At 46.1% G+C, this 104,276-nt stretch overlaps 9 protein-coding genes, 3 long non-coding RNA genes, 1 other non-coding gene and 1 pseudogene across 15 annotated transcripts; 8 read left to right on the forward strand and 6 right to left on the reverse strand.

Moving 5' to 3' along the window:
• Positions 1 to 18,592: 18,592 nt before the first annotated feature.
• Positions 18,593 to 26,724, forward strand: LOC101772870 (transcription factor HBP-1b(c38)). 2 transcript variants are annotated; one of them, XM_012846682.2, is made up of 7 exons: positions 18,593 to 18,729; positions 19,621 to 19,694; positions 24,650 to 24,983; positions 25,081 to 25,140; positions 25,274 to 25,354; positions 25,458 to 26,015; positions 26,104 to 26,724. In XM_012846682.2, the coding sequence occupies exons 2-7, from the start codon at positions 19,642 to 19,644 to the stop codon at positions 26,254 to 26,256; spliced, it is 1,239 nt and encodes a 412-aa protein (XP_012702136.1). In that variant the 5' UTR covers positions 18,593 to 18,729; positions 19,621 to 19,641; the 3' UTR covers positions 26,257 to 26,724. The 2 variants fall into 2 exon arrangements, with proteins under 2 accessions (XP_012702136.1, XP_004972733.1); XM_004972676.2 differs by lacking the exons at positions 18,593 to 18,729; positions 19,621 to 19,694 and adding an exon at positions 23,794 to 24,510.
• Positions 26,725 to 27,470: 746 nt separating this feature from the next.
• Positions 27,471 to 31,767, reverse strand: LOC111255673 (annotated as a pseudogene).
• A 2,212-nt stretch (positions 31,768 to 33,979) lies between these two features.
• On the reverse strand, positions 33,980 to 35,653 carry LOC101759246. The gene is made up of 3 exons (XM_022827602.1): positions 35,366 to 35,653; positions 35,113 to 35,262; positions 33,980 to 35,027 (listed from the first exon to the last, which is right to left on the reverse strand). Exons 1-3 carry the CDS (start codon positions 35,651 to 35,653, stop codon positions 34,338 to 34,340), a joined length of 1,128 nt encoding a protein of 375 aa, XP_022683337.1. The 3' UTR covers positions 33,980 to 34,337.
• A 3,796-nt stretch (positions 35,654 to 39,449) lies between these two features.
• Positions 39,450 to 41,562, forward strand: LOC101759653. 2 transcript variants are annotated; one of them, XM_012847004.2, is made up of 2 exons: positions 39,450 to 40,598; positions 41,232 to 41,562. In XM_012847004.2, the coding sequence occupies exons 1-2, from the start codon at positions 40,040 to 40,042 to the stop codon at positions 41,264 to 41,266; spliced, it is 594 nt and encodes a 197-aa protein (XP_012702458.1). In that variant the 5' UTR covers positions 39,450 to 40,039; the 3' UTR covers positions 41,267 to 41,562. Both variants share the same exon structure in this region, with proteins under 2 accessions (XP_012702458.1, XP_022683441.1).
• Positions 41,563 to 45,972: 4,410 nt separating this feature from the next.
• Positions 45,973 to 46,518, forward strand: LOC101760058. The gene has a single exon (XM_004974332.1). The coding sequence runs from the start codon at positions 45,973 to 45,975 to the stop codon at positions 46,516 to 46,518; it is 546 nt and encodes a 181-aa protein (XP_004974389.1).
• A 2,090-nt stretch (positions 46,519 to 48,608) lies between these two features.
• LOC101772469 (putative disease resistance RPP13-like protein 3) lies at positions 48,609 to 53,623 on the reverse strand. The gene is made up of 3 exons (XM_004972674.2): positions 52,507 to 53,623; positions 49,304 to 51,311; positions 48,609 to 49,000 (listed from the first exon to the last, which is right to left on the reverse strand). The coding sequence occupies exons 1-3, from the start codon at positions 53,325 to 53,327 to the stop codon at positions 48,875 to 48,877; spliced, it is 2,955 nt and encodes a 984-aa protein (XP_004972731.1). The 5' UTR covers positions 53,328 to 53,623; the 3' UTR covers positions 48,609 to 48,874.
• Positions 53,624 to 55,085: 1,462 nt separating this feature from the next.
• LOC111257577 lies at positions 55,086 to 56,476 on the forward strand. Its single transcript, XR_002678084.1, has 2 exons — positions 55,086 to 55,794; positions 55,910 to 56,476. It is a non-coding gene; the product is annotated as an uncharacterized LOC111257577 (long non-coding RNA).
• Positions 56,477 to 56,589: 113 nt separating this feature from the next.
• On the reverse strand, positions 56,590 to 57,197 carry LOC111257679. The gene is made up of 2 exons (XR_002678303.1): positions 56,979 to 57,197; positions 56,590 to 56,905 (listed from the first exon to the last, which is right to left on the reverse strand). It is a non-coding gene; the product is annotated as an uncharacterized LOC111257679 (long non-coding RNA).
• A 17,380-nt stretch (positions 57,198 to 74,577) lies between these two features.
• Positions 74,578 to 77,760, reverse strand: LOC101772064 (phosphopantothenate--cysteine ligase 2). The gene is made up of 9 exons (XM_004972673.4): positions 77,391 to 77,760; positions 77,130 to 77,262; positions 77,008 to 77,052; positions 76,702 to 76,787; positions 76,419 to 76,471; positions 76,255 to 76,314; positions 75,789 to 75,890; positions 75,117 to 75,236; positions 74,578 to 75,022 (listed from the first exon to the last, which is right to left on the reverse strand). Exons 1-9 carry the CDS (start codon positions 77,542 to 77,544, stop codon positions 74,789 to 74,791), a joined length of 987 nt encoding a protein of 328 aa, XP_004972730.1. The 5' UTR covers positions 77,545 to 77,760; the 3' UTR covers positions 74,578 to 74,788.
• Positions 77,761 to 77,797: 37 nt separating this feature from the next.
• TRNAW-CCA lies at positions 77,798 to 77,869 on the reverse strand. The gene has a single exon. It is a non-coding gene; the product is annotated as a tRNA-Trp (tRNA).
• Positions 77,870 to 79,312: 1,443 nt separating this feature from the next.
• On the forward strand, positions 79,313 to 88,064 carry LOC101760461 (DNA polymerase I A, chloroplastic). The gene is made up of 12 exons (XM_022827834.1): positions 79,313 to 79,728; positions 80,256 to 80,937; positions 81,418 to 81,618; positions 81,884 to 82,551; positions 83,031 to 83,451; positions 84,041 to 84,136; positions 84,770 to 84,862; positions 84,959 to 85,153; positions 86,188 to 86,280; positions 86,698 to 86,910; positions 87,000 to 87,089; positions 87,264 to 88,064. Exons 1-12 carry the CDS (start codon positions 79,586 to 79,588, stop codon positions 87,423 to 87,425), a joined length of 3,057 nt encoding a protein of 1,018 aa, XP_022683569.1. The 5' UTR covers positions 79,313 to 79,585; the 3' UTR covers positions 87,426 to 88,064.
• Positions 88,065 to 90,112: 2,048 nt separating this feature from the next.
• LOC111257678 lies at positions 90,113 to 92,988 on the forward strand. The gene is made up of 2 exons (XM_022827707.1): positions 90,113 to 90,429; positions 90,517 to 92,988. The coding sequence occupies exon 2, from the start codon at positions 90,852 to 90,854 to the stop codon at positions 91,788 to 91,790; it is 939 nt and encodes a 312-aa protein (XP_022683442.1). The 5' UTR covers positions 90,113 to 90,429; positions 90,517 to 90,851; the 3' UTR covers positions 91,791 to 92,988.
• A 656-nt stretch (positions 92,989 to 93,644) lies between these two features.
• LOC111257570 lies at positions 93,645 to 98,433 on the forward strand. Its single transcript, XR_002678069.1, has 3 exons — positions 93,645 to 93,846; positions 95,956 to 97,903; positions 97,991 to 98,433. It is a non-coding gene; the product is annotated as an uncharacterized LOC111257570 (long non-coding RNA).
• Positions 98,434 to 99,728: 1,295 nt separating this feature from the next.
• Positions 99,729 to 103,287, forward strand: LOC101771389. Its single transcript, XM_004972671.4, has 6 exons — positions 99,729 to 99,927; positions 100,070 to 100,202; positions 100,326 to 100,429; positions 101,419 to 101,590; positions 101,681 to 101,821; positions 101,908 to 103,287. The coding sequence occupies exons 1-6, from the start codon at positions 99,869 to 99,871 to the stop codon at positions 102,928 to 102,930; spliced, it is 1,632 nt and encodes a 543-aa protein (XP_004972728.1). The 5' UTR covers positions 99,729 to 99,868; the 3' UTR covers positions 102,931 to 103,287.
• Positions 103,288 to 104,276: the final 989 nt, after the last annotated feature.

The following is a 104,276-nucleotide window of genomic DNA, read 5'->3' on the forward strand; positions in this document are numbered from 1 at the left end:
GGTGTGATTGGCACCCGCCAGCACAGAGAATCGTCGGGTCGGTGGGGAAGTGCCCGCAAGCATAGTGGCCACATTGTTGGCGAGCGAGGCAAGCACCTGCCAGCACAGGTCATCCCATCTGTGCTGGCGGGTGGTTATGTCACCTGCCAGCATAGAGAGCCACTGTGCTGGCGGGCGATATAAGCGCACCGCCAGCGATACATATTCTCTCATGTTGGCGAGCTAACTGGTATGTATAGTTACAAGTACCGATTGATGAGGCAGATTAGGATGTGCAAGGATCTGAAGCACTTGATATATTACCGTTTCAACACTGGCCCTGTTGGAAAAGGACCTAGCTGTGGGTTTTGGGCTCCAATGTGGAGAGTGTGGCTCTTCTTCCTTCGTGGTATTGTCCCATTATTGGAGCGCTGGTTGGGTAATCTGTTGGCAAGGTAGTTTTAGGGTCGGCATTTGAAGGGAGTAGCCAAAACCGTAACAAAGCAACATGTTGAGCCTCATTTTAATTTGGAGTGCAAAGGATAACTGTGTTGGCGGGCAACGCAAGCACCCGCCAGCACAGGTCACCCTATCTGTGGTGGCGGGTGGTTATGTCACCCGCCACCACAGAGAGCCACTGTGATAGCGGGCGACATAAGCCCACCGCCAGCATAGATGGGTGACCTGTGCTGGTGTTTGGCTTATGTCACCTACCAGCACAGAGAGCCACTGTGCTGGCGGTTGGCTTATGTTGCCCACTAGCATAGAGCACAGTATAAAAGCTCCTGCTCATCTTCCTGCCCAAGCAACCTTCCATTTTGGCACTTCCATTTTGACGCTTGATGGATTAATCTCCAGCCAAAAATGTTTTCCTTGGCATTGAAGATTACCTTCTTGTGATCAATTTCGAGGGTTTGTGGAGACTTTACCATCATCAACACCTCGACGTCCAGCTCATTACCGTATGGTGCTTGTAAGTCCACATGTACCGCATACATGAGTTTTACAAACTTACGTATATATTTTATATGTCTAGTACCTCAGCGACTACCTTTTTTGCAGGATGCAATGGAAAGAGGAAGAATCAACGAACGGCAGGTTCTCGGTAGCGTACCTTGACCCAGCACGAATTAGCGCGCTAGAGCACAGCTTCAAACTGAATGAAAGGGTCAAAGCAGAAATAGAAGCAGCAAAGACAAAAGTTGAAAAAGATGCTATACAGAAGAACGCCCACAAAGAAGAAAAGCTCAAAGTGGCCAAGTACATTTATAGAGTTACGATGAAAAAGGCTCACAAGGAGTGCATCACGGGGGCTTACAATATATATTCGGTAAGCTAGCTAGTTGAAATTACTATTTATATACTTGGTGCTAATTAATATCATCTATAATATAAATTATTCTAATATCATGCAGAGAATACCCCAAGCTTAGATTTGCAATTATCTTCGACTCTCTCACACATTCCAAGCAAAATGATTACAAGGAATTCCTACACATTGTACAACTGTAAGACATCCCTTGGCAGTACTTAAATGTATGTTGAGATTCTATACACCTAAGTTGTATTACTAACTCTTGTCTTTATATCCTCAAAGTGTGCACATGTGTTACGTGGAGAGAGGCGGGGTATGCCCTGAAAACAGGAAGACACGGATGAAAATAATGATACATAAATAGGTAAGAACATAAAAATTTGGTTTCTTTTCATATAATGTAGACTTGTCAATTATAACAACTCATCATTTTTCTATTTTATTGCAGTGCCACAAGCAACCGCCCGGCTCTGTGCTATGCGGATACTACGTGTGTGAGTTCCTTAGAAACAATGGGCGGTACCGGACGAATCCCAAAGACGTAAGTCTCTTATACATTGCCATGTGCTAACTTCCTTACGGTAATACATCCTAACTTCATTCACTGTATACCTGCAGTTGCCTAGGATTGACACTCGCAATTCGGCGTTCGCAGACCAAGGCATCGTCGACATTTGTAGGGACATGGCGAGGTTCGTCCAACAGGAGATCTTTCATGAGACAGGACAGTTCTTTGATCCAAATGGCGAGTTGGCGGCGGACAGATGCGAGCGTCTTCATGCATGGACGATATAAGGCGTATATGGATGTATAGTTCTATTCCATTTGTTGAATTATGTGAATTATTTATTATTCAATTTTGATGAATAATGTGAATGATGCAATTTTTAGTAACATGGAATTATTTATTATTTAAGTTCGTTGTTATGTGGCTGAAAAATATATATTTAAATTTGGTGGCTAAAAACTGGTGAAAAATAGAAATTATAAATAAATAACGGGAAATAATAAATAGGGTGGGAAAATAAATATTCCTGGCGGGTGGCATAACCAACCGCCAACACAGAATTTCTCTGAGCTGGTGCGTGGTTATGCCACCCGCTAGCACAGGTCTCCATTGTGCTAGCGGTTTGTTATGTCACCCACTAGCACAAGTCTCCACTATGCTGACGGTTGGTTATGTCACCCGCCGCACAGTGGTTCCTGTCTATGCTGGCTGGTGACATAACCAACCGCCAGCACAGGTATCCACTGTGCTAGCGGTTGGCATAAGCACCCACCAGCATAGTGGTTCTCTGTGCTGGTCGGCGCACCCGTCAGCACAGACCGTCATTTGTGCTGGCTTAAAGTTGATGGCGGGTGCAGAACCCGCCAGCACAGTGGGATTTTACCCGCCAGTAAAAACATTTTCTAGCGCAGTGTAGCTTGGTTGGCTAACTTGCTCATTGTAGAGTGGAGCTAATAACTACGGTTCAAATCCCCATTTGCACAGATATTCCATCAATATGGCCGGGGCCAGGCCGCCATATAGCCATAGTCGTTTATGTCTTAGGCATTTGATCACCCTGCCACCTAGGTTTGTGGCAAGATGGCAACTGTATACGTGTTGTGTGCGTGTGTTGCACTTTCTTCTGGTGCTGTATTCAACGCCTTTTTTAAAGGTGCTCTTGCACTACTCTAATATATTCTCTACAACATAGGAGTGCATTTTATTAAAAAATACGGCGAGGCAACAATCTCGTGAGGCCTTTTCCTTTTCAATTGTACTACACCTTTTCTCAGAACAAGTCACCGAAACCAACCGTATCTATCAGGTTCATTGGTATTCTTTTGTGAAAAAATGCGCACATCTCTACTCGTCTGAAACGTGTGCTGCCAATGACAAATTCCCAATCGCTGTCACTCATCACACTTTGACCTCTGACTCTCCAGGCAGGATTCAACTCTCAGACATCTCCAAGTTCCTTGGCTACCAAGCCTGCCTGAACCTTCCTCGATCCCTCCTCCGGCCTGCCTCACTCTATCCTACCTGCTACAAATAGCTCACCATCAGGCGGCTCTTTGCTCTGTCAGGCGTCAACTAGCTGCGGAAATGGCGTACGAGGCAGCTGCTGCCGTTGCTCTGCGAGATCATCGGCGTCATGGAGAGAAGGGCGGCGCGAGAAGCCATGGCCGACCGAAGCAGGTGGAGGAGGAGAGAGTGGTGATGAGGTGCGGCGTTCTCGGGATTCTCAAACGGGTTCTCCCACTCTCCGGAGCCTCATGGTCAGGGAAGAGATAATTAAGTGAAGGGTCTGCGTTGGTTGCATCATGATTTGTAAGTAGTCATCATGTAGGACATGTGATTAAAGAGGTTTATTGACTCTCAATTCGTTTCCCAAGCAAATATGATGGCATTTGGCGTTGTGGGTAGCGTAGTGTAGGTATAGTAGCTAGTAGGGTTCATAATTCAAGGTGCTGTTTGGTTAAAGAATTGTAACGTAAACACGCAAATGTAATCAGAAAGCAGCGGTAACGTTAAAAAGGAAACAGAAGACTGACTCTGGTTCCCGTGCCGTAAGGAAAATAAAAACCTGCCTATCTTAAGCACCTGCCTGCATTGTCATCTAGCTTTTGTTTCTCTCCTCGCATCCTGCAAGTTTTTTTTAAAGACGTGCATAGCATGTTTTCATTAAGACGAAGAGCATAATTACAACGATGCGGTCTGTCTGAAGAAAATCTTGAAACACACAGGATGCCACATAAGCAGTGGCAGAGGACCTCTAGCAGAAGAACAGAAAACCCTACTCACCCCACACCAAAACACACCGAGCGACCGATACAGCTGAAAAACTATAACCCAAACAACTGACAACCTGCAAGATTACAAAGAAATAGTAGGAGCGACCGATACAGCTGAAAAACTACGACCCAAACAATTGACAACCTGCAAGATTACAAAGAAATAGTGCAAATAAAGATGCCTACATAAACTACCAAACAAACAGAACAACGCAGACGTCACTAGAACCGGAGTTGAATGTGGAGGGATATGCAATACGGCGCCTCCAAGGAGGGAACATCGTCAAAGACGTCAGCATTGTCCGTCTATTCGAGAAAGAATGGGCCAAGTTTTCACTCGGTGAGACCAAAGTGTTGTGGTTGACCTCGGCAGGGCTCCCAACAGAGTGAGCTACACACACGGATGTAGCCACTGCCGGCACCGGACAACACCGGACATAGCTTTTGCTCGTGACACCCACAACCGAGCACCGCAAACACACCTTCGGAGACCTAGCAGATGATCCAAGATGAAGGTAGCCTGACGATGGCGGCAGACCAACACGAACATAAGAGCAAAGGTAGGCGCACATGGAAGCTCTCCCTCCAATCAGCAACACCCGACGATGATGATTGGGCACGACCTGCAGCGGCGACGACCAACATGGATGGTGGCGGCGGCGACGATAAGGAACATCCGCAGGGCACAGTTGAGAGGAAGAACAAGAACCAAAGAAGAAGTGTTAGCAAACTAGACAATTTCAGTACTAATTTAAGCCAGAAAAATACTGCTAAGATTGTGACATCAAATATGTGCAAATGTTTAGGTGATCTAAGCTTAAGGAACATGTAGACAGTACTAATCGGTGTTGAAATTAGAAGATGAAGTGTAACAGTAGCATACCCAGCGCCGTTCATAGCTTCAGTTGATGTAGTTGTTCCTCTCGATGCAGTGGAGGCAGATGTCGTCCAATGATCAGTCGCATCTCTTCTGGACACTCCCCAAAAACCTGATGGCCGCCCTTCACCTGAAGCAAATGAACTCGTAGATGGTTCAATTCCAGAGGCATGCTCTCCCTACTCATGTGCTTGCAGAAACAGGGATGGGAAACTTGATGTGGCAGCATGTTGAAGGAGTTCTCCTAACACTGAACGGAGAACTCAGGAAGTAACTCTCGTAACCCCATAGACACCAGCTTTAAACTCCAGAAACTCCTCTCCATTAGAAGCCACTAGAATTAATTTCCTTGAGTGGCAAAACTCCGCTCCGCATGTAGGCAGGCACGGCGTGGCTCGGCGGCGCCGCTCCGCACGCAGGCAGGCATAGCATGCCACGTCTCGGCTCGGCGGCGGCGCGCGCGTGTGGCATGCCTTCACCCTTTTCTCAACTTGCCAATATAAGCAAATATATTTCACATATATAAATCAAGTCAATGTTCAGTCAAATTCCCATGTGGTACTAAACCAGACAGTACACACAATATTTAATACGAGCCTTAGAATTATTTGATTTAATTAGATAAAATATTGGGCTTGGTCCACAATTAGATAAAATATTGGGCTTGACCCACATTAAATCCAACAATCCCCACCAAATTCTAAGGCACGTGTTAAATAATATTAAATTCACAGTTCTTTGATATACCAGGTTTTTTATGGATACTGTTAAGTTGAACATCCATCTAGGACAAGAGTTACGGTTATTCACAAATGAACAATGGACTATGCCTTGAGTGGATAGTTTTGTGCAAAGTGAGTTTCAACCAAGTTCTTTTCTAGTACTAGGCTACTGCAAGCATCCCCTCTGGTTGAAGCATACAAGTCACACTTCAAGGCCTTCATGAGTATCTAGAGATTACTCAGATCTCATAGTCTGTGTCGGTGTGAAATCTGGCCGACAAATAATTATACGTAGTTTTGCCATGCGTTAATCAGATATGGCCTACCATTCAATGACACAGGATCTATACTGGTTCGGGAAACGTGCCCTACGTCCAGTTAGGGGGTCGGCCATCGACTTTATTCCTGAGCCTAGGTGCTCAAAGTTTGCAGTGAGGGTACAAACGAGAGGAGGAAGAAGGGGGGTGTCTGAGCCTCGGTGCGGGCGAAGCCTAGACGTGAGCTAAGTGTTGGGAGTGTAGTGCACTACAAGTGTGAGCATGTGTGTGTGTGTGGAGTGTGTCAACTTGTTTTCCTTCTTCTTCTTGCTAAAGAGAGAGGGCCCATCCCCTTTTATAGTGCAAGGGGATGGTCTTACAGGTCGGGAGAAGAATAAGAGAGTGAGTGTACGGGCGCTGCCTAGTCTTGTCGAATCCCATTCCGGTGAATATGGTATGGCCTCCGTTCTTGGTCCCTATTCTCCTCGTCAGGTCATCATGTTGCAGCATTAGGCCATCACACCGTAGCAGGTAGGTTTATGGCGCTACTGTGTGAACGTGCGTAGGATGTGGTACGGTATGGCTCCGCATATGGCTAGCTGACCCGGAGGTTGCCTCATTATCTGTCCCACATGCTCCCTGGACCCACACCGGGTGGCCATTCCTGGTCGGGGGTCAACGCAGGTGGCACAGTGGGAACCTGGTAGAGAAGGCATGTCGGGAGCGCCCAGCCGAGGAGAGCTGGTCGGGAGACACCGGTCGGGGTCGGACTGTGGTCCTACCCCTAGCAGACTTCGTTTGGTTATCCTGCCAGCCGAGCCCCTAGGTCGGGGGAGCTGGTCGGCGATTGGGCCGTGGCTTTGCCCTGATCGTGTGCAGCCAGGCCGGCCCAAATACTTCGCTGTTATTGTCCCCTCTATTGGGCTAAGCCTGATGGGAAGCAGTCCTATTGGGGACCCCAGGTCTATGGACCCGTCAAACTGTGACTAGCAGTTGAACTCATATAGGTGTGTTCCTTCTAAGATATTCTGTAGGACAACATCTCTGCTTAAACAAGCCACATGGATCACATTAAGGTATATACCAACCTTCCATACAGTAAGGAGAAACGTGCATCTCAAACGATTTGGACCTTTATTGTAAGGGGTTTTCTCTATCTCAGTCAACCACTAGTTTGTTACACCATCCTATTTCACAGGATCTTCGATCACGTAGGATAGGTTACCACCATGGTATGACTTCAAAAGGGTCTCAAGCCCATCTTCCTAGATGCACCTTCTATCACATTACGTGACAGACCCTTAGTGAACTGATCATCCAGATTCTTAGATGTATGGACATAGTCCAATGCTATTACTTTGGAGTTTTTCAGTTTTCTGATAGATTTCAACTGTCTTTTTACATGCCTAATTGACTTCATGTTATCCTTAGAACTGTTTACCTTGATTATCACGGTCTGATTATCACAGTTTACAGAAATAGCCGGTATCGATTTTTCAACTACTGGTAAATCCTTAAGGAGTTCACGAAGCCACTCAGCTTCAACTGTGACGGTATCTAAAGCTGTGAGTTCTGCTTCCATTGTTGACCTTATTAAAATGGTCTGCTTGCAAGACTTCCATGAAACAGCGCCACCTCCAAGTGAGAACACATATCCACTTGTGGCGTAAATCTCATCAGCATTAGATATCCAGTTTGCATCACTATAACCCTCTAGTACCCTCGGGTAACCAGTGTAGTGTATGCCATAGCTCATAGTCCCTTTTAGATAGCGCAATATTCTGTCAAGAGCATGCCAGTGATTATCTCCCGAATTTGAAACAAACCGGCTGAGTTTCCTCATAGCAAACAAGATGTCAAGCCTCATTGCACTAGCCAAATATAAAATAGAGCCAATAATTTGAGAATATATCAATTAATCTCATGCTATTTTCTAATTTTTCCTTAATAGCATGCTCAGATCATAAGGAGTTGGAGCAGATGTGCAATCACTATATCCAAAGCGATTCAACATCGTTTCCACATAGTGGGATTGTACAAGAGTAACCCCACCATTTCCTTCTCACAGTAGTTTTATGTTAAGAATAACATCAGCTTCTCCCATATCTTTCATTTCAAAGTTACTAGACAAAAAGTCTTTCACTTCCTTGATCACATTGACATTATTTCCAAAGATTAGTATATCATCCACATATAAGCACAAGATTACACCTTCTCCTCCACCATACCGATAATAAACACATTTATTAGCTTCATTCACAATAAAGTCGGCTGATGTCAAAGTTTTATCAAACTTTTCATGCCATTGCTTAGGCGCTTGCTTTAGGCCATACAAAGATTTCAACAACTTACACACCTTACCCTCTTGACCATTTGTTACAAAACCATCAGGCTGATCCATATAGATCTCTTCCTCGAGCTCTCAATTCAAGAAAGTTGTCTTAACGTCCATCTGATGAACAAGAAGACCATGTGAGGCAACCAAGGAAAGTAACACTCGTATGATCATCAAACAGGCAACTTGTATGGTCGTCAAATGGGTAGCTCGTATAAGTTTTCGCAAAAATTCATGAAATTCGGAATTTTTCCAATCAAATGTTTTCTGAAATTTGAAATTTGAAATTGTTTCGAAGGTTAATAACTTCTCTACATAATTGGTATTGTAAGCGTGTAGTGCAGTGGTTTGGGTGATTTTGCTGATCCACTACATCCAGAGCCAGACCACTGCACCATTGCTTCGTTTGTGATTATGTTACCCTATCAGACATATGTAATGGCATAAAAATTCGAAATTTTCAATTTATTTTAAATGAAATTAAGTTTTTTTGCTCATCGTCGAAAAGTGCGAAATTTGCAAAATTTCGCCGATATTACGGCGAAATTTTCAACCCTAATACCATGAAGATTATATCCAACCAAAATGTTTATTGATCTGCATAATTTTTTCTTTAACAAGATATCCTTACTAATCGATTTCACAAACTAATTTGGCAGGTACATCATTGTTGTGGATGATTTATGGGATTCAGAGTCATGGGAAACAGTTATGTATGCTTTTATAGAAAATAGTCGTGGCAGCAGAATCATCACAACCACACGTATAAATGAAGTAGCTGAATCTTGCTGCTCTATACATCGGGGTCACATATATACACTACGTCCTCTTAATGCCGTGAACTCGAGAAAGTTATTCCTCAAGAGAGTATTCGGTTCAGAGGAGGGATGCCCATCACACCTCATTAAAGTTTCCAATGACATCTTGAAGAAATGTGATGGTTTGCCTTTGGCAATTATAGCAGTAGCTGGTTTGCTTGCAAGCAAAGCTCGAACTTTTGATGAATGGAACAAAGTACAAACTTCATTTGGCTATGCACTTGAAAGGCACTCCGATGTCAATAGAATGATACATATATTGTCACTGAGTTACTTTGACCTCCATCCTCACCTACGAAGCTGTCGAGTACATTCCCAGAAGATTATGAGATCGGAAAGAGAAGCGATTGGTGCTGAGATGGATTGCTGAGGGATTCATTCACGAAGAGCATGGGTTCACCCAATACGAGTTGGGGGAGAGGTGTTTCAACGAGCTCATAAACAGGAGCTTGATTCAGCTATGTAAATCATCAGATTTATCTGATCTCCTGTCGAGTCCACGACACAATTCTTGAGTTCATTGTGTCCAAGGCTACGGAGGAGAATTTCGTAACTCTGTTCGGTGTTCCTAATGCAACAGTAGATTCACGGAGGAAGATTCGGCGGCTCTCTCTCCATGACAGGACTGAGGTCGGTGATGATGCCTTGGTAGGCTTACGGGAGAATACAGTCTTGATAGCCTCCCTTCTCTGCTCAAGTTCAGACATGTGCGTGTTTTGGACTTAGAAGGCTGCGAGGAACTACAAGCCCACCATCTGGCACATCTGGGCAGGTTATTTGCATTGAGGTACTTGAGCTTATGTAGAACACAAGCTTCCTGAAGAAATTGGAGAGCTGCGGTATCTACAAACACTGGATGTAAGACATACTGGGATAAGGGTGCTGCCATCGAGCATTGTTGGTCAATCTTTTGGGTCATTCTGTGCTGCTGCCAGAGGGATTCAGGAACATGCAAGCATTGCAGAAGTTGGAAGGCATCAGCCTCCCGAGTCAGTTACCTAACTGCGCGCAGGAGCTCCGTGAGCTAAGAAATCTACGGATGCTGGTGGTAGGTGCAGGTGAGTTTACTAAAGATGTGGCCGCATCTCTGTGTACACTTGGTACCGGAAGGCTAAGTTCTTTGATCATAAGCCCTGACAAAGAGTGCATGGACTTAGTGATGGAGCCATGGAGCCCTACCCCCATCAGCCTCAGGCTACTACGAATCTGGACGGTAGCCCCGAGGGTCCCTACATGGATCGGCTCACTTGACAACCTCCAGCATTTGACTCTCAGTATCGACCAACTCGGGTTGGCAGATGTTGCTTTGCTCGGGCGCTTAAACGCTCTGTCCTGCGTCTTTCTCAGGGTATGGAATTGAGCCGACAGATCGTCGTCCTCTCAAGGAACACAACGACGGGTCAAGATCACCGGGGCACATGGATTCCCAAGCTTGACAAAGTTACGAGAGCTTGAGCTCCATTTCAACAGAGCCAGAACCGGGTCCCTCACCGACGGCATCCAGCATCTCCCCTGCCTTGCTATTGTAAGATGTGACCTTGGTTTCTACAGGGAGGCACGCGGCATAGACGGCTATGACGAGCCTGAGCACCCGGCTTGGGATGCTCTTAAGATAGCCGTCAGCTCCAATCCCAACCATCCCAGGCTTTATCATTGTTATTCACAATGATAGCTTTATCCAAGCTACGAGCACCAGGACCTGCAACCATCCTGACAAGGCCTTTTTCCACTCCAATGCGTGCTACTTTATTTCTGTATTACGCTTCACGGGATCCTAACAGGCGTTATGATTTCAAGAGGGACACGCAGGTTCTGGATAGCCTCCTTTGCAAAAGCTCTACCTTAGTTGGTTAAGATTTAAGAATGATCCTTGCAGAGAAGACGACATTTCGTGCACAACTCAAGCTTATAACTTTTGACTCTTTAGATGAAAACGTAATGGCACCGTTTGTTTAAAAATATGAATGCATGTTTGTTCGAATTATCTCGATAGCTCGTTGGTTGTCTCATGAAATCGTGCGTGAAAATTGATCGCGTGCAGGGCCTCTTGGTAGGGATGAAAACGGATCACATACGGACGGATATATACGATGAAAACGGATCACATACGGACGGATATATACGGATACAAATAGAAATAGTTATTTTTTCTTATATCAAATTCTGATACTAATAGTGACAAGATGTGTTGAATATTGATATTCGTCCTATTAGATAACCTAGTTTGGTTATCTGGATTAGTATGCAGTACAGATATTAAACCTTCATATTCAGATACGAATTATCCATTTGAGCGTCTGAACCCCTTCGGACAGATGAACGGACCGTACCACTTTCATCCAAACCTGAGCATTTCTCGGGCCAGGCCAAAAGAAGCCCAGTTCATTTCGCACCGAAAATTCGTGCCCATGACCATTCCATGGGTGGCCGGGTCCGGTTGAGCTCGGGCTCCCCACTCTTTTTAGTTGAATAATAAATCAAATAAATTGTCTGGACGGGCTTGGGCCGGCCTGAATTTTTTTTGCTTGGTTTTCGCTGCCCACGCACAGTCCCATAGTCATCATGGGCGGGCCAAATCGCAACAGGCTCGGACCAGGCCCGTGGGCTGGGCCAAAAATGCTCAGGTAGTCATCCCTACCTCTTGGTGATGTAAATCAATTTGTTCTGTAATTTGTTTGAGTTATTAAATTATTTTTCAGCCTTGTAGATCAAATTGTTTGCCTAACAAATAATTCGTTCATGACCTGTTGCAACCTATGAAAGCAATGTGCCTTTGTGGAGCACCGAGGCCCCTCTCGCACCTTTGGTAAGGGTGTGTTTTGGTGATAAATAACAACTCTATGCATGTGACTCACCCGTGTGTTTTGAAGCAGACCTTCAATTGAATTATCAAGCGGACTAAAAGGCTAATGCGACAAAGGCTAAGGACTCTTCTAGAACTGAGTGTCACAAGGAGATGAAGGACACTTGGTGTAGTATAGGGTTTGTTATTTTTCTAGCTCTTAGACCGTACAATTAAGAGGGGTTTCAACGATAGTATCTTGACCATACAAGGATAGCCATGAAAATGATGCACACTCAATATACTCTGGTACTTGGTAGCTCAAATAACTCATGGAAGTACTCAAGAAGCGAAGAAATCGACAAAAAATCAAAGGAATTTGAATGGATGAGTTATAAAGACAAGGGGACCGTCAGATGTTCCGACGCTCTATTTTTTAGTTGCATCGGATGAATTTTCCAAGGTTGGAATCTTTGGAGGGAGGCATCACTTGTTTCGATGCTACCATCAGACAAATTGGTACAGACCATCGGACAAAGCATATTTACAATTCCAACTTCTAGAGAGGTTTTGGGTTTTGGGCCTTCAGCACCGGTTGATCCGACGCCCTGCATATGACCATCGAATGAATGCGTCGGAGCAAGTATATTTTCAATTGAAACTTCTAGAGAGGTTTTGGCCAAACCCTCTTCAGTACCGGATGATCCGATGCTCAGCTCAAGACCGCCAGAGCAATTATCGGATATACTTTTTACAGTTACTTTTCTAACGGACAATCTAGACTTGTGTGTGACCGAATGTTCCAGCGCCCTAGGGATGGAAACCATCGGATCATCCGATGGTGTGCTTTTTTGTGTCACTTTTCCAACAGTCGGGTAGTGTTGCCTAGCCTATTTATACCCCTTCCCCGGGTCATTTGAGCTGCTCTTAACACCCTGAAGACTTCAAGCAGCCCATGAGCAAGTGAGAGTGTGCTAGAGCCAAAAGTGATTTGTGATTTGCAAGATTAAGGACTTCTCTTAGTGCTTGAGAGTGATAAGTGTGCATCTAGTTCGTGGCTGAGCTTAGTGCTAGTCAAGTGAAGCATTGAGGCTTATTACTCTTGGTGGTTGATGTCACCTAGACGGTCTTGGTGATTTGGAGGTTCTTGGTGAGCTCTTGGAGATTGTGGGAGCCCCAAAGGAAGATCTTATACACGGTTTGAAGTCCGCCGTTCTGGAGATGGAGAAGTGACATTCTTAGTGAGCACTCAAGTCTTGGTGGCTTGAGAGGAGCAAAACCCTTAATGGGTGCTCCAACGTGGATTATGGGGGAGCATCAACTCCTCGATACCACGGGAAAAAATCCGATTGTCTCGTGTCCTCTCTCTTTATATTTCAGCACTTCCTTTGAGCATTTACTTCCTGTAATTTATGTTTTGCTCTTGTTCTTGTTGTGTTTGTTTTGCTCATATCTTGCCTAGGTTGCAATATATATCTTAGTGTGCTTAGTTCATATGTTTGAACCTTGGAATTTGGGCATCACTAGTTATCTTAACCTTTTTCTCATTCTAGAATTTTAAAAAAAAATCCCAATTCAACCCCTTCATGGACCACCGATCCTTACAATTTGCTTTGCGCCTTCCCTGCCAAAACTAAGCCAGGCAGCTACTGAAAGGTGTACAACATGCATAGTGAATCTGGACACATTCTATCACTTCGGGTAGTAGCCAGCATTGCACCCCCCTCCTTTACCTTCAGGCTCTACCACACCTTAAAGCTTCGATCCATGAGAAACTAAAGGCCGGCAAACCTGTCATCAACGTCATTCAGTTATGGGCTCTTCAGAACTTTATGCCGGCAAACCAGTTATCAGTGTCATTCAGTTATATATTCTTCAGAACTTCATGCCGGCAAATCAGTCATCAGTGTTATATTCAGTTATATATTCTTCAAAACCTTAGGCCCCTATCTAGCTTCTGAAAGCTATGTGCCTTCGTGTGTTGGTCCCTCCTCCATTTGTGCCTGGCACAAAGTGGCAACCAGTATATGCCCTGTCCATGCAAGAAGTAAAGGGGAAAGGTAGGGCAGAGGTGACATCATATCCATGCACATTGGCATGGCAGTGGCAGCTGCATTTTCTGCCTCTCCTTTCTTTGGCCAAATTATTGCCTTGTGAGTGGGAGAAAAGGGTTGTCACGTGTGGTTGCAGTAGAGAATGCACTGTTTGAGCTTCCTTTATTTGCAAGCGCAAGTGAACTCACGTGATCTTGATTTGCCGAAGACTGAAGTTGTATGGTACTAGGGCTTATAGCTAGCTGGTTCAGCATCTGATCCAACGGCACTAGAAATGAATTGCCGGGAATTGTGCCGCCGTTTGTCGGGAAAGAATTTACCTGACTGATGTATCCCTGGCAAAATATTGCTATACTGCTGTGGAATATCCATAGGCAAAGACTTATCCCGGGTCAATTCTCATCTTCATCTCATTGGTAGGTTGGCGTCTCGTATATCTGTCCATGATATAATCTTCATACCTTTGTGTGCTTCCATTAACAAAACAAAGCCGGTTTGATTTGATTCATGATGTTAAACAAACGGTGTCAGTGTTCTTCTGAAGAGTCAAAAGTTTGGCCTTCTATAAGCTTGAGTTGTGCACGAAATGTCTTCTCTGCAAGGATCATTCTTAACTAACAAAGGCAGCAGGCAGAGCTTTTGCAAAGGATAAAGTAGTATATGTGCACATGCATGGCACTGATGAGGCTATCCAGAACCTGCGTAGTGTCCCTCTTGAAATTTGATTCCTCTTAGGATCAGCACATTGTAGCATGACCACGTGTCGTGTTCTTGGCTAATCAAAACATTTTTTTCACTCTATAATGAGTTAATGATGTTTGGTTTCGAATATACTAGCTAGGATTGAACTGTTTCTTCCTATATATGGAATTATTACAAAAATTTGTACTATGAAACTAATAGGATCAAATTAAAGGATGCAGTGAAGGGGAGAGACTATCTAGTAATAATTGAAAAGAGACATGTCACTTGGGAACTTTGGAAGATGTCATCTACACAAGGTGGCCTCTTGGGTTAACCAGGAATCGTCCCATGGAGCAGCCAATAGGCAGATTCCAATAGCCGCGGCACCTGCGAGGAGCACATGGGATCGTCACCCATGAGCCGAGCAACCAATAGGCATTGGTTTATGCCGCATCTAGTCATCGTCTCATCGATCACTATACCCTTGCAAATGAGATATCCAGTTATCCTAAGACCTAAATGATATGCTTAACTATAACTTTTTGTTCTTGCCCTCTTTTTTATTAGAAGGTAGATCAGCACGTATTATCATGCATATTCAACTCTCGTTTCATGGTACTTTTGATCATAATTGAGATCACAAAGCGATGAGGTTTTCATTTAACAGGAACAAAAGGAGAATTGAGGGTCCCTGTAGTGACTCACAGAGTGAAACCTCCATTTTCACCTTGGAGAAGGAAATTAAACATCAGGTCTTGAGTGTTCACTTCTTCCGTATATGTGCCAAAATCTGACTATACCTTTTTAATGTGGAATGGTTTTATCTTTTTTTTTCATGTTGAACGATTGGGGTTGTTATTTCAACTGCCAAGGATTTAAGTGTTAGTATGGAACCTACATGGTTTGCTACGAAATCTCTAGATTCCAACCAAGTTACGCAAGACGTACAGGTGCAACTGTGACGTGAGAATCTTGGCCGTCCACCGTTGCCCTTGCGAGATGGCACTTCATTATGAGCCATTCTTGCTTCTGGAAGTGCCAATACAGCTTTTCTCTTGGTCCCATGCATTTTTATTTTGTTAACGTCATATTGACAAGGTGGCGAGCTCCTTTTGTGCCAATCAGGTACCTTGCTTTTGGCACATGGAGTTGCCTGAATCGGCATGAGGTTGGGCAACAAAAATGGTAATGGTCTAATGGCTGAATATTTTCTCCATTTTTTATCCAATACTAGTTGCTCTAATTTCTCTCATTTTGCCTTTCAGAAAATGCTAACATTGAGCAAACATTGGAGGTTAAATTAAAGCAACGTGGGATGCCATACTAAACTTTCAAAAATTTATATATAGTTCTTGAAAACATGTTAATATAGTTGAAGTCGTAACGTGCGAAGTCCAGATGTCGTCACACCCCTTGACGGAGAAAACAAGCACAAATTTATATAACAATTCGAGCAAAGGAAACTGCTGATTTTCAAAGAAAGAAACACTCCTCTTCAATAGATAATAAAGATAGTGCTGAATGTGATGTATGAAGCGCTTTAGATAATGCAGCAATTGGCAACTGAGACAGTTTAAGACTGCATAATTTCATCACTATGTATAGAAGAACTTAAATAGCATAATAGGTGGCCTTGTTAATAATTTGGTTAATCCTTTTTCTTTCTTTATCTCTAAGTATATGCTTTAATTAGGTCACTAAAGGTTCTCATCTTTTTTGGCACCTTCAGAGGAAAAGTGAGGGCTTTGTTGCATGCCATCCACCAACTAGTGTTCCAACAACACTAAGCATGTAACAAGATCACATTCTTGATTTCTATCCAATTTAGAGCCTTTATTAGGTTACTTATTACTGCTCTTGGGATGTTTTTGTACATAGTACATACTACAAAATGATGGTAAGAATGGAAACAAACTTGAATGTCAAAGAATGAACAAATATGTTTCTCGCACAACTTCTACTGTGAAATTCCTTCAAATTCTTCTTTTTTTGAAAGACTGTTCCTTCAATAATTTTCTTGCAAATGTCTCACTAAGTCGAACATTTCATAGTTCATCATTAAAGGAGTTAAGAAAAACAATGCTACTGCTATCTACACTGCTAATAAGCAGCACTAACTGTTCAATGCCATCGAAAAAGCAAACATGGATGAAGACAAGCAACATCATTGTATTGATAGGCTGGTAAAAAGCGTGCAAACGTGTAAGGATGCCCCTTTTGGGTCTTGGGGGGACAATCCAGAGAAAGGGTGCTCCATCATGCGTCAAATAAGTAGATGGGTGAATCTAGTTACTTCTGTCATGATTTTTAATTTGATTTCACCATGCATGGAATCTTGTAACATAAGAGCCCATGGACATCACTGTACATGTGACTCCTCCCTCAATCTTGTGCAAGCATATTTTGTGAACCTTCAGGTCGTGTCAATCTAGCTCTAAGCTGAGAGGTACTTTCTGGATAATGCTAAACTCAGAGCTATTGAAAATTAATTAAGCTGAGGATGTGACTTTTGTTGCTACAAGGATTTGACAAAATTCTTCAACTTTGAGTTTTTCCTAATCTTAACTTTTTCTTGGAGAACTGATTGCTTGCTTCTAATCCTAGCTGATTGCTTGCTTCAAATTCTAATATTCTACCATAGCTGATTGCTTGCTTCTAATCCTAGCTAGAATGATTGCAGTAATGTGTGTTTGCAAGATGGCTAAGCTAAGTATTCCTCTTTAGTATTTATTTTTTAAATGAGGAAGCTGCTTTACTCTTATTTTCTCTTTGTAATTTTGTTAAATATACGGGGTAATAGCCAGTGTGCTATATTTTCTCAAACGTGCATATATGTATGGGCTTTCCTGAATCTTTTCTGGATAATCAGCATGTGAAGGTAGAACCCCTTAACCTCAAGCCTCTTTTTGGAAGCCTAAAAAGGTATTGAAATGCATATCATGTGTCTGCAATTATGAATCCATCAAGTGCCATTAGTAACCAATTCGTGTGTATATACTTAGAAAAATTAGATTAAGTATTTCAATTCATATGCTTATACTTCAAAAAAAGTTTCAATTGTTCAATAAATTTAGATTAAGTATTTCTAATTCATTTGCCAATGACATAGATGATGAACAGGAAGGAAAAACTCCTTGACACCGAAGTTTTTAGGGCAATACAAGATCAACTATGTGGATTTATTCTGGACGAGGTCACAAATCCTGCGGGGGAGTTTCTTAATTCAGGATCTAATCCAGTGCACAAAGCGGACTCGGGTTCAGATTAGTAATTAAATACGATATGTGTATACACAGAATGTCTATATATGTGTAATATTATTCATATATGTGTATGCACAATATGTATATATATATATAATATTATCTCAAATGTTATATTAACGATAAATAGAATTTTCCATAAATTAGCGTATTAGAACTAGTATACGTAAAGGAAATAAATACGAAATACGAATATAGACAAAAACTTAGTACCGGTTAGGGATACCTAATGAGGGAACCTCTCCGCGTGGTGTGGGAAGCCCTTTAGTATCGGTTGGTATCCCCAACCGGTACTACCGGTTATTTAAACCGGAACTAAAGGGTCCCTCTCTAGTACCGATTGGCCAGGACCGGTTGCACAACCGGTACTAGAGGGGGATTATGAACCGGTACTAGACGTCATTTTTCCAATAGTGTTTGCTTGCATGCATGACTGCAAATGCTACTTGAAAGCGTCCCTTTTGCCAACTTTTACAGCTCAAAGTTACCATCTTTCTGGTACGCATGAACCCCGGATTCTCTTTTCTTCCTCTCACGTAGTTAAGATGATCATGTATGTCAGCATATATGCTCCGGATTAGTTTAGTAGAAAGCATAATTAGTGGATCCTAAGCTAACAGGAGGCCCCAGTGATAACATTTGTTAGTGAAAGCAGGCATGCAAGTTGGCTCTTTCTTTTTAAGGGAAATGGAGTGGCTCCTTATATAGACTTGTTCATGGTCTCATGTGGGCAAGTGGTGTGGCTCTTTGGAGCTTGAGCAAGAGCACTCACACATACATACATGGGAGAACTCTCTCTTGAGCTGATTCTTGTTGTTTGATTGGTGTACGTACCTTTCCCTTATCTGCTCGTCCTTGGAAGGTACTACTCACTCTTCAATCAATTCTTACTTGTTCAATTGATTCAGTTTATGCATGTTAGATTCATTTTGTGTGTCAATTACAAGTTCAGTTAATTGTGTTGGATGACTTTTGCATGTAAAAATGTGTCATTTCACTTAGATAGCACCACTACTTCCATGTCGAACATGTAGCAGTGTGTTCTTTTGTAGCATGGTACAAAATTCTCGCACATCAGTTAACTATAGGTTCTTTTAGGCGACACAGATTTCCATTCAGAGAAATAATAGTTTCCTTCTCTTAGTTCTTACATGATATACAAATGAGTTTAAATCTGTCCATGAGGCCACAGTTACAGGTAATGCCCATGAAAAGTGTCTTCTTTAAGATTAGCAGCAATCGTACAATTTTTTTTATTCTAGAATGTGTTACGTCTCATTACAAGCTATGTATTGTTATTGAATGAAGTGCTCTGGGTGAATGATCGAACATTATTAAACCTCTTTTCGGGAGCATATCTTAGTTTTAGGTTATTATTATAATTAAGAGCATATCATTTCCTCGAGAAAACATAATGAGATCATATTTAGTTTCATATTCATGAATCATCAGACGTCCACAGATCCTTAGTTGATTGGTCACAGTCTATGTAACCAGGATCAGCATCTAATAAAAATGTATAAAAGATTCTATATTATCAAAGAATAATAGTGCAGATGTTATCAACTAGAGTGTGATTAAAGTAAATAATCTTCCGTGAAGAATTGGTAAACATATATTGGGTTCTTTTTATGTTTTATTTTCAGATGAATTTCACAGAAGCTAAAATAACTACTTATGTTTCCATTTTTTTCCCAGTATATATGCTATCATAACTATTGATTTCTGTAAAAAAAAATAATGATGTATTTAGGTTCATCAATTGGAGCATGAGATGGAGCTCTACCACGGGTATCTTGAAGACCACTTCAACATCCACAAACTCAGGTAACCATTCATATTTCCTAAACCGTACCCCTGCTCTAATGCTATGTTGGCTGTTACATAAATTGAAACAAAAAAAAAAAGGCCATCCTATGCAACTTAATAGAGATTGCAAACAAAGTAGAACCTAGATCACGCAATGTCACATATACTAAGTTGTGGAATCAAATCTGGTGGCACTAGCTAGTTTGTTATCAGATATACACTATAGTGCACCACCTCCAAAAGGTTGGGGCTATGCTCTGCCTTTGGAATCTCCATCTAGTGGTGCAGCATGAAGGGTCATGGATATTGAACCGTTTTTTATGTTAATCAAGTGCATTCATGTGATTCACCTAACTTTTAAAAACATTTGTTTCGACAAATGAGGTGTTTCTTGTAGCAAAGATAATAAGCACAAGAATCAAAAGCCACACGGCTTCGTGGAAAACATGCTTCCAAACAAGCAAAATCCCCACTCTTTTTACGGTCAGTCAAGCTTCCTTTTTTTTTAAAAATGTGGAGGATAAGAAAAATGAAGGCGTCACAAATCTTTCAATAAAAGATCGAATTTCTCGCATGTCATCATCACGAATATGGATCTTTAGTAAGTGAACAAGATGCCCCCAAATGCATATGGCACCTACTGCTTAAAACTCATGTGGGGAGACGATGCGATCCATTGACAAGATGAGAGTGCCATCGAATAATTTTCCTAACTCGACTTGAGTCTTATTTGACCATGGTATATATAGTGCGGGAGTGCTGGATGGTTCATCACAAAAGGGGATCCTGATTCCTCCATTTGTTGTGTTATGGGACCCATTCAACTAGTCTGCTTGTTGGCGTCTCAAGTTATGAACCTAAAAATAAAAAAAAGATCTCGAGTGATATGCACTGCATCGCAAAGTTGTGACGGATGCATCATCGCCAACTAGCCTAAAATGACCAATGAGTTTCTTGTTATCCCCTCTCCGCTGCGATATCCTTTTTGGGAAAAGATGAGTACATGCACCACCTTCATTTGCCCCCACTACTAAAAGTTTCCAGCTACATGGAGAATCCTTAATTTTTAGTTTAAATGGCCTCTTCCGTATTGATTTCAAATTCAACATTTCGCCGAAGAATGATGAGTTGGGATCTAATTATTAGTGAATATGGGACTTTGGGTACCTGCATCTTAAACTTCATGGACAGTGCGATCATCATCCCATGAGAATGACACAAGAATTAGTGCCGAATAGTTCTACTAACTAGATGAAACTTTATTTGATCATATCAGTGTAGGAGCACTGCTAGGTGACTTATATTGGTCCCAGGAAAAAGGGGAATCCCGATTCCTGATTCTTGCATGCATTTCTTGCGCGGCCCCCATCAAGGTAGTGAGATTCCAAGGGGCTCCCTGCTGGCCGCTCAAGTCTCAAGTGCTGATCCCTCTCAAAAAAAAAAGATAAAAAAGTTGTCAAGTGCTCATGCACTAACTTCGTAAAGTCGTGACCTATGCATCATCGCCAACTAACTTAAGATCGCCCCATGAAAAATTCCTCCTTTTTCCTCCTCCCCTGCCATGATGATAATTAGGTTCGCTATCTTTTCCCGGGAAAAGACAGACACGGATACAATTCTATAATTGGATGACACATCTATACCGTCAATTTGCCCTCGTTACGGTGACAAAATTCCGATGATACGGAGGAGAAAATGGTCGAGAGGTTTGAGTAATTTTCAAATTTCAACGCGGAAATTCGTTAAGTCATTATTTCAAATTTCAACACAGAAATTCATATAGATCACATCAGGAGATCATTAGATCTATGGTGTAACTCTTTGGCCTTTTATTTTCCTGTTAGGAGCTGAAACAAAGACTGCAAGAGTGGCATTGGGGGGATGTGGGTCAGCCAGGTGAGGTGTCTGGTCCAGGCCTGGCCCTGTGTGTGTTTGACACCAATTAAGTGACGCCACTGGTGACGGTGCTGCCTACCAACATTGGCGGCGTTGCTGTCACCCACCCCCGCTAAGGGCACCCGCAATGGTTGTAGTAAGATACTCTCTATAACAGTGTTCATGTACGATATAGCACGTTATATGAAATACATATTCAATAGTTTTGCTATAGGGTGGGTCCGCATATTAACTTCCAACCTTATCCTCTCCTCCTCTCACGCCTCTTCCCTCAGTCATGGCGTCACTGCCGGCCAGCACGTCCCTACGCCCGCGCCGGCGTCCGCGCTCACCGCTAGCCGCACCTCGCTGGCCGCTGCACCCGACGTCGGCCACGCCGCTCCTTGCCCCCGGCCGAACCGCAGCACCCGGTGTCCGACCACACCGCACCCTACCCCCGGTCGCGTCGGCGCCCGCCCGTCCTCCCCTGCGCTGGCGCTGGCACCCCTCACCGGCCACCGCGCCCCGTGTCCGGCCATGGCGTACCCTGCCCCGGCCGCGCCGGCGGCCCAAGCGGAGGCGCGGTGCTATGCTGAGACGGAGCTTCACCACCTAATGCGCCGAAGTCGAGATTCGCCCCGCGCCCGCTCTTGCCGACTGCACCTCTCCAACCCCACCTTCGCACTCTCCAGCCAGACCGCGCCACGCTCGCCGCCCTTGCCCCCGAGCTTGTCCGCCACGAGGAAGGAGAGCAAGCATGTGGTGGGTCCCGCTTAGCACGGGAGCACGTGCCTAGCGGCTCTCGCTAGGGCTGGGGACATTTTCTTGTGTCTCCTCAGTTCTCTTTCCTACTGGAACCTCGTAGAGAATATGTCGACCACGAGATAAGCTATTCTAGGCCTACGATGACTTGTGACTTGTGAGCTCTTGGGGATTAAAATTTTAGTGTCGCCCAACGTGCACAGTTCTGTCCACTTCAGGGTGACGCACTGACGCCGCCCGATGTCGAAGCAAAATGAAACCGGAAATAGAATAATTGTAGCGCGAGGTAGCGTGAGCCACTTCCTGAGCATACTCTGCGCACTTTGCTCTGTATTATTGGCTGAGGTTAGAGCTGGTTTCCATATAGCATTTAATAGGTTGTCATGTAAGTGTTTTGATGACGTGGCAAGATAGTCATTGAGGAGAGATAGAGCAGAAAATGACATCGTTTCTCAGGCACGAAACTGGATCGACTCGACATCCAACGCACGCGACACCAGCGATTCCGCGTTGCAGCACTTGCGCACCAATGCCTTTTGTGGGACCCACCAGCGGACGGACCCGAGCCATGCCCAGGCGTCCGCCGTGGCCAGGACCTTCCTCGCCGTAGCCGCCGTGCCCCTCGGAAGCTCGCCATGCACGTCGTTGCTGTAGCCGCCGCGCCCCTCGGAAGCTCGTTGCGCTCATCGTCGCCGTAGGTTCCTCGACCGCATCTCAACCTTGGCAGGCTCGTTGCGGATCGGAGGCCTGAGCACGGCCTTGACGCCGGCGCCATTCCCTCGGCCTGAGGGCCCGCTCGCATCGGCAGCGTCGCCTTGTGCTTGGGACTGCCGGCTGCCATAGCTGCATAGCTGCAAGAGCAGGGATGGCTTGCAGGTGCTAATTTGGAGAAGATGGAGGAGGTGCAGTTTGTATCTCTAGAAGAAAAGGAGCACTTGGCCTCCATGTATTGCTTGCAGAGCTATTGCTGCCGTGGATGGATTCATGTTGGATTTGATAGAGACGGAAATCCGAGTGCTGGATTTGGTTGGATTCTTGGGCGCGCCCCCGGCCACTCGTGCGTAGCCCCCGACCCGCCGTCTGGCGAGCCGGCACGCACCCCAGCCAGTCCGCCGCCCACAGGCTCGCTGCTGCAGCCCCACCATGGCGCCATTGCCGTGCAGGTTTGATCGGAGAAAGAAGACAGGGAAGAGGCTCAGAGAGAAGACGAGAGAGAATGGAGAGAGATGGTAATATAATTTACAGTGGCCCTGTTGACGCTATCTATAAACCTTGTGGGTTAGGACTGGCCTAACTAGACAAACTAAAAAAATGTTGTGGGGGTGACAAGTGGACTGCTCGAGTTTGGTAAGGGAAAGGGGACTACTAGCTGCAGCAAGCGAACACGGCCTAGCGGATTTGTCGCTGCGTAAGGTAATAAGGACATGCCTTAACGAGGTTGCCATTAGGGAACATAAAAAACATAGGTGATGAATGTGTGGATGTATGTCTTGACCACTAAAGTTTGAATCTTTTTAAACGCGAATTTGAACCCATATTTTCTTCTGCCTTCCATCATCAATCAATCCCATGGCGACGAATGCTAAGACACAGCAGGACTGTAGGAGTGGTTGATAACAGCGACGGATTTGGAAAGCTACAAGTGAACCCAAGCCAGTCAAACCCAGCGTTCACACTGCACCTGTCCGGAGTACAGGCCCAACGTAAAATACTCTCTCGCTGCATGCGACGGGTTACCAACAACAATTGTCCAGTTGTCCTTCTGGCTCTCCCGGCGGCGAGGTCCCCTGTCCCCTCCCCTCCCTCTGAAGGAAGAAACAGATCGGAGGCGAGGCCGGGAAGCGACAAGGCGCCACCTTTGTCGCGTGGGAACGCCACGACGACAAAAGGGCAGGCCCGCCGCCCGTGTGGCGCCAGCCAGCACGCAACCAGCAGCAATCATCAGCGACAGAGAGGGAGGGAGAAGCTGACACGCCTGTAAATCCACCCGGCCGGCTCCAGCCAGCGTCATCGGCCTCCTGCTGCTGCATGCCACTGAAAGCTAACCAGCGCGGCCGGAGCCCCACCGAGCGTCCTCGCCACCAACTCAACTTCTCACCGCCGCCCGCCGCCATGGCTCTCGTAGCTTCTGGCCGCTAGCACGTAGCTTTGTTCATCCGTGGCGCCACCGCTCCTTCTTCTTTCGTCTTTCCTCGACGTAATTATATCCTCCTCTGCTTGCTGGTTGCTCTGTTCCAGCGGCGGCGTTGCCGTCACCTTGTTTCGTCTTCTTGATGCGATAGTCCTCTGCTGGAGAAGCTGCGCGCTGACACGTTGTGCCTGTTTTGCTCATGTAGCCGCCTCCAGCCGCTGGCGACGACGAGCGGCGCTCCGGCGGGGTGGTACGGTGCCCCCGCGGCGGCGGCCAGCGGCGGGGCCATGGGGATCTACGAGCGGCAGCGCCACATGGTGGCGGCCGGCCTGTGGGGGGAGCCGTTCCGGCCCGACGGCGACGCTTTCGTCGCGCCCCTGGCCGCCGCCGCTCCGGTAACCGGAGTGGCGGTGGACGTCGTCGTCGAAACAGAGGCCAAGTTCGCCTTGCAGGCGCAGGACGAGGCCGTCCCGCCGGTGGAAGAGGTGGCGCCGTCGTCGGATAGCTTCGGCCACGACGACGCCAGGCCCCGAGACAAGGTGAGAGAGGGAGGGAGGGACACCCACAGCTGCTGGATGAATTGTTGGCACGAGAAAAATTCCTCGCTCCCTGACGCTGTGCCTTTGCTTTGCGTAGACACAGAGGAGGCTCGCGCAGAACAGAGAGGCTGCTCGGAAGAGCCGGCTACGGAAGAAGGTGAGCAAATTCAAGCGAATTTTCTTCCTATCGCTTTCTCAATTCTATTCATGATGAACTTGTAAGAATTCGAAATTCGAATTTTCTGATCACTGATGATCGCCGCTTTGGTTTTGGTGGATTCAAATGGAAGGCCTACATCCAGAATCTTGAGACGAGCCGGCTGAAACTGGCGCAGCTGGAGCAGGAGCTCACCATGGCCAGGCGCCAGCAGGTACAGCTACGAATCATTCAGGAGAGCAAGCATATTGCTGGAACTCCGGCGAGACGGCCCATCGCTAACCGCCGCTGCCATTGCCGGAACTCCGCCGCTGCAGGGACACGGCGCCGCCGGAGCCGGGTTCCTCGCGCCACCCGTGGACCCGCGCGTGACGGCGTTCGAGCTGGAGTACGCGCGGTGGGCGGAGGAGCAGAAGAGGCAGGCCGCGGAGCTGCGCGCTGTGCTGCAGTCGGGCGCGCCGGAGCTCCAGCTGCGGCTCCTCGTCGACGCCGCGGTGGCGCACTACGACGCGCTCTTCGACGCCAGGTCGCGCGCCGCCCGCGCGGACGCCGTCTTCGTGCTCTCCGGCGTGTGGCGCGCCCCCGCCGAGCGCTTCTTCCTCTGGATCGGCGGGTTCCGGCCCTCGGAGCTCCTCCAGGTCCTGGCGCCGCGGCTGGACCCGCTGGCGGAGCGGCAGGCGTCGGCGGTGCGCGCGCTGCAGAACACGGCGAGGCAGCTGGAGGACGCGCTGTCGCAGGGTATGAGCAAGCTGCAGCAGACGCTCGTCGACGCGCTCCTGACCGTCGACGCGCCGGACGACGGCGGCGGGTACGCGGCGCGGCAGATGGCCAGCGCGGTCGGCAAGCTCGACGACCTCGTCAGCTTCGTGGACCAGGTGAGCGCGCCGCTGCCTAGCTAGTTGCAAGCAGAGCAAATCTTGGCCGTCCTTGTTCTGAGTTCTGACCTCTTCGTTCTCGGCGCAGGCGGATCATCTCCGGCAGCAGACGCTGCGGAACATGAACAAGATCCTGACGCTGCCGCAGGCGGCGCGGGGGCTCCTGGCGCTCGCCGACTACTGCCAGCAGCTGCGCGCGCTCAGCTCACTCTGGGCGGCGCGCCCGCGGGAGCCGGCGTAACGTGCGCTATGGGCGGGCGCAGGCGGCGACGGCGAAGAGGAAGCGGCATTGGCAAGGGCACGTGCGCGCGCGGTTGGCGTGGCTGGCGACCGGATCGGCCGGCGTAGGAAGAGGCCAAGACGGGCTGCGTCAGGGGCTCGGCTCGTCCAGCTCTGCATCTCGTACGGGCAAGGGATGTGTTTGTTCTGAATGAAATCTGAATCTTCTGATGGTTACAGTACAGCAGTAGGATTTGGATTTGGTTGGCAAATCTTGAAATTTACAAGTGTAAATAGAGTATACATAGTTGTTTGGAACTTTGGATAGGAGTATAGGACATGCTTGTGAGACTATTACACATTGTCTCTCTCTTCCTGTAACTACTGTCATTTGTACGGAGATAATGTGAAAATGTTGATGAACAATCTACTCACACTGGACGATAACCGGAATTTTGATCTCCAAACAAGGATTTGGTTGTGACCAAAACTTTAGTTAAACTTTGGGTCTGTCTATATGGTACTTAAGTTATTTGATGGCTTCAAGCACTCGGGTGCTTTCAGACTTCAAATCACCAAAATCTTAATCTGGTGAAAAATTGAGGATGCATGGCCATCACCCAAATTTTGCATCCAATTGATTAAAATCCTCCATTTGTAATCTTTTCCAAGCTCCATTTGTAATCTTTTCCAAGCAGCTTTCACCTGTTTGCACTTGATGGATGTGTGGGCACCATCTTCGTCCAGCCTATGGCAAAAGAGACATTATGTCTTGTCCAGCTTAACCCTTCTCCTTATAAGAGATTCAAGTTGACTGCCAGATTGATATGAGCCAGAAACAATCCTCACAACTCTGCAGGCTACAGGTAGGCACACAGCTTGACTCTGTCACTTGAATTCCTTCTCTCTATGATCTGCATATGCAATCTGTATGCCGATTTAAATGAGACGGTACCCTTGAGATCAAATTGCCATGCAAGGAAATTCTCCATTCATTCATGTAAAGCTGTCGTTGAATCGTTGTTACCGTCAGTTCGGGGGTTTTCCCTCTCCTTGAATCAGCACTGTCAAACGCGACATATTGTAATTAATTCTCCTTTCCAACATTTCTCGAGCCGCTCTATTGGTACTCCAAACTTATGATTGATCCGCTCCAAACGCTAGAAGAAAGGGTGAAAACAGAACAGAAAACAAAAAGGGAGTCAGAAATAAGCGGTTATTTAATTGGATGACCATTTATGGTCTCCATGGAAGAATTAGTAGAAAGCTTGCAACTGAGAGGGTGAAGTAATTAATCAACGCCTGTAATTCTGAGAGAGAACTTACAGACTTGAAATGTATGCAGTAATTATCATCATCCTCTGTTTCGAAAACGATAGTGGGACGGTTGTTAAGTGTTTCAACGGCAGCTTTGATATCTTTTGCAACAGATTCGACAATTTGATTATCATAGATGTCCCAGGCATCATCATCTCTAGTAAAAACCTCGACCTTCGTGAGAGTGGAGAGGTGCTGGATGCCAAAATTAGAAACACCATTCAAGCACTCCATTTTATGTACAAAGAACTTCAATTTGAGGTGCTCAACCTTTGGCATTGATCCTGCTTCAAACTCCGTTGCAGTCCCACAACTCATGATATACAGGGAGAAATATTTCAGATTTCTGAATCCATTGTTGCCGCTGAAGACGATCCTTCCATTTGTGCCGCACAAAGTCACTAGTTCAAGAGAAACCAGACTAGGAATTGCTCCAAGAATTTCTAGATCTTCCGGCCCAATGCAGTATATGCTTAGTTCTAACTCCTTGAGATTTCCAAGCGAGCTCATCCAAATCTGCACCCTGTGGATGAAACAGAATGTGATGTGGAGTTTCTGGAGGCTACCACGACTCCATTGACAGTGGCCGATACCATGGGAAATCATCATGGCAGTCATGGATGTCTCGATGATGAAGATTGCATGTAGTGATCAAAGATCCCACGCACCTTAGGAGGTCCTCAAGTTGCTTTCTTCCTTCCAAGTTGAATGAACAATACAAATTCCAACATATTACCAACGTCTTCAGCTTGGCTAGCTGACTGAATTCATGCAGAGACTTCTCTACATTATATGGGTGGACTTCGAATTCTGCTAGCTCTTTCAGGCTCTTCATCTGTACAATCATTCCAACTGGAAATCTAATGCTGGAATCAACATACAGACGAGCTAGTTGTTGAAGTTTTGTGACAGTAGATGGCAACTGTTCAACAATTACAATACCTCGTAAGTCCAGAGTTTCTTTTTTGAAACGAACCAGGCAGAAGAGCTGCCGATTATATTAAAAAGAAGGAGTTACAAACTGGAAAGATAAAAAAGAAAATAAAACAAACTCGATTGGATTGGAACATGTAGACACTCAACTCAACACTGCCAGACCTGAACCGGTTGGATTAGGGCATCAATGCGGTCTCATTACTCCACTCACCATGGCGGCACCCACCAACCTCCACGCTCATAATACGCTAAAACCTCCAGGCGTGGCTCGGCGTCGACAAGGAACCAATAGGAATAGACTGCACCGTACCGAGAAGGCTACCGCCATGCGGGACCTACCGCTATAGTACCGCTGCAACACCACACCCCACCTGACATGATGAAACCACCGAATCCAAACCTCTCACAGTCGCCACCGCGATAACACAACGTGTGGGGCCTCGTCACATCCGCCGTTGGACTCTACCTCACTCTCGTCACCTCAAAGAAACACCATGCGCGGGGCCCTCGCCATGCCCGCCATAGTACTTCATGTCACGGATCCATTTCTTTAGTCACTGTCCGAGTGGTGAGCAAGGTTGCCCCGCTCCACAAGCTCTCTGTCGATCAGCCAAGCCGGCGCCACAAGGTCGACCTCGCCTCGTTGCTTCACCCGCGCAAAAAGCAATCGCCGCCATGTCAGCAAGCCGGAGAAGTCGCTTGCGACGTTTTCCGACGATGTATCACACCGGGTAGCCCAGCCAAGCTGAGCAACCCGCCGCGGTCCGCTACAAGCCTAGTTGTCCCACGATGCCGTTGCTGCAAGCGCCGTCCTCCGACGCAGTCCCACGCCGCACTGACTGTTGTGAAGCAACGCTAGCCGCCGTGGTCCGCTGCAAGCGGCCAAGACCGACATCATGCGACAACTCCTGGCCGCCACCATCACTGCGATCGCCTCCATGTGGCCTTAGCAACACCCTTCTAGCTTGCCACACGGCAGAATTGTCACCACCGGGTGCAGCCGGCCATGACTTATGGACCAGGAATGTCATAGACCGAGATGAGTCTCTAGAGACGACGCCTCAAAGGAGGGCACAACGCTAGTGGTGCTGCCATCGCTCGTCTAGAATCTGGACAGGGTTTTCACCAAGAGGACCCTATGCAGTATGATTGTAGCTCAGAAATGACACCCCCAACGAGGAGAACGACGCCCTAGGATGCTGTCGTCATCTCCATCAGCAAACGCCAGCAAGGGCTTTCGCCCGGAGCATCCCAACCCCTGCACGCTCATGGCTTGGCACTGCCGGCCACAGTCACGGCAGCCCGTCCGAGGCATCGTTGCCTTCGCGCCTTCTCGCACCACGCCGTCATACCTCCACCTTCGCTCTCACACCGGTAGTCATCCTCCTCGCCGGCCGCCGCACTCCCTCCGCGTCTCCTCCTGGCGGCCCCTCCGCAACTCCTTCTCCGTCAGGCTACCACTGACACGCTCCGTCCTCCACCCGGGCTAGGGCTGTCGCCGCACCCGCCAACCTTCACCCGGGCCGCCTCCACCACCGCGCGACTTCTCGGACCTCCGCGCGCTGCGCCGCCGTTGCAGAGCCGGGTGCGTCGCGCTCGCCGGCCGCTCACAACACAAAGCTAGCATGCGCAAACAATCTCTGTTAGCTTCACCTACACAGTGTCATGGCGTCCAAGATCTTGTACGTTCTTGTACGTCACCGTGTCCTCCTTCGCCTTCGCCGCTGACGCCCCAGCGCCGAGCCCCACCTCCGGCGTGGCAGCCATCTCCTCGTCGCTCATGGCCGCTGTCCTCTGCCCGGCCGTGGCGCTCCTCCTCAGCAACCTGTGCCAGTGGAGCCGAGGGCCACTGCCGTCTTCGCACACCCGCCCCACCGTCTTCACCCGGGCTGCTGCCGTCTTTGCGCGCCCGCTTGACGAGGTGTGTTGGGGGCGGCGGATCTAGGGGCAGGGAGGCCGGATCCGCCCACGGCAGGGTCGGATCCGGGCTGCCGCCGCTCCGGTGCGCCACCGGCCTAGGTCCTCTTACGCCGCCCCGCCTCAGCCCAGAAGTCACAAACCGACTAGTCTACCCCGCGCCGCCGTCCTCGGGAGCCAGTCGGGCTTCCAGCGGCGGCGAGGCAGGCACGAGGGGTGGTGGAGGGTGGTTGACAGCGGCGACTCGGGCACCGCCCGTGTCGCTCGCAGGGGGAGAGACGCGGGGGCAAATGTCTCAAGTCCAGAGTTTCTAAACACTGCATGTCTCCAATTTTCCAGGGAAGTTCAGTAATTGATTTTGAGCCAAGACATAAGTACCTCAGATTAAACAACTTTTCTATATTTGCAAGATGATGGTCTTTCAAGCCCCAACAGTCTCCTAGGTCCAACGCACGAAGTGCCCTGGAAGCCAACAAAGAAGTTTGCAAGGGATATCCAAATATAGTAAGTGATCGAGCTTTAGATATAATTAGGCTTGATGGTATGGTGACATTATTTCCATTCCGAGCATCAACAAAAAGTCTTCGGACACTGTAATCTGAAATTTTTCCATGTTCTGCAGCATGTAATGGTGGTGTGACAAAATTCTCTTCAGTAGCCTTGCTTGTGATGAAGTCAAGAATGATGTCATGAACTCGATATGCCTGTGCTTCACCATACGTTATGTCAACAGGTTGGATCAAGCTTCTATTGGCGAGATCGCTAAAATAGCTCTCACCTATTTCATATACACTTCGACCGTGGTCCTCATAGATGAATCCTTCAGCAATCCATCTATTTATCAAGCGCTGTTTGCCAATCCTAAAATCTTCTGGGAATACACTCAAGTACAAAAAACAAGTTCTTAGATAGTGAAGATCAAAGTAACTGAGAGATAGTATGCTTGTCATGTTGCCAGCATTTGGATCCTTAGCAAGTTCACGACCAATACCAGTTAGCACCCTGCACCATTCATCTTATGCAAGATTATCAGCTAATAAACTGGATAAAGTGATAATTGCCAGCGGAAGACCACCACTTTTTCCAGTATGCCATAACATACCTCTTTTAGGTGAGGATAGCGTAATTCCTCAGAACCAAATGCTCTTTTACAAAACAACCTTAAGGAGTCAGCGAAACTAAGGGCTTCCATCTGATAAACATAGCCACCATCACTTACGCTCCATGATGCAACTGCAACATTACGTGTAGTCACAATAATTCTGCTACCGCATCTATTATTGAACAAAGAAAACCTAATACTTTTCCACGCTTCCACATCCCATACATCATCAACTACAACAAGGTACCTACAGTAGTACATGATTTTAACAATATCAATGAAAATGCTGCAAGCTAAAGTGCATCACAAACTATCATCTCTATGCCCCTGAGTTTCCCTGTGGCTACGTGCTTATTATTATATGTGCAAATAAATAGAAAACCTAGGCAGATTTAAAATATTTTACTTCTTGTGGTACAGGTATGATCACCTTTCTGCACACAAATTTGATTATGCACAGTTGCACACATACCAACATTTTAAATGCATGAATTTATTGTAATGTTTTAAGCTTAACATGCTCATTTTATTAGTATGTGCAATGTGGCATTAACTGCAAATTTGCATTTCACAAAACGTTATAGTTGTTTTAAGTGAATCTGTATGCATTGTAATTTTTCTAGTAAAGGACACTATTATTTAAAATTATGTTTGGGATTTTAGTAAGTTCTTCACTAAAATCATAACAAGAGTAGTGGCACAAAATAAATTTGTTTATACACTTTGTTGACAAAAATACTAGTTCTAATCGTCAGGTTAAAATATAACAAAAATATTAGAAGTAGTGTGTACACTGCACTCTTCCATGAATTTCGGCTACAAATTAAAGTGCTCGTTTCACATTGAGTTGACCTAGGAACTTGTTCGTTTAAAAGTCAGTCAACCACGTGTTTGCCGGCAAGCTTGACCAAGGGAATAAGCAATTGATTGCACAGTGTAAACTAATCTAGCATTCCAAAGAAACAATCTAATCTTGCTCAAAAGCTGGAAAACACTAATATACTACTTGTCCAACTTAATCAATCAGAACACCAAAATTGCAGTTTTTCCTTTTTTTGTCAGCACAGAGTTTTAATCAATCGAAAACACTAATATACACTGGCGGTTAGCAGTTTCATCAGTCAAGATAGAAAATTTACCTTCTTTTTCACAGTTGGCTCATGGCCGTCGCTCCAGCAGTGAACCAGAGGCCGTAGTGGATGGATGACTGGAATAGGAAAGCAGATCACAGCAACCCTAGAATGGATCAGCAGGACTCACCGGAGAAGCAGAGAGAGAGAAGGCTTGGGATGGGAAGCACTCGAGAAGAAAGTGCGCGCGTTTCGCCGGGGTGTTCTCCGTTTTCTCCTCGTCAACAACTCAACTCGTTCACTATTTTCTGTTCATTTCAAATACGTGAAGTTGACAGATGAATGTGATCTGCCGGTTCGTGATAAATCCTGTGATTATGTAGTACTACGTGTAGATGCCGTGCCACATCTGCATGAGGCCCGAATAATACGGAAATTATTGAGTGCTAATTTAAAGTCTTACAACATCCTTTTTGGAATAACATGGTATCAATAGGATATGTAGTAATTAGAATTATAATGTGCAGAAATATGAAGTGGCATGCAAGCTCTGCTTCTGAACTGGTACAATAACAAGAGGCCAAATGTTTGGAGAAGCATCAAGATACCCAAAACGGACAAACAGGCGCCTTGGCACAATGGACAGCGTGATGAGTCCCAGCTACGTTGTGCAGGTAGCAAGCCTGTTCTGAATCCAAGTAGCGAACAACTCAACTTGTTGCAGACAACCAATCTGAAGAAACGCTACCGGGTACATCCAGATGGAGGCAGAACAAACTCATACAGCATTCTGATTGCTGCTACCATTTTCCATATGTGTCATCCTGTTTGGAATACCACAAAAGAAATGAAGCTGAGGAGATTGATGGGGAAAATGGGTGACAAGGAACAGCATCTTGATTAGATGAGAATGAACAGCTGACTAGCACCCTCAAGTGTTACCTTTCCTACCTCTTGTTTGGTCATCAATTTGCAAAATCTTGAGCCACTCGGTTAATACACCCCCATTCTCTTGATTCCACTCCCTCAATTTCTAAAAGTGAAAAAGAAAAACAGACAAACGAACAGAGCATCAGAAGTAACAATTTGTTTCATTGGCAAATAAACAAGAGTGTCAGAAGCAACAGTATGTATCATTGAACAACTAAGTATTTTCTAAATAGAATAAAGAAATATGCGGAAGCAGCAAGTCAGAGGTTGATGGAATCATCGGTGCCGGCAGTTCACACACCACATGACACTCCATTTTGAATTTGAGCTCTTTTACGGTACACAATATTAGACTATACTAGTGTTTAAAAAGGACTAGTATACATCTAAAATCATAGCGAGGCCAAGCTCGAGAGCTTCGTGCAAACAAACTAGGGGGGGGGGGGGGGGGGTTGATGTCTTAAAAACGCCTCTCGTTTCTTTGTTTAGATCACCCACAGCAATTGTCATTACAAAAATATGGAACCAGTTACGTCCATCCACAACTGTCCAACATCATCCACAGCGCACTCTTAAAGCAGGAGAAAAATTACAACCCCTCGCTATACTAAGATTGCCCGGCTTCGTCTTGTCCACCTTTTTCGCCAGCTTCGTCTTGCCCAGCTTTTTCCGCGGCTTCGCGCCTCCCTTTGTCTTCCGCAAGTCTATCTCTAGCAAGCTGCTGAACATACTCCTGGCCAGAGACTGCCCAGAGACGCTGAAGATTTTCAGCTTCGTGGTTTCCACGCCCTCAGACTGACCTCCGCCCCGAGAGTAGAAGCAGCAGGAAAGTTAATAGTCATCGGCCGACAACGCCATGAAATGGTTGCAGCCCTCCTTCTCGAGAAGCTGAACTGTGCTGTCAAGACAAAAAGACGCGGCGTAGTCGTTCAGGCCAGAGATAACTTCCGGCAGGACTTCAAACTCCTCCCTCATCCAGTCAAAGATCTTCACAACATCGCCATCACCAGGATAAGGAAGAGGCTCGGCGCCAAAAAGTTCCAGAGCAGACTTATAGTTCTCATAAAGAACAGCAAAATTCGCCCTCAAAAGGTCGTCAGCTTCCTTGATAAAATTTGTTTTCTCCTCGAGCTCCGGACCAATAATCTTTATTAACTTCGCCTGCTCGGCGATGGTCTGTGCATCCTTATCCGCAGCACTTCGAAGCTCATCAATGATCTTGGCGTTATCTTCAAGATTTTCTTTCATCTTCAGATTCTCCTCCTCAAGACGCCCACTTTTATCCTCGAGCTTCTCGTACTTTTCCCCAAGCTCCTCGCAAGTCTTCATAAGAACATCATTATTCTCCTTAAGCCCGGAGTTAATGCCTCTGAGCTTATCCTTGATGCCATCCAAAATCCTATTCTGCTGCTCAAGATCAGCAACTCTGGCCTCAAGCCTCGTCATTTTCTCCATTTGCGCGAGCACGCCCCTCTCTTGACTCTCCACCCTCTCCCTAGCAACGTCAGCTGCTACAGCAACCTGCAAAGAAGCATCGCGTAAATAGCAAAGCCAACCATCAACCTCAACCACAGAAAAACAAAGATAGCAAAACCCCGGAGCTCACCTTCTTCCCGAGGCTGGCGCTCAACCTCGCTAAATCTCCATCACCCAAACCCCTAGCCAACTCCTCGAACTCTGCCAAACGCAACGCGGAAAAGTTAGACAAACAGCGTATAAGAAAAAACAAAAAAAAAGTAACACCATAGGCAACCACCTTTAAGATCCAACACCCTTTCAGCACTTTAGGCCACAGCCACCGCTTTCCCTTCATCAACAGCCGCAGCATCCTTAGCGCTACCACTCCCCCCAACAATCACGCAATCAGCTTCGCCTGCGGCACTCGGCCCTTGAAAACTTCCCCCATCATCCGTATCTGCGGCACGCTTGCCGTCAGCCATGTCAGAACCCCACACCAGAGACAGGTTATAAGGATTATAATCCTCATCTGCCCCGGCCGCGTGAGCCGCGAAAATCTCCTTCCTCAGTGTCGTCCCAAATGCCTCGTTGAAGCCCTTCAGCTTCGCAGGCAATTCAGCATCTGCAGCGTAACGTTTAACTTTCAATCTCAGATGGGACTCCTCACTAACCTCCCCAGGACCAGCCATGGTTCCCTCCAATTCCGGTTCGGGGCTCCGGTCTCGGGCTGGCATCCTTCGCCCGCTCAGGCAAAACAGCTTCGGAGACGGATCGGCTGACGGCGGCCTCGGGCGCTCGCGCCGAAGCAGCGGGCGGCGCGTCCTCACCCGGGACGGCACGGATAAACCGGTTCCTGACAACAGACGCCTTAACCTTCTTTCCCGCCACCGCGCTTTTCGCCTCAGGACCCGTTCGGAACGCGAGGCGCCCGCATCGAAATGGGAATAATGAGCTTTGGGTCCACCGCAGAAGAGCCCTGCCTCGCGCTTGTAACGCCTCCTGTAGCCAGCAAAGTTGCGGCGATACTGGGAGCACTCAGCCCCGCTTTCTCTTTCTTCTTTTGAGACTCGAGGCTACTTGTTCTCTGCTTAGCCTTCGCGCCTCGCGTATAACAACAGTCTGAGAAGAACTCCCCTCCATCTTCCTCCTCTTCCCCACACCGCCGCCCCACGAGATCTTTTCCCAAGTGAGTGCACCCGAGGTGGCACATCAATCTTAAGCGCCTCAAAGACACGATTCACCCGACGATCGTGCTTCACAATCTTTTTTAAAGACTCCACCTCCATCTTCGAAACAGGACCTATGATGTCCACAGCATGCCTCTCCACCTCTTCAACATACACCTCGCCGACCATCTCCGGAGGAAGCTCCGCATCAATAACAGGGTAAGGCATAGGACTACTCTTCCACGGGACCTCCCTCGGCACAACATCAATGTCAACACAATGTGCAGAAAGCGTCCAAACACTGCAAGCAAGAAACTCCTCCACGAGGTCGCGTCCACTAATCGACCCCGAAGCGGCCAAAAAGGCAGCTTCGCAATCTCTGACAGCCTTAGACCTGGCAAACTCCGAAGTAGTGGCAACATCCAAAGGGCCCAGAGGGGCGTAGAAAGGAAACCCCAGGTGACCGCCCCCCGAAGCCACGGCCATCTCAATCTTTACATAAAACCAATGACTCAACCAATCGTCGTCCCACCTGTTCCTCTGCGCAAACGACAGTTCAACCCGCTTGATCTTCCTCTTGTCATTTTTCCTCCGAGTGTTGAAGGTACAGCACCCGAAGTGATTTTCAAAGGTGCCGACTTCGCCTTCAAACACAACACGTTTCTTCTGAATGTGCAGTTCGAAGAGCTGCACGAAGCCATCAGCATCAATGCGCCCGCCAAACGTCCTCTGCACCCAGTAAAATTTTGACAGAGCCACGAACGAGTTGGGAGTAAGATGGTGCAGCTTCGCTCGATATCGGTCCAAAATAACAGGCAGCTGGCCATTGCATGGGAAGCGCAGCCGGGCGGTAAAGAAGTCCCTAAACACGACAGTCTCGCCATACCTAGGCTCAAGGACGACCTCATCTCCAGGTGCTCTGCCAGCACCAACGGGAAAATACTTCTTCTTCTTGAAAACCTTTATGTTCTTATCTGTGACCAAGGACCGCCTGAAGCGCATGGTAGGAACATACTCTTCCTTCCCCGGAACCAAATCAGCCACGTCCGCCTCAACCCCTTTGATATCCTCACCGCTTCCAGCTTGGTCCCCTCCGCAATCACCTTCCCCGACAGGAGATCTAAAACCTGAGACACCGCTGCTCGACGAGCCCTAGTCGCCGGAGTCCAAACCTGAAACCCTGGATCCACCTTTCCCAATTTCTCCCTCCTCAGAAATAGCCTCAACGTCAATATCCTCAGACGGGCCAGGCCACCCAGCCTCGTCGCAAGGCCCAATCTGAGCCGAGAGCTCCTCCGCAGACATGAGTCGAGCAGTCTGCTTGATGCGAGCCACCTATCAAAGCAAAAAGAACAAGCCCCCTAAGAAAAGAGTCCACAACCCAACAAGCAAAAGACCAGAGTTAACCGAAGCAAAAAACAAGCTCATTACCTTCCGAGAGAGCGAAACAAGAGCTATCCTCGTGCAGAACTTACTCCCGCCAAGTCCTCAAACAGCAAAGACTTGCGCAGCCTCGTAGGAGATTTTTTAAACCCGAGGGTAAGTTTAATAGCAACCCCGCCTCCCCTTTTATAGCCGCGGTAAAAAGGCTCCAAGCGGCGCCTGTAACCGCGCGCCGCATGCGAAGAGTCGTCCAGTAAGAGCCTGCCACGTCACCACCCAAAAAGGTAATTCTTGGCTCGATTCGAACTGACGCTCGAGGGTGACATTTTTTTGGACTAAGATCCTTGCTTCGCGGGTTCGGTCGTCGGTGTCTAACCTCGCTCATGAGGAGCTACTGTTGAGGATCAACCAAAAGAACTCCCAACCTCGAGCGATTTCAAATTGAGACTCCACCCCTCAGCCCCCTCGCAAGCTCCTTGGCTTCGGGAGAACATTTCCCCCGCAAGGAACTAACCTCGGCCCGAAGCTGAAAGACGTTGGATAACCTTTGAGCTGACTAACCCTAACCATGAAATGTTCAGTAATTCTACCATGAGTAGGGTCGACGTCATCTACAAATGCGGCGGATACGCGACGCGAAGCACCCCCAGGTGTGCAGTCAGAAGCTAAGAGGCCAATCGAAGCCGGAATGACTTCCGTTGCGACCTCACCTTCCCGAAAGCCCGAGGCCGATCAAAGGTAGGCGCGGGAAGCATGACAGCCAAAAGACAATCCTGGAGGGAATCTACGTTGAATGTAGTAGCAGTTGGCAAGGGCAATGTAAAGTGAGTAGGGTGGTGAGTATGGGGTCTAAATGACATTTTTGTAAGGGATATTCCTAGGATATAGTGGTTGAATAGGGGTGTTTAGGGTACGTAAAAGTATCACTTTAGGACACTATATAAGAGGTTTCAACCAACTGTAATGGACACACACTATTCATTGATAAGACCACTCGTGGAAAAGATTGTGGGTTGTTCTAATCCGAGGTTAAGAAGTTTCTTTCAGATTCGTATGTTGTGATCCAACTTCCCCCGAAGTCGAATCCCAACAAACGGCATAGCATTGAAGTCTGAAACTGAACTTGGAAGTGTCTAGTTTTTGGCCGTGATGTTCAGAGCCTTTGATCTCCCAAACCGTGCATTCCCTGAGAAAAATTCCTATCTATCAATTGTAGCTCTGGTACATCTGCAACTTTGGTTAAAGGTTCTCGGAGAGTTTGTGTATGACTTTGGACAAGAATCATCAAAGAAGGGGCTGAATTTTTGTGCATTTTGGAGCTCTACTTGACGGCAAGCAACTTGTCTGCTCCACCTGTTTGCCAGCCAGCTCCACCGCCGGTCACCGCTTGAGCTGCTGCGGCCAATTTTAACCGTGCCACGCGCCAGTTCGCTAGTGCGATAGCAGCAAGCAGGCAGACTGAGTGGTTAGTTTTTGAAGTTTAACCCTGCGGCCTGCCGTCTTCGTCATCTGCTCATTCTATCTGCTTCCTGCCCAAGTTCCAGCCGCCAGAGCTCGTCGCCAGTTTCACCGTCGATAGGCCATCACCGGTCGATTCCTCTCACTCACAGCACTGCAACGCGGCGTGCGGCAGTTGCGGCGCGGCCCGGCTCCGACGAGCGGCAGTGGAGCGGGCGACGGGTGGGCAGGGGCGGTGGCGGTGGGCAGGGCGAGGGGGGGCCCTGTCCGTCGACGCGACCCAACCGTGGAGGGCAGGGGCGGCGCTGCCACGGTGGGAGGGGGTGACGGGAGGAGGAGGGGGCGACGGGAGGAGGGCAGGGAAGGACAGATTTGCATTGGCTCAACGCTTCCCTGGCCCCACCTGACAGAGCCACACCACATCTCATCATTAAATAGTCTGGTTGGAAGCCGAACCAGGCTGTGGCACCAAACGAAACCCTCGCTCCGATCCGATCCACCGCGCCCGCGATGCCGCCGCCGCCGGAGCTGATGGAGGAGCTCATCGAGGAGATCCTCCTCCGCTTCCCACCGTCCGATCCCGCGAGCCTCGTCCGCGCCGCGCTCGTCAGCACGTCGTGGTGCCGCATCGTCTCCGGCGCCGCCTTCCGCCGCCGATTCCGCGCGTTCCACCGCACGGCGCCGCTGCTAGGCTTCCTCTGTGACTCCAGGGTGAAGATGGACGGTTTCCGCTGGGACGGCGTCCTCGTCCCCACCTCCTCCGCCTTCCGCCCGCGCGAGCCTTTCGCCTGGTGGCAGCCGTTGGACGCCCGCCACGGCCGCGTCCTCTTCCACGACTGCTCCTCGTCGTCCTACCGCCCCCACGTCTGGAACCCCATCACCGACGCCTGTATCACGCTGCCCGAGATGCCGAATGATGATCGGGACGACATCTCACTCCGCTGGACATCACGCTGGACATCCGCGGTGCTATGCGCTGCTGCCGCCACCGGAGAGTGCGACCACCTCGACTGCCACGACGGGCCCTTCACCGTGGTCATCGTGGGTTCCGACGAGGATTAGGAGGTGATGTTCTCCTACGTCTACTCATCGGAGTCTGGCCGGTGGAGCGAGCCCACCTACGCCGATTGCCGTAATTATTCTATCAGTTGGGACCACAGTGTGCTAATGGGGAATGCGCTCTATTTCAAGTTTGACACAAACAACTGCGGGATCCTCAGGTATGATTTGGGAACACGGGAAATGACTATGATGGATCTGCATCTGCCTCGTTACGAGGACTATGATGCATCCTCAGTACCTAGTATTCAGCTCATGACAACGGAGGGTGGTCGACGGCTGGGATTCATAAGATTGGAGGACACACGGCTTTGCCTATGGTCAAGGGATGATGAAGCTGATGTGGGATGGGCACCGAACAGAGTCATTGAGCTCGAGAAGCTTCTCCCCTTTGATGTTTCGTTGGCCTACGATACTTTTTTGCTTGGCTTTGCAGAAGGGGTTGGTGTCATTTTCATGCGCGTTGGGGATGGGGTCTTCACTGTTGATCTAAAAAGTAGCAAGGTGATGAAGGTATACGAGGGCTCCATCAACTCCGTTGTTCCGTACATGAGCTTCCGTACTCCAGGTACTGATTTAGGCACCATGACAATCTTTTTCAAGTAAAACTTTGCTTATTTATGCTAAAAAACAATGCATACCGATTCCGTACAAGTCCATCTCTGTTTTGAGAAGGGGGTTTATGGGGCTAATCCATTGTACAACGACTGTCCTGGATGGATGATGGGGTCTTGACTCTTGATAATCGATCTAAATGTTGGATAAATCAAAATATTTGTTAGTTGATCCTAAGCGCAACTGAAGCGAGTGGCAATTTATAAACTTTGTTTGCAAATTTAGGACCGGATATAATGATACATATAGATATGATTTTTTTATTTTGACAAGTTAGTTACATGCATGGGTTTGTACATTTGTATCAACCTCATGGGTAGCTGAAACCCTGCAAGCCTGCATTTTTCTTAGCTATGAATGCTTTGTTGTGTCTATGTCACTTAGTAACATGGAATTATGGATGAAGGTATTCTCCATGCTAAAGTAAACAATTAGTGGTGTTTCCCTAGAGTTATGAGCCCATCTTCTCTTGTCGATCGTGTTGGTACTTGTGGTAGATGAAAATAAAAATTTATTATCCAGTAGAAATTTGATTACTCAACCATGAACCATCTGATTCTAATTTCAATTTTTCTCCTTTCTGTAGCATTGCGGTCAGCCTCTACAGATGCGAGACCATAATCGTCGGATGCGTCCGAGTGCACCCTTCTAAGCTAAGGGGAAATAATTGATTGGTAGTGAGCATTATATAGCATGTACTTTTTGGCAGGACAGTACTTTAGCATGCATTCTCTAGGACTAGTTTTGAATTTAATTTGTCGACCTCAAGGGTTTTGCGGATTGCATAAGATATTTCATATGTCTCTGAAACACTTTTCAGTTGATGATTGGTGTCGAGTATCATGGTCATCTGTAAACTAGTAATAATAGGCCCTGCATGATCCTAATCCATATTCAATCCAGAGCTTTAGACTGCACTAAAAGCCTACAGTAATGGATACCGTCTCTTTCATGCGAGGAAATCTATGCTCGAGTCGAGAGAATGCATTTGAACTTGAAACACTGAACTTTCTTTGGAGCATCTCTATAGTAGCATTAGTGACTTATTCCATACCGTACCTTTGAGATTTTTGTGTTTTGTTCAAGAGGTTGTTTCTCTTGAATGAATTTGTTAGCTTGGTCCTTGGTGCCAAGTTCAAATCATGCTTGTATGTGAAATCATGTTTTGTATGTGAAGTTCTGCCTAAATCTTCTTGGTTGGCCATCCATCTTGTGTAGCTTGAATTGGTTGGATAACCAGCATCTTTTTTTTTTGTGTGTGTGTGTGACTAAAATGGTAAGCATCCAAGATCAAACAATGCATTATGGGGACTGATAGGGCCACGGAGGCACACAACTTGGTGGTTGGCTCGGGCGGCGATTGCGGGAGGTAAGAGTGGCCGGCAGGAGCACGGTGAATGGCTGCGGTGTTGTTGGCCGTGAGGGAGGTGGGCCGTGGGGGCGGGGGCAGCGGTGTGCTCGCATGAGGAAGAAGAACGGCAGCGGAAGGAGGAAGAGAAAGGAAAGGGCCTATCCCTTCGTTCGCTGCCAACACGTCGCCGTGCACGAGCGCTGGGGAGTCCCCCTCCTCCCAAAAAAAAATCTGTCTGGCCCCACCTGGTAGAGCCACGCCTCATTAAACAGCCTGGCTGATTTGAAAGCCGACCCACGGCCTCCCGACCAGGACCAAGCAAAACCCTTGCTACGCTCCGATCCGCCGCCACCACCTCTGGAGTTGATGGAGGAGCTCGTCGAGGAGATCCTTCTCCGCCTCCCGCCGGCCAATCCCACGAGCCTCGTCTGCAGGCCGTGGTGTTGCCTCGTCACCGGCGCCGCCTTTCGCCACCGGTTCCGATCCAGGGGTTCCACCGCACGCCCCCCATGCTAGGCTTCATCTGCGATGACTGGGAGGGAGACGAAGATGAGGAAGATGATGACCTTGGGGAGGGCATCTTCATCCCCACCACCCCCTCCTTCCATCCATCACGGCCACGTCGTCCTCCACGATTCCTCTCTATTCAATCAACCCAAAGTCTAGAAACCCATCACGGACAGTTGGATGGGGCTCGATGATCCGTTCAATCAACCCCTTGTGGAGTCTAGTATGATTTGAGAATGCGAGGAATAACTCCGATGGAACTAATATCTGAACCTTTTGTTGAGCTCATGGCGACGAAGGACGGTCGACTGGGATTCACAAGATTGGAGGACTCGAAACTTTGCCTATGGTCTAGGGATGATCAAGATGTGGGATGGGTATTGAGTAGAGTCATTGAGCTCGAGAAGCTTCTCCCCTTTGATGCCTGGTGGGCCTACAAAACTTACCTGGTTGGTTTTCCGGAAGGGGTCAATGTCTTTTTTTCGCAACTGCGCGCCTTAGCACGTATTTCATTAAGCAGGAAGAGAGAAGAACAAGGTACAGCGTTTTAGAGTTATTAGTGGTCATCTAGAAAGATGACCTTAAGAGCATTACAGAGAGAGCTGCTGTTACATGTATACTACATGGCGACCTGGACTAGCAGCAACAACGTGAAGAGGTCCTGAAGCATTCCCCGCACTGGAACCTGTCGAGGCAAATGGTGCCAAACAACTGAAGTGTGCAGAAACCCACCTCGACGCCTCATCTAATGATCGCCTGCATCAATTAGCTTGCATTAATTCCTGTCTGTTCTGTTGAAGGTCCTAGCATTTCGTTCTAGCCAGATACACCAGGAGACTAGTACAATCATGAAGTCAAGAGTTTTTCTGTCTTCCTTGCGCACATGTCTCCTGGCTTTCGTCCACCAGACGGCCAGTGTTTGCTCATTAGGTGATGGGAATAGAGTCTGCCAAGTTAGTTGTGATAGGCATTGATGCCAAATTTGCTTTGCGAAAGAGCATCGAAGTAACAGATGATTAATCGTCTCTTGCTCTTGTCCTCATAAGCAGCAGTTGTCATCATCCTGAAGGTTATGTCTCTTACGTCTTGCCAGCAGCGACCATGTAGTGCAAGCCATAGGAAAAAATTACATTTAGCAGGGGCTCTTGTTTTCCATAGAATCTTAGTTCCTAGTATCCCATGTTGACCAATAAAGAAGGCTCTGTAAGCACTTGCTGTTGTGAAGGGGTCAGTGTCATTTTCGTTGATCTACCAAGTAGCAAGGTGGTGAAGGTATACGAGGGGTCGATCAGCTGCGTCGCTCCACATGAGCTTCTGCCCTGCAGGTACTAATTTTATTAGCCATCCTGATAATCTAGCTTTTTCCAGTTACATCTTTACTTATTTGTGATCAAGAACATCCCAAATTCATTGAAGAAGCTAAGGCTGTGTCATCACTCCTGCCTGTGAATGTTTCGAGAAAGGGTATACTATTAGGTGTTATCCATATATAACGTGTCCTGGATGGACGATGATGTGTCTCAACTTTTGATAACCGATCTAATAATGTTGACCAAATTTAAATGAGAACTTAACATTCGATTTCTGCGGTAAATCGGGATATGCCATGTTTCATTGTCTCCTGTTGTGATTACTGAGTGCAAGACCATGTGGCGATTACTGAGAGTAGAAATTTTGATTCCTCAGCTATCTGATTTTAATTCCAATTTTTTCTTTTTTTCCTGTAGCATTGCGGGCAGCCTCTACATGTGCAAGACCAAGATCGAGTACCTCACGTGTACACTCTATGTCTTTTTCACGACCATACCTTAGCACGTATTTCATTAAGAGGGAAGAAGCAAGATTACAGTTTGGGGCTTTGTCATCTAGATGGGATGACCTACCTACAGAGACATCATTAGTAAGTAGCTACATCAGCACCATTGTACGACCAGTTTACAAGAGCACTAGGATGAGAAGCATCTAAAACGAAAGGCAATAAGCTTGTGAACCGTCTAGCAATCCATGCCTAGGCCTCCTCCAAAATCTTCTGTACTAGTTGGGTTACCGTTTGCTCTTCCCTGTTGAAAGTACACGCACTGGGTTCCAACCAAATGAACCATGAGATCAAAATGACCACCGAGTCAAATGACTTCGTGTCTACCTTGTTGATCTGTTTTCTTGAAGTCATCCACCAATCAGCCAAGGATAAATCTGATGCTGAAGGAGTCATCAATTGCCAGTTAACCCTGGAGAGGAAAGAGTGCCACACTTGTTTAGAATAAGAACAGTTGATGATCAAGTGGTTGATAGTTTTTTATTCTTGCCCATAGAGAACGCAGGCATCATTGTCTTGTAAATTGTGCCTCGTTCGTCTCGAAGCCGTCTGGTAGAGACCATGGAGAGCTAAGTCACACAAAAAACTTGCATTTGGCAGGGGCTCTAGACTTCCATAGAGTTTTTGTTCTAGGGATCACGTACTGTCCAATAAAGAATGCTCCGTATGCTGAAGCCGTGGAGAAACAGTGATCTCCCATCCATTTCCACAGTACCTTGTCCTGGATGGAATCATCTAACGTGATCAACCTCAACCTCTCCCAGATGTTTAGATAGTATAGCACGACTTGGACCATCAGAGCTCCAGTAATATCCTTAACCCATCTTCGATCTTGCAGCCCTTCATAAACAGTTCTCCTCTTCCGGGTTCTAGGGCCTACTGCTTGAAATAAACAAGGGGCAATCTCAGTAATTGAGCGACCATCAATCCATCTGGAGGGCGGAATGAAGTCTTGTCTAAAGTGTGTTGCATAATTATTTCGGTTCCGTGAGGATGACAGAGCAGGCGCATTTTCAAGACACACGTCTCCTTTTATACCCAACAAAGGAGACACGTATTAAAAACTCGCGTCTCTGATGACTAACACACTCATTGGAGACGTGGGTGAACTATGGGGGCTTTCGGCAGACAAATAAGAGACACGAGTTATTAACACGTGTCTCCTATGACTTATTGGAGACGTGTTTTGTTCCCGCGTCTCCTATGATGATGTCTTCTTTGACAGTTTCTTACATAGTGTGTGGTAGTAGTGTAGTGGTGTTTTCTTTCTTGGTTAGACATTAGTAGCAACTTGTCGATTCTTGTGATTGCTACGAACAAGTGTTCGTGAGCACACGTTATATTGTTTGTTTCCTCAGTCAGCTGATGCTTTCATAATTTGTGTATTTCTGCAGCGTTGGGAGTGGCCTACGTCAGTGATGTGCCTCAAATGCATGACAAAGTTGATGATATCGGACACAGGCTTCTTGATCAAGTGGATATATATTTTGTAGCGGTAGAGTTGGTGGTGGTTTGGGTGCTCTCCCACTGACTCCTCGGACCCACCTGCCACATCCAACAATCGAGCTGGTTGAACCGGACCAGAAACACGGCCGCCGCCGCCTCATCTTCGAAACCGTCGCTCCGCCGGCCGCTGGAGCGCCGCCAGTCGCCATGGACGCGCCGCTGCCGGACGAGATCATCGACCATATCCTCCTCGGCCTCCCGCCGTCGGATCCCGGGAGCCTCGTCCGCGCCGGCCTCGTCTGCAGGGGCTGGCGCCGCCTCCTCTCCGGCCCGGCGTTCCGGCGCCGGTTCCGCGAGCACCACCGCTCCCCGCCCATGCACGGCCGCGTCCTCTACTACGACGGCGAGTCCGTCCCGCTCGAGGCGCCCGTGCGGGTGGACCTCGTCGTGTCGCACCCCATCACCGGCGAGGAGCGGAGGCTCACCACGCCGCTGAACCTGCTCGGGTACTGCACCTGGAGCGGGGCGCTGCTCTGCGCGACGCCGGGGTGCGCCCACCTCGACTGCCCGCCCGGAGGCCCCTTCGCCGTAGTGTTCGTCGGCACCGACGAGTCCGAGGAGCACACGCGCGCGTACCACTACTCATCGGAGTCTGGGAAGTGGAGCAAGGCCGCCTCTGTTGCTCATCCCACCGACCGTGTGGCCGAAGGCCTTAGCGCTCTTGTGGGGAATGCAGTCTGCTTCATCTGGTAGGAGAGCAACGGGATTCTGGAGTACGATTTGGGCAAGCAGGAGCTCTCGGTGATAAGCTTGCCGCCTGTGTGCGAGGATTGGTTCGTCGCACTCATGGCAGCGGAGGATGGTGGATTGGGATTCGCCATTGTGAAGGATTTCAAGCTCCACATGTGGTCGAGGGAGCCTGCTGGTGCAAATGAGGGATCGGGATGGGCGCAGCGCAGGGTCGTCGAGCTCAAGAGTGTGGCCCCTGATCGTGCCCTCTCAACCTTGCCTACTAGTGTGATTCCCTTTGCTAATGGGGACAGTGTGATTTCTGCATTTACTCGTGATGTTGGGGTGTTTTCTATTGATATGAGGACAGGCCTAATCGTGTGCAAGGTCGGTGCCGTCCATGGCATTGTTCCCTACATCTGCTTCTACGTTCCAGGTGATTGCCACACACCCTCTTGCTTATATTTCTAGCCTGTAATTAGCCTTGGTTACCTGTGATTTTGTTATTATTTAGGATGAGTAATGTTAATGTGAAAGTATGGATGATGGTACATGTGCTCAACAACGACATTGCGAAAATGCAATATCGCAATGTATATTATAAAAACTGTTTTGTTAATACCGTTAATATTTGTTTTTGGTTCATTCCTAAAATCTGATAGATATCTATGCCTGGGAATCTATTCACCTGTCTGCACTTATTATGGTACAGATTACGGGAATCTTGAGATCAGATCAATATACAAGTCTGGCTAGGTAGTTATCCAGTAGGAAATGACCCCCAAAAGCTGTTACCTTCATGATCTCTCATGCCTGTATCTAACTCCTGCATAGTACTTCCCCTTAACAATGATCTCTCAGTGTCCCAGTGTGTCACTTTAACAGCATATAAATGTGGATGATGAATTGATGATGTATGTGCCAAGCAAAGATAGGCAATTTTCTTTATTTCTGGAGTTTTGAGTCATGTCACTTGACTATGGTTATTACAAGGTGGAACAGTGGAAAATGAGGTAGATAGTTAACAATGCAGTTGGCGTGGCCGGCAAGCCCGCCGGTGGTGCCGCTGTTTGTGGCTTGCCGCATAGCCAAGAACGGAGCCGAGCAGAGGAGATGCCGCGTGACAGAAGGGCCGGTGTGCTAGAGATGCGGTGCAGCGGCGGGGGAGTAGTGGCAGGCGCGGGCGGAGCTCAGTACAACGGCGGGCTTGGATTGGCACTGCTGTGTCAGAGTGAAGCGGCGGGGAGGAAATAGATAGGACTGGACAAGGAACGTAAAGGAGAGAGGAAAAAGATAGAAAATAAAAGGAGAGAGAGAAAATAAAAGAATGTAAAGGGAAAAAGTTAGTTAATCTATAAGCTTAGTATTAGTTAATTATTTTTCATTGCACGTTAAATCACACAATAAATTGATGAAATTATACTATTTGATAAGATAGCAAAAGGGTACAATGGACTTTTGAACTCTTGATCCATTCATGAAAAATAGAAAGAAGCCATTCTGCCAAACGTTTTCCGAAACGACTAGAGAAGTTGCTTCATCAGAGGAGCCACAGCTGGAGCCGTTTTAGCCACAGCTGCAACCCTGCCAAACAACCCGAAGTCTACCACGATCAATGTGAACAGAGAGGACATGGGCAGCTCTGGTGTGCAGTTGGCAGCTGTTCAATGGGGCCCAGCTTAATGCTACATTGGACCATAGTCATTGTAGGAATTTCTATATACGTGCTTAATGCTGCGACCACAGTGACAAATAACGATGGTCCTCGTGTATCCACTATGCCGTATAGTCGTCCGCCTTTTGTCTTAGCGTTCTTCGTTCATATGCGCAGCGCATATAGTACGTCGACACTGCAGTGCATGTCCTGTGATCATCACAAATATAAGCCACTCTCTCAAGGGGCACTTAATTAGGTTATTAACAGCCAGATTCCGATTGACCCCTGCAAAGATACGTACGTACGTGCACGCAACTAGCGCCAGGCCATCGTACATATCATCGTACGTACTATATCACCATCGTGTTACTTGCTCCTTTTCAGTTTGCCAAACTTTGAGCCACTCGGTCAATAACCCACACATTTCATTCATCTGCTTCAAACGCTAGAATAAAACTGAAAAATAAAGCATATATAGATAACAGAATGTCAGAATGTCATAGATAGGAATGTTTGTCAAGGTTCTACGACTGTGATCATATTGTTGTTGCTGAAACTGTCAGTGGAAGCAGAGTGTACCTAGTGGAATGCTAAGCGGGTGTAGAATTTTGTGCATGTGGAGCTGATGGAATTATTGTCACACGTGATAGGGAAAAATTAGTAGAGATCATGCTGGTTAAAAGGAACGGGCCAGTGCCCACTGCCTGCCAGTCCTGTTCACAGCTATAGTAGTGCCTCTTGTCCAGTCTGCACTTCTGTTACTTGCTCTGTCTGCCCGCCTTTAATTTGCCAAATTTTGAACCACTCTGTCAATAAACCCCGAAGCCGTTGATTGGCCTTCCTCAAAACCTACAAGAGAAAGTGAGGCGAGAACATGAATATATTGTGAATATTGGATGATCTATATTGAGCATCGTGAGATTTTATACAGAGAAAAGAAAATAATCCGCAATCCTTCCACAACAACCCAGACCCTTTTGGATCATTGCCATAAGTCTAGTAAGTAAAAACATAGCAAAAACAAGGTAAATGTGAGAAATAAGGATTATTCAATTGAGCCGACAAGTAATAATTGCTAAATGAGAGAGAAAAGCTGAGAGGGTGATAGAATAAATGAATAATGAATGCCTACAACTCTGAGGGACAACTTACACATTCAAAATGTTCACAGTGAACCCTATGCTCTGTTTCAAATCTGATAGTGGGACGGTTCGGAAGTGTATTGACGGCAGCATCAATGGCAGCAGCAACATATCGGATGATGCCATCGTCATTATCGTTCATCGGATCATAGTTAGTGTCAGATATGTGGTTGCCACTAATTTTTACCTCAATCTTGCTGAGAGCAGAGAGGTGCTGGATGCCAAAATTAGAAGCACCATTCAGGCACTCCATGTTATGGACAGGTAAGGCAAGCTTGATGTGCTCAAGCTTTGGCATTGATCCTTCTTCAAACTCCAGTGATGTCCCACAGCCAGTGATGAAGAGGGAGAAATACTTCAGAATTCTGAATCCGTTGTTGCCATGGATGAATATCCTTCGGTTACTGCCTCCGGTAGTGGTTAATTCAAGAAAAAGCAAACTGGGTATTGCTCCAAGGATCTCAACATCTTCTGGTCTCACGCAGATGAAGAGCAGTTCTAGCACCTCCAGATTTCCAAGCGAGCCCATCCAATTTGGCACCTTATACACGCAACAGCTTGTGATGGAGAGCTTTCGGAGGCAACAAGGAGCAGTGGGGTGCCATGGATCCAGCAGCAGTGCGTATCTCCCTGTCTGGTAGTCTGAGACAGATAGATTATGAAGGTTGCATGAAGATAATAAAGTTCCAAAATAGCTGAAAATAGCATCTGGTCTTCCTCCTGAGCAATTAAACAAATAACACTGCAATCTAATTTCTAATGTCCTCAGCTTGGTTAGGTTACTGAATTCTTGCAAGGACTTCCGTTGTTTGTATAGGACCCCATACTGCCTTAGCTCTTCCAAGCTGTGCATCCGTCCAATCATTCCATCTTGAAATCTAGTGTGATGATTAACATATAAATAGGCCAAGTGTTGTAGTTTTATGATAGTGGGTGGCAGTTCATCGATTCTGGTACCTCGTACATCCAGGGTTTGTAGATGTTGAAGTTCCCCTATTTCCTGTGGGAGCTTAGTTATTGAACGTGAGCAGAGACGCAAGTACTTAAGATGAAACAACGTTCCAATACTTGCAATATGATGTTCTGTCATGCCACCGCAATCTCCTAGGTCCAACACACGAAGTGCAGTTGAAGGCAACAAAGAGGTTTTCACAGGCTGCCCAAATACAGTAACTGATCGAACGTGAGACAGAATTTGGCTTTGCCACAGGCTAACATGTTCTTCATCGCCGTTTTTAACACAAAGCCTATGAACCTTGTATTCTGAAGTGTACGCATGCTCTGCGGCATCTAAAGATGTCACAAAATTCTCTTTAACAGCTTCGCATTTGATGTAGTCAAGAATGATGTCATGAACTCTACAAGCCTTCGCCTCACCATACTTTATATCAACAGGTTGGATCATGCTTCTATTAGTGAGATCATTGAAATAACTCTCACCAATTTCATATTTAGTTCGCCCTTCTTCCTCATGGACAAACCCTTCTGCAATCCATCTATTGATCAAACGTTGTTTTTCTATCTCATAATCTTCTGGGAACACACTTAAGTATAATAAACAAGTTTTTAGATGGCGAGGGATATCAAAATAACTCAGAGATAATATAGTTGTCATATTTCCAGCAGCAGGATTCTTTGCAAATGCAGAACCAATATCATTTAACACCCTGTCCCATTCATTTTTTGTATGCTGATCTCTTAATATGCTTGATATAGTAATAATTGCCAATGGTAAACCATCACACTTTCTTAATATCTCATCTGGAACACTACCCAAATGAGTGCCATGGTTCAAGTTTTCGGAACCAAATGATCTTTTAAAAAGCAACCTTTTGGAGTCGTCGAAACTGAGAGGCTTCATTTGGTAAACATCACCACTTTGGGAAGAAAAGGATAATGCAATTGCAGTATTGCGTGTCGTTGCGATTATTCTGCTCCCCAGATCATTTTTTGGTAATGCAAGCTTGATAAACTTCCATGCTTCTGTGTTCCATACATCATCAAGTACAACAAAGTACCTACGACATGATTTTAACAAGATATAGTTAGTGCTGATAGCAATGCTTAGAATTTTATGGGTCGATAACAATCAATTGTGGAAGCTAGGGAAATGTTAAGGGGTTAGTGCAGGATGATAGGAACTAAAAAATTTAAAGCTGGTATAAAGAGTGTTAGCCTAATATGTGTCAAACTATTTCAACTTTTGTTAACATTATGTTATGAATTATTAGATCATTCATGTGAAATATATTGAACTGAAAATGATGATGATTTTTTTTAAAAAAAACTGCCCTGTATATTAATTTGGTCCACAACCAAAATTCTGGAACTAGTTTAAATTTTTCCATACCATTGTGGACTTCTTTGTAATTCAAACTGCTAGAGCTTAGTTTAGATTGTGAGCCTAAATTGCAATGTTGAAAAATGCCACTTCAAAAGTTCAATATTTTGTAGGCTAGATTTCGAAACATTCATATGTTACCCCAGCTGGTAGTGCGCAATAAAATTCATCCAGAAAAAAAAAGTACCTCCTGACTTCCATCTAGTTTCTAATTATAATGCAGCCTTAACAACAATCGTGTGCAGAGACAAATCGAAAGAGGCACACATGTCTAAGTAAAAGTGAATGAGAAATGCCCACACATGCATGTCTTTGTTGATCATACGGTACGAGTGTATCATGCTAGACCTTTTTCACATATTAATTTAGGGGAAGATATCTCTACCATACTTGCTTTCAGGAAATTTCGTGTCAGGCAATGATTTATTTTTTTTTCTGAACTATTATTCATTCAGTAATTATGAAAAATTATATTAATAACTACACTCTTATCTTTCTACATGAGCATCTATCTTGGGACAACTTTTCTTAGTAACAGTCTAGGATTTGTGTTGTAAAACAGATTGAGTACCTTGCAACTATGTAAGAAAATAGTAAGTAGAGGTCAAAGTTGTATTTCAATGTCTAAACGCCATATATTTGTGACTGAATACTGTATACTTTTAAATATCAATGGTTTCTCATTGAATTTGGACCTAACATATAAAGCCATTTTCTAAAAATTAAATAAAGCCAAAAACTAATATATTAGCTTTATGTCGGGATGCAATTAGAAGCCGTACTTGCTAGATGTCGGGATCAACACCAACGCCACAAAATTTGTTTTGCTACAGAACATGCATACATTATTATCAATAGATGATCAGGTTTACCGTTTATCCTGGAGGTGTTCTCTAAGTTTATCGATGAGCTGCTGCTCATCATCATCCTGTGCCGTCTTATCACTGAGGCCGACTCCTTTAGCAATGTCTCTTAGTATCCTTCCCACATCAGGACTTTGAGAAACCGACACAAAAGCTGCACAAGAGAACTGGCTCTTAATGGTGTTAAAGACTTGCTTTGCAAGAGTAGTCTTACCAAGACCTCCGCAACCAACAATTGAAGCCACTTTCAGTTTTGCAGATGACCCAGTAGACTCCATGGCTAACAACTCGATGATGTGCTTCCTAGAACCATCAATGCCTACAAGCCTGTCTATGTCCTCGTAGAGCGCTGGCAGTCGAGGATCAACGAGACAAGTGCTAGAGTGGCTAGATCCCGATTCGACAAAATTATACCTCTTATGCCTCTCGCTGACCTCCATTACACGTTTCTTGAGTTCCTCAATCTGACAGGCGATCTCATGCCGTGCTACCATTTTCTTAAACTTGCGGAATAGCCCCAAGATTCCTGCAAGCCCACCATGATGGTGCTCATGGTCATCAACTCGAGCCAAGAAGCTATCCACGCAATCCTCCATGTCGTAGGCCAGCTCGCGTAACTCATTCCTCCAATCTCTCATCAGAGGGTTGAGGTCACGTGCGTCCCCGAGCATCTCGAGTGCGGGACTCATGGTCCTCAGCTCATCTCTCAAGAACTTGATCTGCTTGCTCACACCCCTGAGCTTGTCATATTCTTCCTCCATCAACTTGGAGAGCTTAGACAGTAGCGGTTCCATCACGCCCATGGAGACGCTCACGATAGCACTCTTCATTGCTGCTCTGCCACCACCGACGAGCTCTCCCGTACTTGAGATCTGCTGAGGCGTGGAGTGATCTGGCAGGATGCTGCGTCGGATTGTTTGAATGTAACGCCCTAACGCCACTGCGTCAAGTGAAGCTCAGGGCGTGGCGTGGATCGAGGGCGGCTAGCTGAAGCGTCGGACTAGGAGTAGAGCTGTAGGAAAGGGAGGAGCTAGCTATCGAGAGCGTGGGTGAGGTGTTGGTCTCTTGGACGTGCACTCACTGGTGCCTCTTCACTCTTTTTTTCTTTGAAGGTTGCCTCTTCACTTCAGTGAGCTACTGAAAGTCCTCATCATTCAGAAAGCATTCTAGTGTTGTCCGGCTGTTGTTGCACGCGCTGTTATGTCAATCGAGTTTACTACTGCTTGAGTACGACATGCAGAGCTGGATCGCACTTTGCGATATCGTGGCCCGTGCTAAACTGGAGAATTGAGAATTACGGTGTGGATCCTCCTCGTCGTAAATGGGACAATTCATTATGGATAGATCCTATGAATTTTAGCAGGTGACCTTATTCCTTTTTATGGGCGAAAACGGGTCGGGTATTTCTGCGACCGGTCGATCGCGAATAGATTCAGATGCTAATAAGATAAAAAAGTAGATATCCTGGTACAATCTTTGACGTCGACATCGAATCAGATGTAAAAAAGCTAGATCAGCCAGATTTTCTCTGATCTTGATACTGTCATTTTTGTATATGTGACAAACAAGGGCACGGCTTCTCTTAGCCTAAAGGACAATTGGATTAGCTTGATGCTAGGATTATCTAGCTTTTTCTAAGCATACATGAAATTGACGTATTGTGATCCCATTATTTTGCCTCCTTTGTGTTCACCATTATCATGCACTTGCTTCTATTTTAAAATCAATTCCCTAGCTGCTTCCCATTAAAAAAATATCTCCAGCGGACTCTCTAAATAACCCCTATCCCAAGAGGTCAAGTAAAAAAATGCACTCTAGCAGGCCATCTGCTTGTCTCCCTATTTTGGGGAGGCCTCCAAATTCCCCCTCCACCCTTCATTCCTAGGGCGTTATTGCTGAAGTTGGAAGCATTTTTGTGACCCTCAAAAAATAAAGTGAACCTCCATTTGACCTTTGGAGGCTTTGATTTAATGGTTATTGCTGGAGTTGCTCTTAGACCTTGACTCCTACGATCGATGCCCATGTCGTGTTCATGCTAGTGGTCAACTAGTATTTTTTTTAAGGAAGTGGTCAAATAGTATTACGTTCCCATATTAGTCTATATCTATATACTATACATACTATAAAGATCGAAAATAATTAAAACTTTTTCTTACCTATATTGGGGTCACCGTACTCCTCACGCTAGATCCACGAAGGCAGGAGGAGGTGCATAACCATAGAAATCAGACTTAGGCCTTGTTTAGTTCCCTTCAAATTCCTAACTTTGACACTATGCAAAAAGAAGATTCTCCATCACATCAAACTTGCGGTACATGCATGAAGTACTAAATGTAGATGAAATAAAAAACTAATTGCACAGTTTCGTTGTACTTTGCGAGACGAATCTTTTGAGCCTAATTAGTCAATGTTTGGATAATAATTCACAAATACAAACGAAATGCTACAGTTGCGCATTTATGGCAAAATGCCAATTTTACCACTCCCAAATTGGAAACTAGGCCTTAGAAAATGTTTCTCCCAGAAAAAAAACCTGTTTTTTTTTTACCCATCTCGTGCCTACCCGCCGCTGTACCCATACGCGTACGTCCAAATTATTCATCCGCTGCAATTACTCTCTTGCCGTGCCGCCCCACACCAGCTACCGCCGCGCGCCCGTGCTCGGCTCCCCGGTCCTCCGTCCGCCGTGCGCCGCTAGCTCGCGGTGGCCGGTGAGCCACCCGAATGCCCCTCCCCTCCCGAAAAGCCCCGCAGCTCCGCCCCCTACCTTCGCACGTGCCCGTGCTTCATCGCCCTCCCAGACTCCCTCACCCGTCGCGCGCCGCCAGCAAGCCGCTCCCCCGCCCGTTGTGCGCCACCAGGGAGCCACCCAATAGCCCGGCTGGGCACCGGGCGCAGCGGTGTCCCCCGTTCCCCAGCCCGCCAGTCTTGCCTCGTGGGCGCCTGGACCACGGCTCGCTCCCAGGAGGACAGGTGTGCCTCGCTTGCGTGCCCGATGCCCAGCGAGCCGCCGGTCGCGACGAGGCCTCTTTGGCCACAGCTACGGCGGCGATGTCAGCGTGTGCCGTGCGCGTGTGTCCTGCGCCCCCTCCTCCGCAATCCCCATCGGACTCGGCCTGCAATCAGCAGACTCGGCCTGGAAATCTCCGTTGCTCTGGTGACCGCAGCATCCTTCATCCAGAACCTGTTCGTCCCTGACGACGCCCTTATCTAGGTAAGAACGGGTTGTAAAAACGAGTTGCCTGGTGCCCGCAGCATCCTCCATCCCCAGGAGAACCTGACGCTGCCCTTCTCAAGGTACAAACGAATTACCCGTCGCCTGCTGCTTTGTTTGTCAGTTAACAGATCGCAATGTTCCTGAACATGTTCTCATACTCTGGCTCTGATCTGACTAACGTTGTATTGGATTTAGATGACTCTTGAGCTGACACTATTTGGAGCAGTGCAGCAACAAACAATAAGTACATATGATCGTTTTTTCTTAAAGAACCAATGACATGCATAATGGACAACTTAAAGTCAGCAGTCAGCACTAATTCTTTGTCTTAGTCTATCTTTTTATATGTCAGCAAACTGTACGACGATCCGCGCATCTTATGGTAGAGCTACGGGAAGGACTGTAGAGGAAGTGGCAAGGCTGGCAGTTGTGGTCGCTGACACTGGACATCGTCACAGCAGAGGATGGTTGGTATCTCTGCTCATCGTGACGGCAAGGCTATGCAGGGAGACAGAGCTAGAGGTTTAGGAATTGCATTTTCAGTAGATTGGGGAATGTTCCTGAATTTCTGCTTCTACGATGTATGTCATGGGAGTTTGTTCCGGTTGAGATGATGAAGCAAGACCACATTACTTAGATTGGTAGAATTTCATTTGTGTTGTATTCCTTTTACCCCCTTTGCCTGCCCTCTCTCAATTGTATTTTAAACATGTTTGGTTGCTTGTCAAATTGATTGTGAGGCAGTATGGTAAAAAATCAAAATGAATTTGTCTGGAACTAACACATGTTTGGTTGCTTGTCAAGTTTTCGATGATGTAAAATAATAAATGTATATTCATAGGTTGACTTAAACACTAAGGAAAAAAATTCATTGATTGATACACACAGAGTAAATATTTCCTTTATTATCTCTTCATTCTATTTTTAGATAATGGAAATAATTCCGACTTTAAACCCCTCAAATGAGAGGCATCAGACCACCAATATTACAAGCACACTCAAAGTTTAATACACACATTGTGTTTAACATTATTGATCAATTCGCAAAAAGCAAGGCCATCCATGGGATGCGAAGAAATGTATAGCTCTAGACTCCAGAAGTTGGCATGTCTTGACAAACTATTCCCTTCAATCATGAATGTGTTGCAACAGAGCTCAGAACCATAGCCAGCATGTCCCCCTGAAAAGAAGCTGCAAAAAAGTTTCTCGTCTGCAACAATTAAACACAGTATCATTCTTATGAGCCAAATTGCCCAACAATCACCTCTGGGCGATGGCAGTGGCGATGGAAGCGTGGATGGAGTTGGGAGAGCAGGTGAGTGTGCCAGTGTGAGTGGAGTTGGGGATGAAGAAGCACAAGCAGCAGGGGGTTTGTGAGTAGAACCTCGTGATCAATGTTCACCACTCACCAGTCACCAGGACAGCAACGATATCTGTAGCCTTCACTGAACCAGTGTGTTTCTGTGCGCAGCATCTCTTTTACAAAAGGGAAGATGGATTCTCTTATCTTAAAAGAACAGAGTTGTGGATTGCTTACTGTTTTCCTGGACCCATGCAAAAGGTATTGTGATGCCATTATCATGCGTCCTAATGTGCGCCATTATTCGCTTTTGCTTTAGAAAGATTCCCTAGCTGTTTCCCATTAGAGAGATGTCCTTTCGATCTTGACTCCGCAACTCACTGCTCGCCAAGTCGCTCAACTGGTTCACATGTCAATGCCACAAGGAATTTGGTATGTATCATGAAAGTTTCTTCAGGCTCTGATTTATCAATAATTCCTACATACCTAGTTTTCTGGGTTGTATCACTGTAAGTTGTACAGCTAGCTCTCAATTTCACAAGTCGAACATGGTTCAGTGTTCATCAGAACCGGCAGCCAAAGGAGGAGGGCATAATCTGCATATGCAGCACCTAGCTTAGGAAATACCGGTTGTTTATCTCTTTCTTAGTATAGGCCCACATTTAACATTTGTAATCCGGCAAACGCCACAGGCAGCTCGGTGTTCTTTCCAGACATTGTGCGCCTTGGTAATACAAAGGTGCATAGTGTGTATCAGGATGGTGCTGTTATTTGGAGCCTGTCAATGGAGCGAAAACGAAGAGGCAGAGCATGTGGATTTGGAAGACTAATTCAGTTCAATCGGTCAAAGATAATAGAATTGCAGTTATTTGTTCGCAATTTTCTGTAATTTGGCCAGTGTCGTCAATCAAAGTAGAAGTCCAGTAGATTTGTTTTTGACAGACGGCCGTCCCTGCAAGGCAAATGATGACCAGAATGGCAAAACAGAACAGAGGGAGAGAAAAAATCAGAGAGAGGACGCACCAACCTCAGAGAAGCCAAAGAGAGATAGTATACGGGGAATTTACGGTTTATTTGGAGAGGGATACTGGGAGTGAAGGGACTGAAGATTATTTCCATGTCTACACGACATGGAGAGACTTCAATATATATTTTTCTCGTCTGATCTTATACTATTACTGATTGGAGGCTCATTTTAATGCCTTCACGTGAAGCCACCTAGTCATCAATTCGGTATATTGTAATCACTCTTGATAATAATAGATGTTAGATCTAATTTGTTTATAAAAAACTATCCACCTACACCATTACGAATAATTAGACTAAAATAACCCCTATATCATAATTACCCACATCTATCGTTAAAAAGATAGTATCACTTTCAATATTTTCAAAAAATACTTAAAATTGTCACGTTAACTAGAGATAGAGAGAAAAAATCTAGCCATGTATCCATGTCACACGTATTGTCTCGTGGCTCATGTACGTAACTATGCAAATTTGCAACAACTCAGTCGCATAGCTAGCCGCCAGTGGTTCTTCAGAAATTTGTCCGATGGAGGCCCGCAGGGCCCATGTTGGTGTGGCCAATGCATGGTAGGATGGCCCAAACCAAGTGCACGTACCACAGACTGACGTCCTCCCACTATCTTGTACTAGTCCTGAAATTCACTCCACATGGCAGTCGAGCTTAGGATCTGGAGGTGCCACTAAAGCGCTGCAATCATTAAGCTACAAGCTACTAAATACCATTGAAATACCATAGTTCAAATGAGCCATGAGGAGGATGCATATAGCGGAGAGAACTGATTGACAAGGAACAATTCGTTGTTTGGAGGAAAAATAGGTTACTAGCATCCTCAAGTGTGGCATTCTGTGTACTCGTCTTTGATTCACCAAACCTTAAGCCATTTGATCAATGCCTCGGGCCCCATAATCTTTATTGACGACCTCCCCCAATGCCTAGATGAAATGCATAAACAAGACACGAACAAGAGCATGTCAAACAAAGAATTATTCAATCTAACAACCAAGTAAGTGCTGGCTAAATAGAATAAAGAAATATGAAGTGGTCTCAAGTCTCAACCAAGAAGGTGATGCAATCGTCGAAGCCTGCAATTTTTAGAGAAAATCATGCATTCAGAATGCCCGCATCCATGCCATGCCGTTGTTTTGTATCTGAAACTGGGATGGTTTGGAAGTTTTAATGCCTTGCAAAGCATTTGATGGTGCCGTCCCTACTGTCTTCATCAGGATTGTGGTTCCTCTCGTCGTCGTAGTTCACAATAAAAACAACCTCATCCTTGTTGAGGGTGGAGAGGTGATGGCTGCCGAAAACAGAAGCACCATTTGGGCACTCCATCTCAAACGCAATGAACTTAAGCTTTAGGTGCTCAACCCTTGGCATTGATCCTTGAAAGGATCGGTGCCCTAATAGGGGAGTTGAATTGGGACTTTTTCAAATTTCTAGAATAATAAAAGCAAACCTTAACCTAGATTTCTAGTCTTGCCCAATATACAAGGTTCAAACCTAGAAACTAAACACACTAGTAAACAAGGATTGCCCAATATACAAGGTTCAAACCTAGAAACTAAACACACTAGTAAACAAGGAACCTAGCGAGAAAAGCACACTATCATGATTATCATTTTCTAAGGCAAGATATAAGCAAAACAAGCACAACTTGAACAAGAGCAAAACAACAAGTAAATTGCAGGAAGTAAATGCTCAAAGGAAGTGTTGAAATGTAAAGGGATAGGACACGAGATAACCGGATTTTTTTTCCCGTGGTATCAAGGAGTTGACTCTCCCCCTAATCTACGTTGGAGCACCCACTAAGGGTTTTGCTCCCCCTCAAGCCACCAAGACTTGAGTGCTCACTAAGAATGTCCCTTCTCCATCTTCGGAACGGCGGACTTCAAACCGTGTACAAGATCAACCTCTTAGGGCTCCCAAAATCTCCAAGAGCTCACCAAGAACCTCCGGATCACCAAGACCGTCTAGGTGACGTCAACCACCAAGAGTAATAAGTCTCAATGCTTCACTTGACTAGCACTAAGTTCAGCCACGAACTAGATGCACACTTATTACTCTCAAACACTAAGAGAAGTCCTGAATCTTGCAAATCACAAATCACCTTTTGGCTCTAGCACACTCTTATTTTCTAATGGGCTTCTTGAAGTCTTCAGGGTGTTAAGAGCAGCTCAAATGACCTAGGGGAGAGGTATAAATAGGCTAGGGAACACCAGCTAGCCGTTAGAAAAGTGTTGCAGAAAAAGCACACCATCGGATATTTTGATGGTCTCCATCCCTGGGGCGTCAGAACATCCGGTCACTCACGTGACCAAATTCTAGCCGTTAGAAAACTGTTGACGCCAAATTTCGTCACTAGTAGAATCGGCGCCAAGAAGAGAGGGAATCGGAGGAGCACAGTTGGGAATCGGCCAAGTGGTGCTACAGTGTGAGATCGGCTGGTGACTTCCGTTTTGTTTCGGGTCAAATATACCAGAGTCCCAATCGGTAGCCTTTTGCCGATGAAGAATCGGCCGATTAGGAGGATGGGTTGATTGGGCCTGTATGGGCTTAGAAAGGAATAGAAGGATGAGGTGGAAATCAGCCCACGAGGTGTGGAGTAACTAAACTAGCACGAATCGTGCTTGTAGATATTCGTTTTCTGTTTGAATTAGGGATAGAATTCTAGTCGGTTAAGAAGATATCTGTATGGGGCTATAAATAGCTACCTTTGTAAATCTGTAATCATCAACCAATAAATACAACAAACTACTTTTTCCTCGTACTTGCTTTCCAGCAGGCGACTTCGCCATTACTTTCCTCTTTTTCACGAGTTCGTGCGGGTTGGCAGGGCTGCATCATCTTGATCTCCGGCCAATTCTGTAAGTTCCGTTTATCGAGTAATATCTAAGCTTTAACTTCGGGCGCATCGCTGTTGTTTCGTTTAGATTTATTCACTAGTTATCGATATTTGCTAGATTCATAGGTTTTACCTGTTTTTCTAGTCTTTATCACCAGTTATCCAGCTAGGAATCAGTAGTGTCGGCTCTCTTTATTCTCTGTTGTTAAATTCATCTATTGCCGATTAGATCTATTCCTAGTGTTGTTATCATAAGCTTTGTACCGATTACTCCAGTGGTTTTCTGTTTACAAGGCTACAATGATCGGCTGTTTCATAGCCGATTCCTTTGTTAAAGCAAATCGGCCGATTCGCTGATAAGCTCTTTCGAGATCGGAAACTTAGCCGATCGTGATCTCTGAACCTGACACGTATTCTTCCTTGCCAATCAACAGGTCAGATTGGCTGGCACGCCGCGCGAACCGCACCAGGGCATTCACCCGAACAGGAGCTAAGCAGATTCTCCCGGGTCGTGTGTCGGTCGTTGGGACTCGGTTGACCGATTTCTAGCGCCAACACACTTTTGGCACGCTCGGTGGGACCAATACAACCGCCATCATGTCGAAGGCTGCTGAAGTCTCCGAAGAAAACGTCATCGAGGTGACGGAAGCAGATCTGAAGGATGACCAGAAGGAAGAACTGGATAAGTATACGGCACAGTTCCGGAAAGCTTGCCTAAAATCTTTCAGTCGCTCCAGAAGCGGGGAGACTATCAAGAAGAATCCATTCCCTGCTCCCGACAGATCACAATTTCTGAGGATTCGAACAAAGTGTCCGATATGATCCAACAGTCCATTTATCATGCCTTCGTTGATCAATCCCCAGTACTTTCAAATATGGTGCACAACGCCGTTGTCAATTCCTTCACTGGTGGGATACCTCAGGGATACAGGGGACCGACGTATTTTCAGCCGATTCCACCAAACCAGAATTATTCAAATTCGGTTTCACAGCCGATCCAATTTTTTGTCGGGGGTTCAGGTGCTTCCTCATCATCAACTCCTATGGGATATGGCTCCATCCAACTGTCCTCTGCACCGTTCCCTCCAGTTAGCCCATCACCCTGGGGGGCACCTTCAGCCACGGCCGGTCAGAATCAATCGTCCAGTCAGGGAAATCCTCCATTCCAGACATCCTTCCAGGCGGCCATTCGGCCGACCGTACCACCATACCAGCCTGTCGCTTCGGATGTCAACAAGACAGCAGAGCTCATGCTATATGATGAAACGAGTGGTTCATTCAAACAGCCGACCTTTACTACACAGCCGGCTTTCACTCATATACCACCTTTCAATCAGCATCCGTTTGTTCAGCCTCCGATTTACCAGCACGTGCCAATACCTCAACCAACTATTCACCAGCAACAGCCAGATTGGTCGGCACGTATTGCGGAGGTGATGCAAGAGCAATTCGGCCTGAAGCCGAAGGTGCAAACTTATACCTACAGGACACCATACCCGTCTACGTATGACCTATTGCCGTTCCCCCATCGGTATAAAGTTCCTGATTTCACCAAATTTTCGGGGATGGATGACACTTCAACTGTAGAACACGTGAACAGGTTCATCATCCAATGCGGGGAGGCAGCTACGCAGGATGCTCTACGGGTACGGTTGTTCTCTTCATCTCTATCTGGTTCGGCCTTTCAGTGGTTCACAACATTGCCGCCAAATTCGATTATCACATGGGCCGATTTAGAAAGACAGTTCCACAAATACTTCTACGCCGGGGTGCATGAGATGAAGCTGTCCAATTTGACCAGCCTTAGGCAAAGAAGTGACGAGCCGATATCCTCATATATACGGAGGTTTCGGGAAATCAGAAACAAGTGCTACTCTCTGGCTCTAACCGATGCGCAGTTGGCCGATATAGCTTTCCAAGGCCTTCTGCCCCACATCAAAGAAAAATACGCTTCGCAGGAGTTCGAAAGTCTGAGCCAGATTGTTCACCGATTGTCTGGACAGGAGGTACGTCCCTTCGATCCGCGGAGGAACTTCCAGAAGAAAGTGGCGTTCCTGGAAGAGTTAGAAGATGAGGAAGATATCGAAGTCGGACTTGCGGAGTGGATCAAGGGGAAGAAGCCGATATCATGCCCATTCGGCAAAAAGGAGCCGGAAGTGTTCGGTTTTGACACAACTAAGGCCGATAAAATCTTCGATCTTCTCCTCCAGGAAGGGCAGATCAAACTCTTGCCATACCATACAATACCTTCTGCCGAACAATTAAAAAAGATGAAGTATTGCAAGTGGCACAATGCCACATCCCATGATACCAACGAGTGCAAGATCTTCAGGCAACAGATACAGTCGGCCATTGAGCAAGGCAGACTTAAATTTGAGGTGCCGGCAAAATCGGCCAAGCCAATGAAGATTGACCAACACCCCTTTCCTACCAACATGGTCGATACGGGGAAGAATTCACTCCAGACAAAAGTGCTGACGTCCGAATCGGCCAAAAAGAGTGGCGCCGTCGATCCTAGAAATCAAGCTACGCCTGAAGATGTCAAGGGGAAGCGGCGGATAGAGGACGATGATGGTGAGTCAGAAGGGCCACGCGTTACTTCCCAGTTCTTGCTCCAGAAGTACCAACGTCAGCATGAACGCTCAAGGTCCCGAGAAGAAGCAATGCGTCGGCACGAAGAGCACTGGAGATGCCCGTTCTTCATTCATTGTTGGGAAAATAACCTCAGGCTACCTTCGGCCGATACTTGCCCAGAATGCAACGGCCCTTATCGTGGCAATCGGCCGTTCAACAGGTCTCGCTCCAGGGACGGAAGGCCAGAACCGATCAGCAGGAATTGGCGCAACCAAGATGACAAGCGCCCTCCCGTGCGTGATCGGCTGGGGGGCAGAAGTGACCGATATGACCGGTCGGAAAATAGACGCCATGATAGGCAGGGGGGCAGGACTGATCGGTATGACCGGTCAGAAAACAAGGCTAGCGTTCACAACCGGCTCGAAGAGGTGGCCGATACTCAGGTAACAGATGAAAACCCGTTAGGACGCGAACCGGAGAGGGAACGCACCAGGTCAGGGGGCAGGCCAATAAACCCCAGGTGGTGCCCCGACGGATTGACCAAGTCTCAAAAACGAAGAATCCAACGTCTCCGCCAATGGGAACAGCAAGAAGAGGAACAACAAAGCACGGCAGATAAGAAGGAAGGAAGGCCTCAGGTGTGGCGCCCCAAAAGAAACGATAAAGGGGACGACGACGAATCGGCGGGTGACGAATCAGCAGCCGAGATCGGCATGGTTTTCATATTGCCGAAGGAATTCATGGCTCCTGCCGATCAACAGGATGTATCGGCAATAGAAGAACAAACAGCACAGTTGGCTTTGGAGCCAATGATGGCTACGTTCGAGAAGCCCGAAGATGACGAACGACAACATATGAAGGCATTGTTCCTTAAAGCGCATGTTGACGGTCGCCCCCTTACTAGATTGATGGTAGACGGAGGAGCTGCTGTCAACATCATGCCGTACGCCATACTCCGGAAGCTTGGGAAAAGCAACGATGACCTGACCAAGACGGACATGATGCTCAAGGACTTCGAGGGCAAGGTGTCAAACGCTCGCGGTGCTCTCTGCGTCGACCTCACCATCGGCAGTAAGACTCTTCCTACCACCTTCTTTATTATTAATGGCAAGGGGTCCTACAACATGCTACTTGGCCGAGACTGGATACACGCAAACTGCTGCATCCCGTCAACAATGCATCAATGCCTCGTGCAATGGGTCGGCGATAACATCGAAGTGGTCAACGCCGATTCCGCGTACAGCATTGCGGCAGCCGACACGCAGCAGTGGAGCTGCGAAACCTTCAGGTGCATATCAGGTAGAGTATGGGAGACCGATTTCCTGAAGGTCACCGATTTTGGCCTACAGCCGATCCGAGCAGTCGGCTCCGAAGTTTCAGAATAGATGGATCAGTTCGCCCGAGAAGATGGGAAGCTTGGGCACGGGTTCACGTCGGCCGATTCATTGGAGATGATAGATTTAGGTGATGGTACCAAACCAAGGCCGACTTTTATTAGTGCGAATTTAGATCCAGAGTACAAGTGTAAATTGACAAATCTATTAAAGGAATTTAAGGATTGTTTTGCTTGGGAGTATCACGAGATGCCTGGTTTAGACCGATCCATCGTTGAACATCGGCTACCCATAAAACCAGGGTATCGGCCATACCAACAACCCGCACGGCGCTGCAATCCTAAAATTCTACCAGACATAAAAGCTGAAATAACTCGGCTAATCGAAGCAAAATTTATTCGGCAATGTCGTTATGCCGAGTGGATTTCTAACATCGTACCAGTATACAAGAAAAATGGGAAGCTACGCGTTTGCGTTGATTTCAGAAATCTTAATCAGGCTACACCGATGGATGGTTACCCCATGCCAACGGCCGATGTACTGATCGACGCTGCCGCGGGGCATAAAATCATTAGTTTCATGGACGGAAACGCCGGATACAATCAAATACTTATGGCCGAAGAGGATATACCCAAAACGGCCTTCAGATGTCCAGGCCACCTTGGTTTGTTCGAGTGGGTGGTGATGACTTTCGGCTTGAAGAACGCTGGCGCTACATATCAGAGAGCTATGAATTACACATTTCACAAACTCATTGGCCTTCTGGTAGAAATCTACATCGATGATGTCGTGGTCAAGTCTAAAGGTCACGAAGAACATCTGGCCGATTTACGAAAAGTGCTAGAGTGTACCAAAAAACACGGTCTTAAGATGAATCCCAACAAATGTGCTTTCGGCGTATCCGCCGGATAGTTCTTAGGATTCATGGTACACGAACGAGGCATAGAGATCAATCGGAAGACCATAGCGGCCATCAACAAAGTCGTGGCCCCACAGAACAAAACCGAACTGCAGTCCCTAATCGGCAAAGTGAATTTCATCAGAAGATTTATATCTAATCTATCTGGACGGATTCAGGCGTTCACGCCACTTCTGAAGCTAAAGCCGGACCAGGAATTTATATGGGGAGAAGAGCAGCGCAAAGCATTGGAAGATATCAAGCAATACTTGGTCTCACCACCAGTGTTGGTTCCCCCTCAAACTGGTAAGCCGTTTAAACTATACTTATCTGCCGATGAAAAAGCTATTGGATCGGCTCTAGTCCAGGAGTTTGAAGGCAAGGAGCGGGTAATTTATTATGTCAGTAGAAGACTTCTGCATGCTGAAACAAGATATCCTCCGGAGGAGCGTTTGTGCCTATGTCTTTACTTCTCATGCACTAAACTCAGGCACTATCTACTGTCGGCAGAATGTGTAGTCGCATGCAAAGACGACGTAGTAAAATACATGCTATCACTGCCGATATTGAAAGGTCGAATCAGCAAATGGATCTTGGTTTTATCAGAGTTTGACCTTCGGTATGAATCGGCAAAAGCCATCAAGGGTCAAGTCATGGCCGATTTCGTCGCCCAACACTGCGGACCGGAGATTGCCCTCGTAGAGCCGGCACCCTGGACGTTATATTTCGATGGATCATCATGTGGGGTCGGATTAGGAATCGGCATCGTTCTCATATCGCCTCGGGGGGCAAGATATGATTTTTCTCTGCCGATAGAAACCGCCGCTACTAACAACCAAGCGGAGTATCGAGCTGTATTAAAGGGCCTACAAGTATTAAGGGAAGTCAAGGCCGATTCTGTTGAAATTTTCGGAGACTCCATGCTTATTGTAGATCAACTGACTGGAAGGTCTGAATGCAAAGATGACGTATTAAGAATTTATTACGAAGATTGCCTACAACTTTTAAAAGAATTCAGATCGGCAGTAATCAAGCACATCCCGAGGGACCGCAACGAGGACGCCAACAAACTCGCCCAGCACGCATCTGGATATCGGCCAATTTTGGGCGCTATGGCTCTAGAGCTCACGGCCGACGATTGGCGTAAGGAAATGGCCGATTACCTGAAGGATCCGTCTAAAAAGGTGGAGCGGTGAGTACGTTTTCACGCCACCAAATACGTACTACTCGAAGACGACCTGTTCTACCGAACGATCGACGGAGTTCTTCTCAAATGCCTTGGGACAGAGGAGGCCAAGACTCTAATGGGAGAAATCCATGAAGGGGTATGTGGAGCACACCAATCGGCACATAAGATGAAGTGGATGATCAGGAATAATGGGTACTACTGGCCAACGATCCTCGAAGACTGTTTCAAATATTATAAGGGTTGTCAGGAGTGTCAAAAGTTTGGAAATGTCCAGCGTACACCCGCATCGGCCATGAACCCCATCATTAAGCCATGGCCGTTCAGGGGATGGGGAATAGACCTTATCGGCCAAATTTACCCACCATCAAGCAAAGGGCACAAATTTATTCTGGTGGCCACTGATTACTTTACCAAATGGGTAGAGGCAATCCCGTTGAGAGCCGTGACATCGGCTATCATGGCCGACTTCGTAAGGGACCACATCGTTTACCGATTCGGCATCCCTCAGACTATAACAACCGATCAAGGAACAATGTTCACATCAGGGGAGTTTGAGGAGTTTACGACCGATATGGGAATCAAATTGTTAAATTCCTCTCCGTATTACGCTCAAGCCAATGGTCAGGCGGAATCCTCTAACAAAGGGATAATCAAGTTGATCAAAAGGAAAATCGAGGAACAGCCAAAGAAGTGGCATTTATGTTTGACCGAGGCCCTGTGGGCATACAGGATGGCTTGTCATGGGGCTACCAAGTTGTCTCCCTACCAGTTGGTGTACGGTCACGATGCAGTACTACCGTGGGAATCAAGGGCAGGATCGAGGCGTATTTCGCTCCAGGATCAGTTAACGGCCGATGATTACTCATCACTGATGAAAAGGGAACTTGACGATTTGGCTGGCCAACGATTAAGGGCTCTGATAAGCATCGAAGAAAATAAAAAGAAGGTAGCCGGGTGGTACGATAAGAAGGTCAAAGTCAAACAATTCTCCCCGAGGGACTTGGTATGGAAGTTAGTACTGCCGATTGGGTCGAAAGATCCTAAATTCGGAAAATGGTCCCCTACATGGGAAGGACCGTATAGAATCAGTAGATGTGCTCCAGGGAACGCTTACATTTTGGAAACAATAGAGGGAGAAGAGTTTACTAGAGCTTTGAACGGAAGGTACTTAAAAAGATACTACCCCAGTATATGGGTCGGAGCATAAGGAATTAACCGTAACACGACTACACATAGCCGATACAAATCGGTTCAAACACATAGTCGTCCAAATCGGCCGATTGCACTCATTCGGTACGGACGATGGGTTACACGGCCGACAAAAACACTAGTCGCCCTTAGAACAAAAAAATACAAAAAACTAATTATTCTTCTTCTTTGACGCCTTTCCGTTCCGCTCCAACTCGCTCATGACGCGGAGGTATTCTTCTTCTATTGCCTTCATTGAAATCTCCGTTTCAACTTGACGAGGGAGAGAATGACTTCGATCCACGGAAGGTCGCGAAGTTCCTGCCGCCGCGTCTTCAAGAACGACTTGCCGAGGAAGCGGATGGTTCCTGTCGGTGGGAGGCCGCCGGCTCCCGTTGCTTTCCATAAAGTCCAAAATCGTACGGGCCGCCGTGGCAACATCGTCCTCAAGGTCGCCACAATGAAGGCTCCTAACAGTTGGAGATCGTCGGCTACTATCACTCTCCATGAGATCCAAGGCTACACGTGCCTCCGCAGTGACGTGATCTCGAAGCTCCTCACGATGAGCCGTAATCAGCTTCTTGTCCTCCGGCGTCAGTGGGTCCTCAGAATAAGCTCAATGGCGCGCACAAGCTCGGGATTAAGACGTTGAGGCTAAAACGAAAAAGGAATGAGAAGGGGCGTTTTCTTCCTAGGATCCGAAAAGGAAGGGAAGGTAGAGGTCAATACTTCACCTGGTTAACAGAGGAAGAAGAAGCCGACGAAGCCATGACAGAGAGTCGCACCGATGAGAGTAAGAAGAGAGTAAGCCGAAAGCCAAATTGGTACTATCGGGAGTAAGCGCTGAGGTCGGTATTTATGGAAAAAGATGCGTGGAAATTTGGTAAGGCCACGTCCCATCGGTATTAAGAAAGGCAGTAAATAGAAAGGGCGTCGTGAGAGACGGTCAAAGAAGATAGTAAATGTTCGTAAAAAATGGTTAGTGCTTTACAGATTACCCAGAAGGGTATCGATAGCCGTGATAGCCCGACGCCGGATCTGATCGGCAGAGTCAAGAACCCGTTGGTCTTCATCTGCCGATCCAGGGACTTCTGATGTACTGCGATGGAGCTTTAGGGCCTCGTGAGCAAAGCGCTGCCTCTCCCGTGTCAAATTGGCAATGACAGAGGGTAGCTCTTGGAGTTTTTTCTCTTCGGCACTGATTGCCTTAGTCACTTGCTCCATCTCCTTGGCAAGCTCCGCCCTTCGACGCTTGAGGCGGTCTATCTCACCGATGATCGCCGGGCGAGAATCTTCTAGGACATGGATACGCCGATGCGCCTCTTGAGCCTGACGCTTAAAAGCGTCTTCCTCTTCACGAGTCTTGGCCAGCTTGGCGCGATCGGCCATATGACGAAGGGCCCTAAAGACTGGGATCCTCATGGACTCGATGAAGTCCGCCGGCGCCAAGGCCTCCTCCGCCTCCTGTGGTACTCGTCCGCTGACGTCATTGAAGAGCTGCCGAATCGGTGAAGCGTCTTCTACTAGTCGGCCGATGTCCCCTTGAAGGAGGGATCGGATGCTGGAAAGTTTGGCTCGGACGTCATCAGGAACGGAGCTCAAGGCGACTTGGCGGGAAGCAACCTCTTCGTCGTCAGAAAGGGCGACCGCAAAGGAAAAGAGGCTATTGTCGGGGGTGTCTTGTTCCTGGAGAAAATAAAGAGAAAGGTTAAATCGGCAGGGAGTGAAAGCAAATCGGCTGAATAGAAGCCGAAACAAAACTTACCATTTTGAAGCGAATTTCCTCATGCTGCACTTGCGAAGCCGTCACGCCTTGCTCAGGAGCTTGCGCCATGGGTTCATCTGATGAAGAAGATTCCACAATAATCGGCGCAGTGCTTGGACCGGCTCCCTGGGAAGAGATCGGTGGTCGAGGAGCGCTTGGTGGGCCGACGGCCTGTGTCAGAGGATTGAATAAGTACATTATGCAAATGCCCAAAGGAAATCGGTAAAACAAGTACTATACCTCAACGGATGGGAGCGGGGGCGCGTCAACGGCTGGTTGAGTTGCTACCGATTGTTGTATTTCCATAGGGGTGCTCTGTGCAGTCTAAGGTTAAGAAGGGTTAATATCAGAATAACAATCGGAAGCAGTAAAACTCGGGTTTACCTGTATGGCTTCCAACAACAACGACGCGGCGGCTGCTCCAGCTTGCGCAACGGCTTGGGTATCGACATCTTGGATGACCTGAGGAGGTGATGCGGCCAGGGTCTCTGCCGATACGAGCACAGGGGGATCTGCCGATTCTACACGAGCTCGGACTCGGCGACTGGTTTTCTTGGTAGTCCTCTTATGGACTTGCTTTGATCGGCCAGCGATCACGTCTACGGACGGAGCATCGTAGCCGATGAGAGGGTAAGTGGTATATGGATGATGATGCTCTATTATCCGACCGCTTCGGCTGTGTGTTGGAGGAGTTCGATTCTCGGCCTGAAAAGATAATAAAATCATTAGTACTTAGTCATGTTGAAAGGAATAAAAATCGGCTAAGTGAAATACCTCGGCGTTCGGGTCGATGTTGGCTGGGTCCAGAAGGTTGCAGTATGCCGATGCCGAGTTGTAGAAAAGAAATTGCTTCCAATCGGCCCACCAGAGTTTGAACGGCTGAACAGCAAAAGGAGCTACTAGCCAGTCGTTCAGGTCAATTGTACTGGAGTCCGGGATTCAGTCTCGTAACCGACTGTAATCCAGACCAGATGTGAGCTCATCCCTAAACTTGATCCGGCCAGCAAAGTACACTTGAATCGGTAGCTGACCCATGCTGAATTGACGTGCTGCAGCGGAGGGGTTGTAGAATTCGTACGTAGGGGCATCCTTTCCCGAGAAGAAATTGGCTGGTAGGAGCCCTGGCTTGATCAACTCATCATAGAGCTCTTCATCAAATCGGCCGGAAGCCGAATCGAAGCAAGTGGGGAGTTCGAAGACTGGATCGTCTCGCTGATACGGAAACCAAATGGTTGCATCTTCACTGAAGCCGTTATAGAAGCATCGAAAGTATTCGGCTACCTTTGTGGCAGAGTACGCGCAACCTGGAAAAGCTGACGCCGCTTCGCCAAAGGACATGCATCGGCGACGTTCGGTAGGGTCCTCCGCCGATTCAATATTGGGGAACATCATGCGGTTCACCGGTTGCTGGGTGATTCTGCTCATATAAAGGTTCAGCCACAGATTGACGAACCACCAGGGCCCGCCTTGATTGCCGATCGGCTCTCCCTTGGATAGTCTTGTGCCGATTTGATGAAGCATATGGTACACGGCCCCTAGTAGATGTTTCCCGAGGGGGACATGGTTCCCTCTGGACAGTGCTTCAGCTAAGGCCTGGGTATTGGTTGTTGGGCCGGCGGCTCTTCCGCAAAAGAAGTGCTTTTCTAGCCACATCATCAGGAAAGCTGTGTGCTCCCTATTCTCAATAGTCCCGGTCCTCTTATTACTTCTGATGAAACCCTTCCACCCGCCGATTCCCCTTGTATCCAGCCGATGTGATGTTGTGGCTAAAAGGGGGAAGGGTGTGTCCGGGGAGGATATGTCGAGGCCGGTCAACAGGACCACATCGGCCAGTGTTGGGGTCATCGGACCGTGTCCAAATAAGAAGGCATTAAGTGTGTCAGACCAAAAATAAGAAGTCGCCATCACTAACGGTTCATTTTTCTCCATCTGGGATAAGGATAGGTTGATGCACTGGCCGATTTTGAGCTCTTCCCATGAGACGCTCTTTGATGCGGCCATCCGTTGGTACCACTCCCTCCAACCTGGGGTTTCATTCGGCCAAGACCTAAAAGTACCCAGCCACTGCTCTAAGTCCATATCAGACAATTTGAAGAGTATCCTGTGGGTTTCCAAATTTATGAAATCTATTGGATCTGGGCTTCCCATGGGTCCGAGACAAACAAGGTCGGGAGTTCCCGTAAGGTGAATGGTAATTCGATGCCTAACTGCCTAAGAAAGGAAAGGGGAGTGTAGAAAAGTAAGAAATAGATCTAAGGTAAATATGTTGCCGATAGAAGAAGGATTCGGTATTTACCTCTGGGATGAAGTTCTGGGTGATCGGCGTCGTCGCCGGTGCAGATGCGGACGATGGGGCCGCGATGGGGATCGCCATTGGGATCTCCGACGAAGTTCTTTCTTCTGAGGAAGGAGCAACGACTGTCGCCACCACCGTTGGAGGTACTACTTCTGGGACATCGCGCGCAGGAGAGCTGCCGGAAGGAGCCGCCATTGGAGGAAAAGAGGAAAAAGTAACAGGAGGTGGAGCTAGGAAGTTTCGGCGGCAAGGGAAAGATGCTGAAGGAGGAAGAAGGCGCGCGCGCTGGAAAAAGGACGTGAGCTTGAAGATGAGGTGCGGGTAAAGCGCTATTTAAAGGATGCCTGAAGGGGGGTAAAAATGGAATTTTCACCGCGCCGGCGCTTCGAGTTTTTCGGGAGTAGTGGCTGTCGTGGGTGTCCATTTCGAAAAAATTGCAATGATCAGCTGGAAGACCGCGAAACGGAAGGATATTTTCACTACGGCCGTTTCGGAGGGGAGGTTATAAAAAAATTTCGAAGTAAAAGAATATGTTTTACTCCGAAACTGGGGGGCATGTGTTGACGCCAGATTTCGTCACTAGTAGAATCGGCGCTAAGAAGAGAGGGAATCGGAGGAGCACAGTTGGGAATCGGCCAAGTGGTGCTACAGTGTGAGATCGGCTGGTGACTTCCGTTTCGTTTCGGGTCAAATATACCAGAGTCCCAATCGGTAGCCTTTTGCCGATGAAGAATCGGCCGATTAGGAGGATGGGTTGATTGGGCCTGTATGGGCTTAGAAAGGAATAGAAGGATGAGGTGGAAATCAGCCCACGAGGTGTGGAGTAACTAAACTAGCACGAATCGTGCTTGTAGATATTCGTTTTCTGTTTGAATTAGGGATAGAATTCTAGTCGGTTAAGAAAATATCTGTATGGGGCTATAAATAGCTACCTTTGTAAATCTGTAATCATCAACCAATAAATACAACAAACTACTTTTTCCTCGTACTTGCTTTCCAGCAGGCGACTTCGCCATTACTTTCCTCTTTTTCACGAGTTCGTGCGGGTTGGCAGGGCTGCATCATCTTGATCTCCGGCCAATTCTGTAAGTTCCGTTTATCGAGTAATATCTAAGCTTTAACTTCGGGCGCATCGTTGTTGTTTCGTTTAGATTTATTCACTAGTTATCGATATTTGCTAGATTCATAGGTTTTACCTGTTTTTCTAGTCTTTATCACCAGTTATCCAGCTAGGAATCAGTAGTGTCGGCTCTCTTTATTCTCTGTTGTTAAATTCATCTATTGCCGATTAGATCTATTCCTAGTGTTGTTATCATAAGCTTTGTACCGATTACTCCAGTGGTTTTCTGTTTACAAGGCTACAATGATCGGCTGTTTCATAGCCGATTCCTTTGTTAAAGCAAATCGGCCGATTCGCTGATAAGCTCTTTCGAGATCGGAAACTTAGCCGATCGTGATCTCTGAACCTGATACGTATTCTTCCTTGCCAATCAACAGGTCAGATTGGCTGGCACGCCGCGCGAACCGCACCAGGACATTCACCCGAACAGGAGCTAAGCAGATTCTCCCGGGTCGTGTGTCGGTCGTTGGGACTCGGTTGACCGATTTCTAGCGCCAACAAAAACTAATAGTGAAAAGGTCATCCGGCATTTGCTCCGACGGTCTTGAGCTAAGCATCGGATCATCCAGTGCTGAAGGGAGTTTGGCCCAAAACCTTCTGTCAGCTTCAATTGAAAATATGCTTCCTCCAACACATTCATCCGACGGTCATCCACAAGGCGTCGGATCATCCGGTGCTGAAGGCCCAAAACTCAAAAACCTTTTGTCAGCTGAAATTGAAAATATTTTTTGTCCGATGCTCTGTACCAATTCATCTGATGGTAGCATCGAAACAAAGGATGTCTTCCTTCAGAAATTTCAGTCCCAGAAAATTTATCCGATGCAACTAAAAAAATAGGACGTCGGATCATCCGACGGTCCCTTTATCTATATAACTTATACTATTCAATCTCCTTTGAGTTTTCATCGATTTGTTTGCTTCTTGAGTTCTTCCATGAGTTGTTTAAGCTACCAAGTGCCATAGAGTATTAAGTGTGCATTATTTTCATGGCTAGCTTCACATGATCAAGCTACTATCATCGAAACCCCTCTTAATAGTACGGTCCATGAGCTACAAACTAGCAAAAACTATTACACTAAGTGTCCTTCATCTTCTTGTGACACTTAGTTCTACAAAGATCCTTAGCCTTGTCGCATTAGCTCCATGTCCATTATTGCAATTCAAATTAGGGGTCCACATTCTAATATATTCGTGACGAGATAACCAATAATATATCCACTTCAAAACACACGGGTTAGTCACAAGCATAAGGTTGTCATTTATCACCGAAACACACCCTTACCAAAGGTACGTAAAGGGTGTGTTTCGGTGATAAAGTCCGAAGTAATTACTGAATTTGTTTTCATTTTGCAAGAAAAATTAGCGCTTATATATATTATAAGATTTATATATAGTTTGCCCTCGCGACGAGTTCGCCAGAGGGCCCTCAGAAACTTAGGAGCGGCACTGCAACTTGATAGGAGAAGTAATCAAACAGCTGATACTCTGCCTTCACCATGTGGTATGCAACCAACTCAGCTCGCGTGGGTTTGATGGTCCTATGAACTGGGTTGCGTGATGTGCTCCGAGTGCATCTTTACCAGGAGCTCGGTTAGCTGCTTTTCCAGGTCTTCCTCCTTGCTGCTCCTGCTCACAGTCGTCCTCCCACTGCTTGTGACCATGACCACTACATCTTTGTAGTTCGCAAGCTCATTTGCAACCACCACGTTCATACCGTACTTTTTCAAAGCCATCTCTGCCTTCTGTAGGAGGATGTTGGGATCCGTCTCGAGCTGCAGTGTAAAGGCATGAGGAACAATTGGCAAGGCAGATTTGGAGATGGGAAGGCTGAAGAGTTAGTGAGGAAAGAAGAAATTTAGAACTAACCTTGAATGATACACAAAATGCTGAAGGAGCCCAATTTTTTCTGAGGATGAAAAGCATCTTGGGGACTTGATTGAGTTGCATGTTTAAAGGGCCAACTGCTGACTCGATTTTATGTTTGGCCTGTGATAATATTTGTGTTAGAAGGGAATAGGGAATGGAACCATGCAAAGGTGTCAGAACAATTTGAATATCTAACTGAAAGTTCCATCAACTCCTCTCAACAAACATTAGTGACCAAGTACTAGCAACTGTCCAACTAGTGTGGGATGTGCTCTTTTCAAACATCTGAAAACAGAATCTGGAGCAATTCTAATAGCAGAAAAATCATATTATGCTTATGTTTCCGGTATTTCGAGTATACCAAGTCATGTCACAATTCTAAAATTTAATGATGAAGTGTGCAGAGGGACTACAGTAAAAAAAAACTTTGTTTCTGTGCACCAAGTGGATTGTGAAACCTTGATAATTCATTTAAAAATGGAGGAAGTAAAATGTAAAAACCTTGTATAACTATGATGTGCAATGATAATGGCAGTCTAAAATTGTAGCAGTGTGATCATCTGATGTGCACTGACTGCTTCAGATGTACTCCTGCTATGCTCCACGAGCAAGCAGTTGACTGGTCTCGAATGCGATAAACATGTGAAGACATTGTCTGAAGATAGAACCTACCATGCTTTCCCATGGAACATAGAAGTCAGAAACTGCAGCAGCAAGAAAGAACATTCCACGGTGCCCTAAGCAATTCATAGAAGTTGCTACCATTTGTAGTAACTGTTGGAAACAGGGAAAGAACAAACAAGTCAGATTCTGTGGTAGTACAATATCATTCACAAGTTTAAGCTATCATGGATCATGGATGCACATGCAACTAAGCTATTATTGTCTATAACAAAATAAGAACGTGAATCTTATGATATGGTGGGAATCTCTTATGAGTACTTTGAATCACAAAAGTTTACCCAAATTGACTTCCTCCCACCTTAAACTATGCTGAAATCTTGAACAATATTCTAACCAATAAACCATGAGGGTACAAAATATAGCATGGACAACAACAGTTGATACGTGAGACCGACACTCTACTCAAAACAATAAGAACTGGAAACATCCACTAGTAGGAAATATGTTTGGGTACCTGAAGGTACTCGAAAATTGTAGTGAAAGGAAGTTTCAGAAGCAGGCCTTCATGAATTGCCTGTAATCATGAATACAAGATGAGGCCATGGTACCATATCAATCTGATTTGCAGCCAAAGCATCAAAAGAGAAAGCAGCATGCAAATAGGGGTGCAGCATATACCTTACGATAATTGCTAATAGCTGCCTTGACCACAGCGGAATGAGATTGGGGAACTGAGATGCATAACAGAGATACAAACAGATGTTTCAATTCAATAGTGGAATACAGATATACTGATTTAGAGATTACTTGAAACTACTGTAAAAGAATGAGGTGATGAGGCAGGAAATGAGATAAACTTAGGCAGGCATAAAGCCATATAGGTGAGGGCAAAATTGGTCAGACCAGACAGATTTGGTTCAGTTAGCATGACATATATAATTCAGGAAAACAATCCCCAAACCTTGGATTTCTGAGTCTTCACCAAGCTCAAAAAGATCGAGAAATGAATCCTCTGGAAGAAATCTACAGTAAGGCTGCTTGCTCCCACTGCAAAGAGGCACTGGTGTCACTCACACTTTCAGGCATTCTGGCATTCTCTTTGAGCAATAGCATTCCGGCATTCAGAACTGAAACGAGAACAGCTTGCAGCTAGCTACACAATGCCCCCACGTCCTAGTAGTAACGACAGCCTCACAAAACCAGCCTATGAAACACAAATTAAGTGCCGGGAAACACAACAGCGAAGAGAAATTGTTGAAGTGCTCACCGGCGATGGATGAAGATGACGGCATAGCCTGCCTTGAGAAAATACCTGCATTTTGCCACAGAGAGTTCTGAACAAGCAGGGCGGTGACAAGCAAAAGAAGAGGGCGCGGTATGCGTGTGTACTCGGTGGCGGCGGCCCCACGCTGGCCGGAGGAGAAATTGTCGATGTAGCGCACGCAGCGCTGCTCCAGGGGCACCGTGGTGCCGCCGGAGGTGATGCAGATAACCCCGGCGGGCCCTCCCACACCGCCGCTCCCTGCAGCACGCGATCGGGGTCAGGAACAGCTCTGGATTGAGCCGGGTCGGGCTGCCGCGGCGGGAGCCAGCGAACCGGAGGGGTGGGAGCAAAGGGAGAAGTGAGGGATCAGCGTGGGGGGCACTTGCCGGCGGAGTGGCGGGCGACGAAGTCGTTGAGGCTGGCAGCGACGCGGTCGCGGTCGCGGAGCGGCGGCGCGGCGCGGAAGAAGGCCTCCGCCGCCTCCTCGCTCCGGCGCGCCGCGGCCTCCGCCTGCGCCGCGATGCTTGGATCCACGGCCATGGCTTCAGTCTGCTCTCTTCTCCCTCTCTTCTGATCCTCCACTTTTCGTCAAAAAGAGATTACTTTGTGCGGATTTTTTGGAGAAAATAAGCGTGAGAGTGATGGGACTGCATTAAATGAGAGGAAGAATAGGATTCTTGGCATCCATTTTGTTGAAAAGGAAGACATCGAGACCGAAAGATGGTGTGGAGGTGAAGAATTGGTGAGCAAAATCTTTTGGAAAAAAAAAGAATCCGGATGAGGATCGGGAGTTTGAACCCGACGTGAATCGAACACGCAACCTTCTGATCTGGAGTCAGACGCGCTACCATTGCGCCACGGATCCGGTCGTGCAAGGATTAAGAATTTATCCTTAATATATAGTTCTGTAATACTTGTCGCAAGCTCCATCAAATCCGTACCTAAGTTGTTGAAAAAGGACATTATGCCATTCTAAACTCAGCCAAAGTTCCCTGGACCAAACAACTTTCTTCGAGTTGGTTGCATACAGGTATCACTGAGGTATGCCATTTCAAATTCATTCTCTTTTAGTTTTCAACAAGTTGAAGTATATATGCATTTGCTGGCAAAAAAAAAAACAAAGAAAAGAAAGAAAGAGGGTACACGTGCACTAGCGTTACAACCGATTTGATCTATAGTACTCAACCTAAACACGTCATAAATCTCGTCATTGACTACCCGACCTTTTAGTCGATATCTATTATTATTGGTGTCTTAATTTTTCAATGTTAACCACACCATTGAGTGTGAGGGGTAGTGGTATCGTCACCAAATGAGACGGGGCAAGGTTTTATAGGAGCCATATGAAAAATAAACAGTTCAATAGCAATTCCTAATGTTATTATTTTTTATCTTCCCTCGGATTGCAATTTGCTGTGACTATTTTCCCATTAGTATGCTAGCATCCATTACACTCTTCTGAATTTGGCATTTGGATGTTTCCACTTACATATTCTCTCCCACTCCATCCCTTCATCTCCATTGAAGCACGAGCTTCACGGAGGAATGGAGCCCCTCGACTACATCTGTCACTAAGCAAAAATGACCTACCGATCATCTTTTGTAGATGTTTTCTTGCATGAGAGGATATAACGAGCATGCAATCCATCAAATAATAAATCGGTTGAAAGCATAGTTGCCTAAGTTAAAAATGCAATCAAAGAGTCGTAACATAGCATGCTCGATTACTATCGGGGTGTTTGGATCTTTAGTCCGGACTAAAATTTATGTCACATCGAATATTTGGAGATTAATTAGGAGGATCAAACATGAGCTAATTATAAAATTAATTACACAAATGGAGACTAATTCCCGAGACGATTCTATTAAGGCTAATTAATCCATCATTAGTATATGTTTACTGTAGCACCACATTGTCAAATCATGGACTAATTAGGCTTAATAGATTCGTCTCACAAATTAGCCTCCATCTATACAATTGGTTTTATAATTAGTCTATATTTAATACTCTTAATTAGTATCTAAACATCGAGCAATTAATTTTATAATTAATTTATATTTAATACTTCTAATTCTAAATAGTATCTAAACATTCGATGCGATAGGAATTTTAGGAACTCCTGGATAAACAAACGGAGCCTACGTGGACACGCCTCCGCAGTGGAGCCTACTACTCCCGCACCATGTGGAGTCGCCATCCTCCAACGGAAACGGGTTTCGCCGCTTCTCAGCGCTCACCAGTCACCAGGCCAGCAGCCGCTTAAACCCTCGTTCCCCTTTCGTCTCCCCTCCCAAACCCCCCAACACCCCCCGCCTCCACTCCCCCCACAGCCCGGCCGCCACCGCCTCCGCTCCTCCGGCCTCGCCTCCCCAGCAGCCTCATCCCGCCCCCCTTAATGCTCTATCCCGCCTCCCTCCGCTAGCCGCGCCGCGGGCGCGCGTCCCCACCACCACCCGCTCTCTCTCCCGTGGCGGCCGCGCGAAGACGGCGCCCCCCTGCGGCCTCGGCTTCTGCGGGGCCGGCGGCGGCGCTGCGGGGAGGAGGGCGGCCGGGTCCAAGCTGAGGCGGTTCGTGGGGTCCATGGCGGTGGCGGGGCCGGCGCCGGCTCCGCTTCTGCGGTGCCGCGGCTCGGCGCCGCCGTGGTTCGCGTCGTCGTCGCCCTTCTTCTCCCGCCGCCGCGCCCGCCGCTCCTCGCCGCCCCCGGCGCTCTCCGGATGCAGGAGGTAGTCGCCGCGGCCCCGATTCGGAGATTTATTCATGCCGTTTTTGCGCCGTGTCCTGTTGGGTCATTCGATGTTCGTTGAGGCCTTTATGAGGCCCGTTGAAATGTATGAAGAGGGTGTTCTAGAGCTGCTGCTTAGCTGTGTCGGAAATGGTGCGTGTGCTGCTCTAGGTGCGGAGTGACTGTGGATTTGAGGCTGTTAGCCTGTTACTGCTGTGATTTAGACTGTTATTTGGAGGTCTGTTATGTTGGTTCCAACCGATTAGCCCCATGTCTTGGTTAGTGTAAATACAGTCTTTGTCAACCAATTAGAGGATGCCCAGGTTGACATTAGTTATGTTAGGCAAGGGAACATGGTCTCACCTTCTATTGCCCCATGATTGTTCAAACCTGTCCATGTGCCGCCTGAAAATAGTGGTCCACTGAAGCTTGCCATCATCTGATATGTTCCCCTTTACCTGTCTTTCAGTACTTAGCAATTTGACATTGCTTTGGTGCTTTCTAACTTCGGCAATCGTTCTGGCACAGGCAAAACTATTCCCATAGCTCAGATATGGAAGTTCGAGGAAGCAGCACTTTCAAGCTTGGATTCTATGCCAACTTAAACGTGCAAAATATTGCACAAGAATGGCTTGTTGAGAGCAGGAGGCTGTTTTATCTCAGAACCGTCAACAGTGTCACGAATAACATCTTTAAGGGCACCACTCCTCTACGGGCTGAGAACCTACAAAATGAACTCTCAGAAGATCGCAGGGGCTTAAACCACCCTTCCTTGCATAATCTAAGAGAGTTTATATCATCCAAGTCAATTGTAAATAGACATGAAAATACCGAACTGGTCAGGCATAGTATGATAAATCATGTGCAATCAGTGTTCCCAGTAAGTGCTGTTAATAATAGTGTCAAACAGAGCATGCCTAGAGGCCCAAATGTTACTTTGCGTGACATCTCTAATACAGAGGCAGTTTTGGAGCTGGATGATAAAGTTCATGATGGTGATGACAAAAAGGTCAAGAAACCTGTAGTTAAAAAATGGGTTTCATCTTTGCCACCTAAAGCATCCTTCTCCGAGGAATCTGTGAAAGCTCGGAAGGCACTTGCTGGCATCTACAACAAAGTTTTGGTAGTTGACAATATCGAGTCAGCTAGGACCATTGTTCAACTGCTTACTACAAAGTACAAGAACTTTATTCATGCATGTGACACGGAGGTAAAAAGGGACTCTGCTTGATTTATTTGCTTTCTTATGTAGTGGTTTTGTTATCCAACCTTATTCACTAAGGCAAACAATTTGTTTCACAAAGACAGCAAAATGTTCCATTTAGTTGAGTATTATCCTTTTACTGTGAAGTGCCATCTGTCATGTATTACATCCCGTGTTTGTTCCAATTTGATAGTTATCAGAAGAAGCTTATTTCTGATAGTGATAGGTGTAGATTGTAATTCCTGCAACTCCATTTGCTGACCCAAGTATTTGGTCATTTTATTTGGTCTATGTTCCTCATGAATGTACCAAAATTCACCATAGGCAATGGAAGAATTTAAGTCAGATGTCATCATTAATGTTGAAGATTGCAGTCTGTATCGGCTTCTCTTAGTTTCACGAGCTATGCTCATTGTCTACTGCTGGGATCAACCTATGAGCAGAAGTAAACTCAGTTGTAGTGATTGAAGTATAATATTTGTGCAGGTATCAAATATCAATGTCAAAGAAGAGACACCAGTTGGTCATGGACACGTAACATGCTTTAGTATTTATTCAGCAAATTCTAATGCACAAGTGGCTGATTTTGGAAATGGCAAAACTTGCATTTGGGTTGATGTTCTGGATGGTGGGAGAGATGTCCTGATGGAGTTTGCTCCTTTTTTTGAAGATCCATCCATCAAGAAGGTGCAATTCTTTTCCTCTTTGTAGTAATTTCATGGCCATTTTTCTCCTTTTATGTTGGTTGAAGCTGTATTCTTGAAAAAAAATTGGATACACTTCACTATTTTATCCTTCACCGTTTCACATGATCATCAACATGGAAAAACTGCAGACTTTCCAACAGCAAAACCTTACCTGGTTACCTGCCAAGGCATCACATATCAACTACTTTAGCTTTGTTTTTTCTTGAATTATCTGAAGTGAACATATATTTTCTCTTCATATGTAGGTTTGGCATAATTATAGCTTTGATAGCCATGTTATTGAGAACCATGGAATTAAAGTAGCTGGGTTTCATGCTGATACAATGCATCTTGCACGCCTTTGGGATTCATCGAGGAAAACTGATGGCGGATATTCACTTGAAGGACTTACAAATGATCGTAGAGTCATGGATGCTGTTCTAGAAGATTTACCTAATGCTGGAAAGACATCAATGAAAACCATATTTGGCAGGAAAAAAGTTAGAAAGGATGGATCTGAAGGGAAAGTCATATCTGTTGACCCAGTTGAAAAGTTACAAAGGGAAGACAAAGAGTTGTGGATTTGTTATTCTTCACTAGATTCAATGAGCACCTTGAGGCTTTACGAGAGCTTAAAAAGAAAGCTTGAAACAAAGGAATGGATCTTTGATGGTTGCCCCAGGGGCACAATGTATGATTTCTATGAAGAGTATTGGCGTCCCTTCGGTGCCATTCTTGTGAAGATGGAAACAGAGGGAATGCTTGTTGATCGTGGTTACCTTTCAGAGATAGAAAAGGCTGCTATTGCTGAACGAGAAGTAGCTGCAAATAAGTTTCGAAAATGGGCATCTAAATACTGTCCCGATGCCAAGTACATGAATGTGAATAGCGATACTCAAATTCGCCAACTTCTCTTTGGTGGCATTGAGAATAGGTATTGTTTTGCACTGATCTCTCAACAAATTCCATATACCTTTTCACGATGGTATCTTCCTGAGTGCACCTCATGTTTGGATCTTTATGAAAAGGGCACTAGTAATTATGGTAGTGATTTGGTGTAGAATATATTAATTGGACTGCAATTCATATACACCGTCCCAATCCCTAAAGTTGATAGGTATTGACCTTTAGATTCAGTTATGTGAGCATCCACAACCATTTTTAAGAGCAAGAGGGGGAAATGGAAACTGACTTCTCCTTTGCCTTTGTGCCTGCTTATCATTGTGTATGTTATATCCTATGCTGAAGTGAACTGAATCTTTTTGGTTTTCTTTTGTTATCTTCTAGTAACTGATTGCTTATATATCCTTGGAAATTGAAGCTTTCTTTCACATTGCTTTTGTATAATTCCTAGAAGTGTTAACATTGTGTTCAAGATAAAAAGAAGTGTTAACAATTTTATCTTTATAACAGACATAAATCTGGTGAAACTTGGCCACTCAGTAAAACTTTTAAAGTGCCAAATGAAGAAACTGTAGATACAGAGGGAAAGAAGACTTCAAAGTATCGTACAATCAAACTTTGCAGTATTGTCGAAGATCTGAAAATTGATATGTTCACCCCGAGTGGCTGGCCATCAGTCAGCGGGGATGCATTGAGAAGTTTGGCTGGTAAAATACCCACGGAACATATTTACACAATGGATGATTGTGATGAAGATTCCAGTGGTTCAGAAGATCCGGAGCAGGAAATAGATGAAAATTCCTCATATGGAACAGCATATGAAGCGTTTGGTGGAGGAAAGAAGGGAAAAGAAGCATGCCATGCAATTGCAGCTTTATGTGAAATATGTTCTATCGATTCATTGATATCCAATTTCATTCTTCCCTTGCAGGTTAGTCAGCTGATCTTGTAAGTTGTTCCTACCTTGAGCTAGAGTGTCTGGCATTACTGATCTTGCAGGCTAATCAGTTTGCTGGTGGGCTGCATGCTCACAGCTCAAAATTCTTGTGTATTCTGTGTTGTGAAACTGAAAGCTTCAGCATCGTCAGAAAAACGTGCTGATTCACTTAGGGTTACAAGTTTTTTTCTTTTCCTTTTTCCTTTTGTTGAGAGGAAGCATGGGATTTGCTAAATTAAGTGTCAATCTGCACCACAAAGTTTAGTTGGTTTGCATTAATATTGTTCGTAAATTTTGTTTCTTTGCAATATAATTGTTGCATCCAGTTCTTATGATTGCATGTTTTGTTACTTCAATTCTATCATGATGATTCATTTCTTGTTTTCCCCTTTGCGGTATCTTTGAGGGCTTTAAAGGTACTTAGCTAGTTCACATTGGCATTCTAGTGTGGATTGTGAGTGAGACATTGCTACATAGTGATTATGCCAACTTTTGTGAGCATAGAAGTTATGTTTAGCTAACTTCATTCAACTGCAAAGTGTTTCTGTATTTTGTGTATCTGAAAAATTTTACCCCATGATAGGGAGATCATATATCATGTGCAGAGGGGCGCATTCACTGTTCATTAAATATCAATACTGAGACAGGGCGCTTGTCAGCACGAACTCCAAATCTACAGGTATGCATAATCTTTTGTGTTTATGTGGGGTTTGTAAGGAGCTTTTCAAATCTACAAGGGATCTGTAAGGAGCTTTTTTGCAATACCATCTCTGGATTGTTATGAAGTGCATGGTATATCACCATAGAAGGAAAGAAAGAAAGAGACAAACAAGTGGTACTTACAAGTTTATTAAAAAAATAATCAAATGACATTGGCAACTTTTGCTTCTATGGTGATGTGCTTCTATTTGGTTTATTAAAAGCTACTGTTCCACAGAGGCTGTGGTCCAAAGATGGATGTGCTACGTGTAATGCCTGCTGATTATAGCCTGAGGCTTCAGCATTTACAAGAGGCAATATAAATGAAACCCTCCATAGAAATGTGATAAAAATCATTAACTTACCTACCTCACTTTTGCCATATCTCACTCTTTTGAAATCTTCGTTTCTTAATTAACTGCAGCTACTTTTATGCTTCATAATCATGTATATCCATAAACTGGATAAAAATATACTTTAGCTCCAGAAGTGGCAAATGGTTTAATTCTAGTTGTAATATAGTTAAGATCTGGTAAATAGTGCTCACTGTTAATGTAGCACCTTATTCATTTGGCCAATATTATTAATTGAACTCAATACGTGCCCCTTCCAGAATCAACCTGCCCTTGAAAAGGATAGGTATAAGATTCGGCAAGCCTTCGTTGCGGCTCCAGGAAATTCTCTTATTGTTGCTGATTATGGTCAGGTGTGCTAACTAGTGCTCAATAGTCAATATTTTTGTCCTTGAATTGCCTGAGCAATTTCACTATTAGGGTCTTATTAAAGGCATGTTTTAATGTAGCTGGAGCTGAGGATCTTAGCCCACCTTACTAATTGTAAAAGCATGCTGGATGCTTTCAAGGCTGGTGGTGACTTCCATTCTAGGACTGCCATGAATATGTACCAGCATATCCGTGATGCTGTTGATGAAAAGAAAGTTCTTCTTGAGTGGCATCCTCAACCTGGTCAAGAGAAACCTCCAGTGCCGCTATTGAAGGTACTCCAAGTGCTACTAGTTTTATTTTTCTCTTACAGCTTTGGCGTTTCTTAGAAGTTATGCTTGATATGTCTTAATTGTCTTTTATTTGATGATATCTATATATATTGTGTTTTCATGCAATTATATTCTCCCCAGCTTGTTGTTCATTCAATAAATTCCTATTTCCTTTTCTAAATGATATAGGGATATATACCGTTCCTGTACTTTTGGGATTTGTGAACTTTTTACTCCTATTTCACTTTTCACATGTGGATGGTGTTGTTCCACAATACTCCCTCCATTCTCCTTTGATAGGGCTATTTGCAAAACTATTTTTTTCTCTTTTGATAGTCCTATTTGAGTTGCCACCTCGTGTTTGACACAGATGACTGTTTGATTCCCGTGCAAAGTAACTCTTCTAGAAAAATAATTGGTGCATATATATGATGACATCGATACCGAGGTACATGTATATGATAACGAGGAGTACATAATGACATGATTCATTAGACGATAAGTAGAGTTCATTCTCTTTGGTCATTGTGCCAAGGTGAAATAGGCCTATCAAAAGAGAATGGAGGGAGTATTTGTTGGATACACCAATCCATTGCAAGTTTTTGAATTCCGTTCTATAAGGATGGACCCACTCAACCCTAGCATGGGGCATCACACTAACCAAGAATGCCATAATTGTATTGCATGTGGCTTGTTGAACAACATTTGTATCACTAAATATTTGTACTCTCACATCTTCAGAAGTGACACTTAAATGGCTGGAATGAAATTTGGCAAGAGCAGGTACCCTTGTACATTGCATACAAGGATGGTTTGTATTTTTCAAGATACATCCTTTTTTTTTTATCAATTACCATTGAGCAGGAATTTTCCTGTGTGCTTTTAGTTCACCAAATGCCTCATGCCCTGCTGTTAGTCTTACGTGATTAAGGAAATATATGTACATCAATTTTTACATGATCACATAGAGTATGTGAAATAGAAATACTCATGCTAGTTATGATGCAGTTGAATCAAATTTAGTGTTTCCATTTTAGGATGCTTTTGGTGCTGAGAGGAGGAAAGCTAAAATGCTTAATTTCTCCATTGCGTACGGAAAGACAGCTGTTGGGCTATCCCGGGATTGGAAGGTATGAACCTAATTACCACCAACCTACATCTGAATTTTGAACTAGGATAGCAGCGTCATCGATGCCAGCAAACTATGCAGGAAATTACTTGATCTGTAATTGATCATTTCCTTTTAGAATTGACTGGATTCTTTGTATCACAACTCACCAAGCCAGACAACAGTAGATGGTTTCTAGGAGAGTTTTTGTAACTTGATCCGAGTCTCACTGCTGAGGATGCTTTGTTCCCTTAGTTATTTTTTGCCAACTTCTGAGTTACATGGCATATTAGCTCTCTATATTTAAATTCTACACGTTAGATATTGGTTATTGCGAATTCCGTTAATCGTATATGTTTTTCCTTTCAAGTTTTGTACTCAATATAGTAAAAAGAACTTTTAAGAAATTGTTATAACCAATTCTGGAGTTGTTCTCTAGGTTTCTGTTAAGGAGGCAAGGGATACGCTTAAGCTATGGTATGGAGATAGAAAAGAAGTGTTAGCTTGGCAAAAGAGGCAGAAGAAGCTTGCACACGAGAAATGTGAAGTTTACACTTTGCTCGGCCGATCGCGCCGATTTCCTAACTTGACTCAATTTGGTCCTGGTCAACGAGGTCATATTGAGCGTGCTGCTATAAATGCACCAGTGCAGGTACTTATTGGTAACTAGTTGTGGATCAACAGTTATGCTTCATGACTTCTCAAACTTGATCATCAGCTTGGTATCTTTCTGATCCTCAGGGAAGCGCAGCAGATGTTGCTATGTGTGCCATGCTTGAGATCGAAAGGGATACCCGTCTTAAGGAGCTTGGTTGGAGGCTCCTATTGCAGGTTCGTCTTTGTTTGCATAAAACAATGCATTCTGGCTGACAACTTTACATCTTAAAAGAAGGGCAAGCCACTATCTTGTTTTCTTTTATGTAAACAAAAGTGAAGTCAATGAACAACTATAGCACATTCTGGAACATCATTCGTTCAACGTTTGCATTTGTTTGCTTCTGTCAGGTGCATGATGAAGTGATACTGGAAGGGCCTTCGGAATCTGCTGAGACGGCCAAGGCCATAGTAGTGGAGTGTATGTCCAAACCTTTCTACGGAACTAACATCCTGAACGTCGACCTGGCTGTTGATGCCAAGTGCGCAAAGAGCTGGTATGCTGCCAAATAGACACTGCACACATCCTGTTATCCTACAAAATACAAATGTGCAGATGCACGTTTGCCTGCCACAAGGTTGCTGACAGTGGTGCAATCGGCGCCCCTCCATTCAGATTAAAAAAAAATGGAATTGAGTCATCCTGGAGACCGCGGCTCCAGGATTATCACGTTTTAAGTGGTAGCCCCAACCACGGCAGGATCACACCCCCATTTCTTGGTTGCAGCAGAACATTGAAAGACCGAAGACTTGCTGGCAGTCACCTCGAGTTGTTGTGAGTGTACACTAGTAGTGTAGTAGCGCTTAGATTTCTTGGAGTGTAGGTTCTCAGTAGGACCAGATCGGAGTTTGAGATGGCTTGATCTCGAGAGAAGTAGCAGTGCCAAAGCATGCTGTTTGTTCATAAGATGACTTGTTCAGCATGCTGGTGCATTAGGTTAGTTTCCTGATTTGTTCTGTTCCAGTGAGGCCAGCTAACGTCTTGGTGAATTGGTGATGCCGGGTTTATGTTGGTCGAGGGATAACACAGTTCAGCTTTTACCACGAGCTATGTCTCGTTTTCCTTTTTCTTGAGCTAAGTAAGTTATTCTGTATTCAGCACTTTCGTGTTATTGCCTTGTTCAGCAGCAACCACAAATTCTTATTTCTTCCTCCCCTCGTCACAAATATCGTAAATAAGTGACATTCTAGACATTGATACGGTTTTAAAGCACAGTTTCACTTGTATTTTTGGAGTTATATTGGTTTGAATCTATATTTTGAGATAAATCTACTTGCATCATTTTTTTAATATCCAAACTTAACAAATAAAAGTAATTAGCAGCTAAATTTAGACTGATGCATTTATGACAGCCGTAGAACGTCACTATTTTGTGACTGGAGGGAGTTGTTCGTTAATTTCGTAATTTTGACTTATGAGGGCTTATATTTGGAATATATGTATCCAGAAACACAATATAGATATTATAAAAGGGATTCTCACTTGAATCGTATGGCACCCATTCTTCCTTTTTTCCTGCAGTTTTTTTTTCTACTTTTGGGATGCAACCTCACTTCATTTGCTTGCTACCTCGCCTCCGAGTGCCATCACCGTTGGATCCGCCGCCCTCTCTTCAATAGGTGTGTCGTGAGGTTCTAAGTTTTGGATCACTGGAGCACTCTGCAACCACTTAGTTCTAACTCAGCGATAAAATCCCACCGTTGAGACGTGTGAATGAAATTGACATTTTCAATCTTATCAATAACAGAAGGTGTAGAGAAAGGGCCTCTAGTAGTGGTCAGAGCATCTAAGTAGCATCCAGCAAATCTGAAATAAAAAAGTTATAAAAAATATGTTGGGTTTCTCTACCGACTTTGGTCAAAAAAATAATATAAGGTGTAATAGTAAAACACAAAATTAACTAAGAATTAGAATTGCAAAATGAAGGATTGTAAAACACAGGAAATATAGGAATAATTAATGGTTGGAGGGACCTACGGTAGATGTTCTGTTGTGAACCCTCCGCTTCCTTCCTTATCCATCCGTCCACTAATAAAAAAAACAGCAGGGCACATCTATTGCTTTCCTCCGTCCACTCTTGCTCCCCCACCCACCCCCACTGCGAATCGCACCTACCGCTAGCCTCCAAACTCATCCGCATCGTCTCCAACGCTTCAACCCCCCCCCCCCCGTCCCGCGGCGAATCGCACCTACCGCCAGCCTTCGAACTCATTGGCATCGTCGCCGACACCACCGAGGACCGCCCTCTTCTCCCCTTCCTCCCCCTCCCCTTCGACCCCTATGACACCCTACCTCATCTGGATGAGCTCCCCCGCCTCCAATGCCGCCCCTTCCGATTCGATGACACCATCGCCGTCGCATCCGCCTTCTACACAACCGCTACACCACCCCGACGTCAGCCTTCCAACTGGTCTCCTCTACCATCCATCCGACGGCACCGCCGCTTCGCTGCCTCGCCACCCACAACCAGCAACTATTGCCAATCTTGCAATTGCCGCCGGCCATCTCTCTAAGCTCGCCAGCCATGGAACCTCGCCCATTTTTCCTCCACTCACGCCTCGATCAGCTGCTCCATGGAACACCTGCCGGAGCCGGAGTTGGAGGAGGTTACTTCCTTCAATCCTGTTGTTACTTATCTTTTTTTCTATTTTTTTGCGCTTGGACAACTAGAGTACATATGTAGTATATGAACGTACACACAAACACATGTTAACACCACCACACTCACACAAACACACACCTCTATACGCACGCTAGATCTAAAAACTATATACACCATGCGTCCTTCTAAAGATCGATGAAGTCGAACACAATTCTATAGGTGCACGTCACGGTACCATTGTTGCTTCACGTGTCGAAATTATTTTTAGGAGTAAAATCCCTGGTGAGACACCGGATATCCACCACTTTCTTGCCCGCTATAAATAGGGACCCTCGAGCTCAAGTTAAATCAAGTTGCGTTAATGGTTTAAGTGTATATATTTTGTTGTTAATGGTTTAAGTGTAGAAAAAATAGATGAGAAGAGAGTTCACGCAAAGGAAGTTTCCGCACATCACACGGTTTCCTTGATTAAAGAAAGAACACACACTGACCCACACAGGCCTCTACTGCCGTATTTCTCCTCGGAGCTTCCGAGTTTTCTACCGAAGCCATTCAACAACAGAGAGCAGAAAACCCCCGCCGCCCGCCGGAGCGGGATGGCCGCCGGCGACTCGGCGGTGGTGTTCCTGGAGACGAGCCTGGGAACCCGCTTCGCCGTCTCCTTCCCCTCCCGCGGCACCACCGTCGCCGACCTCAAGCGTGCGTGCCTCTCCGTCACCTCACCTCCCCCCTCCCCGATTGCAACATTGATCTCCCCCCTTCCGTTCTTTCTCTGTATATATCGTCTCCCAATTTCCGCGGTTTGGCCGAACTCGAATCGGAACCGCAACACCTCGAATTGGACAGGCCTACTGAGCGCCCAGCATTCCGCGTGTTTCCCCCGGACGGGGCCAATCGCCGTCACGTCCTTGCAGGTATGGTACCCGCCGCCGCTTTGCAATTCATACTTTGCTATCCCATTTCGTTTCGTTTCATCGATGGATTGGCAATCCTTTTCGTAGGTTAAGAGAGATGGTTTCTGTTACGTTCTCTCCGACCCTATGGATGTGTAAGCCGCATTCCGTGGGGTCGAAGGAACCTGGCACCTCCGGGTCGAGGCCAACCAGCTTTCTCCTCGCCCGATTACTCGCAGAGATGCCAAGTTTGGTGCAGGCAACGCTGAACAAAGTGCCAGCCACCCCATTGCTGAGAAATCCACGCAGAACATGTTGCCTGGGGTGCCTGTGCCTCAAGGAGGTGGCAATCTTGCTTTATATGGCAGTGGTAACCCACCAACGAATCAGGAATTTCTCAAGCATGCTGGTGGCAGCAGTGTCAGTCTGAAGATGCAAGTACCATGCATCAACAAAGTGCAGGTCCTGATTTAGTAGCAGGTGGCTCTCACACACCACCAACGAACCATCTGGATGGACCGCAGGAGTGTCCTCAGCATGCCTCCGGCCAGTGTGAAGATGTAGCAGCATGTGGCAGTGATACCACACCAATGAGCCACCTGGATAAACCTCTCGAAGGTCTTGATCATGTTTCCGGTCAGAACATGTTGCCTCTTGGGGTGCCTCAAGGAGGTGGCAATCTTGCTTTATGTGGCAGTGGTAGCCCACCAACGAATCAGGAATTTCTCAAGCATGCTGGTGGCAGCAGTCAGTCTGAAGATGAAAATACCATGCATCAAGAAAGTGCAGATCTTGATTTAGCAGCAGGTGGCTCTGACACACCACTGACGAATCATCAGGATGGACCGCTGAAGTGTCCTCAGCATGCCTCCGGTCAGTGTGAAGATGAGGACACCATGGACCAACAAGTTTCAGGTCGTGATGTAGCAGCTTGTGAGAGTGATATCCCACCAATGAGCCAGCTGGATAAACCACTTGAAGGTCTTGATCATGTTTCCAGTCAGAGAAAAGATAAAAATAGCATGCCTCGACAAAGTTTAGATCCTGTTGTAGCAGGATACGACAATGGTCCTGTTGGGGTTCAACGAAAAGACATAATTAAGGAGACAGGAGGAAAGAAACGCTCTAGGGAGGAAGATGAAAACGGTGAAAGCACTGTTGTAGATCATGATGGCTGCCTCACCTCGCTTGCTACCTCCACACTTGCTGGGGGTAACGGAAGTGAGCAAGAAAATTTGGGATTGCTTTATAATCTTGAAGATCATTCACATGGTTTGGGGGAAATCTCTCTTTTGGCCAGAAGGAACCATGGACACACAGGGTGTGCAATGGTGAAAGCAGCATCGGCGGATCAGATATTGCATCTTGTTTGGAGTCCATAGAAAGAGAGAATCCTTCAGACGAAGTGAAGGCACATAGAAGTAAGGAGAAGGAACCACAGAGTGAAAGCAGCTGGAAAGGAACAGACTTTCTACATGGTGTCGAGTCCATGAAAGAAGACAGCAGGAGGCTGACTTCCAGTGTCCATCATTTCGACGAAGGGGAATTCGAAGGGTCCCCATCAGCTGTTATCGCTGAACATGAGGCATGTTTCCTAAGAAGAAAACGGAGGGTTGCAGTGCGAAAAGTTCCTATGAGTATGGCAAGAAAGATATGTGCTTTCAGGTAAATATACTGTTTTCTTGAGACATCATGTACTCTTGCCCCGTTTCTTGCTCGCCGTTGATTTCTTTGAGATTCAGTTTCTTCTCTGACTACGTTGGTAGTGAGCTTATCCTGCGAGACGTCATTTAGGTGACGTTCGTGTCGCGGATTCCTTTCTGGTTGATCTTCATCTTTGCCTTCTTGCGCAACAACAAGGGCGAAGAGTTTCCGTTCCAAAGAATAGCTTCCTAAACTTGACGTGATGATCTCTATGGAGCTGTCTTCTTCGTAGATGGGCGACAGAGGGTTTCCCTCCTAGTACGGGAGGGTATCGAGGTAGGCGATGAGACGTGACTCGTCATCCTTGGCAAGAGCGGGTAGTTTCGTATTGGGTCAGTAGACGAATCTGCCTTGTGAGTTGATGTAATCACCATGCCCTGTTGTGAACCTGATAATGGAGTCTTCTCATCCGGATCCGAGTAGTAGTTGAGGTTCTCGATCAAATCCAAGTTGAATTGTGATCTGGACATGGTAGCTTGGTAGATAGCATCCGAGTTTCGGAATCCAAATGGGAATCGACTTGGGTTGTAGACCGCACGATGGCTTAAGCACCAGTTCATGGGAACCAGTCTGACTAGCGGGAGAAGTCGAGTTGAACTTGGACTCGTCCTCCCTGCCTCTAGAGAGGTTAGAAATTGAAAATTTGTCAAATTTCTCGACGAGATCCTCCAGAGCTTGGCGCTGAAGGTTGATGGCGTGCTACTTCTTTTCCAGAGCTGGTGCAATGTGGCGGTGGAAGTTTCCAGCGCCGTCCGCGACGCAAACCTAAGAGCCGAAGATGAATGTTACGCCTGCTTCGAACGCGACGGTAGGCTTGATGATGACTTGAGCCATTCGAGTTCGCCGGTGAATTCTCAGCGAGATCCCCTACCTGGCGCATATGCCGAAGAGATGTACTCGATATTTATGATATTTATACTTTGTTGCTACTCTATATTTATGTGTTGGTATGGATTTGTACTATCCGAGACAGCAATTCACACGTGACAGTCTTTCTGGGACTATCACAGAGGTGCGTAGGTTTGAATTCTCAGAATTGGGAATTCGGGTCGTTTCAGCTCCCTCTATATTTGCGCTAGACAAGGCAAGATCGAGCTCATGATGACTGGCGTATTTATAGCTTGAATCTAGAGGTGGTAAAAGATCATAAACCTCATGTCTCCTTCATAATCTAACTAAAATCTATCTATCTTTACCTCAAAATCATATAGTATTTAAGCCTGATTCTTAAATTACCTAGACTAAATTAAAGGATTCTTTTCCACCCCTACTTGAATCAACGTAGATAATCCAAGCATCCTAGTTGGATCGTGCTTAATTATCTAGGTGCAGCTGGGCACGTTTTGCGTGCAACCTGTTTTCCTTTGTTGAGCTCTAGTTCCTCTAAATCAGGTTTTTCTTTAAATTTCGGCAACTTTTTTGTACCACGTACATCAGTGAATTTGTTCATTGTTTGCAACTAAAATAAAATTCAGCATGCTCAAAAAAAAAAACGAAGAAAAACTCGAAGAAAACGCCGGAGCAGAACAGGTTCAAGCGTCCCCTTCTTCCCCCCTCCCCCTCCTCGGCTCCTACCCTCAAGCTCACTCAACTCAACAAACCTCCAAACGCAATCCTCCCAAACCCTAGCGATGGAGTAGCCGATACGCCTCGCCCGGCCGCCCTCGCTCCACCCGGTCCTGCCGCCGCTGCTCCGCCTACCTCCCGACCGCGACCGCGCCGACGAGGTGAGCGGTAAGCCCCTTGCTGTTGCCCCCATTCCCGCCACCCTTCCCCTTCCTTGGCGCACTCTTCCTCTCCGCGCGCGGGTCGCACTCTCGATGCCTCTACATTTGGAATCAACTGGGTCCGCAGGCATTTGGGTTTTGCTGTGACCCTCACGCAGCCCACTAAACACTCCATCACTTAATTGGGCCCATTAAACTCCTTCCGTAGCCACTAACACGCCGTTGATTACTGTTGCAATTCATCCCCCAAACTAAAAAAAATTAGGGGGCGTTTGATTCGCTTTTCTTATTTTTAGCACGTGTCACATCGAATGTTTAGATACTAATTAGAAGTATTAAATGTAGACTATTTACAAAACCCATTATACAGATGGAGGCTAAACGGCGAGACAAATCTATTAAGCTTAATTAATCCATCATTAGCAAATATTTACTGTAGTAACACATTGTTAAATCATGGACTAATTAGGCTTAATAGATTCGTCTCACCGTTTAGCCTCCACTTATGTAATGGGTTTTGTAAATAGTCCACGTTTAATACTCCTAATTAGTATCTAAACATTCGATGTGATGGGTGCTAAAAATAAGTAAGAGTAACAAACCGGCCTACATTGCGTGGTGGGATATGATTGTTTTGTGTCTGTTCCTTTTGTCGGGGGCCGAAACCAGCCATTCCGAATTTTGGTAGTGCCAAACAGGGTCTGCCTGCCTTTTGGACTAATCCTGACTTTAGTCATAGCCCAAAATGTGATGACCAAACTTGGTTAAGGCAATTCTCGCTCCTTTCCCTATGGCAATTCATACCAACATTGCCAAGCTTTTTCTTTTCTTTGTCTAATAAAACTTGCGGCAACGTGCTTGCCATTGTTTCGGGAAAAAAAAACATTGCCAAGCTACATTTTTGGCTACGGTTTGATTTGGAACCAAAGTGTTTCTGATGTGCCCATGATTTGGTCATCCCAAAAAAAGATGGTGATGAAGTTTTGTACTCATCTGGTTGGTTGCTGAAATTTTGGCAAGCACATACATCTATGTTCATAGTTCATTCTCCATATAGAATTAGGTGAGCCAAAATTTTTGCCAAGGACTTGGTTGACCACACTTGGCCAACTTTACAAGAAATTGTACAGGGGATGTGTCCAAGAGTAGTCATGAGATTGCTAAAATCTTGGCAACCATTAGCAGGAATCCAAATAGGGGCCAAGTTCTTGGGGCTAGCCAGATTTGGGGCCAAGTTCTTGGGGCTAGCCAGATTTGGATAAGGTTTGTTCGAGCACAAACATGGGAACCATTTATGTGTAAATACCTGCTTAACTCCTCTCTCTTATTCTCAGGGCATTGCACTTCTTAATCCCCATGCTTAACCCAAATACGCTTTATAAAAAGAAACAAAAGGTTTACTTTTGGTTCTACTTTCGATTAAAATCTAAATATGCTTTATATAAAGAAACAGGGGGTGTACATTTTGTTCTACTTTTAAGCATCTCAAGTCATATATCTGTATGCAGTTTTCTTTTCCCTTTTTCTTTGTTTTGGCTCACTAAAGTATGGTTAATAGGATTGATTTTACCAGTCAAGCTTAGTGCTAACAGATAAGTCATAGATCTCAGCAGGTTTATATATATATATGTAGGCCGTAAACTTCTATTTGTTCGCTCAGTAGTATTCAATCATGGATACAGTGAATATCATATATTTGTTTAACCTACCCCAACTTGCTTGGGCCTAAAAGGCTTTGTTTACTTGTTATATGTAGAAAATATTATCTAGACATGGTGCCTTGCATTTAGAATTGCTCATTATTTTTTCTTGCCCAATCTCATTATATCTCAATTCTAACATTAGCAGAACAAAAACTAGCAGTCAAGTGGTTTTTGTTAAGGGGGGGGGGGGGGGGGGGGGGCTTTTTTATTGGCATTGTTTTGTATGTCTCACTGAACTGCATAAATTTCCAATATTACTTTAGTTTGCACTGTATTTTGTCATTTCTTCTTACTATTCAATAAATGTGCATTTAACATGTTTTCAATTACTAAGAGTTATTTTCTATTTAAGTAAAATTTAGGAGCTAATTCACTAAAAAGTTCTTCTGGCGGTTTTGTTTGAGAAAGTGCAGGTGCAAATGCAGGGGTAAAAATTCTTCTTTGTGCCAGGGGCTTGAGCTGTGCGCCTCTGCGAAGAAAGTGTGTATCCACTTTCTGGTAATTTCTGTTTGATGAATGACTCAGAGCATGCTCAACTGCAGTTGGTAGCATTATATGTGAGTGCTTCTTGTGCAGTTTTCCGCCCCCAGAGAATATGGTTGAGTGCAACAAGGAAGAGGCCTTCAGGGCCAGGGAAATCGCTATAAAAAAGATGGAAAGTAATGATTTTGTTGGTGCCCGGAAGATTGTACTTGAAGCTCAAAGGCTATTCCCAGAGCTTGAGAGTATATCCCATCTGTTAACTGTCTGCAATGTTCACTGTGCAGCAGAGGTAAGAGTGAACGGAGAGATGGATTGATATGGAATTTTCCGAGTGGAGGAAGCAGCCAATGAAGCCATCATAAGAAAGCAATACCTCAATCTTACCAGTTCACTTCATACTGATAAGAAAAGGTTTCCTGGTGCTGAAGCTGCTTTCAAGCTGGTTTCTGAAGCTTATTCTATCCTGCACGAATCAATGAAGAGATATAGGTATGACATCAAAACGAACAGAAATGCATTTTGGACCAAGTGCCCATCCTGTAAGACACAATATCAGTACTACTTCCGGATCCTGAATAAGAAGGTCTACTGCCAGCAATGTGGAAGGAGATTTTTTGCATCTGCTTTAAAGGAACAGGCCATGCCCACTTCGTTAGGTGCACAGATTCCTGTGAAAGCATTTCGAACTCGAAAATGTCAAAGGCATGACACTTGCAGTCAACAAGGCCACCACGTGAAGCCTCCTGCAGGCCAAGTTCGGATGTGGAAGTTCAATTTTCAACACTGAATCAAGATAAGTCTTCAGTTCCAACTGAAAATGATAATATGCATGCAAGGCTGATGCCAGATCCTCCTAATCCAAACATGGTTGGTACACACAATTCTGGTATAGAAGATGCATTTACAGTGGCAGATGCTCCACATGTTCCTAGTTCTGCAAAACATTCTTCTGCAGGTGGAAAAACAGATGGACAGCCAAGTATTGGTCAGTCAGCGATGTTACATGAGGGAGTTGGTTTTCCAATGGAAAAAAAATAATACAGGAGAACGATCTATGCCATACCCTGCTGATCCAAAGATTGTTGACCCAGAGAACATGGGTTTGGTGGAGGATGCTGAAGTGCTGAGTGCTGCAGTGGAGACAAGTAAGAGAAAACAAGATGCTGATGAAAACACTATCCTGAACTCAGATAGCAACAAGTGGCAAGGGAAGAATGATTCGCCGTCAGCTCATGTTGACACCAGCTGCAAGCAAATATCAGAAGATAATGCCACCAGGGCCGACAGACAACTAACTCCTCCAACTCATGCGTCCAGCGAAGCAACCATCAAAGAGAAGTTAAGAACCACAGGTACATGTGACCAGGACACAGATACCTCTCCTGAACTGGATACAACCTTGCAGGAAAACACCCATGGTGCCAATCAACTCGGCAGCAGCCAACTCTCCCCCTGTATTTATAAATATCCTACCCTGAATTCCACAGATTTGAAGAAGACCGCTCGCCTGAGATGTTTAAACGTGGGCAGATATGGGCTTTGTATGATGATGATGATGCTGATACATTCCCCAAGCTCTACGGCTGTATAACAAAAGTTGAGCCAGATCCTTTTGCGGTGCGTCTGATCTGGCTCAAGGCCTTCCCTCAGAAGGAGCAGGAGAAACGGTGGATGGGGCAGGGGATAACCATCAGCTGTGGCACATTCAGAGTTATGAATCAGGGAGCTCGGTACGACACGACTTGCTGTTTCTCTCATCTAGTAGAAGACACTGGAACCACTACACTGTTCGAGGTTGAGATTCTTCCACAAGTAGGCAGGTTTGGGCTGTGTACATGAACTGGGAGCCTGACTGGTCTCCTTCCAGCATAAATGCTTGTGAGTTTTCTCTAGTCGATGTCGTCGGGCCCAGTGAAGCTGGCACAAAGGTTTCGTTGCTGACAAAGGTTAACCGTTATGTTGCAGTGTTCAAACCTGATGATGGAAGGGGGGTCTTGGAGATCCCTACTGGTGAAAACACGAGGCTCTCGCACCGCATACCTTGCTTCCGTCTGACCGGAGGAGGCGGCGGCGAGCACCGTGTCCTGTACGAGTTGGATCCTCCTTCCGTCCCTTGCGGTTTCCTGTGCAGCGACCTGCGAGGACACCCCGTGACTTGCAAGTGTCTCTAGTGGACTGATCTTGAGGTAGTGGTAGCATTGATCAAACCTTTTGGATTTTTATGTGCCTTTGATTCGCTATACCTGGTATATATCGAAGCCTTTTGGTATGCATCAAGTCCATGCCAGCATGTGGATGGTAACGCAGAGGCTTCCTTCCTTGTCCATTGTCAATTTGCAGAGCTTTTAGGCCTGCATTATGTTTCTAACCTGAAGAGTTGATTTTAGCAAGTCTCGTCTAGTACCTAATAGCTGGTCAGGTCACCAGTGCTTGTGGAAGAGTTTTATTACTGTTTACAATTGAGTAATAGCCGTTCCACCGTACTACATTGAGCCTGCAGGAACTTGCGTAGTTCAAAATTACCCTCCAAAAGCTTTTATTCTGGTCAAACTTTAAAGATGAAAATACTGCTGTTGGACGTCTTTATGCCGGAGTTCCGATATTATTTCGATTAATGGAGGTCACCTTATCTTTTGCTGGAAAAGATACCCTGATTTTTAAGAAATTTTCAAAGCTGAGCACAACCTTCTCGTTTTTGGAACACTGGGTCCTGTACTAACCTACCATCTTTAGGTGACTGACAGATAGGATGTGTGTATGTGAAATCCAGGCCCGTGCCAAAGTTTTTGAGCCCCTGGTGCAGAAAAATAAACTGAGGCCCTATATATTTAAAGAAAATACAAATAATTGAAAATGTATTTGGATTTTTATTATATAACTTGAAGCATTTTCCTTTATATAACAATAAATCTATCAAGAGTGCTCTTGTGAGTCTGAGTGAACAATTCAAGCCTTCTTTGCTTCTTGCATTTTCTTAATGATCGGAATCATACTTTTTAACTCTAGAACAAAAGCTAAACCAATTAAGAAAGATGATGAAGTTCATGGTAACCAACAAAAAAGGGTAAAAATTTTGTTTGTGACCAAATCTTAATGCGAAATGTGGTGATTTGGGGTTAATACTTATAGAATCAAAGCCAAAAGCATCTACGGATCCATCTGCGCACTGTAACACGCCGTAATGGAGAAATAAGAAATTAGACTGGAGATTGAGAGTGGAAGCATGTTCCAAAGGGCAGGGCCGATCCTTCATACTTGGCGATACACGGACACGAGACACGGGGCTCGCCATTTGGAGGCGATCGCGAGCATCCTGCTCCTGCATGGCTGTGCGCCTGTGTCGAGGCGCGTCTCGAGCTCTCGACGTGCGGCGTCTTGTATTGATTGGTTCGTCACACTCGTGCGAGGCATGCCGCAAGAGATAGGAATCCCAGCCGTCCGATCTGGAGATCGGAATCCGAGCTTGCTTTCGAGCGAAGCAAACCCAAGCCCAAGTCTCCTGACTCCCGCCCGAGTCCTCCTGAGCCCTGACTTCGCCCAAGTTTGCTTAATCCCTGCAAAAACAGCCAGACAGCGAACGGCACGAGAAATCCGCCGTCCACGTGTCCTCCACGGACGGCCCGGATCCCTCGCGCAGTGGAGCAGGTGCCCCCCGTCGCGTGCTACGCGCACGCACCGACCTGGCCGACGTCGCACACGGCTCCGCCTCCACCTCCACCTCATCGCCTCGTCTCCCTCAAATTCCCTCCTCTTCTCCCTCTCGGCGTCGCCACTCAGATCGAATCCCCCGCCGCTCGCTCATCCGATCAGGCAGCCCACCGACCGCGCCGGGCCGGGGGAGTCATGTCGATGCTGGACGCCTTCTTCAAGGGCGGCGGCGGCGGCTTCCGCGGCGCCAAGTGGTAATAAATACGCGCGGGTTTTCTGGGGCTGGGGATCTCGGGGGCGGGGGATTGGGGGAGTTTCGGTTCTTCGATTCGCGTGGTTTCCTGTTCTGATCGGGTTTCTCCTGGTGCTTCGTGTCGGCGGTGGGCGGGGATGCAGCAAGACGCTGCTGAAGCTGACGATCCCGCGGATCAAGCTGCTGCGGAACCGGCGGGAGCTGCAGCTGCGCCAGATGCGGAGGGACATCGCCAAGCTCCTCGAGGCGGGGCAGGAGGCCACCGCGCGGATCAGGGTACGGTGCTGTCGTGCGTGCGGATTCAGTAGTGCTCCGGGTGGAGTCACTGCTGGGTTTGGTTTCGTTACTGGATTTGGGGGGGAGTTGTTCAGCCTGGCTAATTGGATGCTGCTGCTGCAGGTGGAGCACATCATCCGGGAGGAGAACATGATGGCCGCACAGGAGATCCTCGAGCTCTTCTGCGAGCTCGTCGCCGTCCGCCTGCCCGTCATCGAGGCCAAAAAGTTCGTTCCTCTCTCAGTTTTCCATTTCACAACTCGTAACTGCAGATGCGATCACTTGTCGATCTAAGGATCTTGGGCATTGCAATATAAACTAGTTGTAGCTTGGTTGCCCCTTGACATGGCAAAGTGTGCTGGAGCAACAGTGTTCTCGTGGTGGTTTCTAGAGACTCGTTGACTATTTCTTTTGTTGGCCAAGAACTTTCGAGGTGCTTTTTTGTTGTGTTCTGGACTTCTGGTTGATGCGGGATGGCCGCTTTAGAACTGGCTTCATTGTAATCTCCCGTTAGGGGTCATTCGGTTGCTAATTTTGTGGTTCAACGTGGTGCGCCACTAGTGCCACCATTTTTGAACTTTAAGATGGTAGATTTCTTTAGTATTTGTATAGTGTGTTTGTTTTCCATTTGTAGCCCCTGCATTCTTATATTCCTTCATTGTTTTTTAGGCATTGAGTCTTTCATAGCCTGAATTCTGAGGATGTCACTAAATTTCTTTTTGTGTGTATGTCTGTTGGGAGGGGGTATCATTTCCATCTCTCATATATAAAAGGGCTAGATTAGATGTTAATAGTGATAAACTGTTTTTATGGTACTAAAAACGGCGCCACTAGTGCCCGGATGTCCAATGGGAAATATTCCATCGGACGCTCCGATGAAGCATAAAAAATTACCTAGTGCAACATCAGCGGTCACTGTTTGAAACATGAAAATATTGTGTAAAAATAACTACGTCGTTTGATTCTGGGATGGAAAATTCCCGCCGCAACATGAACACTATGTTTCATGCAACATTCACCGTGAAACATGCAGAAACAATAGTTGCAACATCGATGATTAACTATTGCAACATATGTCGGAGCGTCTGACTTTTTTAAGATTCCGGACGTCTGTTCTGTAGCATTACCGTACTAAAAAAATGTATTGCAATAGTTCTGTAGATTTGCAGATGACTGTGACTGATCTTTGTTTCTTTGTTGTTTCTATCTGCTTCAGGGAGTGTCCTATTGATCTCAAAGAAGCAATATCCAGTATCTGTTTTGCTGCTCCAAGGTGTGCAGATCTTCCTGAACTGATGCAAGTTCAAATGATGTTTGCTACTAAATATGGGAAGGAGTTTGTTGCTGCAGCTTCAGAGCTGATGCCAGATTGTGGGGTCAATCGGCAGGTCATATGATGCTTTTAACTGGAAGTAATTTGATCATGCTATCTGATAGTTTGAATGTTCATAACGTATCCAGAACAAATACTTTTGCAGATAATTGAGCTTCTTTCTATCCGTCCTCCTCCTGTTGATGCAAAGTTGAAACTGCTGAAGGAGATCGCTGAGGAGCATGAAGTTGATTGGGATCCATCAGAGACGGAAACAGAATTTCTCAAACCTCATGAAGACCTATTGGTAAATATATATTTCTTTACAATTAACCATGGTTGGTTGTGGTTCAGTAATTTGAATCTCACTTTGTACATTGTTTCCCTTCTTAGAATGGACCAACCTACTTCAATGGTTCCACGTTACCTCTTCCTAAGGAGAAACATGAGGAAACACTAGCTGCAAGTGCTGCAGAGCAGCCTGATGAAGATTATGAGTCAGATACTGGTCTCGATTCACTGGATTTGCCTGAAGTCCCGAAAGCTGCTATTCGTCCACCTACTGATGCCCCATCAACCCCAGATATTGGTCCACATGATCAAAGCTCTCAATCAACTCCTCATGAATTCTCAAATCCCAATTTGCCTTCAGTCCCAAAAGCTGCAGTTTGTCCACCTCCTGACGTACCATCAACCCATGATATTGGTCCACATGCTCAAACCTCCCAGTCAATTCCTCATGAATTCTCAAATCCTACCGACTTGGAGGAGAATCCAACAGCTGATGGTATTTTTAAGATTCAAATGAAAAGTTTGGAACATCTTATTTCTGGACCATCTGCTCAGTCAAGCATGCCAGATTTGCCAAATGAAAAGAAGCAATTTATTCCTTTTGCCTCACCACCGCCAGTTGTTGCTACTTCTTCGATGGAGAAAAACGAGTCAATCCCCTCACCTTCTCCATCTCCAGTGAATCCAGTAGAACCAGAAATCTTCACAAAGAAAATTGATGAAGTGCCTCCTACTGATTATATGTTCTCAAAACAACCAGAACAGGTGCACACAATCTCACCTACTGGGAGTGGGGCAGAAATAGACTTGGATGATGTATTATCTGCTGCTCAGGCAGCAGCAGAATCAGCAGAGCGAGCTGCATCAGCGGCCCGTGCTGCTGCAAACCTCGCGCAGCTGCGCATTGCAGATCTAAAGAAGAATACTAGGTCCTACAGTGATGGTGTCCCACAGGAAAGCCATCATCAGACCGAGCCAACACAGAAACCAGTATTTGATCACCAGGACTCCTTTACCAACAATACACAGGACTATGTGCCTTCCCATGTACCACAGAGGTCACCATCTTTGGAAGATGACCCATATTTCTCCTACCCCAACCTGTTCTCTCCACCAAAACCATGAGGATGGAAACTACTGGTTTGCAAGTAATTTGTTCAGCATAGTTTGAAGTCTCTGTGATGTTACTTCAGCTGTTCGGACATCCTGTATTTGGCTGTCGCCCGGAAAATTCTGTGTATGCTGAGTTGATACGAAAAGGACTGGAGGAGACTACTGCGTTGTTACTAGGTTACAATACCTGTCTTGTTGAGTCTCTGTAAATTGTACATGTGTGCTGTTTGTATCAGGTTTCTGAAACATTTATGCAGTTCCACAGGTAATAACAGAAACCGAATCTTAGAAAATAATATTCCTTGCCATTCTGTTGTGGTACTCCGGCTGTAGATAATTGTTCCACACGACATCCAAGTTCTTTTGTTATGTGCTGCACTGCTGCTGTGATATCCAAGTTGTTATGCTTCTTTCTTGGAGCGTGCCGAAACAGGGGATGCTAGGATATTAGTTCTTCTGTCATTTGTCTCACCGTTTGCAATAATTGTTCAATCACTATTTTTTTTATAAAGCTGTAGTTCATATATAATAGTATAATTGGGATTGATTTTTGGGCATGATGCTAGGAGAATTGGTCGATGTGTTCTTCAGTGAATGGAGATCGTTACATTGCTCGATCAGGTAATGACGCAGATGGCAGGGTGTGGATGCATCTTGCTGTTCCTGACGATGGAATGGGATCGCTGACGTGCCACTAGGGGGCTCCTATATGGCTTCCATTAACCACTTAACTACTCGGCTTAGGCCCATGAGAGCCCACCAACACCATCTTCTTCCTCCCCGACCCTTTCTTCCTCCTCCCGCTACCTCCCACCTCCGCCGCCTCCTCCTCCGCCCCGCCCGCCCACCCTTCCCCTCAAAATCTGTATCGTCACCCACCGCCGCCGACTGCCTATCCGTAGCCCCACCAGGCACCAGACCATCCGCCTTTTCGACCTACTTCTCCAAGAGGGGCAGATCAAACTCTCACCTTATCATACGATCCCATCGGCCGAGCAGCTAAAAAAGATGAAGTATTGCAAATGGCACAATGCCATGTCCCACGACACAAACGAGTGCAAAATCTTCCATCAGCAGATACAATCAACCATCAAGGAAGGCAGGCTCAAGTTCAAGGTCCCAACAAAGCCAGCAAAGCCAAATGAAGATTGATCAGCATCCTTTACCCACTAACATGGTTGATTTGGGAAGAAACGTGCTTCAAACCAAGGTGCTGACGTCGGAATCGGCTAAAAGAGTGGCGCCGTGGACCATAGAATCAAGCTACGGTCGAAGACGACAAGGGAAGAGACGGGTTGACGATGAGGATGACGGATCGGAAAGACCGTGTAGACCTATTACCTCCCAATTCCTGGCTC

This window comes from Setaria italica, chromosome VI (assembly GCF_000263155.2).
Source record: "Setaria italica strain Yugu1 chromosome VI, Setaria_italica_v2.0, whole genome shotgun sequence".
In the NCBI taxonomy this organism is placed as follows: domain Eukaryota; kingdom Viridiplantae; phylum Streptophyta; class Magnoliopsida; order Poales; family Poaceae; genus Setaria; species Setaria italica.

Excerpts from the sequence above, each read along its gene's own strand:
- LOC101760461 (XM_022827834.1), top strand. The coding sequence starts at position 79,586 with ATGGCGGTGGCGGGGCCGGCGCCGGCTCCGCTTCTGCGGTGCCGCGGC. Across the intron at positions 84,863-84,958 it reads TTGTTGCTGATTATGGTCAG|CTGGAGCTGAGGATCTTAGC; the intron begins GTGTGCTAACTA and ends GTTTTAATGTAG. Across the intron at positions 85,154-86,187 it reads CTCCAGTGCCGCTATTGAAG|GATGCTTTTGGTGCTGAGAG; the intron begins GTACTCCAAGTG and ends TTTCCATTTTAG.
- LOC101772469 (XM_004972674.2), bottom strand. The coding sequence starts at position 53,327 with ATGAAGAGTGCTATCGTGAGCGTCTCCATGGGCGTGATGGAACCGCTA. Across the intron at positions 51,312-52,506 it reads GAACACCTCCAGGATAAACG|GTACTTTGTTGTACTTGATG; the intron begins GTAAACCTGATC and ends ATCATGTCGTAG. Across the intron at positions 49,001-49,303 it reads ACTGTGAACATTTTGAATGT|GTTTTGAGGAAGGCCAATCA; the intron begins GTAAGTTGTCCC and ends TTTCTCTTGTAG.
- LOC101760058 (XM_004974332.1), top strand. The coding sequence starts at position 45,973 with ATGGACGCGCCGCTGCCGGACGAGATCATCGACCATATCCTCCTCGGC.
- LOC101772870 (XM_012846682.2), top strand. The coding sequence starts at position 19,642 with ATGGAGCTCTACCACGGGTATCTTGAAGACCACTTCAACATCCACAAA. Across the intron at positions 25,355-25,457 it reads CCATGGCCAGGCGCCAGCAG|GGACACGGCGCCGCCGGAGC; the intron begins GTACAGCTACGA and ends CCGCCGCTGCAG. Across the intron at positions 26,016-26,103 it reads TCGTCAGCTTCGTGGACCAG|GCGGATCATCTCCGGCAGCA; the intron begins GTGAGCGCGCCG and ends TTCTCGGCGCAG.
- LOC101759246 (XM_022827602.1), bottom strand. The coding sequence starts at position 35,653 with ATGGCTGGTCCTGGGGAGGTTAGTGAGGAGTCCCATCTGAGATTGAAA. Across the intron at positions 35,263-35,365 it reads CCGCAGGCGAAGCTGATTGC|GTGGTTGCCTATGGTGTTAC; the intron begins GTGATTGTTGGG and ends TGGATCTTAAAG. Across the intron at positions 35,028-35,112 it reads GCGCCAGCCTCGGGAAGAAG|GTTGCTGTAGCAGCTGACGT; the intron begins GTGAGCTCCGGG and ends GCTTCTTTGCAG.
- LOC101772064 (XM_004972673.4), bottom strand. The coding sequence starts at position 77,544 with ATGGCCGTGGATCCAAGCATCGCGGCGCAGGCGGAGGCCGCGGCGCGC. Across the intron at positions 75,891-76,254 it reads CAATTTTCGAGTACCTTCAG|TTACTACAAATGGTAGCAAC; the intron begins GTACCCAAACAT and ends TGTTTCCAACAG. Across the intron at positions 75,023-75,116 it reads CATTTTGTGTATCATTCAAG|CTCGAGACGGATCCCAACAT; the intron begins GTTAGTTCTAAA and ends TTTACACTGCAG.
- LOC111257678 (XM_022827707.1), top strand. The coding sequence starts at position 90,852 with ATGCATCAACAAAGTGCAGGTCCTGATTTAGTAGCAGGTGGCTCTCAC.
- LOC101759653 (XM_012847004.2), top strand. The coding sequence starts at position 40,040 with ATGTTCTCCTACGTCTACTCATCGGAGTCTGGCCGGTGGAGCGAGCCC. Across the intron at positions 40,599-41,231 it reads CATGAGCTTCCGTACTCCAG|CATTGCGGTCAGCCTCTACA; the intron begins GTACTGATTTAG and ends TCCTTTCTGTAG.
- LOC101771389 (XM_004972671.4), top strand. The coding sequence starts at position 99,869 with ATGTCGATGCTGGACGCCTTCTTCAAGGGCGGCGGCGGCGGCTTCCGC. Across the intron at positions 99,928-100,069 it reads GGCTTCCGCGGCGCCAAGTG|CAAGACGCTGCTGAAGCTGA; the intron begins GTAATAAATACG and ends GCGGGGATGCAG. Across the intron at positions 101,591-101,680 it reads ATTGTGGGGTCAATCGGCAG|ATAATTGAGCTTCTTTCTAT; the intron begins GTCATATGATGC and ends ATACTTTTGCAG.